Below are 119,406 nucleotides of genomic sequence, written 5' to 3'. Positions count from 1 at the left end.
GATTAATGGTCCGGGGGTCGTGAGTTCAAATCCCACCATGGCAGCTGGAATAAAAAGCTAGTATCAGCAATAGTGACCATGAAACTATCGAATTGTTGTAAAAACCCATCTGGTTCACTAATGCCCTTCGGGGAAGGAAATCTGCCGTCCTTACCTGGTCTGGCCTATATGTGACTCCAGACCCACAGCAATGTGGTTGACTCTTAACTGCTCTCTGAAATGGCCCAGCAAAGAACTCAGTTGTAACAAACTGCTACAAAGAAACAATAATAAGAAAACCAGATGGACCACCCAGCATCGGCCTCGCGCCAACGACACACCCAGCCCAGTCGACCCTGCAAAGTCCTCCTCATTAACATCTGGGGACTTGTGCCAAAATTGGGAGAGCTGTCCCACAGACTAGTCAAGCAACAGCCTGACATAGTCATACTCACAGAATCATACCTTTCTGCCAATGTCCCAGACGCCTCCATCACCATCTCTGGGCAGGACAGACCCACCAGAGGTGGTGGCACAGTGATATACAGTCGGGAGGGAGTGGCGCTGGGAGTCCTCAACATTGACTCTGGACCCCATGAAGTTTCATGGCATCAGGTTATGCATGAGCAAGGAAACCTGCTGATTACCACCTACCGCCCTCCCTCAGCTGATGAATCAGTACTTCTCCATGTTGAACACCTCTTGGAAGGAGTACTCTGGGTGGGGCACTGAATACAGCAAAGGCTATGGGCCCGACAATATCCTGGCTGTTGTGCTGAAGACTTGTGCTCCAGAACTAGCCGTGCCTCTAGCCAAGCTGTTCCAGTACAGCTATAACACTGGCATTTACCCAACAATGTGGAAAACTGCCCAGGTATGTCCTGTCCACAAAAAACAGGACAAATCCAATCCGGCCAATTACTGCCCCATCAGTCTACTCTCAATCATCAGCAAAGTGATGGAAGGTATCATCAATAGTGCTATCAAGCGGCACTTACTCACCAATAACCTGCTCACTGATGCTCAGTTTGGGTTCCACCAGGGCCACTCGGCTCCAGACCTCATTAAAGCCTTGGTCCAAACATGGACAAAAGAGCTGAACTCTTTCTGACCGAGTGTGGCATCATGGAGCACTAGTAAAACTCTCCACTGGCTGGAGTCATACCTAGCACAAAGGAAAATGGTTATGGTTGTTGGAGGCCAATCATCTCAGCCCCAGGACATTGCTGCAGCAGTTCCTCAGGGTAGTGTCCTAGGCCCAACCATCTTCAGCTGCTTCATCAATGACCTTCCCTCCATCATAAGGTCAGAAATGGGGAAGTTTGCTGATAATTGCACAATGTTCAGTGCCATTCGCAACTCCTCAGATAATGAAGCAGTCCATGCCCACATGCAGTAAGACCTGGACGACACGCAGGCTTGGGCTTATCAGTGGCAATTAACATTCACGCCACACAAGTGCCAGGCAATGACTATCTCCAACAAGAGCGACTAGCCACCTCCCCTTGACATTCAATGACATTTCCACTGCTGAATCCCCCAAAGTCAACACCCTGGGGGGGGTCACCATTGACGAGAAACTTAACTGAACCAACCACATAAATACTGTGGCTACAAGAGCAGGTCAGAGACTGGGTATTCTGCGGTGAGTGTCTCACCTCCTGACTCCCCAAAGCCTTTCCACCATCTATAAGGCAGAAGTCAGGCGTGTGATGGAATACTCTCCGCTTGCCTGGATGAGTGCAGCTCCAACAACACTCAAGATGCGCGACACCATCCAAGACAAAGCAGTCCGCTTGATTGGCACCCCATCCACCACCTTAAACATTCACTCCCTCCACCACCGGCGTACCGTGGCTGCAGTGTGTACCATCTACAAGATGCACTGCAGCAACTCGCCAAAGCTTCTTCGGCAGCACCTCTCAAACCCATGACCTCTTCCAGCTAGAAGGACAAGGGCAGCAGGTGCATGGGAGCACCACCACCTCCAAGTCACACACCATCCTGACTTAGAAATATATCGCCAATCCTTCATCGTCGCTGGGTCAAAATCCTGGAACTCCCTCCCGAGCAGCACTGTGGGAGTACCTTCACCACACGGACTGCAGCGGTTCAAAAAGGCGGCTCACCACCGCCTTCTCAAGGGCAATTAGTGATGGGCAATAAACGCTGGCCTTGCCAGCGCCGCCCACATCCCAGGAACTAATAAAGAAAGGAAGCCATAAAGCCCATCTTGCTTGTGCAGGCTCTTTGAAAGCTATCCAGTTAGACACTCCCCTGCCCTTTCCACATAACCCTGCAAATTTTTCCCCTTCAAGTATTTATCCAATTCCCTTTTGAAAGTTACTCCCCTGCTTTCTAAACATTTTAATTTTTAAATGTTGGGAATGGAGTAATGGCCCCTTCTGTGTCCAGGTATATATAGGCAGCTCTCTCCGCTGGAGAAGACTGATTTACTTCCTGCCAAGTAGGTATTGAGCAATGTTGTAACTGGTTGGCCGTGTCGGAGCTCTACTCGGAGCTGCGACACGGCAAGAGAGCTCCAGGTGGGCAGAGGAAACGCTTCAAGGACACCCTCAAAGCCTCCATGAAAAAGTGCAACATCCCCACCGACACCTGGGAATCCCTGGCCCAGGACCGCACAAAGTGAAGGAGAAGCATCCGGGAAGGCGCCGAACACCTCGAGTCTCTTCGCCGGGAGCAAGCAGAAGCCAAGCGCAGGCAGCACAAGGAGCGCACGTCAACCCAAGCACCCCACCCACCCGCCCCTTCAACCACCGTGTGCCCCACCTGTGACAGAGACTGTAGGTCCCGCATTGAACTCATCAGTCACCTGAGAACTCATTTTTAGTGTGGAAGCAAGTCATCCTCGGTTCCGAGGGACTGCCTAAGAAGAAGAAGAACTAGTCGGAACCCAGATTGTAGCTACCAGTCTGACTGGCAAATGCAATGCAAATGAACCGCCCTGCCATGTAGGAACCTAGGCCAAGAAATTCGATGGACTGTTATTCGGGTGCTCAATGCTCGCCTATGCCTCCAATATGGTGGGCAGGACGTGTGTGCTCTTTACGAGCCAGAGGTGCGCCACCCGGCATATTGTTGTAGGTAACAAAATAGGACCTGCGCCTGCACCACTCGATCCGTGGACCCAATTTGCGCCGTTTTTTAGGCACAAGTCTCCTGATCGATCACTGACACTCTGCAATTGCAAACCCTATTTACTGACATGCAAGCTTATCACCCAAGGTATCACAGAACCAGCGATAAAAGTGCAATATAATTGCAACATCGAAGGTATCAGAGAAGAAACTTTGGTCCCAGAACTGCCAAAATATAGTGGCATTGTAAAAGCCCAGTCCCCTTCCAAACACATTCAATTTCTCAACAATATCACCCCAAAGCTTTGTATATTTAATTTTAAACTTAGTGATTTAGTCTGTAAATACAGAGTTGTTATGACTAGTGAAAGTTAAGAATCATTGAAACTTACAGGAGGCCATTCGGCCCATCGTTCCTGTGCTGGCTCTTTGTAAGGGCAGTTGTGTTTAGTCCCACATCCCCGCTTTTTGTCCGTAACCCTGTAAGTTTCTCATCCCCAAGAACCTGTCCAACTCCCTGTTAAAATGATTTGTGGAATCAGCTTCTGCCACCTTCTCAGGTCGAGCGTTCCAGATCCCAACAACTCTGAGTGAAAACGTTTCTCCTCCTCTCCCCTCTAGATCTTTTGCCAATGATTTTAAATCTATGACCTCTGGTTATTGACCCACTCACCAGAGAAAGAAAAAGAAAGACTGGCATTTATGTAGCACCTTTCACGACCACCGGACGTCCCAAAGTGCTGTACAGCCAATGAAGTACTTTTTGGTGTGTAGCTACTGTTGTAATCTAAGAAACAATCGGAAACAACAAAGGGAACAATTTTTCTTTATTTACCCTATCAAAACATCTCATCGTCTTCAAAACCTCCATTAGGTCACCTCTTAAACTTCTTTTTTCCAAGGATAACAGTCCTAACTTTTCCAACCTTTCCTCAACTGAAGTCCCTCATCCCTGGTAACATCCTAGTAAACTTCCTCTGCACACTTTCTAAAGTCTTTACATCTTTCCTGAAGTATGGTGCCCAGAATTGTCTACAATGCTTCAGCTGAGGCCTAACTAGTGATTTATAAAATTTTAGCATGCTCTCTTTGCTTTTAAATGCTATTCCTCTATATATAAACCCAAATAATTGTTATGCTTTTTTAACCACCTTATCAACTTGCCCTGCCACCTTTAAGGATTTGTGTATATGGACACCAAGGTCTCTCTGCTCATCTACACGTTTCAGAATCGTGCCATTTATAGTGTACTGTCTTTCCATATTAGTCCTCCCAAAGTGCATCACTTCACACTTCTCCGCATTGAATTGGGGTGGAGAGCGTTGCACTGAGAGGTTCCGTCAAATAGATTTTTAAGTCACTTCACGGACTCCCAGGCCCGCCTGTAACTTCTGCGGCCTGGATGAATCCGTGTTTCACATTTTCACCGAGTGTGAAAGGTTGCAGCCTCTGTTTCATTATTTGAAGGGGCAGCTCCTCAACTTCTGGCTCCACTTCAGTCCCACGCTCCTGTTCCCGGGTCACCTGGGCCAGAGTTTAAATCAGAGGACCACCTCCTGGGTCTGCTCCTGGGCCTGGCCAAGGTGGCCATCCACAGGTCCAGGTTAGACTCGGCCCATGGGAGTGGTTGCTCTGGCTGCCTGTGCCCGGAAGGCCCTGGAAAAGGACCTGCCAGCACGCTTGAGGTTCCCCAACCGGTGGGCTCCGCAGTGATTGGTGGGCATAGTGGAAACTTATTATTTAATTTTTTATAAGTTTCCTTTGGTTTAGGTTTTTTTTTAAATTAGTTGTACCCCTCTAAAAAGGGGGCACTTTTATTAGGTTTTTAGTTTGATGACACTGGGATAACCCAATGTCTTCTTATTGTTTAGTTAAGAAAAGAGTTCATAATTTAAAAGGGAATGGGATAAGTATTTGAAAAAGGAGAATACAAAAGGATCCAGGGAGGAATAGGATTACAAGAGGCAGCTCCAGTCAAAGTACCAGTACAGGCACCTGGGCCAAATGGCATCCTCCTGCTGCAATTTCTATCAAGCTATGAAAACGCAAGTCTGAGCCCAGTGATTGTTTAAAAATGTTGGTGTTGAGCTGAGTTTAGGAGGCGGTTACCTCTATCTCTGGGATCACTCTTTTTTATTCGTTCCTGGGATGTGGGCCTCGCTGGCAAGGCCAGCATTTATTGCCCATCCCTAATTGCCCTTGAGAAGGTGGTGGTGTGCCACCTTCTTGAGCCACTGCAGTCCATGTGGTGAAGGTGCTCCCACAGTGCTGTTAGGGAGGGAGTTCCAGGATTTTGATCCAGCGACAATGCAGGAACGGCGATATATTTCCAAGTCAGGATTGTGTGTGACTTGGAGGTGAACTTGGAGGTGATGGTGTTCCCATGCGCCTGCTGCCCTTGTCCTTCTAAGTGGTAGAGGTCGCGGGTTTGGGAGGTGCTACCGAAGAAGCCTTGGCACTGCATCTTGTAGATAGTACGCACTGCAGCCACTGTGCGCTGGTGGCGGAGGGAGTGAATGTTTAAGATGGTGGATGGGGTGCCAATCAAGCAGGTAATGATCAGAAGCAGGAACCTTGGAAGATATTCCGTCTTGCTATCTTAGGGTCACTGAATATTGATCAGGAGCAGGAACCCTGGTTGATGTTCCCTCCCTCTATCCCAGGTCAGTGGACAGGAATTAGGGTTAGGGTTAGGTTGCCAACCCTCCCGGATTGCCTGGGAGTCTCCAGAAATGGAATATCAATCTCCAACAAACCTACTGCTGGTAACCCGGGAGAAAAGTCGAGTTCGCACTTCGGGTTTGCACCTGTGCTTTGCGCCAGCGCGCTTTCTTCACCTGCTTGCGTGCGACCTCCTGGTTCACCGAGCTTCTCGCACGACAGCTGCTGGTACCAAACCGCGAGCAAAGATATTCAACTACAGGGGACCCAACCTTTATAAGAGAAATGCAATAAAATTTGCAACGGTCACATAATCAGAAGTTTTGTGATCAATCCTCCAGGAATATCTGAAACCAGAGTTGGCAACCCGAGTTGAATAGATTGGCTAGGCTGGGGTTGTTTTCTTTGGGACAGAGGAGGCTGAGGGGAGACTTGATTGAGGTGTATAAAATTATAAGGGGCCTAGATGAGTGGATATGCAGGACCTATTTCCCTCAGAACAGAGGTCAATAGCCAGGGGGCATAGATTTAAAGTAATTGGTAGAAGGATTAGAGGGGAGTTGAGGAGAACTTTTTTCACCCAGAGGGTGATGGGGATCTGGAACTCACTGCCTGAAAGGGTGGTAGAGGCAGAAACCCTCATTGCATTTAAAAAGTACTTGGATATGCACTTGAAGTGCCTTCACCTACAGGGCTACGGACCAAGAGCTGGAAAGTGGGATTAGGCTGGATAACTCTTTTTCTTGGCTGGCTCGGAAACGGCGGGCCGAATGGCCTCCTTCTGTGCCATAAATTTCTATGGTTCTAGATTGGAAAAGAAAGACTTGCATTTATACAGCGCCCACCCGAAACAGCAACGTGACAATGACTAGATAATCTATTTTTAGGTGTTGAGGAAACCAGCCAATGCACTGGGAGGAGATTGTAAAACTGCCAATATCTCTATTTATTAAAAAAATAACTAGTAAATTAACTTGAAGAGGAATATAAAAATTTGCATTAGAAGTCACAAATTGCTGGGGGAAAGAGAGGAATATTAAATTTGCGATCAAAGTACCGTCTAACTGCAAACACACATCTGCTTTCCCCGTTACATTGGGACATTGCAGGGGAGGGGAGAGGGGGGGCGGTGCCTGGATGCGATAACAGCCGAGGAGGTGCAAAGTTTGCAAAAGAAAGGTCCCTTTTTTTGTGTGCAGCCGCCGTATGTGAGTGCGGTGGGAAGTGGCGAACGGGGCAGTCCAAGGCGCAGTGAGGGGCCGGCAGTGACTGGGGGTCGCCATGGGATTCCCGGGCTACGTTCCACTGGCCCTGGCGCTGAGCAGCTGCTGCTCGCTGGCGGCCGCCCAGCTGCCGCTGATCATCAACACCTGGCCCTACCATGACGCGGTGCAGCGCGGTAAGTGCAAAAAAAGCAGGCGTTGCAAAGTAGCCCCACTTGTGTACGTTCGCACATGGTGTGCATCGGCACAGTGATCGTTATTGCAAACTCCTGCACTAGTTTTATTTTAAAGCACATTTGTCTCTTTTATGTTCCCAAACACAGTATTATTTCCCAATAATGCAAACAGGAAGGATACAAAATCTGATCTGCACAGTTTGGGTCTCCCTTCCTCGGGAAGGACGTACTTGCTTTAGAGGGGGTGCAACAAAGGTTCACTAGATTAATCCCTGGGATGAAAGGGTGGTCCTATGAGGAGAGATTGAGAAGATTGGATCTATATTCTCTGGAGTTTAGAAGAATGAGAGGAGATCTCATTGAAACATATAAGATTCTGAGGGGGATTGACAGGGTAGATGCTGAGAGATTGTTTCCCCAGCTGGAGAATCTAGAACTAGGGGGGCATCGCCTCAGGATAAGGGGTCGGCCATTTAAGACTGAGATGAGGATAGATTTCTTCACTCTGAATTCTCTGCCCCAAAGTGCTGTGGATGCTGAATCGTTGAGTATATTCAAGGCTGAGATGGATACATTTTTGGACTCCAGATGAATTAAGGGATATGGGGATAGTGCAGGAAAGTGGAGTTGAGGTCGAAGCTCGGCCATGATCTTATTGAATGGCGGAGCAGGCTCGAGGGGCCGTATGGCCGACTCCTGCTCCTAATTCTTAGGTTCTTATGATCGCTAGTCCTTAATCTAGTTACTTTGGGCATTTAAATTCTGGGAATGGGTAGGATTGCTTCTAATGAGTAAGTGTGGCACTGTCAGTGCATTTAACCATGAGGTTGGAGTGATGATCCAGCAGTTAAGTATAAATGCTGCTATTCCCTCAAATCTGTGTCATTGCATATTGCTGGTGGTAACATTGGGGAAATATTATGGGAGTTTTCCTGGTCAGCCTCCCATCTTCCACCCTCTGTAAACTTGAGCTCATCCAACACGGTGGCATAGTGGTTAGCACTGTTGCCTCACAGCGCCAGGGACCCGGGTTCGAATCCGGCCCCGGGCAACTGTCTGTGTGGAGTTTGCACATTCTCCCCGTGTTTGTGTGGGTTTTCTCCGGGTGCTCCGGTTTCCTCCCACAGTCCAAAGATGTGCGGGTTAGGTTGATTGGCTATGATAAATTGACCCTTAGTGTTAGGGGGATTAAATACGTGGGGTTACGGGGATAGGGTGGGATATGTGTTGGTGTAGGGGTTACAGGGATTGGGTGGGATATGTGTCGGTGCAGGCTCGATGGGCCGAAATGGCCTCTATCTGCACTGTGGGGATTCTGTGTGTGAAAACTCTGCTGCCTGTATCCTGACTCACACCAAGTCCCGTTCATCCATCACTCCTGTGCTCGCTGAACTACATTTGCTCCTGGTCCGGCAGTGGCTTGATTTTAAAATTCTCATCCCTCCATGGCTTCACTCCTCCCTATTTCTGTAACCTCCTCCAGCCCGACAACCCTCTCTGCGCTCCTCCAATTCTGGCCTTTTGCGTATCCCTGATTTTAATCGCCCCACCACTGGCGGCCGTGCCTTCAGATGCCTAGGCCCTAAGCTCTGGAATTCCCTCCCTAAACTTCTCTACTCTCTCCTTTTTAAGACGCTCCTTAAAACCTACCTCTTTGACAAAGCTTTTGGTTACTTGCCCTAATATCTCCCTTGTGTGTAAGCTCTGGAATTCCCTGCCTAAACCTCTCTGCCTCGCTACCTCTCTTTCCTCCTTTAAGATGCTCCTTAAAACCTACCTCTTTGACCAGCTTTTGGTCACCTGCCCTAATTTCTCCATATGTGGATCGGTGTCAAATTTTTTGTCTTTTAATACTCCTGTGAGGTGCCTTGGCACATTTGACTATGCTAAAGGTGCTATATAAGTGCAGTTTTTCATTGTGAGATTGTCAGTGGCCAATGAGTGGCAAACACATCAACTAAACTGCATTTGCATTTAAATAGTGCCTTTCAGGACCTCAGCGTGTGCTTTATAGCCAATGAAATACTTTGAGCAGTCACAGTAATGTATGGAAATGCAGCAGCCAAATTACGCACAGCAAGGTCCCACAAAGCAACGGAATCATGACCTGATAATCTGTTTATAGCGATGTTGATTGAAGGCTAGGACACCGGGGAGAACTCCCCTGCTCTTCTTCGAAATAGTGTCATGGGATCTTTTATGTCCACCGGAGAGGGCAGAGGGGATCTCTGTTTAATGTCCCATCCAAAAGACAGCATCTCCGACAGTGCAGCACTCCCTCAGTGCTGCACTGAAATGTCGGCCTGTATTCTGTGCCTAAGTCTTGAGGGTACATTTATACTTGGTGTTGGTGTTAACTGTAAATCTGGAGTCAGAACCTGACTCAAGTCATTTTGGAAGGGTAGTTCCGGACAGCTTTGGATTCGCACTGCATGGAATGTGAATCCAGTTATTGGGTCCTCTTGACAATTTGTAATTCCACCTAACTTCAATTAAAATGCTTAGATAATGGGATTCACTTCTCTCTGCTTTCTACACATTTAAATATTTTAACAGTAGGGAGAGAGCAACGGTCCCTTCTGTGTCCAGGTATGTACACAGCTCTTGCCGGGACAAGACTGATTCAGTTTCCTGCCATGTAGGTGTTAGGTCAACCTGTAACTGGGTGGAGCCCAATTTGCAGCTGCCAGTCTGACTTGACCGGTGCAACGTAACTGCATCCTCCTGCCATGTAGGAAACTAGGCCAAGTAATTCAATGGTGTCACGTCTGTTTATCGGGCACATACACCACCGATATGGTAGGTAGGAAACGCATGCTGATTATGAGCCGGAAGTATGTCGCCCGCTGTATCGATGTGGGTAATAACCCAGAAATTCAGGGTGGGGGCTTCCCGCGGGTGCAAGCCCCCGACCTGCACTTACCTTGCGCGCCGGCCGTTGAGCTGTGGGCCCCCGTGGGATTCCGATCCTGTGCCTCCTCCAACTGCCGGCGCGCAGTGCTTGCGTATCCCAGGGGCGCAGTTAGTTCGATGCGTCCCCTGGGATCACGTGGGCCATGGAGAGCCAATGGTAGCAGGCAATGCTGCATTCATAAGTTTGACAGGAAGAGCTGTCAAACTTATAAATACTATAAGCCTCAAAATATCACTAAATCTTCAAATAAATTTTTTAAAAATCACATTTTTAAAATAAACTATAAGTTACATGAAATAACTATTTTAAACAACAATTAAAATTTTTGAAAAAAATAATTTTATTTTCTAACGGGGCTAAAAATAAACTTACCTTTCTTTAAAGTATTTAAAAATAATAAACCTGTGGAAAAAATGTTTTAATTTTAATTAATTCACCACTTACTGTACCTTGTAAAAAGCAGGCCTTGCGACTGCTTTTTACATGTCTAACTTCTGGAGACTTACCTTCCCGGGAAAACCTGCAAAAAAAACGTAAGTTCGATGCGCACGCGCAGCCTCTCCTGCACACGCGTTCCACCTCTTAACCCCTTCTTTCAGGGGAACGGAAGTGCCGGTTTCCCACGCATGCGCAGTGCATGCACAAAACCGGCACTTCCATTGGGCTTACAGTGAGTACCACATGCATACTCACCCGTGGAGACCCGAATTTCTGGGCCAATAAAATTGTTGACCAGGACCCGCTCCTGAAACTGGTATTTGGTCCTTTGCATATACAAATAAGGAACCTGACCCTCCCGTGAAAATTTGGGTTGCACTGAACGCAGATGGCACCAGGTTGACTGAGTTCAGAAAACCCAGATCTACATGCGACCTAACCGGTGGTCCTGAACAGGAACCGCTGAAGGTCATCAGCAAAAAAAGTTAATTAAAAAGTACCGGGAGCTGGGAGGCGCAGGAGTTTTCCTCCCAGCCCCACATCAAAACAAGCTGGCCGCTGCCAGTCACTGCGCACCCCTCTCAACCATTGCCTTGATGTTTTTTCTTCGTCCTGTCTGATACTCCGTTCCATTGACCTCACTGGAACCGACTATCGGGAGGGCGTATAACAGGCAGCAGATGCGATACCGCCCGGTTTTGCATCCCCTCCCAAGTCGAATTTTACCCCTGTGACGTGGGTGGTTTATTTTGGGAAAGATACTGAACATATCGGCCCGTATTTTCCGATCGCAGGCCTCCCGCGGGCGGAGGCCTGCGATTGGAAAAATCTACTCCCTTACCCGAGAGCTCCCGGGACACACACGCTTCTGCTCCTGGGCCTCACCAAACTCCAAATGCGCAGGGCCCAGGGGCGCAGGTAGTTCGCAGCGTCCCTGGGATCACGTGGGCCATGGGGAGCCAATCACAGAAGGGAATCTCCCTTCATACACTTGACAGGAAGACCTGCCAAATATATGAATGGAGATCACCCCAAAAACAGAGTAAAACTTTAAATAAATTTTTTAAAAATCACAGTTTTAAAATGACTTGAAATTACAATAAATTAAGTATTTTAAACAAAAATTTAATTTTTTGAAAAAAGCAAACTTACCTTTTTTTAAAGCATTTTTAAATGATAAATCAGTGAAAAATTTTTTTTTTTTTACTTTGTCTGTGTTGAGTTTGCACATTCTCCCCGTGTTTGCGTGGGTTTCCTCCGGGTGCTCCGGTTTCCTCCCACAGTCCAAAGATGTGCGGGTTAGGTTGATTGGCTATGATAAATTGACCCTTAGTGTTAGGGGGATTAAATACGTGGGGTTACGGGGATAGGGTGGGATATGTGTAGGGGTTACGGGGATCGGGTGGGATATGTGTCGGTGCAGGCTCGATGGGCCGAAATGGCCTCTATCTGCACTGTGGGGTTTCTGTGATTCTGGTTTTCAGCGCATGCGCTGTGCATGCCTGAAACCGGCATTTCCGATGTCCCTACGGGTGTGTACACAGCATGTACCCACCCGTAGGGGATCGGAATATCTGGGCCAATGTCAAAAAAAAACCTGTAGAAATTTGTCTGCTCTATTGAGACTGGTTCTAACTCTTTTTTCACACTTTTGCTGCCAGGATAAGATGTGATTTTTTTTTAATGTGCTTCATTCTCATCAACCAGTTCAAGCTTGTCTTCCTTGTGTAAACTGCTTTGTACAATTTTTTTTTGAGGGGGGGGGATTATGTGATCACTGCTTATTAGGGAGGCAAAAATAAATTGTCTGTGTGTTGCATTTAGCATGGAGCACTCTTCAGTCTGGAGGCTCAGCGTTGGATGCAGTGGAAAACGGTTGCAGCCAGTGTGAAATTGACCAGTGTCGTGGCACTGTGGGATACGGAGGAAGCCCAGATGAACATGGAGAGACAACACTGGATGCTATGATTATGAATGGGTGAGTAATGTACCCGACCACTGCTGCACACTGGGAAATTTAGCTATTTACAAATTGGCTTTTAGGACCAAATATGCAATGAATTACACTAGGTACACTACTGTCCTTTTGTAATAACACACCAACCTTCTATAAATACCTGTGAAAAGTAAAAACAGTTTTTAAAACCTTTGCTTCAGTCCACCACATTTTGTGTTGGTTTTCAATGTAGGTGCAATCACCGGAGGGTATGAAGAGGGTGTGTTCCCTCTTCTCCCCCACATCCTCCAATTGTTTTGGAATGGGTTATGTCCCCGCTCTCCAAATCCCAGAATTGCTTCTGATGTTCTCCATCTGCTTGTACGTGGTTGCACTCTAGTTTTGCGATGCATTTTAATTTAATTTCGAGCAGTTCAAAATGTTGAATGCAACATGAATGAATGTTACATGTGATTTGTACACTAGATTTCATGTTGTAATGTGATGTTTAATATTTTTAATGAGAACACAGCAGACATGAACATCAAAGCCAGACTGAAAATGTAGGGGGAATTAAAACTCTCAACATATCATCTGCTGATTTAAAAGATGGATATTGAGATTCCTCGCTATGATATAATTTTTTTAAACACTCTTCAGTAACACGATCGAGGTCGGAGGAGTTGGACAGCTTCGAAGAATTAAAAGCGCGATCAGTGTTGCTCGAGCAGTGATGGAACACAGCAGTCATTCACTGTTGGTGGGGGAATCAGGTAATCCCTAGTCCTCATTGTTCTTGTGAGAGAGAAGGAACTTGCATTATTATAGCGTCTTTTACGACCTCCAAACCTTCTGACTCGGAGGTGTGAGTGCTACTCACTGAGCCACAGGTAACACCGTGAAAATCTATTAAATAAAAGATGATTGTAAACAAATGGTAAATTCAAGACAAAAAAAAATGACACATTATAAATTTACTTATCGAATGGATGGATTGACTAGCCCAAAATAAAAAGACTAGCTGCAATTCACTTTATCTTTTTATTGGAGTGACTTTTATCTTTGAAGCGATGGGAACCGAACTGCTTCATTTTCAAGTGGTAAGGCAAATTGTTTGTTAAGTTCCCAGAGTCAGTCAGTTCCTGCGAGTACATTCTTAAAAGGAATACGTAGACATAGTAAGGATTCTGTTGGAAGGCAAAATGACCTTTGTATTGGGTATAATATCTTGGAAAGGAGTCTAATTATCATAAAATAGTGAACCATAAACAAATTATGGTCAATCATATTGGACCATAAACAAATTACAATCAATCATATTGTTATGCTGAAGTATAAATAACACATTATTTATTTATTAGGGAGAAGAGTAAACCAGGTTTTTCCAAAATGTTACCCAAGATCTTGATAATTAGGTTAGAAACAGATATTTAATAATTAACTGATCAAGTGAGATAATGGGTAGTTGACACAAGCTTAATGATTCTGTGGAAACTCTTGCCTGCTGTCCCCATTGATGCAAGAAAAATACTATATACAGCAGAGTGGGATGGACTTAAACCCTTTCTTTCACTTAAAATTTAGTTTTGAAGGCAAATTTATGTTGAATTTATTTTGGTCAGGTCTCCTTTCCTGATGGCCAACGCTCCCAACATCGGGAAATGGCTAATCTAGAACAGTCCAAACCCAGGAAACCCTGATGCAATCTAGGGAATTTGTATCCCTGGAATTTGAATCCCTAGGATTTGTAGTTTCCTGAGGTTGAGCAGGTCTGAATTGGCTCTTGTGGGCCCATGTGAATTCATGGCCCTAGCCGTATGCTATGTCAATGCTCAGGGATGTTCACTGGTAACATGACAGAAAGCCAAAGCTCTACCCCTGGGTTTCCACGTTGGTAATAAAGTTGGTATTTTTAAAAATGCTAAGTGAAAATTTTTGGACTAATACTGTCTTGTATAAAAGGGGTGGGGGAAGTACTTTCATACAATAAGTACTCTATCCAGAGTAACTTTCCCTTATGAAAAAGATTGTGCTCCAAATAATATTTAAAGCGGCTAAAAGGCAGTGAATTGGAAAGTTAATTACAACTGTAATGTGTGGTGTCCATTTAACAATATTAATGTTCATGTATCTAGATATCTTTAAACACTTCATATAAATACAATATTTTTCCAACAGCATCAATTTTTGCTCAGAATATGGGATTCCTAAGTGAAGATTTAACAACGAATACATCTCTGTCCATGTACTCGGAATGGCTGGGCAGAAAGTGCCAGCCCAATTTCTGGAAGGTGAGTCATTTCTATGAAGGACAAATCCTACTTAATATTTCAGATGTTTTTAAGATGGGATGTCAGGTCTGAAATGAAAATTTACATTACTGTCAACTATTGTGAAAAAACAATTGATCTTCACAGAATGTCTTACCAAATGCTGAAACTTCGTGCGGGCCATACAAGCGAATGAAGGGGCTATGGTCAAAAAAACATCGAATGCCAGCACAGCGGATCAATTTTCACAACCATGACACCATTGGTAAGTCCTTTTCTTATTTTGGTAGATATAGATGTGTCTTGTGCATTATGGAAAGTAAAAGGGATTTTTAGCATGAAGACATTTTGTGCAGTTTTACGGAGGAGTTGGGGGTTCGTGTGTGATTTCACTTAATTGCTGATTTTGAATTTAGGTATGATTGCGATTGATAAGATTGGAACTATAGCTGCCGGGACGTCTACTAATGGTCTAACGCATAAAATCCCCGGGTATGTATTCTTTTATTTTAAGCTTCTAGTGAATAACATTTCTCTCTCTCGCACGCGCATGCTCTCTCTCACCTTTACACGGTAGCATAAGGATTCTTGAGTAGGTATTCTTTGGGCTCGCAGCCCAATCTATTTTCAAAGTTCTTTATTCTCTCTAAGATAATATCCTCGTTTATCTTAATATTAACAATTTTGAGTAACCTCAGTCAATATTTCGAGTTGGACTATTGTTATAAGCAACATGCTAAATGTCATACAAAAAGAAAATACTGCAGATGCTGGCAATCTGAAATAAAAACAGAAAATGTTGGAGATACTCAGCAGGTCAGACAGCATCTGTGAAGAGAGAAACAGAGTTAACGTTTCAGGTCGATGACCTTTCGTCAGAACTGGAAAAAAGCAGGAAATGGAACAGATTTTTAAGCAAGTGTAGGGGCTGGGAAAGGGGGGAGGGGATGAAAGAACAAATGGGAAGGTCTGATAGGATTGAAGGCAGGAGAGATTAAGAGACATTCAAGGCAAAAGGAGTTGGTAATGGGACAGGTTAAGAAACAAAGGATGACTCTAGATGAAGTGTAAATTGCTCTGGCAGAATGAAAGACAGCTACCATGTGAGAGAGAAGAAAAGACACAAACAAAAGGTGTGGATAATAAAGAATATATATAGGATAGGGGCCGAGGTTATGATCTGAAATTGTTGAACTTATGTTGAGTCCAGAAGGCTGTAAAGTGCCTAATCGAAAGATGAGGTGCTGTTCCTTGAGCTTACGCTGAGCTTCAGTGGAACAATGCAAGAGGCCGAGTACAGTGAGGTCTGAGTGGGAGTGGAGTGGAGAATTAAAGCGACAGGCGACCGGAGATCCCCCTTACGGACTGATAAATGTAATTCTTGGTTGGATTATGGGTAACAGCAAGATGACATCTTAGCTTATCTTTAGTGTGTTACTTCTATAATATATTTTCTTTTACTTTGTACTTTTATCACAGCTACTAGTACCGGCATAATGCTGCAGCTAAGTAGAAATTTAAAACCAAATTGATAGGACAATTAAACTAGTGTCATTGCCTTGTATATTAATTGAAAAAATGTGTTTGTTAATATCCCCTGACAGCTTAGCTTGTTACAGTGTTGAGTAGCTAAGTCAGGAAAGTCCCAGGTTCAATACCTAGTTTATCTTTATTTATAAACTCTGCGTTCCTCTTGTGCATCCCCGATTTTCTTCGCTCCACCATTGGAAGCCATGTCTTCAGCTGCCTAGGTCCTCTGCTGTAAATGGACATTGGGTTGAAGAGGATGGTGAAATGGGTATGGTAGTATAGTGGTTATGGTACTGCACTGGCAACTCAGCACTTCCTTGCCTCCATGTGCTTGTATGTCACTACATCTGTAATATTATCATTTATCTCACAATATTAATTGAAGATTTGAGCTCAAATCCCATCATGGCAAGTTGCTGGACTGAAGAAATCTGTTAATTTCCGGGCTAGTAACAGAAAAAAAAATTACCATGAAAACTGTTGGGCCTAGAAATTCAGTTGCGTTCGCCAGCCGTTAGCGCCATAAGAGGGGTAGATTTCGAGCGCTAGGCACTTAGCGCCCGGGCGCAGGCCGATCTGCGCCTACGCCCAACTTCAGTTGACATTTAGCGCCGGCGCAAAGTGTTTGCGCCCGCTCAGCTGCGCGCGCAGCTTATGACGTCATTTCGTCGTGCAACGCTGTTTGTGCGCCCCAAACCGGAACTTCAGTGGCGCCCGCCCAATGTGGGCGTGGCGCTGTTAAGAACTGTGAAGTGGAACGCAGCAGAGGCCCTGCGGGCCTCGGGGAGCGCTAATTAAAGGGCACTCAGACTGGACTATAAAGGCCAGCCATTTTGCTGCAATGACTTTAGTGCTTTGGATTTCTGGACAGAGACCAAGGAACAGACCTTACTGATTTGGGACAACATAGGAGAGGTATTTTTGGCTTCTGGCCAGAGCTTGGAAATTTGACTCATTGTGATTTCACTGTTTGCAAGTATATTATGGGGGCTGCATGGGGTTCCAACCCTCAGTTCCAGCATTATGTGCGAAGGGCTCACAGACGCTGTGTGAGAGGGGCAGCCATGCCTAGACGCAGAGGGGCCATCAGGCGTCGGCAGCGTAGGCCTTACCCACTCAGGGAATACCGGCAGCAGGTGTCCTATCTCACCATGACTGCCGCGCATTGTGTTAAGAGGCTGCGCTTCAGAAGGGAGGTGGTTGCAGAGATCTGCCAGCTGCTTCACAGAGATCTGCGTCCACAGCTGATGTGCAGGACGTCTCTGTCGGTGGAAGTGAAGGTCACGGTGGCTCTGAACTTTTATGCAAGCGGCTCCTTCCAAGCCGCTGCTGGGGACATAGCGAACATCTCCCAGTTCGCCGTGCATCGCTGCATCCGGCAGGTCACCGATGCCCTTTTCGCAAGGAGACACCAATTCATCTCCTTCCCCATGACCCTAGAGAGGCAGGAGCAGCGTGCAGTCGGATTTGCCAGGATCACCGACTTCCCCATGGTGCAGGGCGCCATTGACTGCACGCATGTGGCTATGTGGGCACCTATTGACAATGCCGAGGATTACCGCAACCGGAAGGGCTACCATTCCCTCAATGTACAGCTGGTGTGTGACCACAGGCAGCGCATCCTATCTGTCAATGCCCGCTTTCCAGGAAGCAGCCACGATGCATTTATCCTGCGCCAGACTACTGTGGCTGACATGTTCCAGGCACAGCCTCCCCCAAGGGGATGGCTTATCGGGGACAAGGGCTACCCTTTGTGTACATGGCTCATGACCCCGCTCCGCGTGCCCAGGACCCCTGCTGAGGAGGCATACAACGAAAGCCATCAAGCCACAAGGAACATCCTGGAGCAAACGATTGGCGTCCTCAAGCAACGGTTCCGCTGCCTGGATCGTTCCGGCGGATCTCTACAGTATTCGCCGGATAGAGTCTCCCAGTTCGTCGTTGTTTGCTGCATGCTGCACAACCTGGCTATCCGCAGGACTCAGGCACTGCCACCTCACGTTGGACCACCACCTCAGGAGGACGAGCAGGAGGACCATGAGGAGGAGGAGGAGGAGGAGTACCAGCCCAGGAGGGAGCCACAAGGTCCAAGGGCCGTCCGCCGGCAGCTTATTGAACGACACTTCTAGGCCCCCTCTCAGGGAATGGCTTGTGGCAATGAACGCACCTGAATGCAGCCGCTCCGCAAGCCCTCAGCCGGTTAACGCAACAACCACTTGAAACATGACACATGGACAAGCTGAATAAATAAAAAGCTTTATTTAACAAACTCAGGGCCCTTCCCACATGAAACACAAAAACAGACAAGACCCCCAAAAAACAGTCAAAAACATATCTCACTCCCACAACCTGCGGAGGAATAACAAAACTTGTCCATCCAATTGGCCTTCATCCTCGGCCTTACCAAGACAAACCCCCCCATACAGAACACAAACACCCCCATCTAAAAAAACATTTGCCTTCATCTTCGGCCTTACCAAAATAAGCCCCCCCCCATACAGAACACAAACACCCCCATATAAAAAAACATCTGGCAACACACTCTACTTGGTGTGCCGAGAGGGCGAGTGCTTGTGCAGGCTTCTCCGGCCCCTGCCCGACCTGCTGCTCCGCCTCAACCTGGGCCCTGTGGGTGTTGCAAGGCTGGGGGAAGGCTCCTGAGGGGCACAATGCGTGACGGAAGATGCCCTTGGGGGTCGGCCTAGACGAGGTCCGGTCCTGGAGGGGCCGGCTGCTGACTGCTGCAGCTGTGGCTGGCCAGCATCAGTCTCTCCAGCAGCTCGTCGCAGCTTTGCTGGGGGAGTGGCAGTGGCGGCTGCAGCAATGGGGGCAAGCTGGCTGATGCCAGGCGCTCGCTGGTCGCCAGAGACACTGGCACTCGGCCGGGCTGGCACTGCAGCAAGCGCAGCAATCTGGTGAAGGCCAGACCGCTGTGCTGCTGCAGCGCGGCGGGTGCCCTGGCGATGCGTCCATGACACAGCGAGTGTGGCAGAAGTGAGTGCCCGTACTGCCCTGGTCTGTGCCCGCATCAGACCAGCCAGTGTCTGCACGGCACCACTCATGAACTCTCGACTCGCGTCCTGTGCTGCCGCGAGTTGTTCGACACCCCTGGCCTGTGAGTCCCCGAAATCGGCCACACTATGAGCCAGGGACTCAATGGCCTGAGGCAACTGTCCCACAACCCCCATGAACTCGGTGTGGCGCCGCTCCGAGTCCGCGGACATTTGATCAAGGAGGCGCACCTCCTGGGCGAGGACCGTCTCCGGACTGGAGGCCGGACTCTCCCTCTGGGGAGGAGGCCGCCGAGCTGGCCGACCCTTCCCGCGTGGCTGGACGCCACTGGGCCCAGCAACTGCCCTCCCCTGCAACACTTCCCCCCTCTGGGGAGAAGGCAGCCGTGCTGCCCGACCCTTCCCGCGTGGCTGGACGCCACTGGGCCCAGGAGCTACACCCCCCTGCAACACTTGCCCCCTCTGGGGAGAAGGCAGCCGTGCTGCCCGACCCCGCGTGGCTGGACGCCACTGGGCACAGGAGCTACACCCCCCTGCAACACTTCCCCCTGGCTCTCTTCCAGGCAAGACGTGTCCCCTCCATTGCCATCCCCTGGCGCGGATGAGGGTTCCCCCGATGTGCCGCCTTCCTCTTGGTCCTCGTCGTCCTCCTCTTCCGAGGGACTGACACTCGCAGCTTCAGGGACCTCCTCCTCACCAGCTGAAAGCAGGAAGGCACAAGAGTAGCTTTAGAGTGAGGACAGGGCATCAGCGAGGGAGGCATGAGTGGTGGCATTATGCGCATTGGTGGGACAGTGGCAAAGGATGTAGATCTGAAGCGCAAGGGGAACGAGAGAGGCCCAAACGGTCATGTCCTTACCATTGGGGCCCAGCACAGGGTCGGCATCTCCAATAGCAACGGGGCCAATCACCCGGGCACGCATGAGTCGAGCCACGCGCTCCTCCAGCTCACTGAGCTCCTGGAACTGGACACGGCCTCCCCCGGTGACAGTCCGGCTCTTCAGATTCTGCGCCAGCTTGGCCTGCAAGAGAAAGGACGGCCTCTAAGTACAGTGTGGTGCCCTGTTGTTGTGTGCACTGCCTCCCATGGTTGAATAGCTTGGCCAGTGTGGTGCCCTGTTGTTGTGTACACTGCCTCCCATGGTCGAATAGCTTGGCCAGTGTGTCAAGTGCAGAAAGTGCTATTGATGATCATGCCAGTGCCATAGCTGCTGGAGGAGGGCTGGCCATTAGGCCTTTGAGGTCCCTTTGCCCATAATGTGAGGTGCACATGCAAGGATGAGGAGGACACTGGAAAGGGTACTCACCCTGACCAACCGAGTGAGGTCGTTAAACTTCTTGCGGCATTGGTCACCAGTCCTGGGGACATCGCTGTTGGCTGTGACCCTCTGGGCGATTTCCCTCCAGGCTCTCCTGTACAGCCTCTTGGGAGCCTTCTTGCCACTGTCCGGGCACAAGATATCTCTGTTCTTCTCCAAACCCCTAAGCAGCACCCTCAAAGCATGGGCAGAGAAGCGCTGCGCTCGCTCACGGGCCCTCTGCATCGTTGCTGGCGCTATTTCTCTCCAGCAGCAGTGTTTAGGCCTAGCTGGAGGGCTGCAGTATCCAGGGCGTGGCAGCAGACCAAGTCGACCCTTCCCCCTTTAAGAGCTGGCCGGCGTCAGGGTGTCTGCTGTCAATCAAAACATGACCGCACCTGCGCTGTGCCCGGCCTCGGCGGTATGAGTCTGCACCGCTGGCTTAGCGCCTAAAGATAGGGGTGCAACGCCAGTTTTAGCGCTCGCCCAAACTCCTTGGCCAAAGCTACTGAATATCGGCGAAGTGGCCTCCACTTTCCGGCGGGCGCAAACTTTAGCGCCCGCCCGACTTTACCGCCCCAAACGTGGCTATACTGAATTTCTAGGCCTTGAATTGTTGTGAAAAGCTAACTGGTTCAATGCTCTTCAGGGAAGGGAATCTGCTGCTCCAGTCCTGACGGAAGGTCATTGACCTGAAACGTTAACTTTTTTTCTCTCTCCACAGATGCTGCCTGACCTGCTGAGTAGCTCCAGCATTTTCTGTTTTTATTTCAGATTTCTAGCATGTGCAGTATTTTCTTTTTGAATCTGCTACTCTTGCCTGGTCTGGCCTATATGTGACTCCAGTTAATGCCCTCTGATGTGGTTTAGCAAGCCACCCAAATCAATAAATATTCCTGGGGCAACTAGGGATGGACAATAATTGTGATCTCGTCATAGTTGTTCAACAAATAAAAACAGTGGGGAGATGCGATGATCTGCACTCAGTCCTCTGCATGCAAATCTTTGAACTGTTTGTGAAGTGGGACATGAGAGAAATTGCCCTGGTATATCATAAGAACATAAGAAATAGGAGCAGGAGTAGGCCATACGGCCCCTCGGGCCTGCTCCGCCATTCAATAGGATCATGGCTGATCTGAATCTAGACTCACGTCCACTTCCCTGCCCTCTCCCCGTAACCCCTAATTCCCTTATCTGCTAGGAAAATGTCTATCTCCATTTTTAATTTATTTAATGTTGCAACTTCCACAGCTCTCTGGGGTAGCAAATTCCATAGATTTACTACCCTCTGAGTGAAGAAGTTTCTCCTCATCTCAGTTTTGAAAGGGCAGCCCCTTATTCTAAGATTATGCCCCCTAGTTCTAATCTCACCCATCAGTGGAAACATCCTCACCGCATCCACCCGATCAAGCCCCCTCACAATCTTATATGTTTCGATAAGATCGCCTCTCATTCTTCTGAACTCCAATGAGTAGAGTCCCAACCTACTCAACCTTTCCTCATACGTCAACCCCCTCATCTCTGGAATCAACCAAGTGAACCTTCCCTGAACCGCCTCGAGAGCAAGTATATCTTTTCTTAAATATGGAAACCAAAACTGCACGCAGTATTCCAGGTGTGGCCTCACCAATACCCTGTATAACTGCAGCAAGACTTCCCTGTTTTTATACTCCATCCCCCTTGCAATAAAAGCCAAGATTCCATTGGCCTTCCTGATCACCTGCATACTAACTTTTTGTGTTTCATGCACCAGGACCCCCAGATTCCTTTGTACTGTAGCACTTTGCAGTTTCTCTCCATTTAGATAATAACTTGCTCTTTGATTTTTTCTGCCAAAGTGCATAACCTCACACTTTCCAACATTATATTGCATCTGCCAAATCTCTGCCCACTCACTTAGCCTGTCTATGTCCTTTTGCAGGTTTTTTATGTCCTCCTCACTCACTGCTTTCCCTCCCATCTTTGTATCGTCGGCAAACTTGGATATGTTGCACTCGGTCCCTTCCTCCAAATCGTTAATATAGATTGTAAAGAGTTGGGGTCCCAGCACTGACCCCTGCAGAACACCGCTAGTTACTGATTGCCAGCCCGAGAACGAACCATTTATCCCAACTCTTTGTTTTCTGTTAGATAGCCAATCTTCCACCCATGCCAGTATATTACCCCCAATCCCATGATTTTTTATCTTGATCAGTAATCTTTTGTGTGGAACCTTGTCAAATGCCTTTTGGAAGTCCAAATACACTACATCCACTGGTTCCCCTTTATCCACCCTGTATGTTACATCCTCAAAGAATTCGAGCAAATTTGTCAAACATGACTTCCCCTTCGTAAAACCATGCTGACTCTGTCCTATTAAATTATGTTTATCCAAATGCTCTGTTACTGTTTCCTTAATAATGGACTCCAACATTTTGCCAACCACAGATGTTAGGCTAACTGGTCTATAGTTTCCAGCTTTTTGTCTACTTCCCTTCTTAAATAAGGGTGTTACATTAGCAGTTTTCCAATCTGCCGGGACCTTTCCTGAGTCCAGGGAGTTCTAGAAAATGATCACCAATGCATCCACAATCCCTACCGCCACTTCTCTCAAGACCCTAGGATGTAGGCCATCAGGTCCGGGGGATTTATCCGCCTTAAGTCCCATTATTTTACTGAGTACCATCTCCTTAGTGATTTTAATCATGTTTAGCTCCCCCCCCCCCCATTGCCCCCTGTTTGTCCAGTGTTGGGATATTTTTAGTGCCCTCTACTGTAAAGACTGATACAAAATATTTGTTCAGCGTCTTTGCCATCTCCATGTTCCCCACCACTAGTTTCCCGGTCCCATCCTCTAAGGGACCAACGTTCACTTTAGCCACCCTTTTTCTTTTTATATAGCTGTAGAAACTCTTGCTCTCTGTTTTTATATTTTTTGCTAGTTTACTTTCATAATCTATCTTCCCTTTCTTAATTAATCTTTTAGTTATTGTTTGCTGGCTTTTAAATGCTTCCCAATCTTCTATCCTCCCACTAGATTTGGCTACTTTATATGCCCTTGTTTTCAGTCGAATACTATCCTTTATTACTTTACTAAGCCACGGATGGCTGTCTTTTCTTTTACTCCCCTTTTTCCTCAGTGGAATATATTTATCTTGAAAGATGTGAAATATCTCCTTGAGTGTAGACCACTGCTCTTGTACCGTCTTACACTTTAATCTGTTTTCCCAGTCCACTTTAGTCAATTCTACTCTCATACCTTCATAGTCTCCTTTATTTAAGCTTAGTACGCTGGTTTGAGATCCAACTCTCTCACCCTCAAACTGAATTTGGAATTCAACCATATTATGGTCACTCATTCCAAGGGGATCCTTTACTAGGACATTTTTTATTAATCCTGTCTCATTACACAGGACCAGATCTAAGATTGCCTGCCCCCTGGTTGGTTCAGTTACATACTGCTCAAGGAACCCGTCCCTAATACACTCTATGAACTCTTCCTCAATGCTGCCATGCCCAATTTGATTAGTCCAGCCAATATGAAAGTTAAAATCCCCCATGATTATAGCTGTTCCCTTATTACAAGCCCCAACTATTTCCTGATTTATACTCCGACCAACAGAGTTGCAGCTGTTAGGAGGCCTATAGACTACGGCCACTCGTGACTTTTTCCCCTTATTATTCCTTATCTCCACCCAAACTGTTTCACTATCCCGATCCTTTGACCCAATATCATTTCTGACTATTGCAGTGATTTCATCCTTGATTAACATAGCAACCCCACCTCCCTTTCCTTCATGTCTGTCCTTCCTAATTGTCAAATACCCTTGTATATTTAGTTCCCATTCATGATTATCTTGCAGCCATGTTTCCGTAATGGCCACCAGATCATACCCATGTGTAGTTATTTGCACCGTCAACTCGTCAATTTTGTTACGAATGCTGCGTGCATTCTGATAAAGAACTTTCAAATATGTTTTCTGACAATTTATTCCTGCTTTTATCCCTTTTACTACTTTACCCTTATCATTATACATTCTGTCCCTTCCTGACATGCTCTGGTTTTTAATTCCCCCACTGCTACCTTGCTCTATTGCCTTCTCCGCTGTCATTTTTATTTTTCGCTCTCTTAAAACCTCCCCCCCACTAATTAGTTTAAAGCCCTCTCTACAGCCCTAGTTATTCAAAATAATTCCAGCCCCTCCCTCGCTCTAACAGAATTTCTATTGAGCTAATGAAAGAGAACCCATTACAAAAGATTCAATAATAATAGTAGGACAATATATCGGAAGAGAACATGAAAATAAAATCTCTTTATATTAAAAAAAACCCATAGTGCCACAAAAGGTTAGATAGGAGCCCAAAATTGCCAATATCTGACTACCCATTTACAGTGCACCTCTGTCCCAGTTTCAACTAAACCCATTGACGTAAGAAAACTCACTAAGCACTTGGTTGAGTATAAAACAAGGCTTTAATCAACTGTTTCACAACCATGAGATTCTAGTTACATCATTAGTTCCTGGTTACAAAAACGTCCTGGACAATCTGGGCCCACGCCCGAGCATTTATACTCCTTGGACGGCGCCACCAGCTGGCCGCCCAGTGTTATTTCATGATCATTTCTTCATGAACGGTAAGATTCATGACACCCACCTCTGGAGTAAGTGTTTATAATATGCCCATTTGGGAACACTGTGGTCTGACTGCTTGGTGAATCCTTGCATCCATTTGGTGCTTCCCCACATAGTCCAGCTGAGGTCGGAGACATTTCCCTCTCTGTTTAGGGAATCACTGGGGGGGGGGGGGTGCAAAGCTGTTCACTGCTGCTTGCTTTAATTCACCAGGTTGATAATGCTATTGTACTTTCAACCATGAAATCTAATCTCTAGGGACAATCCAGACGAACATTTGTTCAAAATGTTAACGATCATTGGACGTTCTATTTGTGTTTCTTACAGCCGTGTAGGGGATTCGCCAATAGCTGGAGCAGGTGCTTATGCCGACAGCACAGCTGGAGCTGCAGCTGCTACTGGAATTGGAGACATTATGATGCGATTCCTTCCAAGGTACGTCTTTTATTACCAAATTTGCTTTTAGTGGATGAAGCTGCAGTATTTAAAAGAATGACGAGTAGTCAAGTGAAGCCAATGCTTATAAGCATGCCTTGTATTTACTATATACATTTTTCTTTCTTAATAGACTGATAGCAGCAATAGTCTTTTTTTAAGTATGTCACTTTTTTTTATTCGTTCATGGGATGTGGGCGTCGCTGGCAAAGCCAGCATTTATTGCCCATCTCTAATTGCCCTTGAGAAGGTGGTGGTGAGCCGCCTTCTTGAACCGCTGCAGTCCGTGTGGTGATGGCACTCCCACAGAGCTGTTAGGGAGGGAGTTCCAGGATTTTTACCCAGCGACGGTGAAGGAACGACAATATACTTCTAAGTCAGGATGGTGTGTGACTTGGAGGGGAACTTGGAGGTGGTGGTGTTCCCATGCACCTGCTGCCCTTGTCCTTCTAGGTGGAAGAGGTCGCAGGCTTGGGAGGTGCTGCCGAAGAAGCCTCGGCGAGTTGCTGCAGTGCATCTTGTAGATGGTACACACTGCAGCCACGGTACGCCAGTTGTGGAGGGAGTGAATGTTTAAGGTGGTGGATGGGGTGCCAATCAAGCGGGCTGCTTTGTCCTGGATGATGTCGAGCTTCTTGTGTGTTGTTGGAGCTGCACTCATCCAGGCAAGTGGAGAGTATTCCATCACACTCCTTACTTGTGCCTTGTAGATGGTGGAAAGGCTTTGTGGGATCAGGAGGTGAGACACTCGCCACAGAATACCTAGCCTCTGACCTGCTCTTGTTGCCACAGTATTTATGTGGCTGGTCCAGTTAAGTTTCTGGTCAATGGTGACCCCCAGGATGTTGATGGTGGGGGATTCGGCGATGGTAATGCTGTTGAATGTCTGCACTATGATCATCCTAGGAACAAAAGGTTGTTATTTAACCATATCACAGGTGAGTAACAAGGATTTTAGGAGGGTCGTAGGATACTGGTGTACTAATATGTTGCACTATGGAGGGCTAGGAAGTGGGTCTGCACCTGGGGCTGTCCACACAAGTTTCCAATTTCAATCACGCTCCCAGAGGAGGCAGGGAATATTGGACTCTGCATCACCCAGTCTGCCTTGATGCTAAAGAAGCAGTGATTGTGGCCTGGCATCAAGTCGAATGCCTGCCCTCATAATCATAATGGGCTTCACGTTACTGCTTTAACGGAAATTTGTCTTTTGTGCTTGAATGTAGACTATTGCAGCTATCCTACAATATTGATGCTGATATTTTCTTGTAACTAATTACTATATTTGATATAAGAACTCCTTGGGACAACAACACTCTAATGTACAGCTTCACTCTTGCATGTAATCAGCACACGTTTTGTGTTTAAAATATATATTAACTGCCCTGCACTGCAATTTTCTTTCCTGTGGTTCCCATATGCTGTAAATTGGACGCCAGCCAGGCACTTGTCATAGATACTGCAAAGCCTCACCATCATGGTATCCCTTCTGTCTTTTCCTGCAGTTGTCACTCTCTCTTTTTCCATATGGTTTAACCTTCCAAGAGATCTTTTCCCATTCCATCAGCAAGGGCACATGTCCTGTCTGTTACAATCTTGAAATTAGATATCACTGACTTTTTAAGATGAATTAAGCTGTTCCTTCTGTGGCTATATAACCACTTTATCTCTCCTAATGGCTTACTTTGTAAATGGTGATGTCCAACTGAGCTACACAGAATTAAAGGTCAGATGTTTGTTTTATTCCTGGTCTGTGCTGAGTTAGTTGATATTAGCTGAGGTGGGAATGGAGGTGACCAGAATTGGCTTCAGAGCCTCTGGATTAGAGGGGTGAAAACTAACTAGTACAATGACTGAATTACTACATCTTAATCTCCTCCATGTCCTTCGATAGGGTAATGAAGAATTGGGGGAGGGGGGGGGAGAACAATGAAAGAAATGTAATATTTCTTGTGAGTATAACGAATAATTATCATCTCTCACCTTTTTGAAAGTTCACCCATGGTCCTCCTTTATGCATCAATATTCTTGGCTTCACTGTTTGCTCTACGCTCAAGTGGAGCTCTCATCACCTGCATTTCTAAAGCTGACTCCAAGGAGCCCTGGTTCCTCTTTTGTATCCTGCTTATTTTCCCCCTTACCTGCTCTTGAGGGCTGATTCTGGATTTCGGCCTTGCATGTAGCACTAGCCGGGAAATGGTGGGCCGGCAGACCCTGATTTTTCTGTCTCATAATTTTTAAATGGATGGAAAGCTGGGCAGTGCAAACCCACAATTTCCTGACTGACACCCCCAGGAGGTGCCGCTCCTTGCCAGGAGTGCCCGACTGTGAAATCAGTATTGTTTCTACTGTGGCGGATCGCTACCTAAACGGGCGCAATCCACTTTTCCGTCCGTGGACAATAAATCGGGCACCTTGCCTTTAAGAAGCATGCTGCCTTTAAGGCATGACAAAGGAGCGGGCGTCGCCCTCAGTGTGTACTCAAAAGCGCAGGTGTCTCCCTCAGTCTGTTTTCGGGTTTAGCAGAGAGAGGAGCTGGGGCAGCCATCTCTCAAGAGAATGTAATAAAAGCCATGTGTTCCTCAGATCGGTTCGGCCTCCATTCGTGTTCCGCGGCAGCCGCAACATTGGTGACCCCGACGCTCAGAACGTATTCCGAGCACTGCAGTGGCGGACACGAACGCAGTTTCCGTGAAACTGCCGGAGTTTTGGGAAAACCAGCCTGAAGCCTGGTTCCTCCAAGCTGAGTCCCGATTCCGGCTGCGACACATCACCACAGATGGGACGAAGTATGACTACCTCGTCGCATCACTCGGTAGCTCCACAGTCACGAAGGTCTGGATAGCGCTGCAGAACTCACCAGAGGAGGGCAAGTATGCACATCTTAAGGCCGCGCTCCTTAAAAAATTTACGACCTCGACATACCAGCGAAACTGCCGCCTCCTCGACCTTCCAGGCCTCGGTGACGCCTCACCGTCAGACCGCCTCTCCCACATGCTCTCACTCACTGACGAGAGCCCACCCGGGTCCCTCTTCCGCACGCTGTTCATCCGCCAGCTACCTCCCAGCATCCGCCCAGCGATCGTGGCGTCCGGCCTCACGGACCTAGAAGCCCTGGCCGACGAGGCCGACAAGCTGCTGTCCGCTCACTCCAGCCGCGACGTCGCTCCAGACCTGGCAACCACAGCCTGGGCGCGCCCCTCACCGGCCACCACGCGGCCACAAGGCCCAGCCACGGGGCCCACGGGGCCTTCGCGCCCCACAAACCCGGGCTACTGTTACTACCACGAACGGTTCGGTGCCAGGGCACAACGGTGCACACCTCCCTGCTCCTTCAAGTCCGCCCCCGTACCAGCCCCCGCGATGGCCGTGGGCTCCCTGCTGTACGTCACGGATGACAAAACCGGCCGCCGGTTCCTGTGCGACACTGGAGCTCAGCACAGCATCATCCCGGCCTCCGCCCTCGACATCCAAAAGGGCGAACGAGGACAGGCGCTGGCTGCCGCTAACGGCTCAGACATCCGGACGTACGGCACCCGCACAGTCACCCTCAACCTCGCTGGTCGCCGCTACCGATGGGAGTTCATCACTGCCAAGGTACTCTCCCCTCTCATCGGCGCAGACTTCCTGTGCGCCCACGGCCTACTGGTAGACATCCCTCGACACCGCCTCGTGGACATGAACACCATGTCCCCCATCCTGGGCGTCATGGCCCCCCGTCAACATGGCGTCACAGTGCCACGCCCGGGCCACGGATGACTACTCGGCACTCCTGGCCGAATCCCTGGCCCTCACCAACCCGACCTTCTCCGCGGAGGTCGCCAATCACGGGGTGGAACACTTCATCCCCACCACAGGCCCCCCAGTGTACGCCCACGCCCGCAGGCTGGACCCGGCCAAACTGGAGATCGCGCGGACCGAGTTTGCCACTATGGAACAGCTCGGCATCATCCGCCGCTCCAACAGTCCCTGGGCCTCCCCACTCCACATCGCCCCCAAACCAGGCGGGGGTTGGCGCCCCTGCGGGGATTACCACCGCCTCAACGATGCCACCACCCCTGATCGGTACCCCGTGCCGCACATTCAGGACTTCTCGGCTAGACTGGCCGGCCGCTCAGTCTTTTCCAAAGTCGACCTGGTGCGCGGCTACCACCAAGTCCCCGTCCACCCCGCGGACGTCCCCAAGACGGCTGTAATCACCCCCTTCGGGCTTTTCGAGTTCCTGCGGATGCCCTTCGGCCTCAAAAATGCGGCCCAGGCATTCCAACGGCTCATGGACTCGGTCCTTCGGGACCTGAAGTTCCTGTTCGTCTACCTGGACGACATCCTGGTAGCCAGTTCCTCCAAGCAGGAACACCTCGAACACCTTCGCATCCTGTTCGGGCGCCTCAGCGACCACGGGCTCATCCTCAGCCCAGCCAAGTGCCAGTTCGGCCTGGACAAGATCGACTTCCTCGGCCACCACATCACCCATGCCGGGGCCATTCCCCTGCCCACCAAGGTGCAGGCCGTCCAGCAATATCCCCGCCCCACCACCATCAAAGGACTCCAGGAGTTCCTCGGGATGGTGAATTTCTACAACCGCTTCATCCCAAAAGCGGCGTCCCTCATGAGGCCCCTGTATGAAGCCCTCCGGGGCAGGAGCGGCAAGATGGCAGTCGAATGGACGGCAGACGTATCAGCCGCCTTCAACTCCACCAAGACCGCGCTCGCCGACGCCACCCTGCTCGCGCACCCACGGCCCAATGCCAGAGTAGCGCTCACCACGGACGCCTCCGACCACGCGGTCGGCGCCGTGTACGAGCAGTGGGTCGACGGCGCCTGGCAACCACTTGCCTTCTTCAGCCGCCAACTACGCCCCCCGGAGGTCAAGTACAGCACCTTCGACCGCGAGCTCCTCGCGCTGTACCTGGCGGTCCGCCATTTTCGGTTTTTGCTGGAGGGCCACCCCTTCACTGCGTTTGTCGACCACAAACCCCTGACATTCGCAATGGCAAAGACAACCGACACCTGGTCCGCCAGGCAGCAGCGCCAGCTCGCGGCAGTGTCCGAGTTCACCACGGACATCCAACACGTCTCCGGCCGAGACAACGTGGTAGCCGACTGCCTCTCCCGCCCCACCATCCACGCCGCACACCTGGCAGTCGACTGCGCTCAACTCGCAGCAGACCAGCTCACGGACCCTGATCTGCTCTCCGCACCTACCAACCTACCAGGGCTACGCCTGGCCGACGTCGCCTGCGGCCCGACCGCAGTCACGGTCAAGTGCGACATATCCCTATCTCAACCTCGGCCCGTCGTCCCAGCGTCCTGGCGCCGCCGGGTATTCGAGACTCTCCACAACCTCTCCCACCCCGGCGCCTGCGCATCCATCAAATTGGTAGCCAACCGCTTTGTCTGGCGCGGCCTTCGCAAGGATGTGCATACTTGGGCCAACTCCTGCCTAGCCTGCCAACGGGCCAAGGTGCAGCAACACACGAAAGCACCCCTCGAGGAGTTCACCGTCCCTTCACGTAGATTCGACCACATCCACGTGGACATCGTCAGGCCCCTGCCGCCGTTGCAAGGCCACACGCACTTGCTGACGATCGTCGACCGCACCACGTGCTGGCCCGAGGCAATTCCACTGACCTCTACCACCACCGCCGACATCGCCAGAGCCTTCGTCAGCACCTGGGTCGCACGGTTCGGCGTCCCCTCCGACATGACGTCGGACAGAGGTCCGCAATTTACCTCTGAACTCTGGACCGCCATCGCACGCAATCTCGGGGTGACCATTCACCGCACCACAGCGTACCACCCCCAAGCCAACGGACTGTGTGAGCGGTTCCACAGATCCTTGAAGGCATCTCTTTGAGCCAGCCTCCAGGACGGCGCCTGGACCGACCGACTCCCATGGGTCCTCCTCGGCCTGCGCTCCGCGGTTAAAGAAGACCTCCACGCATCGGCAGCAGAGCTGCGCGTACCCGGCGAGTTCCTGCCCACCGCCACGACACCCTGGTCAGCCGACCAGCAACGCCACGACTTCGCCTCACCGGCGCTACAGTTCGCCCCGGTGCCCATTGCCCGGCACGGCGAATCCACCTCACATGTCCCGCTAAGCCTGCACCAGGCACGGTTCGTTTTCGTCCGGCACGATGCTCACCGCGGACCCCTTCAACCCCCGTACGACGGGCCCTACAAAGTGCTACAGGCTGGGGACAAATTTTTCGACCTACAAGTGGGCGACAGGACTGAAAAAGTGTCGGTTGACCGACTCAAGCCAGCACACTCGGAGCCCGGTGAGCAGGTCCCAGTAGCTCGTCCACCGCCACGCGGCCGACTTGCCCTCAAGCCAGTACACCCAGCTGCTCCACGCCCGGCCGTTCCACGTCCACCGGCGTCCTACAAGAGCCGCTCCGGCCGGCCCATCAGACCGCCACACCGTCTCGTCCACACCTCCTAAGCGGATTCTGGGGGGAGCTGTGTGGCAGATCGCCACCTAAACGGGCGCAATCCACTTTTCCGTCCGTGGACAATAAATCGGGCACCTTGCCTTTAAGAAGCATGCTGCCTTTAAGGCATGACAAAGGAGCGGGCGTCGCCCTCAGTGTGTACTCAAAAGCGCGGGTGTCGCCCTCAGTCTGTTTTCGGGTTTAGCAGAGAGAGGAGCTGGGGCAGCCATCTCTCAAGAGAATGTAATAAAAGCCATGTGTTCCTCAGATCGGTTCGGCCTCCATTCATGTTCCGCGGCAGCCGCAACACTACAATGGATTATCCAAGACTGATGTAAGAAGTCACACAACACCAGGTTATAGTCCAACAGTTTTATTTGAAATCACAAGCTTTCGGAGCGCTGCTCCTTCGTCAGGTGAAGTGGAGAAATGCCTATAGACACAGATTATATAGTCAGAGAATAATGCCAGATGATTACAGGTAATCTTTACAGGCAGTTAGAAAGATTACCTGTAATCATCTGACATTATTCTCTGACTATATAATCTGTGTCTATATGCGTCTCTCCACTTCACCTGACGAAGGAGCAGCGCTCCGAAAGCTTGTGATTTCAAATAAAACTGTTGGACTATAACCTGGTGTTGTGTGACTTCTTACATTTGTCCAGCCCAGTCCAACACCAGCATCTCCACACCATATCCAAGACTGCACATAATAGTCGCGATTCTGCAATCTGGTCACTCCCAGTGGGGAGCAGCGCTGACCGGAAACACATCTCGGGAAATTGTGGGTGTACTGCTCATCATTTCCCAAGATCCACTCCCTGCTGGAAGCATGGAACCATGGAACCACCATGTAATATTCCAGCTATGACGTAATTCACTATAAAGCCAAAGTCTGTCCGAGATTCAAATACAATCCATTCTGGGAAAGCAGTTCAAGCTTCCGCTTTCTCGCTTTCTCTCTCTCTCGGAAACTACTACAGTCATCAGTGCTGCTTTGAACTTGCTTTTGTTTCTTCTAAGCCCCAGTTACTCTGTCCTTCAATCTCTTCCTTCTCTCTACATCCTCACTGTTGATATCATCACAGTCTCTTATTCGAACTCATTCTTTCATGGGACTTTAAAAATAAACTGCTTGTCTTCCCCTGGTAACCTACAGCCTTTTTTGTTCTCCAGAGCTGTTCGTGTTCTGTGCCATAGGCTTTAGCCATTTATTCTGGTTTACCTTTTAAGAGTTCCTGCTCCTTGGTCACTTGCTCACAGAAATTATTGGATGGCGAATATGGGTGGGTGTCAGACGAGAAGAGGTTTTGGTCCAGCCTATTAGATTTATTAGTGGCTATCTTATATTTATGGCCCCTAGTTCTGGTCTCGCACACAAGTGGGAACATCTTCTCTACGTCTACTCCATCAGGTCGTTTTATCTTAAAGACCTCTATCAAATCACCTCTCATTCTTCTCTTTTTTCTAGAGAAAAGAGCCCCAGCCTGTTCAATTTTTCCTGATTAAGTATAAGCTCTCAGTTCTGTATGCTGTACTTCTTGCAGTGATTCAGAAGTGAACTGTTTCTTTAAGTAGGTTTTTAATAGGTTAGCATTAAAAAATATCTTTAGTAGTACTGATAAATGGTGCTTATTCTGCAGAGAATATGCTTGGTAAGCTTGTTCTGCAAAATATGATTTTTTTTGCTGTTCAAGTGTGTTTTCAATGTGGCCATTATCTTACTTTGGTGTTTTTGCCTCTCCAATTAGCTACCAAGCTGTGGAATACATGAGATCGGGGATTGAGCCAGCCACGGCTTGCCAGAAGGCTATTGCGAGAATCCAAAAGTATCACCCAAAGTTTTTTGGTGCACTTGTCTGTGCCAACAGAACTGGGGGTTATGGTAAGTCTTTAAAGCAAAACCTGTTATTAGGGTAAGTGTGAAACTGATTTCTAGCGAGAAAAACTAAAGTCATACTAAAGAAATAAACGACCTTGAGTAAACTTGTCTTGCACTTAACTATAATCGAGCAGAATATCTACAAAATAAATTTATATGGTGAACGCCTGCATGGGTCTGAAATGCTAAATGTGCCATGTGGGTCCAAGTTTGTATTTCTTAGAGCAAAAGGGGGAAATATAGAAATACCTGTCCTGTTTATAGACCTCTTTTATATGATGTCCAGAGGAACACTTTGATTAACTGACTCTAGCTCTAGTTAAAACTTGCTGTTTGGTCTGTGTGCCCCAGTGAAACCATTGCGACACCTAGATATGATGTATTAATGCAAATTCATGATTTCTTAATGTTCCCAGGACTAATAAATGGTGGCCGACAAAACTTGAGGAGGGGTTGATCTTGATGACGAACATAAACTTTTTGAGGAGATGACATTGCTAGGGGAGTGGATGGGAGAGACCAGGTGGCATAATACCAAGACTTCCAAAAGGCCTTTGATGAAGTCCTGTGTGAAAGATTCCTTTTTATAAACTAAGAAGGTTAAGTTGTGGACTGATAACTGGCTAATAGAAAGGAAATGGGGGTAACCGTATGGCCGAAATAGGGAAACATAGAAACATAGAAGATAGGAGCAGGAGTAGGCCATTCGGCCCCTCGAGCCCGCTCCGCCATTTAATGAGATCATGGCTGATCATCCAAATTCAGTACCCTGTCCCTGCTTTCTTCCCATATCCCAAAGGGGTATGAAGTGGGTACCTACCGGTCTGGGATGGACTTGGAGGAGGCAGCCAGGATCTTCGAAAGAAGGCTCAATAGGGTTGAACAGTGGCCAATTAAATTCACTGTGGACAATGCAAGTTAGTAGATACTGGAAGTAAAAATAGGAGCTACGTGTACCAAAGGGGATATTGGGTGACCCGAGAATGCTAGTAGATCCCACAATCAACGGATCAGATCAAAGCTCTGCAGTCCTGCCACATCCAGTCGTGAAATTGGTGGACCATTAAACAACTAACGGGAGGGACAGACACCATAAATATCCCCATCCTCAATGATGGTGGAGCCCAGCACGTGAGTGCAAAAGACAAAGCTGAAGCGTTTACAACCATCTTCAGCCAGAAGTGCTGAGTGGATGATCCATCTCGGCCTCCTCCTGAGGTCCCCACCATCACAGAAACCAGTCTTCAGCCAATTCGATTCACTGGACGTGATATCAAGAAACGGCTGAGCGCACTGGATGCAGCAAAGGCTATGGGCCCCGACAACATCCTGGCTGTCGTGCTGAAGACTTGTGCTCCAGAACTAGCCACACCTCTAGCCAAGCTGTTCCAGTATAGCTGTAACACTGGCATCTATCCGACAATGTGGAAAACTGCCCAGATATGTCCCGTCCACAAAAAGCAGAACAAATCCAATCCGGTCAATTACTGCCCCATCCGTCTACTCTCAATCATCAGCAAAGTGATGGAAGGTGTCATCGACAGTGCTATCAAGCAGCACTTACTCACCAATAACCTGCTCACTGATGCCCAGTTTAGGTTCTGCCAGGACCACTTGGCTCCAGACCTCATTACAGCCTTGGTCCAAACATGGACGAAAGAGCTGAACTCAAGAGGTGAGGTGAGAGTGACTGCCCTTGACATCAAGGCAGCATTTGACCGAGTGTGGCATCAAAGAGCCCTAGCAAAACTGAAGTCAATGGGAATCGGGGGGGGAAAACTCTCCACTGGCTGGAGTCATACCTAGCACAAAGGAAGATGGTTGTGGTGGTTCGAGGTCAATCATCACAGCCCCTGGACATCGCTGCAGGAGTTCCTCAGGGCAGGGTCCTAGGCCCAACCATCTTCAGCTGCTTCATCAATGACCTTCCCTCCATCATAAGGTCAGAAGTGGGGATGTTTGCTGATGACTGCACAGTGTTCAGTGCCATTCGCAACTCCTCAGATAATGAAGTAGTCCATGCCCGCCTGCAACAAGACCTGGATGACGTTCAGGCTTGGGCTGATAAGTGGCAGGTAACATTTGCATCACACAAGTGCCAGGCAATGACTATCTCCAACAAACTAGCATCTAACCACCGCCCCTTAACATTCAATGGCATTACCATCGCCAAATCCCCCACTATCAACATCCTGGGGGTCACCATTGACCAGAATCATAACTGGACCAACCACATAAATACTGTGGCAACAAGAGCAGGTCAGAGGCTGGGTATTCTGCAGTGACTGCTTCACCTCCTGTCTGCCCAAAGCCTTTCCACTTCTGCAAGGCACAAGTCAGGAGTGTGATGGGATACTCTCCACTTGCCTGGATGAGTGCAGCTCCAACAACACACAAGAAACTTGACACCATCCAAGACAAAGTAGCCCGCTTGATTGGCACCCCATCCACCACCTTAAACATTCACTCCCTCCACCAGTGGCGTACCGTGGCTGCAGTGTGCACCATCTACAAGATGCACTGCAGCAACTCGCCCAGGCTCCTTCGGCAGCACCTCCCAAACCCGCGACCTCTATCTCCTAGAAGGACAAGGGCAGCAGACGCATGGGAACACCACCACCTCCAAGTTCCCCATCAAGTTACACACCATCCTGACTTGGAAGTATATCGCCGATCCTTCGTCGTTGCTGGGTCAAAATCCTGGAACTCCCTCCCTAACAGCACTGTGGGAGTACCTTAACCACACGGACTGCAGCGGTTCAAGAAGGCGGCTCACCACCACCTTCTCAAGGGCAACTAGTGTAGGGCAATAAATGCTGGTCTTGCTAGCGATGCCCACATCCCATGAATGAATTAAAAAAAACTTGATTGCTCACCACATCCAAATAATGTGAAGCTGGAAAACAAAATGAACAGGATGCTGGGATATATTGGCAAATCAGTTGAGTTCATATACCAGAAGTCATGCTGAAGCTGTACAGAGCTCTGTTCATTCCAGAAAGGGTGGCTAGCTCCAGGATGTTGGGCTCATAAGAACCAGTTAGTTGCTAGGGTGAGAAAATGGAAAGGTGGATATACCAGAAGGTGAAGGAGGGCCAATGACATTCTATATCCAGACCAATTGTGTATCATGTTGGTAGATGAGCATTTTGAAAGACGAGTCCAAAGAGAAAATAGAAGAACATCTCGAATCCAAAAATATGATAATGAATAGTCAGCATGGATTTCAAAAGGGAAAGTCTTCTTTGACCAACCTCATTGAATTTTTTGAAGCGGTAACAGAGAGAATAGACAAGGGTAATGTAGTAGATGTAATTTATCTAGATTTTCAAAAGGCATTCGATAAGATACCACACAATAGACTAATGCATAAAGTCAGGGAATGCGGAGTCAGGGGACAAGTAGTAGAATGGATAGCTAGCTGGCTTCAAGACAGAAAGCAGAGAGATGGGGTAAAGGGTAGCTATTCAGTGGCAGAAGGTGTTCCACAAGGATCAGTGCTGGGACTACTGCTGTTCACAATTTAAATTAACGATTTAGACTTCGGAATCAAAACACAATTTCTAAATTTGCGGATGACACCAAATTGGTGGGGGGGAGTTAATACTGAGGAGGAGTGCAACAAATTACAGGAAGATATTAATAAACTTGCAGAATGGGCATATAATTAGCAAATTAAATTCAACACAGATAAATGTGAAGTATTACATTTTGATAGGAAGAATAGGGAGGTCACTTATTACTTGGAGGGTACGAGTCGAGGTGGGTTAGTGGAACAAAGGGATCTCGGAGTACAAATGCACAAATCGCTAAAAGCAGCGACACAGGTTAACAAGCTCATAAAACAAGCAAACCAGGTACTAGTGTTTATTTTTAGAGGGATAGAATTGAAAAGTAGTGAAGTTATGCTAAACCTGTCTCTAACCTTGGTTAGACCGCACTTGGAGTACTGCGTACAATTCTGGTTGCCATATTATAAAAAGGATATAGAGGCACTGGAGAGGGTGCAGAGAAGATTTACAAGGATGATACCAGGAATGCGAGGGTATACCTATCAGGAAAGGATGAACAGGCTGGGTCTGTTTTCGCTTGAAAAAAGAAGGCTGAGGGGTGAGCTAATTGAGGTCTTTAAAATCATGAAAGGTTTTGATAGAGTGGATACAGAGAGACTGTTTCCACTTGTGGGGAAGGGCATAATTAGAGGCCATCAATATAAGATAGTCACCAAGAAATCTAATAGGGAATTCAGAAGAAACTTATTTACCCAAAGAGTGGTGAGAATGTGGAAGTCGCTACCACAGGGTGTGGTTGAGGCAAATAGTATAGATGTAATTAAAGGGAGGCTAGATAAGCATCTGAGGGAGAAGGGAATAGAGGGGTTAAGCTGACAGAATTAGATCAGGAAAGATGAGAGGAGGCTCGAGTGGAGCATAAACGTCGGCATGGACTGTTTGGGCCGAATGGCCTGTTTCTGTGCCTTATATCCTATGCACCTATGTATAAAGGTTAAAGCTAAAAGGGGACCGAATTTGGATGGTTTGAAAAAAGTGGTTACAAGATTTAAATGATGCATTTTAAAAACATTGGAGACAAGATGCAGAGAGCCATTAAATTAGATGACTATTCCAAAATATTTTAAAATCTAAATTATTTTGAAGCAATGTGACTTGTTTTTTGGTGGGTGTGGGGGGAGAAAGTTGTATAAATCTGGACTTTGAAACGCATTTAGCAACTTTGAAAGAATCCGCAAGGCAAGATTTGACCCTTGTTATCTGGGTCTTTATGGTGTTTGATTAATTAAATGGCTGCACTGCGGACCTATGGAGATCGTTATTTGTGAAAAGTAGCAGCAGCCTCTAGTGATTCACTGTTGGCAGTTGAGAATTGCGAAACCAGCCTGCTCTAACGAACTTTGGTGTGAATTGCATTGATCCTAGCTGATAAGGGAATTAGGGGTTACGGGGAGCGGGCAGGGAAGTGGACGTGAGTCTAGGTTCGGATCAGCCATGATCCTATTGAATGGCGGAGCAGGCCCGAGGGGCCGTATAGCCTACTCCTGCTCCTACTTCTTATGTTCTTATAGTTCACATTGGCTAAAGAAAGAGAACTTTCAATGATGTAGTGCCTTACACGACCTCTGGACATTCCAAAGTGCTTCGCTGCCAATGAAGTATTTGTTTATGTATAATCGCTATTGTGATGTAGGAAACATGGCAGCCAATTTGCAAACTGCAAGTTCTCTCAAACAACACTGAGATAAATGACCAGATTCCTTACAGGGCAGAAGTACTGACTGCACTTCATTGGCTGTGAAGTGCTTTAGGACATCATGAAAGGCACTATATAAATGCGTTTTCTTTTCCTCTAATCTGTTTCAGTGATGTTGGTTGAAGGATAAATATTAGCCTGGACACCAAGGGAACTCCTTGCTCTTTGAATAGTGCCTTGGGATCTTGCACGTTCTCCTGAGGGGGCAGATGGGGCCTAAGTTTTAACGTCTCATCTGAAAGAACACTTCCGACAGTGCAGCACTCCCTTTGTACTGCACCGAAGTGTCAGCCTAGTTTATGTGCTCTGGAGCTGGCCTTGAACCCATAACCTTATGAGTTGGAGGCGAGAGTGCTACCACTGAGCCAAGCCATGGATGGGCAAAGCAGGTGCTGCATTGAATTTAAAGAGCGGTACAGAACCTATAGCTACAAGGTTCAGTACTAATTCTTTGCAAGTAACAGCTTTGTTAGGATTTGCACTAAAACTTGCAAAGCTGTGTTTCATTTGGAACATCAAGGTTTCTATTTAAGATTGTTTGAACTACTTGGGTGTGTAGCCATTCCCCAGTTGGGGAATTGTTTCAGCTGACCAAAATACAGTGCACTCTACTATATTTCTATTTACTTCACTAAAGTGGATAATCCCACCGGTAATACATAGGATATGCGGCACAGAAACAGGCCATTCGGCCCAACCAGTCCATGCCGGTGTTTATGCTCCACTCGAGCCTCCTCCCGTCTTTCCTCATCTAAATCTATCAGCGTAACCCTCTATTCCCTTCTCCCTCATATGTTTGTCCAGCTTCCCCTTAAATACTATTCGCCTCAACCACTCCCTGTGGTAGGCGAGTTCCACATTCTCACCACTCTTTGGGTAGAGAAGTTTCTTCTGAATTCCCTATTTGATTTCTTGGTGACTATCTTATATTGATGGCCTCTAGCTATGCTCCTGCTCACAAGTGGAAACACTCTCTCTGTATTCACTCTGTCAAAACCTTTCATAATTTTATAGACCTCTATTAGGTCACCCTTCAGCCTTCTTTTTTCATTAGAAAATAGACCCAGCCTGTTCATCCTTTCCCAATATGTATACCCTCGCATTTCTGGTATCATCCTTGTAAATCTTCTCTTCACCCTCTCCAGTGCCTCTATATCCTTTTATAATATGGCGACCAGAACTGTACACAGTACTCCAAGTGTGATCTAACCAAGGTTCGATACAGGTTTAGCATAACTTCCCTACTTTTCAATTCTATCCCTCCAGAAATAAACCCTAGTGCTTGGTTTGCATTTTTATGGCCTTGCTAACCTGTGGCGCAACTTTTAGTGATTTGTGTATTTGTACTCCGAGATCCCTTTGTTCCTCTACCCCACCTAGACTCACACCCTCCAAGTGATAAGTGACCTCCCTATTCTTCCAACCGAAATGTAATACCTCACATTTGTCTGTGTTGAACTTAATTTGCCAATTATTTGCCCATTCTGCAAGTTTATTAATGTAATCTGAAATGTGATTCTGATCTGAGGACGGAAAAAGAAAGAAAGTCTTGCATTTATATAGCGCCTTTCACGACCACCGGCCATCTGAAAGCACTTTACAGCCAATGAAGTACTTTTGAAGTGGAGTCACTGTTGTAATGTGGGAAACGGGGCAGCCAATTTGCACAGCAAGCTCCCATGAACAGCAATGTGAATAATGGCCAGATAATCTGTTTTTGTTATGTTGGTTGAAAGATAAATATTGGCCAGGACACCGGGGATAACTCCCCTGCTCTTCTTCGAAATAGTGCCATGGGATCTTTTACGTCCACCTGAGAGAGCAGATGGGGCCTCGGTTTAACAACTCATCCGAAAGACGGCACCTCCAACAGTGCAGTACTCTGCATAATTCCGCACGTGTAGCTCTCCATAAAGGAATATTAAAGTTTCACCTCTGGAGAAGCGCAGTATTTTTTTCAACAAAGAACTGAAAACCTGCTGTAGTTCTTTTACAAAACACATTCATATAAGATTGAAACACAAGAGAGGAGGAGAGTGATAGACTTCAGGAAGACAGACAGGCTGATGAAATGGGCGGACACGTGGCTGATGAAATTTAACACAGAAAAGTGTGAAGTGATACATTTTGGTAGAAAGAACGAGGAGAGGAAATATAAACTAAATAGTACAATCCTGAAGTGGGTGCACAAAGAGAGACCTGGGGGTATGTGTGCACAAATTGTTGAAGGTGGCAGGGCAGGTTGAGAAAGCAGTTAAAAAGGCTTATGGGATCCTGGGCTTCATAAATAGAGGTATAGAGTACAAAAGTGTGGAAATTATGATGAACCTGTATAAAACACTGGTTCGGCCCCAACTGGAGTACTGTGTCCAATTCTGGGCACCACACTTCAGGAAGGATGTGAAGGCCTTAGAGAGGGTGCAGTAAAGATTTACGAGAATGATTCCAGGAATGAAGGACTTCAGTTACGTGGATAGACTGGAGAAGCTGGGGTTGTTCTCCTTGGAGCAGAGAAGATTGAGAGGAGAATTGATAGAGGTATTCAAAATCATGAGGGGTCTGGACAGAGTAGATAGAGAGAAACTGCTCCCATTAGCGAAAGGGTCGAGGACCAGAGGACACAGATTTAAGGTGATTGGCAGAAGAACCAAAGGCGACATGAGGAAAAGCTTTTTTACGCAGCGAGTGGTTAGGATCTGGAATGCACTGCCTGAAAGGGTGGTGGAGGCAGACTCAATCACAGCGTTCAAACGGGAGTTGGATAAGTATCTGAAGGAAAGAAATTTGTAGAGCTAAGGGGAAAGGTCGGGGGAGTGGGACTAGCTGAAGTGCTCTTGCAGAGAGCTGGCACGGGCTCGACGGGCCGAATGACCTTCTTCCGTGCTATGATTCTACCTGGTAAGAAAACCTGCTGGAAAAGAAACAGTTTGAATTTGTAATCAGATGGCTTGATGTGTTATGTCTCTCGCTATCCACTACCTGCTGGTAAATAGACGAGTCATAGAGTCATAGTCATAGAGTTTTACAGCACAGAAAGAGGCCCTTCGGCCCATCGTGTCTGCGCCGACCATCAATCCCTGTCCAGCCTAATCCCATTTTCCAGCATTTGGTCCATAGCCTTGTATGCAATGGCATTTCAAGTGCTCATCCAAATGCTTCTTGAATGTTGTGAGGGTTCCTGCCTCTACCACCCTTTTAGGCATTGAGTTCCACATTCCACCCACCCTCTGGGTGAAAAAGTTCCTCCTCAAATCCCCTCTAAATCTCCTGCCCCTTACCCTGAATCTATGCCCCCTTGTTATTGACCCCCCTACTAAGGGGAAAAGTTCCTCTTTGTCTACCCTATCTATGCCCCTCATCATTTTGTACACCTCAATCAGGTCCCCCCTCAGCCTTCTTTGCTCCAAGGAAAACAACCCCAGCCTGTTTAGTCTTTCTTCATAGCTGAGGCGCTCCATCCCAGGTAACATCCTGGTGAATCTTCTCTGCACCCTCTCCAAAGCAATCACATCCTTCCTATAGTGAGGCGACCAGAACTGCACACAGTACTCCAGCTGTGGCCTCACCAGCGTTTTGTACAGCTCCATCATAACCTCCCTGCTCTTATATTCTATGCCTCGGCTAATGAAGGCAAGTATCCCATATGCCTTTTTAACCACCTTATCTACTTGTTCCGCTGCCTTCAGAGATCTATGTACATGTACACCGAGGTCCCTCTGACCCTCTGTACTTCCTAGGGTCCTACCACTCATTGTGTATTCCCTTGCCTTATTTGTCCGTCCAAAATGCATCACCTCGCACTTTTCAGGGTTAAATTCCATTTGCCACTTTTCCGCCCATCTGACCAACCCGTCTATATCGTCCTGTAGCCTGAGGCTTTCCTCCTTGCAATTTACCACCCCACCAATTTTCGTGTCATCTGCAAACTTACTGATCATCCCTTTTACATTCTCATCCAAATCATTTATGTAGATCACAAACAACAAGGGACCCAGCACCGATCCCTGAGGTACCCCACTGGACACAGGCTTCCAGTCACAAAAGCAACCTTCGACCATCACCCTCTGCCTCCTGCCACTCAGCCAGTTTAGGATCCAACGCGCCAAGGCACCCTGGATCCCATGGGCTCTTACCTTCTTGACCAGTCTCCTATGCGGGACTTTGTCAAAAGCTTTACTGAAGTCCATGTAAACCACATCCACAGCATTTCCCTCATCCACCTCCCGAGTCACCCCCTCGAAAAATTCAATCAGATTTGTCAGACATGATTTACCCTTGACAAAGCCATGCTGACTATCCCCGATTAATCCTTGCCTCTCCAAGTGGAGACTAATTTTGTCCCTCAGAATTTTTTCCAATAATTTCCCTACCACAGATGTTAGGCTCACTGGCCTGTAATTCCCTGGTTTATCCCTGCTACCCTTCTTGTATAATGGTACTACGTTAGCTGTTCTCCAGTCCTCTGGTACATCCCCTGTGGCCAGAGAGGTTCTGAAAATTTGTGTCAGAGCCCCTGCAATCTCCTCCTTTGGAATCTGTTATAAACATACAGGTGTTGTTCATGAATGCCCTGCAGCACCACCGTAGGATAGAGTATTTGGGATCCGAATATCAAATCCAATATATTTTAGTATCTTTTTCTGTCAGCGTGACAGAATGAAGCAGATGCTGGAGTCAGGTTAATAGAGTTGTTGCCAGAGAATGGTACTTTTGGCTGCCTGATATTCAGCACTTGTTTTTTTTAAAAACAGAAACATTTTCTATCAAGTTGGATTAAATATCCTTCTGAGACATTTTTCCTACTGTTTTTATTAGCTAGCTTGTTTAATGGGTTAAGAGAAAAACACTCCATTTATCTGATTCTTTTAACATTGAGTTGTTTTAAAAAAGAAAGTAACTCCGTCGCAAAAGCAGCAATAATGTCACCTGACTATTCTATGGTGCTATAGAAGTTTTACTCGGTTCAGCCTTTCATTAGAATCATTTCTTTAAATTTATAGGGGCTGGGGAGAGCTTCCACCTTCTTCCAGCACTTAACTTTTAAGAACTGAAGAAAGTTGCAACTTCGAGGTTAAGTGTTTTTGTGTAGAGTGAACCTCGGCACGTCTTCCAGAACGTGCGTGCGTAGAAAGTTCGCCAGTACTTTGTCCAACGGAACCTAGTCATATTCTCACCCAATATTTGCACGTGCGCTGTTTCCAGCGGGCATTACGGGATCTCTTCTTCTTAGGCAGTCCCTCGGAACCGAGGATGACTTGCTTCCACACTAAAAATGAGTTCTCAGGTGACTGATGAGTCCAATGCGGGACCTACAGTCTCTGTCACAGGTGGGGCAGACGGTGGTTGAAGGGGCGGGTGGGTGGGGTGCTTGGGTTGACGTGCGCTCCTTGCGCTGCCTGCGCTTGGCTTCCGCTTGCTCCTGGCGAAGAGACTCGAGGTGTTCGGCGCCTTCCCGGATGCTTCTCCTCCACTTTGTACGGTCTTGGGCCAGGGATTCCCAGGTGTCGGTGGGGATGTTACACTTTTTTAAGGAGGCTTTGAGGGTGTCCTTGAAACGTTTCCTCTGCCCACCTGGGGCTCTCTTGCCGTGTCGGAGCTCCGAGTAGAGCGCTTGTTTTGGAAGTCTCGTATCGGGCATGCGGACCATGTGACCCATCCATTGGAGCTGATCGAGCGTGGTCAAAGCTTTGATGCTGGGGATGTTGGCCTGAGCGAGAACACACGTTGGTGCGCCTATCCTGCCAATGGCTTTGCAGGATCTTGCGGAGGCAGCGTTGGTGGTACCTCCAGATAGTGGCTGGAACAGGGGCCCTGTTTGAGGACAGGCAGCAACAGCCGGTCTAAGATCAGGTTATCGCTGTTGACCATACCACACTGTTTAATAGGCACTGCAGGGAAAAAAGAGGCCGCGACTGCTGCCAACAAAATGAATTGGTTGCGCACGTGTGGCTTCAGTGTATTTTTTCGGTTGTTTGCTAACTGAAAAGAAAATATTGTCACCATCACAAAGAAAACACTTCCAGAGAGAAAGGAGGGGAGGGGAGGGGGTGGGGAAAAGAGATCGCTGCTGCCGAACACGGCCGCATCGGGGAAAGGAAAATCTGCGCCAGCAAAACTCAGCAAACGTCCATGTTTATTGATTTTCCTCTCCCTTCCCTTGGCGCGCCAAACAAATAAATCTCCGCAACCCTCCCCCCACCCTGCAGGATGATTATACATTAATATTAAACCAACCCACGATATTGTTATACATTATTATGAAACTAACCCAGAGCTCCACAGATTTACGCGATATTATGATACATTAATACTTAAACCGCCACAGATTTATGCGTAGAACGGTTTTGCGCAGCTTCTGGTCATTGGCAGCGGTCGCTCTGGGGGGGGTGGGGGGGAACCATCTGAAGCAGCTGCTTTACGCAGTTCTTTATATCTTCTTAGCAATGAAGTTTCTTAATAAGTGATGATTGCCAAGGGTGGGGAGACAAAAGGGCTCTTCGGGAAAATTAAACTTGAACATTGAACAGTGATTATCTGGTACAAATAAAAGGTGAATTATGTAAAGGATGGAGGCTAAAACTTAGAAATTGTCAAAGCAGTTCAACAAAGTACACTGAACATATGTTTATGTTCTTATGTCAATAGGCATAAGAAATAGGAGCAGGAATAGGCCACTTGGCCCCTCGAACCTGATCCGCCATTCAATAAGATCATGGCTGATCTTGGGCTCAAAGCCACTTCTCTGCCCGCTCCCCATAACTCTTCACTCCCTTATCTTGCAAAAATCTGTCTATCTCCACCTTAAATGTATTTAATGACTCAGCCTCCACAGCAGAGAATTCCACAGATTTACGACCCTCCGAGAGAAGAAATTCCTCCTCATCTCAGTTCTAAAAGGACGACCCTTTATTCTGAGACTGTGCCCTCGAGTTCTAGATTTCCCCATGAGGGGAAACATCCTCTCTGCATCTACCTTGTCGAGCCTCTCATTCTTCTAAATTCCAATGAGTGTAGGCCCAACCTGCTCAGCCTTTCTTCATAGGACAACCTTCTCATCTCTGGAATTAACAGAGCAAATCGTCTCTGAACTGCCTCCAATGCAAGTATATCCTTTCTTAACTAAGGAGACCAAAACTGTACGCAGTACTCAAGGTGTGGTCTCACCAATTGTCGAAGTTTCGACTGTTCAATAAGACTCTGTGAAACAAAGTGATCGTCAAAGGCAGACTTTATTTAACTGCTTGCTAGCAAGGGGAGCTTCACGTAGGCAATGGCTATCGTGACTTCTCCGAATACATGGACAACAGCACCTCTTTTTATACACAAAGATCAAAACACTTTATCATATGACATGGTATTGAGACAATTAATAATAAAGTAAAACATTAAGAAAGGAATGAGTAAGGAATGCTTAAGGTCAACAAGAAGATGACTAAAGGGTCAGCGGAACCTCAGTGTCTTAAGATAAGGTTAGCCAACAGATAATCAATAGTCATGATGCAGGAATACCTTTAGATAAAGCTAACTAATCTTATACAATGGAGACAGTTTGTCTCTCATTTTGGTTCTGGACATTCATACAATGTTTACAGTAAATGTCCTTCAGTAATCATGCTTTTGTTCTACCATGCTTATCTTGTTTGTGGAACTGCCTAGCCTGCAAGCTGAAGACAGTCATATCATCTTCCTTCCACCGCTTCCTAATATGGACCTGCCTGTTTCCCTGTGTGAAGCCATTTTGACCTTCTGAAAGTTGCAGACTCCATTTTAATATAAGAGAGTATATGTGAATATATATTTTTACGCTAATGCACTTCTACACAATACCCTGTACAGTTGCAGCAGGACTTCCCTGCTTTTATACTCCAACCCCCTAACTGATCAGTAAGCTTTATAATGTTTTCACATTGTTAGTCATGTAAGTTGCATTATAATCAGTAATATCAGTATTATTGATTATTAAGGGACGGCAGCTTTTCATCTCGATACACATTCTGCTACTTTTGAATTTCAGGCAATGTTACTGTTGAAGCGAGTTTGTGAAAGCTCATTATTGCCTCGTGCACGTTAGAGTCGGAACTCAATAATATACAGTTACTCATCAAAAGGAAGACAAAAACACTCTTGAAAATGGTTCAAGGCGGGGGGGGGAGGTAAAACTCTCCAGCTGGTACATTCACTTGTACAAATACGTGGAAATTGACCGCTACCTTTTTAAAAAGAAGTATTATTCACTTTTAGCGTGGCATAAAGCTGAAAACCATTCAATCTATTTCACTTGGAAATATGTCGCACTCCAAACCATTAGAAATCTTTTAGAATAAGTACAAGCTGGTTCAAAATAACAGGCCTATTTCTGACGTGTTACATTAACCGCAAACTGGGTTCTCCTGAAAACTGTTGTCTTTTTCTTTCAGGTGCTGCATGCAGTAAATCTCCAGGACTCGATCAGTTTCATTTCATGGTTTACAATCCCTCAAAGGCCTCGGAACAGATAGTGGACTGCATTTAAAGCTACTGTGATGCATCATTTTCAAAGATTTTAAGGGCTTGGTGAAATTCAAACCATTTGCACTCAATTGTGAACCTAAATGCCAACTTTAACAAAAATTCAGCTGCAATCTGTTAAATTTAGTGCCGAACATTGTTGATAATGTGCTGTGGAAATTGAGCCCTATCTATTTGCCAATTAAGTACGTGTAGATTACGTTTTTAAGGTTTCAGAGGTGTGCTGTAAACATTTAGGGAGCTAATTGTCTGTGGAGCGGCCATTTTTTTTAGGCGCTTATGCGGCCAGGTAAGGATCGAAAATGGGGTCCAAGATGCTCGCACCCACTTCCGACGGAAAGTGCACAGGATGCCATCTTGGTAAAGGACAAACAAGAGGCGTCCATTACCCACGTCTGGAGCAGGTGTTATACCATTTGCATATGCAAATAAGGGGCCTAACACCTGCTTCTGGTCCCCGCTGAGTTTGCGCTGAGGCAGCCAACGCCAGTGCTGGTCGCCTCCGGGGAAAACCAACTCTAAACAGCACGTTTAAAAAAAAATAGGTACCACAATCACCGCTGCTCCCGGTCCTGAGATCTCAGACCTCCAGCCCACACCCCCACCCCTTGCCGATAGCACTCGCCAACCCCCCCCCCCCCACCAATAGTACTCACGCGCTTGCGATCTTCCTACTCGATCCCCGACAGCACTCCTGACCCCCCAAACAATACTCCCCAGGCCTGCGATCTTCCTACTTGATCCCCGACAGCACTCCTGACCCCCCAAACAATACTCCCCAGGCCTGCGATCTTCCTACGCGATCCGCCACCAATCACGGATTCCACGACCCAGCCATTCCTCCTCCAGACCCCTGCGGTCAACCCTATCATTAACTTGGAAATTGGAGCACTAACTGATGCGGGCTCCTACACCAGTGGCATCTACATTAGGAGGAATTCCGAGGCCCAAAATCCTGGACTCCTGGGACCTCACCATTTGAGCGTGGACTGTTGACACTGTGTAGGTGAGCCGCCCAAAAATGGGTGCTCCTGAATTTACTTTTGTGCATGTACGTAGGAACAGTAAGCCATTCAGATCCTCAAGCCTCTTCCATCATTCAAGTAGATCATGGTTTATCTGTACGTCAACTCCATTTATCCTCCTTTGATCTGTTGTAAGATGTTTTGAACCTTTACAAAAACCCGTAAGTAATTGGAGAACTCTAAAGTTGTACGAGTAGCAGCCACTCTTGGGTATGTTTCATATACATGAGATCTATAGCAACAGGAGTAGGCCATTCAGCCCCTCGGGCCTGTTGCAACATTCAGTCAGATAATGCCTGATCTGTACCACAACTCCATTTACTAACCCTCGATCCATAATCCCTTGATTCCCTGACCTAACAAAAATCTTATCAATCTCAAGCCTTGAAAATTTTAATTGACCCAGCATCCATGGCCTTTTGCGGGAGTCTGCAAAAACAAAATGTATTTTAAGTCTGAGAGCGGAAAAGCCACAGTTTCAGATCTGCATCAACGGGGTGGTGATAGAACTGAAGACTCAGGTCGGCCTTCTGATTCCTGAGTGCATTAAACTGCGAGATGCAAGACCGTCTCCTTGCGAAAGAATCTCTCGCTGCTTTGAGTTGCACTGGGTGCACGATCACTTCAGCCCAGTGCAAAGCTTCATTTCACACAAGGGTCTGGGAGTTCACTGAAGTATCTGTTTCAAAATTTTAATGTTTTAAAAAAAAAACGCACTCCATTACACTCACACTAACATTAAAAATTAGCTGCTTGACGAGCAGAGCTCTGGGTATATATACAAACCAGTGAAGAGAGAACTTATTGAGAGGTGCAATCAAAGTGTGATTTGCATATGCACGTTGCACTTTACAGATACGGGTTGGAGATGAATAGTTGCAATATAACAGCTTTTCTTGTGTTTTTATCACTTTGTTAAACAGTTTTATTTAAATAGCAAGCACTGGGACGGTTATACAGAGAATGTTGCTGAACTGGACACGAGGAGTGGAATTAACAGATGAAGTTGTAACGTTTAAGTGCAGTTGTACTGCAGCTGCGGCTCTTACACTGCACTTTTGGAACTGGTGCTATGCTAATTTTCCATTTAACTCCTGGCCTGTCAGCTGTTCGCAACTGTTAAGCTGCAGCTAAGCAGTTCTCCATTTACCACATCTGAATAAGCTCTGCCGTTTTCCCATGTCAGTGTAACCTCAGCCCTCATAACTGAAAACAAAATGGATTAAAAATCAGCAGAAAAAAGATGGAATAAAATGAGAATTAAAAAAAAATCAGAATTCTTTGTATATAAGTGATATTAAAGAGAGTTCAATTGGCGAGACTATTTGACGTTTTTGTGGAGACCAGTTTTGTTTTTGCAAACAAGTCCTGACAAGGCTAATCTCATTTTGCTCTCCTTCTGTGACTGCTCATTTTCACTGCTGTTTTTCCATTCTTTGAAGCTCCCCCCAGCCCACATATAATAGGTTCCTTTTCTTATTAATTCCTGGGATGTGGGCGTCGTGGGCAAGGCCAGCGTTTATTGCCCATCGCTAGTTGCCCTCGAGAAGGTGGTGGTGAGCTGCCTTCTTGAACCGCTGCAGTCCGTGTGGCGAAGGTGCTCCCACAGTGCTGTTAGGGAGGGAGTTCCAGGATTTTGACCCAGCGATGAAGGATCGGCGATATACTTCTAAGTCAGGATGGTGTGTGACTTGGAGGGGACTTCTATAAATGGGACAGGGACTGCAGCAGGGAAGGGAAGAGAAAACCACACCATTCACTGTTAACATTGTCTTCTTTTAGAAATCCACATGGTTCCCCTGCCCCACTATGCAAATGATCTCTCTGGTCTTCGAGCTTCAGTTCTTACAAGAGCAGAGATGCTGAATAAACTTCTTCACAAACAGCTTCAAGCACTCAGTCAGAGGAAACCCATTTGGGTCTTGATACTAAGGTAATAAGGTAAGTAATGAGGCTTTAAGGCCAGCGTGGCTTGGAAAATCAAGATGCCAAAATACATATCCTAATTAGCAGATGGATCCAAACAGTAACTATTGAAAAGGACATGGAAGCTGCTGCATATAGTTTTCATTCAAATTAAATTAGAGAAACCATTTTCACATTAGTCCGCTAATGCTCAATACAAGAGTTCTCCTCTTCATGGTTCACAAGACGCTAAACTCCAAAGAAATACACTCTACCCATTCTCCAGTAATGGGACTACCTAAAGTTCTATTTCTAAAAGGACTTGCATTTCTATAGCGCCATTAACAGGTAAACTTCCCAAGGCGTAGTCAGAGAAAAACTGGCGCATCAAAGCAGGCGATATTAGGATGAGTGACGAAAAGCTTGGTTAAAGGGGTAGGTTTTAAGGAGGGTCTTAAAGAAGGAGAGGCGGCGAGGTTTAGGAAGAGAATTCCTTAGCTTAAGGCCTATATAGCTGCCAACGTGGGATGCGCAAGAGGCCAGAGTTAGAGGAACGCAGAGTTCATGGAGGGTTGTAGGGCTGGAGATCAGAGATGGGGGTGGGGGGGGGAGGCCATGGAGATACTTTAACACAAGGATCAGAATTTTAAGATCAAGACGTTGGTGAACCAGGAGCCAACGTAGGTCAGTGAACACAGGTGTAATGGGTGAACGGGAATTGGTGCAGGTTTTGATATGGATGATCTCAAGTTCATGGAAGAGGTCTCGAGAGGCTGACCAGGAGAGCATTGGAATAGTCGAGTCTGGAGGGAGCAAATGCATGGATGAGGGTTTCAGCAGCGGATAAGCGGAGGCAGGGATAGAGACAGGCGACGTTACAGGGTGAAAGTAGGCGGTCTTTGCGATGGAGGATATGGGGTTGGAAGCTTTGCTTAGGGTCAAATAGGACACAGGTTGCGAACACTCTTAAATCAGCCTGAGACAATGGGCAGGGAGGGGGATGGAATCATTGGCTAGGGAATGGAGTTTGTGACGGCATCCAAAGACAATGATTTCAGTCTTCCCAATGTTTCATCTGGAGAAAATTGAAGCTCATCCAGGACTGAATAAAGGACAAGCAGTGTGACATCAGAGGCAGTGAGGAGTGGGGAGAGGCGGTGGTGTGGTAGAGCTGGGTGTCATCAGCGTACATGTGGAACCCAACATTGTTTCTTTAGATGATGTCACTGAGGAGCAGCATGTCATTGAGAAATAGGAGGGTGCCATGATCCTAGAGGGAAGCACACAATACATCAATAAATACCCAAATAGGTATATGAATGGGGTGTTGTGACTGGCTTAAGCAAGTACCAAAAGATAGATACTGTGCATCACATCTCAAGACGGTGATGCTCACTAATGCAATAAAGAAAGCCAAGAACATGAATAACTAATATTGAGAGAAATAAAAGGCCACAAAAATCTTTTAAAAATATCATTGGATTGAGTTTGCAGAGAACACATTAGGATGCCAAGATGGCATTGAGAGGTTGAATAAGTGTCTCAGCTCCTGACTCCCCAAAGCGTATCCATCATCTAAAAGGCACAAGTCAAGAGTGTGGTGGAATACTCTCCACTTGTCTGGATGAGTGCAGTTCCAACACTCAAGAAGCTCAACATCTTCCAGGACAAAAAAGCCCGCTTGATTGGCACCCCATCCACCACCTTAAACATTCACTCCCTCCACCACCGGCGCACCGTAGCTGCAGCGTGTACCATCTACAAGATGCACTGCAGCAACTCGCCAAGGCTTCTTCAACAGCACCTCCCAAACCCGCAACCTCTGCCACCTAGGACAAGGGCAGCACATGCATGGGGACACCATCTCCTCCAAAGTTGCCGAAATCACACACCATCCTGATTTGGAAATATATCGCCATTCCTTCATCGTAGCTGGGTCAAAATCCTGGAACTCCCTAACAGCACTGTGGGAGTACCTTCACCACATGGACAGCAGCGGTTCAAGGCGGCGGCTCACAACCACCTTCTCAAGGGCAATAAGTGATGGCCTTGCCAGCGATGCCCACATCTCATGAACAAATTAAAAAAAAAACAGTTTAAATTTCATATTCTTTTCTTGAACAGAGGTTCAATTGGAGAGGTTTGCTGTTGGATAGATTTTATTTGGAAGTACTGTATACCCTCCTATCCCAAGCTAGTTTTAGACTCCTTTCTCAGGACCATAGAATTCTTTTACGAACATAAGAAATAGGAGCAGGAATAAGCCACTTGGCCCCTCGAGCCTGTTCTGCCATTCAATAAGATCATGGCTGATCTAGGGCTCAAAGCCACTTCCCAGCCCGCTCCCCATAACCCTTCACTCCCTTATCTTGCAAAAATTTGTCTATCTCCACTTTAAATGTATTTAATGACCCAGCCTCCACAGCTCTCTGAGGCAGAGAATTCCACAGATTTACAACCCTCTGAGAGAAGAAATTCCTCATCTCAGTTCTAAAAGGGCGACCCTTTATTCTGAGACGGTGCCCCCAAGTTCTAGATTTCCCCATGAGGGGAAACATCCTCTCTGCATCTACCCTGTCGAGCCCCCTTAGTATCATATGTTTCGATAAGATCATCTCTCATTCTTCAAAATTCCAATGAGTGTAGGCCCAACCTGCTCAACCTTTCCTTATAAGTCAAACCCCTCATCTCTGGAATTAACCTAGTGAATCGTCTCTGAACTGCCTCCAATGCAAGTATATCCTTCCTTAAATAAGGAGACCAAAACTGTACGCAGTACTCAAGGTGTGGTCTCACCAATACCTTGTACAGTTGTAGCAGGACTTCCCTGCTTTTATACCCCAACCCCCTTGAAATAAAGGCCAGCATTCCATTTGCCTTTTTGATGAAGGGTCCCAGACCTGAAACGTTAACTCTGTTTCTCTCTCCACGGATGCTGCCTGGCCTGCTGAGTATTTCCAGCATTTTCTGTTGTTATTTCAGATTTCCAGCATCCGCAGTATTTTGCTATTGCCTTTTTGATTACTTGTTGTACCTGCATGCTAACTTTTTGTGTTTCACGCACAAGGACCCCCAGGTCCCTCTGAACTGTAGCATTTTGTAATCTCTTTCCATTAAATAATAATTTGCTTTTTTTTCCCCTGCCAAAGTGGATAACCTTGCACTTTCCCACATTATACTCCATCTGCCAAATGTTTGCCCACTCACCTAGCCTGTCTATATCCCTTTGCAGATTCTTTGAGTCCTCTGCACAACTTGCTATCCCACCCATCTTTGTATCATCTGCAAACTTGGCTACATTACACTCGATCCCTTCATCCAAGTCATTAATGTAGATTGTAAGTAGTTGGGGCCCCAGCACCGATCCTTGTGGCACCCCACTAGTTACCATTTGCCAACCAGAAAATGACCCATTTATCCCAACTCTCTGCTTTCTGTTAGTTAGCCAATTCTCTATCCATGCTAATATATTACCCCCAACTCCATGAGCTCTTATCTTATGCAGTAACCTTTTATGTGGCACATAGAAACATAGAAGATAGGAGCAGGAGTAGGCCATTCGGCCCCTCGAGCCCGATTCGCCATTTAATGAGATCATGGTTGATCATCCAAATTCAGTACCCTGTCCCTGCTTTCTCCACATATCTCTTGATCCCTTTAGCCTCAAGAAATATATCCAACTCCTTCTTGAATATATTTAATGAATTGGCCTCAACTGCCCTGTGTGGCAGAAAATTCTACAGGTTCACCACTCTCTGGGTTAAGAAATTCCTCCTCATCTCAGTCCTAAATGGCTTAGCCCTTATCCTTAGACCGTGACCCCTGGTTCTGGACTCCCCCACCATCGGGAACATTCTTCCTGCATCCAGTCTGTCTAGTCCTGTTAGAATTTTATAAGTTTCAATGAGATCCCCTCTCATTCTTCTAAACTCTAGCGAATATAAGCCTAATCGACCCAATCTCTCCTCATACGTCATTCCTGCCATCCCAGGTATCAGACTGGTGAATCTTCGCTGCACTCTCTCCATGGCAAGAACATCCTTCCTCAAATAAGGCGACCAAAACTGCACACAATACTCAAGGTGTGGTCTCACCAAGGCCCTGTACAACTGCAGCGACATCCTTGCTCCTGTACTCGAATCCTCTCGCTATGAAGGCCAACATACCATTTGCCTTCTTAACCGCCTGCTGCACCTGCATGCTTACCTTCAGCGACTGGTGCACAAAGACACCCAGGCCTCGTTGCACTTCCTTCTCCCAATCTATTGCTGTTCAGATAATAATGTCTTCCTGTTTTTGCCACCGAAGTGGATAACCTCACATTTATCCACATTATACTGCATTTGCCATGCATCTGCCCAATCACCCAACCTGTCCAAATCATACTGGAGTTTCTCTGCATCCTCCTCACAGCACACACGCCCACCCAGCTTTGTGTCGTCTGCAAACTTGGAGATATTACATCTAGTTCCCTTGTCTAGATCATTTATATATTTTGTGAATAGCTGGGGTCCTAGCACCGATTCCTGCGGTACCCCACGAGTCATTGCCTGCCACTCGGAAAAAGACCAGTTTATTCCAACTCTTTGCTTCCTGTCTGCCAACCAGTTCTCTGTCCAAGTCAGTACCTTACCCTCAATCCCATGTGCTTTAACTTTACGTGCTAATCTCTTTTGTGGGACCTTATCGAAAGCCTTCTGAAAGTCCAAATACACTACATCCACTGGTTCTCCCTTATCTATTCTACCAGTTACATCCTCAAAAAATTCCAGTAGATTAGTCAAGCATGATTTACCTTTTGCAAATCCATGTTGACTTTGTCCGATCCTGTCACTGTTTTCCAAGTGCTCTGCTATTACATCTTTTATAATGGACTCTAGCATTTTCCCCACTACCGATGTCAGGTTTACCAGTCTATAATTCCCCGTTTTTTCTCTACCACCCTTTTAAAATAGTGGGATTACATTAGCTATCCTCCAATCCATGGGAACAGTTCCAGAGTCCATAGAATTTTGGAAAATGACCAGCAATGCATCTACTATTTCGAGGGCCACTTCCTTAAGTACCCTAGGATGTAGATTATCAGGCCCTGGGGATTTATCGGCTTTTAATCCCGTCAATTTCCCTAACACCATTTCCCTACAAATACTGATTTCATTCAATTCCTCCCTCTCATTAGACCCTATGTTCCCCGACATCTCTGGGAGGTTATTTGTGTCCTCCTTTGTGAAGATAGAACCAAAGTATGTATTTAATTGGTCTGCCATTTCTTTGTTCCCCATTATAAATTCCCCTGATTCTGACTGCAAGGGACCTACGATTGACTTCACCAATCTTTTTCTCTTCACATATCTATAGAAGCTTTTACAGTCAGTTTTTATGTTCCCTGAAAGCTTACTCTCATAATCTATTTTCCCCCTCTTAATTAATCCCTTTGTCCTCCTTTGCTGAATCCTAAACTGCTCCCAATCCTCAGGTTTGCTGCTTTTTCTGGCCAAATTATATGTCCTCTCCTTGGATCTTATGCTATCCCTAATTTCCCTTGTTAGCCACGGTTGAGTCACCTTTTTTGTTTTTTTATGCCAAACAGGGATGAACATATTCTGTAGTTCAAAAGCACCTTATCGAATCCCTGCTGGAAATCCAAATACACCACATCCACTGGCTCACCCTTGTTCACCCTGCTTGTTACATCCTCAAAGATCTCCAGCAAATTTGTTAAACATGATTTCCCTTTCCTAAAACCATGCTGCCTCTGTTTGACTGTAGTATGTTTTTTTAAATGCCCTGCTACTGCTTCCTTAATGAAGGACTCCAGCATTTTCCCAACGACAGATGTTAGGCTAACTGGTCTAGTTTCCTGCTTTCTGTCTCCCTCTTTTCTTAAATAGGGGTGTTACATTAGCAGTTTTCCAATCTGCTGGGACCTCTCCATAGTCCATGGAATTTTGGTAGATTGCAACCAATGCACCCACTATCTCTGCAGCCACTTCTTTTAAGACCCTGGGATGCAGGCCATCTGGTCCAGGGGACTTGTTGTCTTTTTGCACTTGCTCTGTATTTGGAATATTATTATATAATCTGTCATGGGGAAATGAAAACAGGACTTTTATCTGACAAGGTGGAATGAAGTTCACGTGCCTTAGCTAAGGCTGAGGAAGACTGCACCAGACCCTTCCAAACTAAATCTGACAGATTATACAGGAGCTGTAGGGTGAAATCCAGAAAAACCAATAGAAATACAGAACTCCTGACTAACATGTCCGGAATTAAGACTTGATCTGAAGCTTCAGAGACAGGAGTTGAAAGAATTTTCAAATACTGCTGCTCATTAAACTTATTAATAACCAATATAATCATAGTGCATTAAAAACAGATTCTCCAATTTATTAATACTTAATTGCAACACAGATATATAGAAAAAGTCAGGTGACAAAGAGGATCACATCAGCTATTAAAATACATAATATTACAGCAGTGATAGAAAAATGGAAGAAGACAGACAAGACATTACTAGCTTTGAGGAATTCTCTCGAGATGTTGAATAAAGACTTTTGCAGTATCTGAGATGGGTTTTTACAAAACCACACAAGTGCTTTTTAAAAGAAACATTTGTACCAAATGGATAAATATCATCCAAGTGCTATCAAATCCTTTGAAGTCGGTAACAGAAAGCAGGGACTTATTAGCAATTAATAACTTAAGTTTACCATTTGAAAACTTGTCAAATCTTCCATACAAAATATACTTCTCTAAATTCAAATGATCTGATAATTCAAATGTTTAATTGCTAAATTGATGTTGCTGAATTCAAATGATTGGATTTTTTTTTAGCTGTTTTACAAAAATGACTTGATTAATAGGAGTAGACTATAGTTGTGTTAAAGCAGAACTGTATTTGTAATTCACTATGCTGTCCAGAAATGTGTTCCCATTTTAGTTATTAAATCTGCACATTAACAAATCTTGCTTAAGGCACACACTTTCTGTCCACAAACCCCATTCACTGTTGTCACTATTTTCGGTTCTGCTTTTCTGTCAGCATTGATAACAATCAATGTCAACAGTTCCCATCTAATGTTGCGGTCTGTGTATGCAGCTTTAGGCTTTGGCCACTTGGTGGTTCTGTGGAGCTAATTTCTGAAGTCTCCCAACAGTCACTACTGTATCTTGTAGGTTAAATCTTGCATTCATCAACTGAACGTGGGAAATTTACTCGTAAAAATAAATTTATTAAGCCTTTTCCCTATCTGGTATCTTTCCATTTTTACTATCTGCGTTCACTTCTTCCCCACTCTAAAGTTTCTTGCAGCCTGAAGGCTCCAGTAAGCTGATCGAAGTGTTTGATGACACGGTGGACAATGTATCAGTATCTGCTGCAGATTAATTGTGCAGTGGATCCTAGATCAATGCATAGCCAACCGAAATATAAATTCCAATGCTCTGGCTCCATTATGCAGGTCTGGTGGGGTGGGGTGTGTGTGTGCGCGGGAAATTATAATCTTGATTCAAGAGAAAGATTTCAGCAAAACAGTTATACATTTTTATAAGCACATCTAAAATTCTAATTCAAAGATTTACTCATTCTCCAGTGCTTGGATCAGTGAAACAATTCCTAAAATGCTTGCCTCAGCGGTACAGGGTGAGTTTCAGCAGGCTGGAATGAGCATGACACCTGGCCCATTCTCTGCCCATTGAAAGAAATTACACTGTTTGCCCATTCCTTGCGAGCACACATAAAAAGTGCGTCCATTATTAGGCCCAAGTTTCAGCACCGTCCTCATGATGCATCGCTTTCCATGACTGCAGAATGGAAAATGTAAATCAGCCCACTGTGAGAAACAAAACGGGGTTAATGCTCAACAGTTTGCAGACGATGGCTTCTTTTAAAGCCGGTTTACTTGAACTTTTCCCAACTACATTAGAGTTTACAAAATCAATTTGAAATAATTCAAGGTAGTTACTGCATACATATTGCTGTAGACTTTTGCATTTTTCTACAAAAAAAAACAAGTGGAGGCAGGGTGGCAAGAATGTTGAACCCATCTGTCGCAAACGCAAGCCATTCCATGTGAGTACCAGCAGCACTAAGGCATTTGCAATGCTTACAATTACTATCAACAATTAACAAATACGTTGACTCCTGGTAACCAGTGTGCTCGCTGACCTACATTGGCCCCTAGTCCAGCAACGCCTCGATTTTAAAATTCTCATTCTTCTTTTCAAATCCCTCCATGGCCTCGCCCCTCCCTATCTCTGTAACCACCTCCAGCCCTACAACCCTCCGAGATCCCTGCACTCCTCCAATTCTGGCCTCTTGCGCATCACTGATTTTAATTGCACCACCATTGTCAGTCGTGCCATCTGCTGTCTAGGCCCAAATTCCTGGAATTCCCTCCCTAAACCTCGCCGCCTCCCTCTCCTCTTAAGACGTTCCTTATAAAACTACCTCTTTGACCAAGTCTTCGGTCCTAATATCTCCTTTTGTGGCTTGGTGTTAAATTTTGATTACGTTCCAGTGAAGCGCCTTGGGACGTTTCACTATGTTAAAGGCACTATATAAATGCAAGTTGTTAATGTTGGCCCGTATGTTGTGGCCTTTATGGACGCATACACACCCGTAGGGGTCACAAAATCCAGGCCATGGCGAATTCCTTCAGAACTCACCCGTGGACCGGGATATTTTTTATTTGTTATCCCAATGTTCTTTTGCCTCTAATAAATTAACTTTCATGTTTTGCAGGGAAACTTTTCTTAATTGATCACTTTCTGTACGTTATTAATTAGTGGGTCTTTAAGATAAAAGTGATTATGAATTATGTGTAATGTGGCTGATGCAGGCAATTACTGCAGCACAATTCTAGATGCATGAAAATATGTTGCTAACTGCACACTTAAAATTATTAATGTCTTCAGCTTATTAGTAAAAAACCTTTTGATTTACAGACCTATTATATAAATCAATGTGTAACTGAGCTGAACAAATGCAATTAAATTCTAAATAGTCGAAACACTGCTCCGCACAATGTACCATAATCTATTACCCAACTACATTCATTACCTAGTGGAAAGATAGCAATTACTGTAATTTCAGTCATTTTGAATAGTTCAATTCAACAGTCAAACTACAGTGCAGCTGATGTTTAAAGCAAATTGTGTAGAAAATCTGAAGTGGGACACAAGCTGCTGTAAGCTCTGAATACTGCAGTTATTCACCTTCAGGTTTTTGGACAGTGTTGAAGTGCCCTCTTCAGGCTATTTAGCGTAATGGTACACAACCATCAAACATGAACCTGCATTAAATAACCTGGTAATGTTGAAATGGTTTTTGTTTTGCAGTTAAAATGTTATTTGTCTGATTGGATTTGCTTCAATTGATTACGAAACAGTGTAACCTCAAATTTTCGGCATTCTTGATTACCCGGTGAGAATTTTCACAGAAAATTGATGGCCAGCAGGTTTCAAAACCAGCAGCATTTTTCTCGTCACATCTCTTTCGCTCTCACCATTGAAAGTCCCCCATGCAATCGTCTGCAATTCCAGCTGCCAAATCTGCCACAAAACTGAGAAAGACAGCCGTAAAATGGTCCCCCAAAGCCAACGCAACTACAGAGGGGCGTGCTAAAGGTAGTATACGTTCAGCAATCTTGTTGGCAGCCTCTGCAGTGCTGATCTTAGGGGAGCTGTTGACATGAAAATCAATACAGAGCCCACTTGTTTCAATGAGGTCCTGTCCCGCTAAGCAGAGCGCAAGCTGAATGCAGCCCCAGCTCTGAAACAGGAGGGCCTGTGGTCGTCACTGTGGGGAGCATTTTGGCTGTCATTCTTCAATCAATGGCAGGTCCAGTGACTGGAATCACAAGCAGGTATGTGGGAGGAGCTTTGAGTCAGCGGGGAGGTGCAGAAGTGGGTAGTGGCAGCACACTTAATATTTACAGCAGCAATCAGCAGCATATTTGGGGGGAGTGTCAATCATCCAGTAGGAGTGACACTTCCATGATGTCAGGTAATTTAGACTCCACTAGCGTAGAGCAGCATACTCACTTGAAAGTAGTCACACTGGGGTCCTCGAGGTAGGGAGCACGCATAGAACTGCCTCCCCTTGTTGTCACCTTCTTTCTTGACCACTCTCAGTGTGCAGGGGCGACTGTGCTTTTTGCAACATGGGGTTTCAGGATTTACAGCAGCAGTACCATCAGTCATATTAACAGAGTCCCTGGGAACACAAGATATTAAAAAAATTAATTCTACCACATACTTTTATCAAAACAATGCAATAAAACTGCCTTTTTGTGCAATTTCAGGGCTCAATGCCTGCTGGACAACCCAGCCAGCAGGACTGAAGGGCGAGAAATATCACTATTTGGCAGCACGACATCTCCAGACTATGAATAATTCTAAAATGACATTTTAAAATGATTCACAGTCTAGGATGTTAGTTTGTCATTCGAACTTACTAAGGAGTGAAAGTAAAGAAAACAAATGCATCTTCTGGTTTACAAACCCTTGCTGTTAAAACTATTCCTATAGTCATTTCTCTCCCATCTGTTAAAACTCGTTCAATTTAAACAGCAGGAAAATAACGGCACTCTCAGCGACCTTCATATCTCTGCTGTTAGACATCATATTGCCTTTAGAGTGATGTAAAAGAATTCATTCTGAAATAACACAATTGCAGTGCCTATAGTGCCTTCAATATACCGAAGCAAAATCAGTTATGTCCACTCATGTCCTCAACCGATGTCCACGTACATTGAGACCAATAGGTAGCAATAAGAAGCTGGAGCCCAGTCAGACTTTTACATAGCAAAAGCTTCAGGCAGGAGAAGACCTTCGGCCCATCTAGCCCACCCATCAACAATACCCCCCTGGTGCCTTTCCAATAACCCTGAATTCCATTTATCGACCACAATCTGTCTGGATCCTTTTTGAAACCCATTAAGGTTTATGGTTCCATCACCCATGGTGTAATCTGTTCCACATATATACCACACTTATAGTAAAAAGGTACCTCCTATATCCTTTCATTGCCCTCACGGGAAATCAAGGGATATGGGGATCGGGCGGGAAAGTGGAGTTGAGGTTAAAGATCAGCCATGATCTTATTGAATGGCAGAGCAGGCTCGAGGGGCCGTATAGCCTACTTCTGCTCCTAATTCTTGCTATGTTAATTTGTAAATATGACCCATTGTACTTAAACTCTGTACATGCCAGAAACTTGCTAATTCGTCCAAACTTTTACATTTTTATCATATTCCCTTTCAGTCTTCTCTTTTCAAGAGAAAAAACCCAGGATCGGCAATCTTTCATTTTTTAATTCCCTTCAACTCTGGGACCAGCTGCGTAGCTCTTTTCTACGCCCCCTCCAATAAATTCATATCCTTTTTGAATTAGGGAGACCAATACTCTCCCAGTACTCCAGATGGGGTCTGGATGTTACACCCCTTGCTGTGCATCCCAACTTTCCGCTAGTTTAAAAAAAAAAAAAAAACAGCCTGGGAATATTGCAGATGGTTTTAATGACATTGTCCACTAAACCCCCACCTTCCCCCCGACCCCAGCTCCGATACCCGAAATACATTCACATTTAGCACATAATCCACATCAACCTTCCCTCTGTCAAACTTCCTAACCTTACATTTCGCCGTATTAAATTGTGTCTGCCATTTCTCCGGCCACTGATTAAGCTCGTCAAAATCCTTTTCGATTTGTGCACATTGATATCAGGCGCCACCCCAAGAGGCGATTATTTATGCTTATTTAGCTCATTTTCTGTTATGGGGCCGTGCTGTGCGCAAATCAGCTCCCACAGTTAGCTACACAACAGCTACTGAACTTTAAAAGTAATCCATTGCTTGTGAAGTGCTTTGGACACCCTAAGGTTGTGATATAAATTCTAGCTCTTTCATCATCTCCCATGTAGTCCATTTAATCCACTGAGCTAATCAAGGAAGCCCACTGGAACACTCACTTAATAGACATCTATCTTGAAAATGAACATTGTATGAGCCTTTCTGCTACGCCGATAGCACAATTGAAAATAACTGCTCTTAATGTGCTCTTAAGTTTATTTAAGGCATACAGCTGCCATGTTCTAAATGTACTTTAAAAGGAGTAATAATGTTTTAACATACAGCTGGTGGAATATTCAATACATCTACTAACATATGAAACAGTAAATCTGCAATTAAAAATTTCTATTCATAAAACACAAAACCCGCTAATATCTGGTGTGCAAATCACACCACCGTGCAGGTTTTATCTCCTGCATATATACGGGAGAAATAATGTCAGATTCTGTGCCACTTAACTTAAGAGCTGCCCAGATATCAATTAAACAGTTCACTAATTGAGGACACTATCCGGATTTATTTTCCACAAAAATCATGTTACAGAAGGATAGATGTAATAATGTATCCATCATAATATCTGATCAAAGGCAGCAATGGAGACTGGCAGGAGCAGCTGTGTTAAGATGGGCTGCTTTTTTTTTAAGAAAATGTAAAATAATGCCCAAGGTGTGAAAGGCCCAGAAGTGTGAAAGGCATGCCACTCAACAACAACAACTTGTATTTATATAGCCCCGTTAACGTAGTAAAACGTCCCAAGGTGCTTCACAGGAGTATTATAAGACAAAAAATTTGACACCAAACCACATAAGGAGAAATTAGAGCAGATGACCAAAAGCTTGATCAAAGAGGTAGGTTTTAAGGAGCGCCTTAAAGGAGGAAAGAGAGGTAGCGAAGCGGAGAGGTTTAGGCAGGGAATTCCAGAGCTTAGGGCCTAGGCAACAGAAGACACGGCCACCAGTGGTGGAGCGATTAAAATCAGGGATGCTCAAGAGGCCAGAATTAGAGGAGCGCAGATATCTCGGGGGATTGTGGGGCTGAAGGAGATTGCAGAGATGGGAAGGGGCGAGGCCATGGAGGGATTTAAAAACAAGGATGAGAATTTTGAAATCGAGGCGCTGCTTAACCGGAAGCCAATGTAGGTCAGCGAGCACAGGGGCGATGGGTGAACAAGACTTGGTGCGAGTTAGGACACGGGCAGCAGAGTTTTGGATGACCTATCAAGCAGTTAGCTTACTTTAAAGATGTCCAAAGATGTGCGGGTTAGGTTGATTGGCTATGATAAATTGACCCTTAGTGTTAGGGGGATTAAATACATGGGGTTACGGGGATAGGGTGGGATATGTGTTGGTGTAGGGGTTACGGGGCTCGGGTGGGATATGTGTCGGTGCAGGCTCGATAGGCCGAAATGGCCTCTATCTGCACTGTGGGGTTTCTGTGATTCTGTGAATACTGACATCCCACAGTAACTTTCAGCCAACTGAAATTTCATTTGAAATAGATAGGTCCAAGGGCACACCTGAAAACAGAAACTGCCGTACTCGTGTTGGAATGGAAAGACGACTGATGGTCCTTTTTCATTCTTTTGGCAGGCTGATGAAATGAACTTTGGTTGGTACAACTAAATGATGCTGAATCGCTGGCCGTTTGATTCGCATAATTATTAAAGGGACTATTCATCCAGAGGTTTGAGTTCATTCCATTTGCAGAACAATTCTTAACCAAAGGCAAAGCTTGGCGTGAAGGATTTCCATCAGATAAGGGAGTCTTCCTTTTCATTTCACTCTCTGCTGAGAAAGTGGGTCTGGGACTCTCTCGAGAGCTCCTTAGAGATGTGAGAACCAGCGTTGTCGTACCAAATGCTGCCTTCCGATTCAGCTTCCATTCCACTAGAGGCTTACCAAAATTATTGCATGGGTATTTTATGAGATCAGTATCAAAGCCAGGCGTCTGAAGAGAAGCTTCCTCTTTAAAAGATGCAGAACACACAATTAACATCACTGAACACGATTAATCTTCAATACCGCGATAGTGAGAATTTTTATGCACCCTTTTGCAAGTTAAATTTTTGAGGAGACGAAGGAGATTTCATAACTGCATTAATTTAGCTGTTGTAAGCAAGATGTTCACTACAGTGTTAAAACTCTCAGCTGCTCAACAAAATGCAAGAGGAGGACTCATTTGCACTTTTGACGATGTTTTTTCTGGAACGGTTTACAATGTTCATTTACATGCTTGCACCAAACACTTAAAACTGTCAACAGTATCTACAATACAACTATTTAGCTGGGGGGGGGGAAAGAGAGAGGCAGAATCTTGGTCCCACAGGTGGGGGGGAAATTGTCATTAATATGTAAACAGTCATTAATATATTGCTCATTGTGTAAATAGCACAGCATAAAATTCAACAACATGAAAACTATAATTAACATTGTGGCCAATTTCATGCGAAGTTTGACGTTACATTTCCAACAGTAATACATCTCTCTCTTGAAAGATGCTGACTATGCCGCAGGGAGTTAAGAAACTGGAGACATTAAATTGCAAATGTACGAACGTTAAGTGAACTTGATAATGATGACTAAAATTGTTTTGGTACTTACCGATGGGCCTCTGTGTCAAACAAGCATCACACGACTTGGCCGATGGCGCATTTATTAATGTGCAAAGTGAACATGTCCATTCTTCCTCCTCTTTTTTGGCAATGGTGTCAGTGGAATAATCTCCAGAGCCACGTGCCCAGCCTATCAGGCTGTTCCGTTTAGGCAAATTACTGTTAAAAACAGACATTTGAAAGCATTAGAAAAATAGTTTCAGTTGGCAAAATAGATCTTTGCAGAATTAAAATGTGGCATTCCACCTACGACGTCGAGAATTACTGGAATTGAGATTTTCTAGAATTACAATGCCCTAAATGTACGGTTAGTTTACAGGCAATGCATTTAAAGGGTATGTGGAGATATATGTAAACCTCGAATAAAGAAAATTAACCTTGTTATGTTAACCGTGGTAAACACCAGCAATGCAGTTTAAAATGGAACATCTATGCATGCACTCTTCAAAGCAGAATACATAGCTACCTTTAAATGTAGCATAGATTTCAGCAAGTTCTTCTTCACACAAAGAGTGATCGCCACATGGAATGCTCTTGCAGGTAAAGAAGTGGAGATGAAAACTCAAATTATTTAAGAAACAGATGCTGCAATGGAGGGGAAGAGGAGACTGTAGGGTCTTTCTGGATGGATTGTGGTAAACCACTGTTATCGTTCACAACCGTTCACTATTGTTACACTGTTGTTATCACTGTTTACACTGTTGTTATCACTACACAAGGTTACCTCTTGCCACGCACGCTGTTATACCTAGGCATACCTCAGCTGACTCCGCCCATGGCTCCGCCTGCTTGCCCAGGTATAAAGGTGACTGATTGGCTAGTATTCTTCCTTGTTGGAACCGATCACCCACGAGGGTGGGCTCTGTTATTTAGCCAATAAAAACCTATAGTTACTATCTTAACTCGTCGCTTTTCATGGAATGAATTGATAGGTATATCAATTTTATTGGCTAAATAACAGAGCCCACCCTCGTGGGTGATCAACCCGATTGCACAGTACCGGGTATTCTCCACCATCGATCTTAAGTCGGCCTATCACCAACTCCCTATCCGCCCTGAGGACCACCAGTATACCGCCTTCGAGGTGAATGGCCGCCTCTACCACTTCCTTAGGGTTCCCTTCGGCGTCACCAACGGGGTTTCGGTCTTCCAAAGGGAGATGGACCGGATGGTTGACCAGAACGCGCTGCAGGCCACGTTTTCTTATCTAGATAACGTCACCATCTGCGGCCATGACCAGCAGGACCATGATGTTAATCTGGAGAAATTCCTCCGTACGGCCCAACGGCTGAATCTCACTTACAATAAGGAGAAATGTATGTTTAACACCTCGCGCCTTGCCATCCTCGGCTGCGTAGTAGAGAACGGAGTCATCGGCCCCGACCCCGAAAGAATGCGCCCCCTCATGGAGCTTCCCCTTCCCCACTGTCAAAAGGCACTGAAGAGAACCCTGGGGCTCTTCGCTTACTATGCCCAATGGGTGCCCAATTATGCGGACAAAGCCAGACCCCTCATGAAGTCCACCTCCTTCCCCCTGACAGCAGAAGCATGCGCAGCCTTCTCCCTCATAAAAGGAGACATTGCGAAGGCCACAATGCACGCAGTGGATGAGTCCATCCCTTTCCAAGTGGAGAGCGATGCATCCGACTTCGCCCTAGCTGCAACCCTTAACCAGGCGGGGAGACCTGTGGCCTTCTTCTCAAGGACCCTCCAGGGCCCTGAGATCCGACACTCTTCTGTCGAGAAGGAGGCCCAGGCGATTGTGGAAGCGGTACGACGCTGGAGGCATTACCTGGCAGGCAAACGATTTACCCACCTCACCGACCAGCGTTCGGTTGCTTTTATGTTTAATAACAAGCTGAGGGGCAAAATCAAGAACGACAAGATCTTGAGGTGGAGAATTGAGCTCTCCACCTACGATTACGATATCTTGTACCGGCCTGGTAAACTCAACGAGCCCCCAGATGCTCTATCACGAGGTACATGCGCCAACGCGCAAGTTGATAGACTGCGGACCCTCCACAACGACCTCTGCCACCCCGGGGTCACTAGACTTTACCACTTCATTAAGGCCCGCAACCTGCCCTACTCCATCGAGGAGGTCAGGACCATGACCAGGAACTGCCAAGCCTGTGCCGAATGCAAACCGCATTTCTATAGGCCGGACAGAGCAAGCCTGATCAAGGCCACCCGCCCCTTCGAGCGCTTGAGCATCGATTTTAAGGGGCCCCTCCCGTCCTCTGACCGTAATGTGTACTTCCTCAACATTATTGACGAGTACTCCCGTTTCCCCTTTGCCATCCCCTGCCCAGACATGACCAGTACCACGGTCATCAAATGCCTGAACGATCTCTTCGCCTTGTTCGGGTTCCCGAACTATATACATAGCGACTGGGGCTCATCCTTCATGAGCGAGGAACTTCGCCAGTTCCTGCTCGCGAGAGGTATGGCTGCGAGCAGGACCACCAGCTACAACCCCCGGGGGAACGGCCAGGTGGAAAGAGAGAACGCGACAGTTTGGAAGGCCGTCCTCTTAGCCCTAAAGTCTAAGGGCCTCCCAACCTCTCGCTGGCAGGAAGTCCTCCCGGCAGCGCTCCATTCCATCCGGTCACTGCTTTGTACTGCCATTAACGCCACCCCTCATGAGCAAATGTTTGTTTTCCCCAGGAAGTCGACTACGGGAACCTCGCTACCAACGTGGCTGACTTCTCCGGGGCCCGTCCTGCTGCGGAAGCACGTGAGGACCCATAAAACGGACCCCCTGGTCGAGAGGGTGAACCTCCTGCACGCCAACCCCCAGTATGCCTATGTGGCATACCCAAATGGGCAGGAGGACACAGTCTCCTTGCGAGACCTCGCACCCTCGGGCACCCCTGAGATACCACCGTTATCCCCCACCACTCCCCCAAATCCAGCTCCTGTAGGCGGCATGCCGGAACCCCAGGAGCCTTCGTCGACCACGCAGACACCAGCACTAACATCGGATACTGCACCACCGCCGCCGCGCCGATCAGAAAGGTTTACGAGGCCTCCTGATAGACTGACATACACGAACTGGTAGTACACTTCACCCCGCCGGACTCAATTTTAAACAAGGGGTGAATGTGGTAAACCACTGTTATCGTTCACAACCGTTCACTATTGTTACACTGTTGTTATCACTGTTTACACTGTTGTTATCACTACACAAGGTTACCTCTTGCCACGCACGCTGTTATACCTAGGCATACCTCAGCTGACTCCGCCCATGGCTCCGCCTGCTTGCCCAGGTATAAAGGTGACTGATTGGCTAGTATTCTTCCTTGTTGGAACCGATCACCCACGAGGGTGGGCTCTGTTATTTAGCCAATAAAAACCTATAGTTACTATCTTAACTCGTCGCTTTTCATGGAATGAATTGATAGGTATATCATGGATGAGCTCAAATGGGACAATGGGAACTTCCTCATCTTGTATTTATCTTGTGATGTGAACTTGCATCTTACTGTGGGCAATTAAATAAAGAGATATGCACCAGCTATATAAATATCATGGCTACAGATCAGAAGCTGGGTATTTTAATGGTGAGTGGCTGACCTCTTGACCCCCCCAAAGCCTCTGCACAACTACAAGGTACAAATCAGGAGTGTGATATAACTCTTTCCACTTGCCTGGATGGCTACAGCTGTAACAACACTCAAGAAGCCTGATCCAGGACAAAGCTGTCTGCTTGATTGGCACCTTACCCACTAGCCTAAACACTCACCCCCTCCACCACTGGCATTCCTTAGATGCTATGTGTACAAACTACAAGACGCACTGCAGCAACACATCAAGGCTTCTTCGGCAACACCTCCCAAACCCATGGCCTCAAGGACAAAGATAGCAGGTGCATGGGGACACCATCATCTCCAAGTTCTCCTTCAAGTCACACACCAATCTGACTTAGACAAATATTGCCATGTCTTCATCGTCACTGGGTCAAAATATTGGAACTCCCTAGCCAACAGCACGGTGGGAACACCATCAACACGCGGACTGCAGCGATTCAAGATGGCTCACCACTACCTTCTCAAGTGCAACTAGGGATGGGTAGCAACTGCCAGTGACACAACATCTCGAGAATGAAAAAAAATTATAAGCAGTGGCTGGGGTAACCTGTTCACCCCATTGGCTCAGGGAATAGAGCTTAGCAATACCTGAATAGTAAGAAGAAAATAATTAAATTTGAGGAGGAGGGGGAGGGGGAAAGGGAAACAAAAGCAATTGATAAAGACCAGGAAAAACTGATCTGGTGAGATACTGAGGTAAGACAGGCAAGGGCTGACTAGAAGCAATTGAGTACAATACAGAAGGACTGGGGGGGGAATTTTCCCAGCCTTGAGCAGGCGGGACTGCCGGGAAAATGGCAGCGGTTACCGAACCCCAGCCCCCCCCCCCCCACAACATCTCCCCGGGTCATGCAGGGACCCGTCTCCTCGAGGCGGGAAGGGGATTAGAGCCAATTAACGGCCTGGCAACAGATAGCTAACAGGCAGTTTTGAGGCTTTTCCCCATTTTGAGCCTTCTGCTGCAGGCTTCCCGATGGCTGTGAACCTCGCCAGGGTCAGCGAGGCGAGCAGTGGGTCTGCGGGGGTGAAAGGGGTCGAAATGCAAGATGTAGAGGTAAGTGATGGGTGCAAGTGTGAACAGGTAAGTATGAGAGGTGAGTCTAAAGTGTTAGAAAAAGTTTCCTTACCTTTGCTTCTTCCTGCAGGCTTCAACCGTTGAGGATCCGGAGGTGCCTCATCTCAAAGGCAGAGATGACAGAATGGCTGCTGCATTCTCAGATGCTACAGCCATCTGCTTTCTGCTGAGGAGAGAAGTCTTGGTGAGCCTTCTGTGCAAGGGCTCACCTTAGAACAGAGATTGGCAGTGTTTGACAGCTTCTCAAAGCTGTCAAATGCTGACAATTCATTTGTCAAAAAATTTTCGGCAGTTGACGCCATCTGTCACCGGCTTTCCCTTAATTGGCCAGTAAGGCCAATCAAGGGAAAATAGCGTGCGTTCATCAGACGTCACTGGGGGAGGGACTAGAACCCGGAAGGCAGCAGTCCCACCCCCAACTCATCTCGGCTGGCAAAATCCAGCCCCAAGTGGCCAGAAATAACTAGAGGTAAAAACAAGTGGAGTCAAAGTGACAAAGTAGTAGGGAATGAGAAATATGGATGGAGACTACAAGATTTGGAAGCCGGCACAAAAATAAAAAAAGTTAATTGGAGATGGAAGGGTAGCTATAAATTGAAGGAATGCTCTATAGTTCTTAATTCAAAATCAAAAGTGAAAATAAATTTGTAATAAAATTCAAATCAGCCAGGTTCACAAAGTGTCATGTGGTTCTGATCTAAATGATGTATATGCCCACATTGCCTGGCCTCAGCTCAGCTTTCCAAAGGTAAACATTGTACTTTAACATATTCCATACATGTGCAGTACCTAATGTTAACCTGACAGGGATCTTCCTTCTGACAGCGTGAGCAGAAATACGTCATTCGGTTATTCTCACCAATGCGGCAGACAGTGATTTTACCATTGCACTGTCCACATGAGGAACGCTTGTATACTCTGTAATGCTTATACAAGGCTGACCCCATCTTATGACACTAAAAAGTAGAAAGAAAAAGAATTAAATCATAACAGAGTATAGGTTAGATTGATGGAGAGAGGCCAAATCTCCTTTCAATGTTTAACACAAATTGTGCCAATTACTCAGATCTCCTGTGGTGTTGCTCTGTGGTAGTCCTGGATCTGAAGTGAAGATTTTGACATTTACCATGTGTAAAAGTTTGCAGTTTTTTTCTCGTGTAAACAGCTTGAAGACAGGATTATTCAATTATAACTTACATTGATTAAGCACCTTTAACATATTTAAAAAAATCAATGTACTTCACCCAGAGATCGAGAAATGGGGTTACAAGAATTAGGAATGGTGACAAGAAGGAAGATGATGTAAAGAGGTAAGTTTTGAGCAGCCTGTTGCAGAAGGGAGAGGTAGTAAGACAGAGGGACTTAAGTAGAATGTTCCAGGCTTTGGCTCCGAGTCAGAAGGTTGGGGGTTCAAGCCCCACTCCAGTGACTTGAGTAAGTAATCTAGGCTGACACTCCAGTGCAGTCTGTTGGATTTCTACTTTTCTTTGCATTTGTGGAAGCCTTTTCTTTCAGCTTGATACTATCCCATACCTCATTTGTTGACCATCGTTGCTTAACTGCACAAGTGGAGCTTTTGCCTTTTAGGGGCATGTACGGATTTTTTATTGCACCAAATACCTCTCTGAATATTTCTCATTGTTTTTCTGTAGTTTTACCCATTAACAGTTTACTGTGATCAATTTATTTCCCATCCCTTCAAAGTTTACCTTACTTAAATTTAAAACCTTGGGTTTGTGACTCGACCTGCTCCCTCTCGAACCTAATGGCCCAGAAATTCGGGTCCCAACGCGTGAGTACGCACGGGGTACTGACGCGCAGGCCCAACCAAAGTGCCGGTTTCGTGCATGCACTGCGCATGTGTGGGAAACCGGCACTTCCGTTCCCCTGAAAGAAGGGGTTCAGAGTTCGAACGCGTGCGCGGGAGAGGCAGCGCCTGCGCATTGAATATACATTTTTTTCCCAGGTTTCTCCGGGAAGGTTAAGTCCCCAGAAGTTAGACATGTAAAAAGCAGGCGCAAGGCCTGCTTTTAACAAGGTAAGTGGTGAATTAATTAAAATTAAAACATTTTTTCCACAGGTTTATTTTTAAATACTTTAAAGAAAAGTAAGTTTATTTTTAGCCCCGTTAGAAAATGTAATTATTTTTTTCAAAAATTTAAATTATTGTTTAAAATAGTTATTTCATGTTCATGTTTATAGTTATAGTTTATTGTTTATGTGATTAAAAAAAAAATTATGAGGTTTTACTGATGTTTTGGGGCTTATAGTATTTATAGGTTTGACAGCTCTTCCTGTCAAACTTATGAATGAAGCATTCCCTGCTACCATTGGCTCTCCATGGCCCACGTGATCCCAGGGGACGCATCGAACTAACTGCGCCCCTGGGATACGCAAGCACTGCACGCCGGCAGTTGGAGGAGGTCCAGGATCGGAATTCCACGCGGGCCCACAGCTCAACGGCCGGCGCGCTAGGTAAGTGCAGGTCGGAGGCTTGCACCCGCGGGAAGCCCCTGACCCGAATTTCTGGGCCAATATTATCAAATTCAATCATATTATGGTTACTATTCGCAAGATGTTCCCTTACTGTCAGTTTGTTAACTAATTGTGATTAACTCATTACTAAATCTAGTATGACACGTTCCAGGGAAAATTCAGGCTTTCTAGCTGAAACAAGTCAGAAGAGAACCAGCTCTGGATTCACCAACCCCCAAAAAAATCCTGGAATCTATGGTGGAAAAATTGGTAAACAAAATGACTAATAATCCCTTTTTATATTTTATTTTGTTTGTTCAAACAGATTAATAGTTGTTTGACAAGATCTAAATCCCAAGCCTATTTTAAATTCACAACAACTTTTGATAAAATAACTCCTATATTGTGCAAGATTTAATAATGCGGAATTTTGACCCAAGCATTTGACAAAGAGGCCTGGAAAACTCTAGATGTGAACCATCACACTGTCACTGCTTCACGCATACCACCATACATGCCCAGGCTATCCGCTTGAATAGTATATTAAAAAAATATATACAATACATTGCTCAGTATAGAAGTAAAGTTTATGCCAACTTCGACTAGAGGGAGCTCCTGAGTTAGGCCATGTAACAATTTAGTTGATTTTTGCAAATAATAAAGATACAGATTCTTACCTTATAAAACAGAATTGTGAAGTCACGAGTCACTTTTACAAGGTGGTGTATTTGCTCAGCTGATAGCAGGCAAATCTACGAGAAAGGACATGTATCTGAGATAATGGTATATCGTAGAAATCATTAACGCTTGATGTTTGATGTTAAACTTACTGGAATCAACTAACTGGCTTCACATTAAAAGCGTTTTAGAACAATGAAAATCTGTCAATACACTGCACTGCACAGCTCAGCTCAACTTAAAGCATGACTGACCGTCATAGAAATCCTCTGTAAAAAGGCGATACCGAGGTCTGATACAAAAATGAATTATTCAACTGTCACCCCTTTGTACGTTTACATTATTTTGCATCTCAGCTTATGAAAAAGCAGTATTTAGTATGAACGCATTTTTAAACGAAGGTAATGAATATTTTGGTTTGTACAAAAATAGCTCAAATAAATTTACGCTATGTAACCCACAAGTCCATTATATCACTTGGTGGATAATTTTTGCATAAACTACATTTCGCCAAGCTTTCTCCATATTTCTAGTAAAATTCTTTTGAGGTTTGACCAGCGTGAGCCAAGATGTGAACGCATATTGTTTAGGCAGCATTTGATGTTTTTCGGTAATAATAGGAGCCCTTTGGAGAAAAGGATAACCTGGCAACAGTAAGCGACGGCCCCTACTCTTTCCCTGCCTCTCCTGAAGATACCAACTCGTGCTGTGTTCAGTTCCATGGATAAATGCCGCCCTCATACTTACCCAAGTGGCCATTACTCTTGGATAAGCTGGAGCAGTTAGAGCTGTCAGCTGACATAGAGCTCGTCACAGTTGAGCTCAACAGGAGACATAGAAATGTACAGGATCGGAAAGAATCATTTCCAGACCAGTGTTCAAGAACAATACACTTATCTAGCTGTATTCCTGAATTAATTTTCTCAAACGCCTGTCCAGCTCCCTCTTAAAATTACTGATGTTTTCAGATTGGATCGCAATCCTGGGCAGTCCTTCCCAAACACTCATCACTGCCTCTATGTGAAACAGTTATAGCGAATCTGTCCATTCACCTTCATCCAATGCCATCTTGCTGCTGTTCTCAAGCACATGATAAAACAGTTTTTCAAGGTTTAACTTGCTGATATCCTTAAGGATTTTGAGTATCTCAGTAAGATCCCCTCTCAGTCTTCTCTAGTGCAAACAAACTCAGCTTCTGTATTCTTTTCTTATAGCTCAGGTTCTGATGCTAAGCATCAGATGAGTAGCCTTTTGCAGCATCTCTTCCTGTGCCATGGATGTCCTTCCTGTAATATGGTGACCAGAACTACACACCGTGCTCCAGATGGGAACAAAATAACACCTGCGTAGGCTCAGTATCGCATCCTATGATTTACATTCTATTCCATGCACTACGCAACCCAAGATCCCATTGGCCTTTATTTACCACGGCCATACCTTGTGCAAATGGTTTCAACAATCTGTCCAATACCTCATAATCCTTCTCCTGCATTCTGTGGAGCAACATTTAGTTTATAGTTCCAATGTGTATTTTCCTTCATCACTTCACATTTGTCAATACAATCATTGGATGCAATCAGGACTGGGAATTCTGATGTCCACCCCCTCCACCGCATTGTGAAACCAATTGTACAAACCCACTGGGTGAGATCACCTAACTCAGGATAGAGCAGGTATCCTGTATGGGACCTTCTTAGGTTTATTAAAAGTAAACACAGCAATTTACACTGTTATGGAATTTTTAACTTGCACTCCCTCCTTCAACACAAAAATAATTTTAAAACACGCTACAGTAACTCTACTAATAATATTAAACCTGGATTAGCGTCTGTGTTGTACCCATTACATATGGGGATTCATAGTGGTCTCCAGGACTCCACACAAGCAGTAGTACAATCATAAGAGAAGAACTGGTGAGCAAGGACACCTTGTAGGAATACGGCCCTGCCTGCTCTCTTTGACCAGAAGGTGATTGACAGATGACTGCTGTACTTGAATACAGATATCTTGAGGGAAAGGTTTGCTGAAGTACTTATCCATAGACTGATAGCTAAACAGAAGGTTTTCAACACTGATGGCTTTGCAAATAAAATGCCACATATTAAGGCTGCCCAGGTTCCAACTCAATTGACCACAGAACAAAGCAAAGTAAACAAGGTTGCTATTAGCACATTACCATATTATGTTTTATTTGTTCCTGGGATGTGGGCATCGCTGGCAAGGCCAGCATTTATTGCCCATCCCTAATTGCCCTCGAGAAGGTGGTGGTGAGCCGCCGCCTTGAACCGCTGCAGTCCTTATGGTGAAGGTAACTCCCACAGTGATGTCGGGGAGGGAGTTCCAGGATTTCGACCCAGCAACGATGAAGGAACGGAGATATGTTTCCAAATCAGGATGATGTGTAACTTGGAGGGGACATTGCAGGTGGTGGTGCTCCCATGCGCCTGCTGCCCATGTCCTCCCGCGGGTTCGGAAGGTGCTGCTGAAGAAGCCTTGACGAATTGCTGCAGTGCATCGTGTAGATGGTACACACTGCAGCTACGGAGTGCCGGTGGTGCAGGGAGTAAATGTTTAAGGTGGTGGATGGGGTGCCAATCAAGCGGGCTGCTTTGTCCTGGATGGTGTCAAGCTTCTTGAGTGTTGTTGGAGCTGCACTCATCCAGGCAAGTGGAGAGTATTCCATCACACTCCTTACGTGTGCCTTGTAGATGGTGGAAAGGCTTTGGGGCAGTCAGGAGGTGAGACACTCACTGCAGAATACCCAGCCTCTGACCTGCTCTTGTAGCCACAGTATTTATGTGGCTGGTCCAGTTAAGTTTCTGGTCAATGGTGACCCCCAGCATGTTGATGGTGGGTGATTTGGCGATGGTAATGTCGTTGAATGTTAAGGGGCGGTGGTTAGACTCTCGCTTGTTGGAAATAGTCATTGCCTGGCACTTGTGTGGCGCGAATGTTACTTGTCACATATCAACCCAAGCCTGAATGTCATCCAAGTCTTGCTGCATTTGGGCATGGACTGCTTCATTATCTGAGGAGTTGCGAATGGAACTGAACACTGTGCAATCATCAGCGAACATCCCCACTTCTGACCTTATGATGGAGGAAAGGTCATTGATGAAGCAGCTGAAGATGGTTGGGCCTAGGACACTGCCCTGAGGAACTCCTGCAGCGATGTCCTGGGGCTGAGATGATTGACCTCCAACAACTACAATCATCTTCCTTTGTGCTAGGTATGACTCCAGCCAGTGGAGAGTTTTCCCCCTAATTCCCATTGACTTCAATTTTACTAGGGTTCCTTGATGCCACACTCGGTCAAATGCTGACTTGATGTCAAGGGCAGTCACTCGCACCTCACCTCTGGAATTCAGCTCTTTTGTCCATGTTTGGACCAAGGCTGTAATGAGGTCTGGAGCCAAGTGGTCCTGACGGAACCCAAACTGAGCATCGGTGAGCAGGTTATTGGTGAGTAAGTGCTGCTTGATAGCACTGTCGACAACACCTTCCATCATTTTGCTGATTGAGTGTAGACTGATGGGGCGGTAATTGGGCAGATTGGATTTGTCCTGCTTTTTGTGGACAGGACATACCTGGGCAGTTTTCCACATTGTCGGGTAGATGCCAGTGTCGTAGCTGTACTGGAACAGCTTGGCTAGAGGCGCGGCTAATTCTGGAGCACAAGTCTTCAGCATGACAGCCGAAATGTTGTCAGGGCCCTCAGCCTTTGCTGTATCCAGTGCGCTCAGCCGTTTCTTGATATCACGTGGAGTGAATCGAATTGGCTTCTGTGATGGTGGGGACCTCAGGAGGAGGCCGATATGGATCATCCACTCAGCACTTCTAGCTAAAGATGGTTGCAAACGCTTCAGCCTTGTCTTTTGTACTCGCGTGCTGGACTCCGCGATCATTTAGAATGGGGATGTTCGTTGAGCCTCCTCCTCCCGTTAGTTGTTTAATTGTCCACCACCATTCACGACTGGATGTGGCAGGACTGCAGAGCTTTGATCTGATCCATTGATTGTGGGATCGCTTAGCCCTGTCTATAGCATGCTGCTTCCACTCTTTAGCATGCATGTAGTCCTGTGTTGCAGCTTCCCCAGGTTGGCACCTCATTTTTAGGTACGCCTGGTGCTGCTCCTGGCATGCTCTTCTGCACTCCTCATTGAACCAGGGTTGGTCCCCTGGCTTGATGGTAATGGTAGAGTGAGGGATATGCCGGTCCATGAGTTTACAGATTGTGGTGGAATACAATTCTGCTGCTGCTGATGAACCACAGCGCCTCATGGATGCCCAGTTTTGAGCTGCTAGATCTGTTCTGAATCTATCCCATTCAGCACGGTGGTAGTGCCACACAACACGATGGAGGGTGTCCTCGGTGTGAAGACGGGACTTCGTCTCCACAAGGACTGGCGGTGGTCACTGCTACCAATGCTGTCATGGACAGATGCATCTGCGACAGGTAAATTGGTGAGGACGAGGTCAAGTAGGTTTTTCCCTCGTGTTGGTTCTCTCACCACCTGCCGCAGGCCCGGTCTGACAGCTATGTCCTTCAGGACTCGGCCAGCTCAGTCAGTAGTGGTGCTACCGAGCCACTCTTGATAGATTCAGGGGGGAAAAATATAGCAGCTATAAGTAGAACAATAAAAAAATTATTTCAGTGCCACAGTAACAGTTTCAGGCAGGTCCATTTAGCCCAACTATCCACGGTATTCCCTTGGTGAATTTCAAATAACCCTGAATCCTATTTGTTGACTGGAGCCTGTCTATTTCCTTCTTGGAACTAATTAAGATAGTAACAGCAATAGGGCAGCTGGAGAAGTGGAAACTAGGAATGACTACTTCCTCCAAGTGTTCACAAGTGAAGATACAAACAACTTGCCCTCTCCAAACAAGGATATTCCACGTAAAGCCAATGAATTTGTTACAAAAGATAGAAGCCCTCGACATGTTAAATTAGCTCAAAACATATAATTCTCCAGGGATAAATTAAATTTATCCCAGCGTGCTAACAAAGACTAGGGAGGAGATTTGTGAAGTACTGACAATCGGTATGATGGAGTCAATGGACAACGAGGAGGTACGAGTAATTTCAAAACAGGCTGAACGGAGAAAACAATGAGTACGCATTACAGGAGTTATGTTGGAGGAGATGGAGGATGGCGGTGTCTCAGCATTTGGTGCTGGGACCACTGTTGTTTCTAATTTAGATAAATGACCTGGATAGATAAATGACCTGGATTTAGAAACTCAATGCAAAGTGGCCAAATTTGTAATTGATATCAAACGAAGGAAGGACAGTGGATTCAGAAGAGGCAGTTTAGAAATATCAATGAGTTGGGCAAAATATGCAAGTGGATAGAATAGCAGAGGAAAATTAATGTACAGAAATGTAAAGGGCTAAACATAGGAAGAAAAAAAAATAAGACAGCATGCATACTTTATGACTGGTGCTGAAATGGCTAAGGATGAAGCTGAAAGAGACCTAGGAGTCTGAGTAAATACAATGCTAAATATGTCCAACCAGTGCAGAGCAGCAATCAACAAAGTCAACAGGATATTGAACTATAGCCAAAACAGTAGAATATAAATCAGAGAAGGTAATGATCAAACTTTATAGCACTTTTGGTAACTGAGTATCTTGAATACTGCATCCAGACCCAGTCGCCAAGAAACAAGAGATATTCAAGTGCAGAGAAGAGCTACGAGGTTAATAGCTGGTATCAAGGATACGAGTTATGAGGAAAGACTGGAGAAACCTGCACTTCTGAAGCAATCTTGGAGGTATACGAGATTGTTAAGCGTATACAAGAAGTTAACCTGGAATAACACAGCAAATAAAACTCTGGGAGTAGAAACAGGGGACACAGGTTAAAAGGTAATTTTAGCACTGGTATCAGGAAATCCTGGAATCATTTGAGACACAATTGGACGTTACAATAGGAGAACATTGGTAACTCAACGGATGAATTACGATGGGCTGAATACTTTTTCTTATCTTGTGAATATAGATATTAAACATATATAGACCTTGATTCATTCAAAATGTGATGATTCTCATTATGCATCACAATAGAGCACATACTAGCCATTTGTAAGCCTCTCTCTTCACTTCTTAAAGAAACCATTCCAAGAAAAAGAACTAGATATCCATCCAAATATAATCTCCTAATTAAAACAATTTTAACATGCAACAAGTGTTACTATCTCAATTTAACAGACCAGGTATTGCATAGGGAAAAGTGTGTTTGCATTGCCTATAGCTATACAATACAACAAGAATTATAACAAGCAAAAAAAAGTTCTCCTGTACTTAACAAAACCAGATTGGAACCTGATTTCAAGCCTGATATTTGGAGCCAGTAACCGTTATAAATACAGCATGCACAAAATATAGTACACATTTGTTTCACAACCTGAGTGTGTCAGCCATGGCTCAGTTGGTAGCACCCTCGCCTCTGAAGGTTGTGGGTTCAAGTCCCACTCCAGGGACTCGCAGTACAAAAAATCTAGGCCGACACTCCAGTGCAGTACTGAGGGAGTGCTGCACTGTCGAAGGTGCTGTCTTTCGGATGAGATGTTCAACCGAGGCCCTGTCCGCTCTCTCAGGTGGACATAAAAGATTCCATGGCACTATTTTGAAGAAGGGCAGGGCAGTTATCCCCGGTGCCCTGGCCAATATTTATCCCTCAATCAACATTACTAAAAAAACAGATTATCTGGTCATTATCACATTGCTGTTTGTGGGAGCTTGCTGTGCGCCAATTGGCTGCCGTGTTTCCTACATTACAACAGTGACTACACTTCAAAAGTACTTCATTGGCTGTAAAGCGCTTTGGGACGTCTGGTGGTCGTGAAATCTGCTATATAAATGCAAGTCTTTTTCTTATTTAACCTCTCTAGTCTGAAATTCTATGAGGGTCGCTTCGCAAAATTACCCAGAATTAAGTAAAGACTGACCAAAATAATTTATAAACTTCAAAACCAACTGATGCGGGTTATAAACTGGCCCACACAAGCCCTCAAGGCAAGAATGTTAGCTTGTATTTGAAAACAAACATGTTTGTGCATGGAGGACTTCACAAGTGGTTAACCAAATATTGAAAAGAATTTAACAAATGACGTGACTGTGACTGGCTGCACTTATTGAGACACTATTAAGAACAGAAAATGAATGGCCACAGAATTTTAAAAAACTGAAAGGAAAATGGGACTGGCTAGTCTTGTGCCGAAATGTATCATATACATAACTAGGGCCATAACAATCACCATCTGAAAGGATTTTGAAGCGTTGAATAATTCCTACACTGAAGCTTTGAAGCTCTTGAGGCTTGTGTAGTGAAGAACTGAGCTGGAAAATTAGGATCTGGGTCAATGGTTATGGAAATGGTGCCAATGTCATACGCATCAGAAGTAATGCTAAAATACCAATGTTTTTTTTTTACAGCTCTGAACAAGTTCTGCATTCTCCTTGCAGCTTGTTTTACAGCACAAGTATCCCGCAGGCTAACCATAAATTCAACCGCATCAGTTGTATGTCTTGAGCTTCCGCCTAACCTCAAATTGAGAGTCTCAGGGCTGTTGAGCATTGGCCTGATTCTGGATTTCTCACAGCAGATGGAAAACATTTCCTATGGCCTCTATCTGCACTGTGGGGTTTCTGTGATTCTGTGAACACTCCCCACATAGCTCAGTGGGCAAGTGCATTCTGCGGTGTGGGAATGAGCCATGGCAGTGGTGGAAGTGCAACAAATATGTTCAAAGATCCTAGACTAGGAAGTTGAGGTGGGGGGAGGGCAATAAAATTAACTAAGGATTCATTACAACAACTCGCATTCTATAGCACTATTAACGTAGTAAAACGTCCCAAGGTACTTCACAGGAGGGTTATCAAACAAAATTTGACACCGAGCCACATATAAGGAAATATTAGGACAGGTGAAGAAAAACTTACTTCTTTGACCAAGTTTTAAGAAGCGTCTTAAAGGAGGAGAGCTAGAGAGGCGGAGATGTTTAGGGAGCTAATTCCAAAGCTTAGGGCCTAGACAGCTGAAGGCACGGTCACCAATGGTGGAGCAATGAAAATCAGGGATGCACAAGGGGCCAGAATTGGAGGCGCGCAGAGATCTCGTAGGGCTGTGGGACTGGAGGAGGTGACAGAAATAGAGAGGGGCGAAGCCATGGAGGGATTTGAAAACAAGGATGAGAATTTTAAAATCGAGGCATTGTCAGACCAGGAGCCATCGTAGGTCAGCGAGCACAAGGGTGATGGATAAACGGAACTTGGTGCGAGTTAGGAGACGGGCAGCAGAGTTTTGGATGAACTCAAGTTTATGGAGTGTGGAAGATGGGATGCCGGCCAGGAGTGCGGTGGAATAGTCAAGTCTCGAGGTAACAAAGGCCTGGATGAGGGTTTCAGCAGCAGATGAGCTGAGGCAGGGTCGGAGACAGACAATGTTACGGATATGTGGTCAGAAGTTCATCTCAGGGTCAAATAGGATGGCAAAGTTGCAACAGTCTGGTTCAGCCCCATACAGTGGCCAGGCAGAGAGATGGAGTCGGTGGCTAGGGAGCGGACTTTGTAGCAGGGACCGAAGACAATGGTTTTGGTCTTCCCAATATTTAGTTGGAGGAAATTTCTGCTCATCCAGTACTGGATGTCAGACAAGCACAGAGTAAAACTCCCTCTACACTGTCCCATCAAACACTGCCAGGGCAGGTACAGCACAGGTTAGATACAGAGTAAAGCTCCCTCTACACTGTCCCATCAAACACTGCCAGGGCAGGTACAGCACGGGTTAGATACAGAGTAAAACTCCCTCTACACTGTCCCATCAAACACTGCCAGGGCAGGTACAGCACAGGTTAGATACAGAGTAAAGCTCCCTCTACACTGTCCCATCAAACACTGCCAGGGCAGGTACAGCACGGGTTAGATACAGAGTAAAGCTCCCTCTACACTGTCCCATCAAACACTGCCAGGGCAGGTACAGCACAGGTTAGATACAGAGTAAAGCTCCCTCTACACTGTCCCATCAAACACTGCCAGGGCAGGTACAGCACAGGTTAGATACAGAGTAAAGCTCCCTCTACACTGTCCCATCAAACACTGCCAGGGCAGGTACAGCACGGGTTAGATACAGAGTAAAGCTCCCTCTACACTGTCCCATCAAACACTGCCAGGGCAGGTACAGCACGGGTTAGATACAGAGTAAAGCTCCCTCTACACTGTCCCATCAAACACTGCCAGGGCAGGTACAGCACAGGTTAGATACAGAGTAAAGCTCCCTCTACACTGTCCCATCAAACACTGCCAGGGCAGGTACAGCACGGGTTAGATACAGAGTAAAGCTCCCTCTACACTGTCCCATCAAACACTGCCAGGGCAGGTACAGCACGGGTTAGATACAGAGTAAAACTCCCTCTACACTGTCCCCAAATCAGACAGTGGAGGGGTCAACAGAGTTGATGGCGAGGTAGAGCTGGGTGTAGTCAGCATACATGTGGAATCTGACATTGTGTTTTCAGATAATGTCGCCGAGGGGCAGCATGTAGATGAGAAATAGGAGGGGGCCAAGGATAGATCCAGAGGTACGATGCAGGAGTAGGAAGAGAGGACATTGTAGGTGATTCTCTGGCTACGACTGGACAGATATGAATGGAACCAGGCGAGAGTAGCCCCACTGCGAGAGTAGCCCCACTCAGCTGGACAACAGAGGAGAGGCATTGGAGGAGGATGGTGTGGTCAACCCTGTCAAAGGTTGCAGACAGGTTGAGAAGGACGAGTAGGGATAGTTTACCATGGTCACAATTACACGGGATCACTGTCCAGTAACCCTGGCTGAAAGGTGCGGTGCATGCATGGGGCTCTGCTGAAATGTAGTTTAAAGCTAGCCTACTTCAGCAAGCTACTGGAAGGTTGCCAGCACCCACTGAACAATACCCAAAAGGATTCAATGACCCCAATATTTACGGGGAGGCGGGAAGAGCGCAGGGTGCGTGTGTTTGCGGGGATGGGGAAAACCTGGAGGTCCTGGAATTTAACGACAGGATCTTATAATTTTTGTACTCGGTTTCCCGCCCGGCAGCCAGCCAGCTCAACAAGCTGGCCGGTGGGAAAGCCAGCGGTAGAAGGCCGCAGCCTGGGACCATTGAGGACGGTCCCCAACCACCAGGAAACATCGTGGGTTGGTGGGCAAAGAGAGCCTGACCAGGAAGGTTCAGACCGGCAATCAGGAGAGGACCGGGAGTTCAGACGATCGCGGCAGAAGATTTGCTCGAGCAGCCCCGGGGGGTGCGGGGTGAGCTCCTGCTCCTCCTGGCCCACAAGCAGCGCTGTAAAAAGCACGCACCTACTGGATCTGACTGCTCCTGCCTCCCTGTAGCTACTGGTTTTCCCCGAGCTCTGGGAAACCTGGCCAACCAGTGTTAAATTAAAATGGCTGCCAAAATCTGAGGAACAGAGCCTCGTTAACAAATTATAATCGCGGACCCGCCTCTCCAGAACAGGTTGCTTAGACGCTGCCGAACACACCGCAGTTACAACGGAAGCAGGCGCACTTTGCATATTTTCCAATTTATCTCCACCCCCGCCAGTCACGTCGAGAGGTAAAATTCCCCCCAATGTGTTTAGGAGAGAAAATAAAATAAAATGCAATATAAATAGATACAGGAAACTTTGAGCTATCCGGAAGTTGAATGTCCGGCAACTTTGATCTAACGGCAGAAATCAGCAGCCGTTTTGGTTAGGTTTTTTTTTCTCCTAGCATTCTTTTCACAGGCAGGCTCTTCCAGAGACGCTTCCAAGCTACTGGGCCGAGTGTTTACAAGCTGTTGCTGAGCAACAGTGTTTGTGGTCAGATACTGCGATGAAAAGCTCCTATCTGATAACATTGACGCTGGTCTATCCGGAGCTTTTTTTAAAACGGCAGTAGCTCGGTCCCATGGGTGCCGGATAGCACAAAGTTTCCTGTATATGAAAGGGGAAACTATTACTAGATTTTGCCTTTAAAGACTTTTTTTAAAAAGTCACCACTTTATTTAATTTTTCCTGGCCTAAAACATGCAGATTAGTTTCAAATAAAGGCCAAGTAAAAACAGACCCCGCTACCTAAGGATTTTTACCTTTACAGCAGGATGGAAGCTACTGTCAAACATTGATTCATTTTTGATGATATTTCCCACTCCAGGCAGCACCGTCTGGTCCAAGAGCACGTCACAGAGCATGCGAGCACCATGTCGCTTCAATTCATTCTCAGCTCGGGAGCAACTGAACTTGGCTGAACAAACATCCAGTTCTTCCATTAATGTTACTTTCTGCTCACACTCAGAAGTGTTCCTGACAGATCATAGAAAATATTACTGTTAAATTTAATTCAACATATAACTGGTTTATTGTACCATAGTTTCTATACAACAGTCTTGCAATCTCAACCAGTTCTCAATTCCTTTAATCCTAAAGTTTTTTTCCCCCTCCCAGTAGTCTAATTAGTGGATTTATTAGGGAAACTGGATGCCAGTGCAGCAAGAGGCACTCCCTTTAGCTACAACTGATGCTGCAATTTAAAATAAAGTCCCAACATGCATGTTGTGATGAAATATTCCATTCATCACTGCCTGTGACTGTGGTTGGTTTCAGTTTCACTTCCCTTACCTCTGTTCCGTTTCCTCACCATTGTATTGTACTATGTGTAGGGCTCCGCCCATACCTGGCCCATTGTATTGTACTATGTGTAGGGCTCCGCCCATACCTGGCCCCTATGTAAGCTGGCCCAGCCTGCAGCACATCCAGTACGGCAGAGCTCTGGATGGAAGATACCTTCTCCTCTGTGTGTTACCTTCTAAGTCAATAAAAGCCTTGTTTTGTTTCGCTAACATCGAGTCTCGGATTTATTGAGGCACATCAATTTTATTGACTTAATTTTCAACACAATGGATCAACTCTTGAAACCCGAACGTTTGGATTTGGACCAGCATGCTTCGGACACTGGTTTATGTGTATGGAATTCTTCCTGGACAATTCCGCAGCCGTCAAAGGCGCAACGGACGCTGCGAGTATGAAACTCGGAATTCTGCGGAATTGGGTAAGCCACCGGGTTTACCCCCTCATCCAAGACGCCGACACGTACCCGGCCGCCTGCGACATCTTAAAGGCGCATTACCAGCAGCCTACGAATGAGGTGTATGCTAGGCATCTGCTCGCTACTCGCGCACAGCGACCTAGGGAATCGGTGGAGGAGTTCCCAGGCACCCGGAAAACGCTTGGCAAAGACTGCAAGTGCCAAGATGTAAAAGCCGCAGTGTACACTGACGAGCTTGTTCGCGATGCCTTTATCACAGGCCTCAGCTCCACTTACATCCGGCAGAGACTGCTGGAAAAAACGGGATTGGACCTGAAACAGGCTGCGGACACAGCGCGATCCCTGGATGTGGCCCAGAGAAACTCGGACGCCTACTCTTCAGCCCGCGCAGTCCACGCCGCCACGTGCGCACCAAGGGCGCTGCCATCTTGGAAGGCATCTTCCCCGCCCGGCAGCCCGACACCGTCGGGGCCCCGCTCTCCCCCCAGAAGCCCTACGACAGCCGCGACGCGTCGGGGACCCAACTGCTACTTCTGCGGGCAGCCGAAGCATACCAGAAACCTGTGCCTGGCGAAAGGCACCACCTGCTTTAAGTGCGGTAAGAAGGGGCACTTCGGGAAGGTGTGCAGAGGGAACCCCGCCGGAAAACCCGCCACCGCCGCGTGTGCGCCGTGGGAGCGGCCATCTTGGACGCCATCTTGCCCGACCTCGTGGGGTCCGCCATCTTATGAGCAGACAGCGTGGACGCCATCTTGTCTCGATCAGGGCCCTACAGTGGCATCGGTCACAGTGGACCAGACCAGGCCGCACCCGCTATCCAAATCAATGGTGGACATCGAGGTAAACGGGTGCGGGGTTAAATGTTTAATTGACAGTGGAAGCACGGAGAGTTTTATCCACCCTGAACTGGCACAACAACTCTCCCTAAAGGTGGTCCCTACTCGGGGTACCATCTCTATGGCTGATAAAACCCAGACATCGACCATTCTGGGTTACTGCACGGTGCAATTGTCCGTTAATGGAACTGTATACGATAATTTTAAAGTATTAATCCTGAAGAATCTATGTGCGAGCGTGATCTTGGGCCTGGATTTCCAGTGCAACCACCAAAGCATCACGCTCAAGTACGGTGGGTCCCAGCCGCCCCTCACAGTGCGCGGTCTGGCTACCCTGAAGGTAAAGCCGCCTTCGCTATTCGCGAACCTTACCCCTAACTGCCGGCCAATAGCGACCAAAAGCAGGAGGTACAGCTGGGAGGACAGGCGGTTTATCGCGACCGAGGTAGACAGGCTCCTGAAAGAGCGCATTATTGAACGCAGCAACAGCCCGTGGCGCGCCCAAGTGGTAGTGGTAAGGGGTAGCGAGAAGAAACGGATGGTGATCGACTATAGCCAAACGATCAACAGGTACACCCAACTAGACGCCTACCCGCTACCCCGCATATCAGAAATGGTGAACCAAATCGCCCAATACCGGGTGTTCTCCACCATCGACCTCAAGTCAGCGTACCACCAGCTCCCTATCAGACCAGAGGACCGCCCGTACACCGCCTTCGAGGCGAACGGACGCCTCTACCAATTCCTCAGAGTCCCCTTTGGGGTGACGAATGGGGTCTCGGTCTTCCAGAGGGAGATGGACCGCATGGTCGATGACCACCACTTGCAGGCAACCTTCCCCTACCTCGACAACGTCACCATCTGCGGTCACAACCAGCAGGATCACGACTCAAACCTCGAGAGGTTCCTGAAAACCGCACAAAAACTCAACCTCACCTACAACGAGGACAAGTGCGTTTTCAACACCACGCGCCTCTGCATACTAGGCAGCGTGGTGGAGAATGGGGAAATCGGACCAGACCCCGACTGATTGCGCCCCCTACGGGAGCTGCCCCTGCCCAACACTCCCAAAGCCCTGAAAAGGTGCCTGGGGTTATTTTCTTATTATTCCCAATGGGTCCCCAACTACTCCGACAAAGCCCGCCCCCTCTTGAAAGCATCCTCTTTTCCGCTCTCTGCTGAGGCCCACGCCGCCTTCAAAAGCATTAAGCAGGATATTGAGCGGGCCACGCTACAGGCAGTGGACGAGAACACTCCATTTCAAGTGGAAAGTGATGCGTCTGACTTTGCCTTGGCGGCCACCCTCAACCAGGCGCGGCGGCCCGTAGCTTTCTTCTCGAGGACCCTCCAAGGGCCCGAGATCAGACACTCCTCCGTGGAAAAGGAGGCCCAAGCCATCGTGGAGGCAGTGCGCCACTGGCGCCACTACCTAGCCGGCAAACGCTTCACCCTACTTACCGACCAGCGGTCGGTAGCGTTTATGTTCAATAATAAACAGAGGGGGAAGATCAAAAATGATAAGATTCTTAGGTGGCGGATCGAGCTCTCCACCTTCGAGTATGACATCATTTACCGGCCAGGGGCCCTTAACAAATCCCCTGACGCCCTCTCACGAGGGATGTGTGCCAGCGCCACCGGGGATCGGCTACAGACCCTCCACAACGACCTCTGCCACCCAGGGGTCACGCGGCTGTTCCACTTCATAAAGTCCCGCAACTTACCCTACTCGATTGAGGAAGTTCGGTCTCTGACCAGGAACTGCCGCACTTGCGCTGAGTGCAAGCCTCGGTTCTACCGCCCAGATAGAGCCCACTTAATCAAAGCTACACGGCCCTTTGAACGGCTCAGCTTAGATTTCAAGGGCCCCCTCCCGTCCGTCGACCGCAATGTTTACTTCCTGAACATTGTGGACGAATACTCCCGGTTCCCATTCGCCTTCCCCTGCCCAGACATGACCAGCGCCACGGTCATTAAATGCCTCAACAGCCTGTTCTGCCTGTTCGGTATGCCGAGCTACATCCATACGGATAGGGGAGCGTCCTTCATGAGTGAAGAGCTACGCCAGTACATGCTGTCCAGGGGGATCGCCACGAGCCGTACCACCAGCTACAACCCCCGGGGTAACGGTCAAGTGGAGCGAGAGAACGGGACAGTATGGAAAGCAGTCACTCTAGCTCTAAGGACCAAGGGCCTCCCTATCTCCCGCTGGCAGGAAGTCCTCCCAGATGTGCTCCATTCGATACGGTCGCTATTGTGTACTGCCTCTAATGCCACGCCTCATGAACGAATGTTTGTCTTTCCCCGGAAATCCACCTCAGGCGTATCCATGCCGTCATGGCTCTCCACCCCAGGTCCGGTATTCGTGCGAAGGCATGTGAGGGGCCACAAGACGGACCCTCTCGTGGAGCCAGTGCACCTACTCCACGCCACCCCCCAATACGCGTATGTTCGGCACGCCGACGGAAGGGAGGACACCGTGTCCATAAAAGACGTCGCCCCAGCCGGTAACGACAACAACCACGACAATAGCAGCAACAACGATCACAGCAACTCTTACCCACCCACTACTCTTTCATCACCCCCGGAAGAACATCGACCAACGGCACCCCCACCAACTACCCCTTCAACAACCCCGGCGGCACCCCCGGCAGAGACCCAGGAGGCCACCGGGGACACCCAGCCGACACCCGCGGCACCACAACAGCCACGTCGGTCGCAGAGGACTATCAAACCCCCGAACAGACTAAATCTATAGAAGGGGTGAATGTGATGAAATATTCCATTCATCACTGCCTGTGACTGTGGTTGGTTTCAGTTTCACTTCCCTTACCTCTGTTCCGTTTCCTCACCATTGTATTGTACTATGTGTAGGGCTCCGCCCATACCTGGCCCATTGTATTGTACTATGTGTAGGGCTCCGCCCATACCTGGCCCATTGTATTGTACTATGTGTAGGGCTCCGCCCATACCTGGCCCCTATGTAAGCTGGCCCAGCCTGCAGCACATCCAGTACGGCAGAGCTCTGGATGGAAGATACCTCTCTCCTGTGTGTTACCTTCTAAGTCAATAAAAGCCTTGTTTTGTTTCGCTAACATCGAGTCTCGGATTTATTGAGGCACATCACATGTTAACTACAGAATGTGATGTTGATAGGAGTTTGAGCATCAATCTCTAATTTGATTTTTAAAAAAATTTTGGTGTCATGTTCATTGAAGCATTTCCTATTACAATATAACTTTTGTTTTCAAAACAGATGGTAGTTCTGAAGAACTTTATTTATCTAAAGAGCAAGGCACCAAAAAGAGGAACCAGCAACAGGTCACAACTTGTGAATCTTCTGGAATTCTTTGAGGTAACTAAATTAGTAAACAAGGACCGTAGAGCAATACATTTACCTCAAAAAAGGTATTTTATAAAATTCCACATTTGAACTTTTCAAGGACATTTAATCTTAAGGAATTAATAGATTAGACGGCTGGATTGAAGACTGGCTTGGCAAAAGAAAGTATGAGATAAGTGGGAATCGTGCCTATCAGATTCTGTAGGAGTCTTCTGGGACGGGTTAGATGAGCTGCAGTCTCTTCTAATCCTGTATCTTCTTATGTTCTACTTTGTGACTCCGATATCCACAATATTTATAAGTGGTATGGAGGATGGTACTTCCAGAATTCTAAAATTTGCTGACGACACTAAGCTTTGTAGCCAACTGATTAGTGTAAATGAAATAGATAGCATTCCAAAGGGATCTGGTCCAATTAAGGGAATGAGCTAAACAACAGCTGATTATTTTAAATGTGAATAAATGTACTATTTTAGTCAGATCCACATTTAGTGAAATGGGACAAAGCCTCATAAGGAGGATAGCACAAAAATCAAGAAATCGCAATGAGAGACAGTCATTTACCTGACATCAACTGCGGAGTCAAAGAAGCACATCAAATCACTGGTCAGCTGGATCTCCAAAACTGCTGGGGCTCCACCGTTGTGCCTTCTCTCAGATGAATTGATACGCATTGAACCATGCATACCAAAATGTACCCTGGAATGGTATATATATACACACACGAGATTCATACAGTTATATCAAACCAAGAGTGCATCAGACTTTCTCTTGAATGTGCCTGCAGAAGACCTCTAGAAAGTTAAAGACAAAGCCAAATCAAAAATCTTTGCTTATCCATAACCAGCATTCTTGGCAGCTGGTGCTCTCATCAATGCAAAATACTGGGGCAGCAAAAAGGAAAAATGTTTCTCTAACATTGAAATGAACAATAAATGGATTACGAATTTCAAGTCAGAGTTAGTTCTACAAGTCTCTTCCTATCTCCCCACGCCATTGAAAAACAGCCAACTAATATTATATAGCACTTCACATGTAAAAGATCATTTCAGCGTGCTTTAGATGGGGGAAATGTGGACACCAAGCAGGAACTAAAGGAAATGTATGTGCATGCACGTGACGAGCGAAGGCAGAGGATAGTTCATTTTTGCTTTCTAAAGGGGCGTTCATTTTAGTCATTTAATTCGTATTCCAGGTGCCCAGCATCAGTGAGCTGGCTCTCAGGCTGCAGACTACTGGAATCTGAATGAACAACCAATATAAAAAACAGCTCAGCTTAGAGCACTCTCTCAAAGCAGTATGCCAAGCGCTGCAACAAAAACAGAAAATGCTGGAAATAGTCAGGTCAGGCAGCATCTGTGGAGAGAGAAACAGAGTTAACGGGCTCGATTTTAATAGCCCTGAGGAGGCGGGTCTGTAGTGAAAATCGGAAAAAATGGCTTCAGGCACCTAACCCGCCCCTATGCGATTTTCGTATCGGGTCAGCCGCTCCCAAACTGACTCGACGGGAACCGGTGGGACAGGTAGTTAAGTGTCTGTTAATTGCCTTGCTAATCCTATTTTGATAGTGGTTTCGCATTTTCGTGCTTCTGACTCCCGTTTCCCGTCTTGTCAGAAACACGCCAGCTGCAAGGAGACGAGTTTCTCGAGGACATGAATTATAGTCATTGGTGCAGCTCTTTAAAATTGCTCCTGTAACATGGCTGACATTCAAATGCAACAACTTTGTTGTTGGAGGTTTGGGATAAGATTTTGCAAATCTACTGACCTTGTGACTGTTCAAGCTGACACCCATCTGCAGTGTTACCCGATTGGAATAATTTCAGGCCGCTTTGAGTGTGCGCTTGCAAGCTTCTTGCCTCAACTGAAATCTATAGCAACGGGATGGGAACCATTTACATCCTCTCATCCTGGTCATCAGATTCGGAGGAAGAGCAGCCGTGGCAGCACCACAACCAGCCATAACAGTAGCATCAGCACCAGGAGCGCCAACCTCCTCCTCACCCACCTGATGCTGCACTGGACACAGGGCATTAGCCCTGAACAAAATTGCTGCCCGGGAGGCCAGCGATGGCATCACCATGGCCAGATTTTCTTCACTTCATGCTGTAAACCCTGGCTGCCACATGATGTGCCAAGTTAACACCATCCCACACCAGCACCGTGAAGCATCCCTTTAATGTCCAAGTCGGTTTCCTTAAAGGGACCATGCACAATTTTATTTTGACAGTTGATCTGTCAGTGTTTGACAGCATTGAGGTGCTGCAAACACTGACAATCACTGCACAAAGGTGAACACTTGCACCCAGGCTCTCCAATGACTCCCTCCATATGCTTATGGAGGGAGTCACAGCACGCAGGGAGGTTCTCTTCCCTTCCACGGGCGGAAGAGACCTCCCCAGGACACCAACTTACCTTGAACCTCCACCTAACCCTCTCTAACTACTTGATCACTTCCCCATCTCACTAGCGACCCCTCACACTCACCCTCATCCTACTTCAAGCATACCAACTAACAACACAAAAGGGTAGGCATAGAAACATAGAAGATAAGAGCAGGAGTAGGCCATTCGGCCCCTCGAGCCTGCTCCGCCATACAATGAGATCATGGCTGATCATCCAAATGCAGTACCCTCTTCCTGCCTTCTCTCCATATCCCTTGATCCCTTTAGCCTTAAGAAATATATCCAACTCCTTCTTGAATATATTTAATGAATTGGCCCCTACTGCCTTCTTTGGTAGAGAATTCCACAGGTTCACCACTCTCTGGGTGAAGAAATTCCTCCTCATCTCTGTCCTAAATGGCTTACCCCTTATCCTTAGACTGTGACCCCTGGTTCTGGACTCCCCGACCATCGGGAACATCCTTCCAGCATCTAGTCTGTCTAGTCCTGTTAGAATTTTATAAGTTTCAATGAGATCCCCTCTCATTTTTCTAAACTCCAGCGACTACAAGCCCAATCGACCCAATCTCTCCTCATACGTCATTCCTGCCATCCCAGGTATCAGCCTGGTGAATCTCCGCTGCACTCCTTCCATGGCAAGGACATCCTTGCTCAGATAAGGCGACCAAAACTGCACACAATACTCAAGATGTGGTCTCACCAAGGCACTTGAGAGGTTTAGCCAATGTCCATGTGAAGTTTCTGGTAATGTGTTGTCATACAGTGAAATCCATATTTTCAACACTGCCCCTTATTGGACAGATCTGTGCGCACCTTGAGAAGTATCTTACTGAGTTCCACTGAATGTTGAGACATAACTTCCCCCCCCTCCCCACCACAAAAGTGATGTGTGCATGGAATGGCTTGGACATTAAAGGGATGCTTTACGGTGCTGGTGTGGGATGGTGCCAACCTGCCGCATCATGTGGCAGCCAGGGTTTACAGCATTAAGTGAAGTAAATGTAGCCATGGTGATGCCATCGCTGGCCTTCCGGGCATCAATGCTGTCAGGGGCTGATGCCCGGAGTCCTGTGCAGCATCAGGTGATGGCGGAGAAGGCTGGTGATGTTGGTGTGCCTGGTGATGTTGGTGTTGGGGCTGATCGTGGAAGGATTCAGAGGACCAAGGTCTGATTTTTTCAAGGGCACCGATGTTGCTGCAATAGATGGCAGCTGCAGATGAGATGACAGAAGCGATCTGTCAATGGTGAGAGAGGTTGTTCCAATGAGGTGGCACTGGACATACAGTTGTCTCTAAACACTTGCAAGCTAAAGAAATCTTTATATGTATTACAAATGCAGTAACCAACAGTTTCTGCGCTCTAAAACTGACCATCTGCAACATGGTATCCTTCACACCACTTCTTTGGAGTTCTCTACCCCAGAGGGCTGTGGAGGCTGTCGTTGAGTATATTCAAGATAGAGAACGAAAGATTTTGAATATTAAGTTAATCAAGGGATATGGGGATAGTGCAGGAAAGTGAAGATGAGGTAGAGGATCAGCCATGAATCTTATTGAGTGGCAGAGCAAACTCGAAGGGCCAGATGTCCTACTCCTGCTCCAATTTATTGTGTTCTTACTGTATCATTTTTGGAGTAGGCACTGAAGTTAAAGTATAACTTGAAAGAATGGCTTTATCAGTTTCTTTCAGTCTCACAAGGCAGATCCATACTAGCTCACTGCTTGATAAGGAAAACGCTGCAGCAAAATACTTTCATCACTTTGTCAGCTCCAGAGACCAATTAGAAATACGTTATACAAGCTATTTGATCCCCTGTGGCAATGTTAGAGGCCAAACAGCAATACTTTACGCATATAAATTTTCAGGAATTTAAGATCCCCAATGGCTTAGTAATTAAATGGACCAAGTCATGCTATTTTATATATCACAGCAACATTTGCATCAATTTTAATAGTTCCAGGCAAATGTGGTGCTCACTGGAAAACCCTGGACGCTTGTCATTTATTTTATGGGATCTGCAGGTAGGCAGTTGTATTTCTCATTTTGTAAATTTCTACCCGTGGCCCCTCCGAGTTAGGAGATGAAAGGGAGCAACACCTAGGGCACAGCCTTCAGAGAGTCAGAATGGCTCCATTCGGCCCATCAGTAAATTATGGTCCTTTTCAGGGGCCTCAATAGAGACTTTGGCCCAGATTTTGCAGTCAGCAGCGTAATTAAGGTTCAATTAAGGAACCGAATGCACACTTACCTGTTGTGAGGTCCCAAACGAAAAGTTACTGTCAGACGCTGCAGAGTTGAGTGCAGCGAGGTGGCCCACGGATCTCAGGGGCCCGTGTGCATAAACGTACCTGGGAGCAGGTAGTTGGCTGTTTTTTTTGGCTGTTTTTGAATGGTGGGCGGAGATAGGAAGAGACTTGTTGAACTAACTCCTACTTGAAATTCTCCAATCAGTAAACAGAAGGTCTAGCAGAACTTGCGTATTAAAATCTTTAGATCAATGCCTTCTGCTGCTTAAAATATTTGTTAAGAGCTGCAAGAATGACTGGCATGCCGACATCTAAGAGATACAAATGCAGAAACATGCAGAACTGCACAATATTTTGCTTGACATTTGTTGAGTTAATCCACAACTGAATTAACCTTTAAATCACAAGTAGCGGACACCATGGGCAACATCCTGTCGGTCATATGTAAATGCTTCCACGTCCTTTTATTTTTTATTCGTTTATGGGATCTGGGCATCGCTGGCAAGGCCAGCATTTATTGCCCATCCCTAATTGCCCTTGAGAAGGTGGTGGTGAGCCGCCTTCTTGAATCGCTGCAGTCCGTGTGGTGATAGTACTCTCACAGAGCTGTTAGGTAGGGAGTTCCAGGATTTTGACCCAGCAACATAGAAGTATATTGTCGATCCTTCAATGTCAGGATGGTGTGTGACTTGGAGGTGGTGGTGTTCCCATGCGCCTGCTGCCCTTGTCCTTCTAGGTGGAAGAGGTCGCGGGTTTGGGAGGTGCTGCCGAAGAAGCCTTGGCGAGTTGCTGCAGTGCATCTTGTAGATGGTACACACTGTAGCCACGGTACGCCGGTGGTGGAGGGAGTGAATGATTAGGGTGCCAATCAAGTGGGCTGCTTTGTCCTGGATGGTGTCGAGCTTCTTGAGTGTTGTTGGAGCTGCACTCATCCAGGCAAGTGGAGAGTATTCCATCACACGCCTTACTTGTGCCTTGTAGATGGTGGAAAAGCTTTGGGGAGTCAGGAAGGTGAGACGCTCGCCGCAGAATACCTAGCCTCTGAGCTGCTCTTGTTGCCACAGTATTTATGTGGCTGGTCCAGTTAGGTTTCTGGTTAATGGTGACCCCCCAGGATGTTGATAGTGGGGGATTCGGCGATGGTAATGCCATTGAATGTCATGGGGAGGTGGTTAGACTCTCGCTTGTTGGATAGTCATTGCCTGGCACTTCTGTGGTGCAAATGTTACCTGCTACTTATCAGCCCAAGCCTGAACGTTGTCCAGGTCTTGTTGCATGTGGGCATGGACTGCTTCATTTTCTGTGGAGTTGTGAATGGCGCTGAACACTGTGCAGTCATCAGCGAACATCCCCATTTCTGACCTTACGTTGGAGGGAAGGTCATTGATGAAGCAGCTGAAGATGGTTGGGCCTAGGGCACTGCCCTGAGGAACTCCTGCAGCGATGTTCCGGCCTCATATAGCTTTTAAAATTGCTTGGGTTTGTCAGGAGCTATCCCCTTACGCTGTGCAAACAGGCCCTGCGCCTGTTTGTACCAAACATAAAATTGTCATATGCAATTGCTGGCAGTTGGTGGGCAATTAGCCCAACTCTGCGCCAGCAATTAGGATTTCTATGTTGGTGCGGATCATCTGTCAAGTTGGAATTTGACAGCTCGCAAGTTTGGGAATTAGCGTATGCGGAAATCCTGAACTTGCTGTCCGTTTCAAAGGCAGCATGACGGTGTATTCTGAGTACGTCATCATACTGACCGCAAAATCCGGGCCATTATCAATGATGTCAGCCAAGACAAAGGTGAACCTGAATTTCCTACTTAGGTGTCCAATGTTGTTGTTACAGGATTGCCACAATAAATGTAGTCTTTGAACAAGAGCCCAGTATTTTCCATTCAGTAGAACAAACAACAAGATACACTACCGTAATGTGGTTAGGCCAAAATATATGAAAAGTTCTTTGCCCAATGTCTTCACACCAGTGTAAACCTTTCCTTTGAGCAGTCGGATTGCATCTTGACAGGAAACCTTCTGTCCGTTTACTGGACTAATCTGAAGGAAAGCATAAAAGCAAAACACACCTCTAAATGTTTCCAGTTCTGAAGAAAGGTCAGTGACCTGAAACGTTAACTCTGTTTCTCTCTCCACAGATGCTGCCTGACCTGCTGAGTATTTCCAGCCATTTGCTGGTTTTAAAGTAAAACATATATTGGTCTTTCAAAATTCTAAATTCATTTTTGTGCTTAAAAGAGTTTGAATGATCCATTAAATTGAATTGAGCAACTTAACTCAATCCCCATTTTAAAGTCCTTATTTTTATGATATTTTAACTACCTGTACTGTATAAATAATTTAAAGTCAAATAGCAAAAGTTAGGAACATAGGAACAGGAGTAGGCCATTCAGCCCCGTGAGCCGGAATGTTGATCATGGCTAATCTGTATCTTAACTCCATTTGCCCACCTTGGTTCCCTGTCCCTTAATACCCTTACCTAACAAAAATCTATCAATCTCAGTTTTGACATTTTCAATTGACTTAACCTCAACAGCTTTTTTTGGGAGGGACGGGGGTTCCAGATTTCCACTAATCTTTGTGTGAGGAAGTACTTCCTGACATCACTCCTGAACAACCTAGCTCTAATTTTAAGGTTCTTGACTTCCCCACCAGATGAAATTATTTCTCTCTATCCACCCCATCAAATCCTTCAATCTTCGAGATCACCCCAGAACTAAATGCAGTACTCCAGATGGGGTCTAACCAGAGCTTTATACAGCTGTTGTATAACTTCCACCCCTTTGTACTCCAGCCTGTTTGGAATGAAGGCTAACATTCCATTAGCCTTTTTTAATTCTGTTAAGTGGACCATAAAAATCTCTGCTCCTCCACAGTCCCTAGCATCTCACCATTTAGAAAATACTCTGATCTATCTTGCTTAGGTCCAAAGTGGATGACCTCACACTTCCCCACATTAAACTCCATCTGCCACAGTTTTGCCCACTCACTTAATCTATCAACTATTTGCTCCCAACTTGGTGTCATCAGCAAACTTGGATATACGGCTCTCTATTCTTTCGTCTAAGTCATTTATAAATATATAGTGACAAGATGAGGCTCCAGTACAGATCCCTGGGGTGGGTGGGGGCGGGACACCACTCGTCACATCCCGTCAATTTGAGTACATCCCGACCGGCCTCCTCCTGTGCGGTACCATTCTATGATTCTATACAAGCAACTTTCTGCCTGTATATTTAGTGTCCATTTATATAACGTTGGTATATTTAGATGCTGTATATTGAGGTGTATAACATTATAAGGGACCTAGATAGAATGGATAGGAAGGCCCTCCTTCCCTTAGCAGAGAGGTCAATCACCAGGGGGCATGGATTTAAAGTAATTGTTAGAAAGATTAGAGGGGAGTTGTGGAGAACTCTTTTCACCCAGAGGGTGGTGGGGGGTCTGGAACTCATTACCTGAAAGGGTGGTAGAGGCAGAAACCCTCATCACATTTAAAGAGTACTTGGATATGCACTTGGAGTGCTGTAACCTACAGGGCTACGGACCAAGAGCTGGGAAGTGGGGTTAGGCTGGACAGCACCTTTTCGGCAGGCTCGGACACGATGGGCCAAATGGCCTCCTTCTGTGTCGTAAATTTCTATAATTCTAAGTCATTTATATATAGAGAGTGACAAGTTGAGGCTCCGGTACTGATCCCTGGGACAGGGACACCACTCGTCACATCCCGTCAATTTGAGTACATCCCAACACAGGCACAATGGGTCGAATGGCCTCCTCCTGTGTTGTACCGTTCTATGATTCTATACATGGAACTTTCTGCCTGTATATTTAGGGGGGGAAATTCAGTGACACCCCACCTTGGGGCGCTAACGTCGCCGGGGCACTAATTTTAGTGCCCTGAAAATGTAAATTCAGTACAGGTTGAGCGTCTCAAATCCGGAGTTTGGAATCCGGACTGATTGGTGGCAGGGGTCCGGAATCCGTAAAATGTTCCGGAATCCGGACACCCTGAGGGAGGCTTACCAAAAGCACAACCTGGGCCCAGGCATTTCCGGACTCGGCAGTGTTTCTGATGTCCGAAGTCTAGAAATATCACAACCTGGGCTCGGGCGTTTCCGGACTTCAGACATCAGAAACACGTTCCGAAGTCCGGGAAAACCCGAAAACCGGCTCGGCCTCGGTCCCGAGGTTGCCGGATTCGGGACGTTCTACTTGTAATAGCGCCCCAAGCAGGAGACGGGGTGCTACTGGAAGCGCTCCCCCTCCTTCTTGGTGCACTACCAGTAAATTTCGCGCCGCTACACGCAACAGCGTCATGCACGGCACGTAGCGCTGCATCGTTGCAGGCCTCCCGCCCCTGATTAAAGGGGGGGGGGCCTAGCGCTGCACGCACCTGTGCCCTGCTGGACCACCGGGGAGCAGGGTGCTGGGAAAACAGCCTGGCACTCAAGAGGAGTACCGGGCTGAGTGGTCGCAGCCAGCACCCTGCTTATAGAGGTAAGAAGGTGCAGGTGCTGGCAGTCGGCCAAAAGAAAAATCGCCTGCCCTTTCATTTGCGCCGCTGCTGCTGCCAAAACGCCCCCTGAACCGGTCGGACATATCGCGCCCCCATAGCTATTGGTGGACAAGAGAAGTTTGCGGCCAGGGCACTGCGCACGGCAACAATGTCATCGCCGGTGGCGCAGCGCTGCGGTGCGCTACCACCGCCGCTAATCAGAAACACGTTCCGAGTCCGGAAATGCCTGGGCCCAGGCCCGGTTTGACAGGGTGTCTGGATTCCAGAACATTTTACGGATTCCGGACAACCCTGCCACCAATCGTCCCGGAGTCCGGATTCTGGAACGCTCCGGAACTCCGGATTTTGGACACTCAACCTGTACTTCTAAGTCAGGATGATGTGTGACTTGGAGGGGAACTTGGAGATGGTGATGTTCCCATGCGCCTGCTGCCCTCGTCCTTCTAGGTGGAAGAGGTCGTGGGTTTGGGAGGTGCTGCCGAAGAAGCCTTGGCGAGTTGCTGCAGTGCATCTTGTAGATGGTACACGCTGCAGCCACAGTGCGCCGGTGGTGGAGGGAGTGAATGTTTAAGGTGGTGGATGGGGTGCCAATCAAGCGGGCTTTAGAGTCAGAGTCATAACGGCACAAAAGGAGGCCATTCAGCCCATCGAGTCTGTACCGGCTCTCTGCAGAGCAATTAAGTCAGTCCCATTCCCCCACTCTATCCCCGTAGTTCAGCAAGTTTATTTCCCTCAAGTGCCTATCCCGTCTCCCCTTGAAAATATTGAGTGTCTCCATTTCCACCGCTTCCGTCGGCAGCGAATTCCAGGTCATCACCACCCTGTAAAAAAGTTTTTCCTCACATCCCCCCTGTATCTCTTGCCCATCAACTACGGCTGCTTTGTCCTGGATGGTGTCGAGCTTCTTGAGTGTTGTTGGAGCTGCACTCATCCAGGCAAATGGAGAGTATTCCATCACACTCTTTACTTGTGCCTTGTGGCTAGTGAAAGACTTTGGGGAGTCAAGAGGTGAGACACTCGCTGTATAATACCCAGCCTCTGACCTGCTCTTGTTGCCACAGTATTTATGTTGCTGGTCCAGTTAAGTTTCTGATCAATGGTGACCCCCAGGATGTTGATGGTGGGGGATTCGGCGATGGTAATAGTTATATAATGCCTGTATATATTTATATAATGCCTGTATATGTATTTACTGCCGGCAGTGCCGGTACAGCGAGCTCCAGTCTCTGTAGATTTACACTCTGTCGATCTTCACTCACCAAACTGCCCCTCAGCTCCACAACCCGCTGTCCTTCTCTGACTCGGGTCTTTATCTTCTCCCCGTTCAACGCGCACCCGGGCCCTTCCACCATGGCGAGCCGGCAGGCGACGGCCAAACAACAGAAAGAGAGAGAGAGGGAGGAAGGAAGGAAGGAAGAGCGGCCGGACGACCCAGAGAGTACCGAGGAGATCCCGCCACAACACAGATTCAAAGAGCGGCGCGCATGCGCGGTGGGGTACCCGCCAAAACACACTCAAGCAGGGGCGCGCATGCGCGTCTCCGGCTCCGAACGCCCGCCAGGCTCAAAGTAACGGACTCCCGGCACCTCGCGCGTGGGGCGGAGACTGTGCGAGGTATCGCGAGAAGGTCCTCCGGGGAAGGGAGGGGACGGGGAGGTCAGGTCAGGTCAGTAGTGGGGTGGGTGTCAGCAGTGGGGGAGGAGGAGTCAGTAGTGGGGGGGAGTACTGGGGGGAGGGGTCAGTAGTGGCAGCAGCAGCAGCTGGAAGGTTGGAGCCAGACTCTGCAAAACCCAATGGAGGGATGTTGCTCAAGAAAGGCCACACACTCTTAGATTCCCCCTGATACAAAAGCAAAAAACACAGCAGAGGCTGGAAATGGGAAATAAAAATCTGAGGAAAGGTCATTGACTTGAAACGATGGCCTGGGAATTGCAGTCGGAGGCTCGCCGCCCTCGTACGCCTCCCAACCGCAAGAAATTTCTGCACTTACCTTGTGTCTCCGGAGCTTCGGGCTCATAAACGCAGCAACGACAGGCCAGTCAGTTTAACCTTGGTAGTAGGGAAGCTTTTAGAAACGATAATCAGGGACAAAGTTAACAGTCACTTGGACAAGTGAGGATTCATTAAGGGAAGCCAGCACGGATTTGTTAAAGGCAAATCGTGTTTAACTACCTTGATCGAGTTTTTTGATGAGGTAACAGAGAGGGTCGATGAGGGCAATGCGGTTGACGTCATGCACATGGACTTCCAAAAGGCGTTTGACAAAGTGCCACATAATAGGCTTGCCAGCAAAGCTGAAGCCCATGGAATAAAGGACAGTGGCAGCATGGATATGAAATTGGCTAATTGACAGGAAACAGAGAGTAGTGGTGAATGGTTGTTTTTCAGACTGGAGGTATACAGTGGTGTTCTCTAGGGGTCAGTTCTAGGACCACTGCTTTTCTTGATATATATTAATGACTTGGACTTTGGTGTACAGGGCACAACTTCAAAATTTGCAGATAACGCAAAACTTGGAAGTATAGTGAGCAGTGAGGAGGATAGTGATAGACTTCAAGAGGACATAGACACGTGGCAGATGAAATTTAATGCAGAAAAGTGCGAAGTGATACATTTTGGTAGGAAGAACGAGGTGAGGCAATATAAACTAAAGGGTACAATCCTAAAGGGGGTGCATCAACAGAGAGACCTGGGGGCATATGTGTACAAATCGTTGAAGGTGGCAGGGCAGGTTGAGAAAGCAGCTAAAAAATGTACGGGATCTTGGGCTTCATAAATAGAGCCAGAGAGTACAAAAGCAAGGTTGTTATAACCTTTATAAAACACTGGTTCAGCCTCAACTGGAGTATTGTGTCCAATTCTGGGCACCGCACTTTAGGAAGGATGTGAAGGCCTTAGAGAGGGTGCAGAAAAGATTCACGAGAATGGTTCCAGGGATGAGGAACTTCAGTTACGTGGATAGACTAGAGAAGCTGGGGTTGTTCTCCTTATAGCAGAGAAGATTGAGAGGAGTATTGATAGAGGTGTTCAAAATCATGAGGGGTCTAGACAGGGTTGCTAGAGATAAACTGTTCCCATTGGCGGAAGGATCGAAAACCAGAGGACGCAGATTTAAGGTGATTGGCAAAAGAACCAAAGGCGACATGAGGAAAAACTTTTTTACGCAGCGAGTGGTTAGGATCTGGAATGAACTGCCTGAAAGGGTGGTGGAGGCAGGCTCAATCGTGGCTTTCAAAAGGGAATTGGATCAGTACCTGAAGGAAAAATTTTACAGGGCTACGGGGCAAGGGCGGGGGAGTGGGACTGGCTGAAGTGCTCTTGCAGAGAGCTGGCACGGGCTCGACAGGCCGAATGGCCTCCTTCTGTGCTGTAACCACTCTATGATTCTAGCAATGCTGGGCCTGCAGTCGTACGCCTGCGTAAAGGCCCACGTATGCCAGGGGCACATGCAGTTCGCAAGCTTCCCTGGGATCTTGAGGGCCAGGCCAAGCAGTAGGAAAAAAGAAAGACTTGCATTTATCTAGCGCCTTTCACGACCACTGGACGTCCTAAAGCGCTTTACAGCCAATGAAGTACTTTTGAAGTCACTGTTGTAATGGAAAAGCGGCAACCAATTTGCGCACAGCAAGCTCCCACAAACAGCAAAATGATAATGATCAGGTAATCTGTTTATTTTTCAATGGGACAAAATTTACCTAAACTAATTTTTTAAATCATTTAAAAAAAATTATTTTAACATTTATTTTAACCCTTACTCTGGTAAAAGAAGGCCTTATGCCTGCTTTTACCAGGCGTAAGGGTTTTGTGGGTATTCACTGGGCAGTACTCTGCGCCAGCTAAAGTGAATTTTCAGTGGCTGTCGAGAAACTTGACAGATCGCAAGTTTCGCGTTTTCAAGCATGCACATCGCATACGGAAACCCGAAACTTGTGGGGACATTCTCAGCACTGACGACGGTGTATACTGTGCGTACGCCGTCATAGGCGCAATAAATTTCGGGCCATTAACTCTCTCTCTCCACAGATGCTGCCGGACCTCCCTTAGATCGCCAGTCAGACTGCCCTCAATTTTTAATACACTTGCATGCTGTGCCTTCAGGTTCCCCCACTGCTCTTTACCAGCCCTATATTGCTGCAGTCTACTTCTTATCCCCACACACAACTTGCATTTCTAGAGCGCCTTTAACGTAGTAAAGCCAAATTAGTAACAATACTGTGGAGGAGGAATTCCTGGAGTGTTTAAGGGATGGTTTCCTGGACCAATATGTCGAGGAACCAACCAGAGATCAGGCCATCTTAGACTGGGTATTATGTAACGAGAAAGGATTAATTCGCAATCTTGTTGTACGAGGCCCCTTGGGTCGAAGCGATCATAATAGGATCAAATTCTTCATTAAGATGGAGAATGAAGTAGTTGACTCAGAGACTAGGGTCCTCAATTTAAATAAAGGAAACTACGATGGTCTGAGGAGCGAGTTGGGTAGGATTGATTGGGGAATGTCACGCAAAGGGTTGACAGTGGATAGGCAATGGCAAACATTCAAAGACCGCATGGATGAACTACAGAATTTGTTCATCCCAGTTTGGCATAAAAATAAAACAATAAAGGTGACTCAACCGTGGCTGACAAGGGAAATTAGGGATAGCATAAGATCCAAGGAGAGGACATATAAATTGGCCAGAAAAAGCAGTAAACCTGAGGATTGGGAGCAGTTTAGGATTCAACAAAGGAGGACAAAGGGATTAATTAAGAGGGGGGAAATAGAATATGAGAGTAAGCTTGCAGGGAACATAAAAACTGACTGTAAAAGCTTTTATAGATATGTGAAGAGAAAAAGATTGGTGAAGTCAAGCATAGGTCCCTTGCAGTCAGAATCAGGGGAATTTATAATGGGGAACAAAGAAATGGCAGACCAATTAAATACATATTTTGGTTCTGTCTTCACAAAGGAGGACACAAATAACCTCCCAGAGATGTCGGGGAACATAGGGTCTGATGAAAGGGAGGAACTGAAAGAAATCAGTATTTGTAGGGAAATGGTGTTAAGGAAATTGAGGGGATTGAAGGCCGATAAATCCCCAGGGCCTGATAATCTACATCCTAGGATACTTAAGGAAGTGGCCCTAGAAATAGTTGATGCTTTGCTGATCATCTTCCAGCATTCGATGGAATCTGGAACAGTACCCATGGATTGAAGGGTAGCTAATGTTACCCCACTATTCAAAAAAGGTGGTAGAGAGAAAACGGGGAATTACAGACCGGTAAGCCTGACATCGGTAGTGGGGAAAATGCTAGAGTCCATTAAAAAAGATGTAATAGCAGAGCACTTGGAAAACAGTGACAGGATCGGACAAAGTCAACATGGATTTACAAAAGGTAAATCGTGCTAGACTAATCTACTGGAATTTTTTGAGAATGTAACTGGTAAAATAGATAAGGGAGAGCCAGTGGATGTGGTGTATTTGGACTTTCAGAAGGCTTTTGATAAGGTCCAGCATAAGAGATTAGTGTGTAAAGTTAAGGCACATGGGATTGGGGGCAAGGTATTGACTTGGATAGAGAACTGGTTGGCAGACAGAAAGCAAAGGGTTGGAATAAACGGGTCTTTTTCCGAGTGGCAAGCAGTGACTAGTGGGGTACCGCAGGGATCGGTCCTTGGGCCCCAGCTATTCACAATATATATTAATGATCTAGACAAGGGAACTAGATGTAATATCTCCAAATTTGCAGACGACACAAAGCTGGGTGGGCGTGTGTGCTGTGAGGAGGATGCCGAGAAACTCCAGGATGATTTGGACAGGTTGGGTGATTGGGCAAAAGCATGGCAGGTGCAATATAACGTGGATAAATGTGAGGTTATCCACTTTGGTGGCAAAAACAGAAAGGCAGATTATTATCTGAATGGCAAAAGATTGGGAGAAGGGGAAGTGCAACGAGACCTGGGTGTCCTTGTGCACCAGTCGCTGAAGGTAAGCATGCAGGTGCAGCAGGCGGTTAAGAAGGCAAATGGCATGTTGGCCTTCGTAGCGAGAGGGTTCGAGTACAGGAACAAGGATGTCTTGCTGCAGTTGTACAGGGCCTTGGTAAGACCACATCTTGAGTATTGTGTGCAGTTTTGGTCACCTTATCTGAGGAAGGATGTTCTTGACATGGAAGGAGTGCAGCGAAGATTCACCAGGCTGATACCTGGGATGGCAGGAATGATGTATGAGGAGAGATTGGGTCGATTGGGCTTGTACTCGCTGGAGTTTAGAAGAATGAGAGGGGTCTCATTGAAACCTATAAAATTCTGACAGGACTGGACAGACTAGATGCAGGAAGGATGTTCCCGATGGTCGGGGAGTCCAGAACCAGGGGTCACAGTCTAAGGATAAGGGGTAGGCCATTTAGGACAGAAATGAGGAGGAATTTCTTCACCCAAGAGTGGTGAACCTGTGGAATTCTCTACCACAGAAGGCAGTAGAGGCCAATACATTAAATATATTCAAGACGGAGTTGGATATATTTCTTGAGGCTAAAGGGATCAAGGGGTATGGGGAGAAAGCAGGGACAGGGTACTGAATTTGGATGATCAGCCATGATCGCATTGAATGGCGGAGCAGGCTCGAGGGGCCGAATGGCCTACTCCTGCTATCTTCTATGTTTCTAACTTCCCAAGCCGCTTCACAGGAGCGATTATCAAACAAAATTTGACAATGAACACATACGGAAATATTAGGGCAAGTGCATGGTCAAAGAGGTAGGTTTTAAGGAGCGCATTAAAGGAGAGTGAGGCAGAGAGGTTTCAGGAGGGAATTCCAGAGCTTAGGGCCTTGGCAACTGAAGGCACGGCCACCAATGGTGGGGGGTTTAAAATTGGGAATGCTCAAGATACCAGAATTGGAGGAGCGCTGAGATCTCGGAGGGTTGTAGGGCTGGAGGGGGATACAGAGATATGGAGGGGCGAGACCATGGAGGGATTTAATCACAAGGATGAGAATTTTGAATTTGAGGTGTTACCGGACCGGGAGCCAATGTAGGTCAGCGAGCACAGCGGTGATGGGTGAACGGGACTTGGTGCGAGTTAAGATACAGACAGCAAAGTTTTGGATGAGCTCAGGTTTACGGAGGATGCAAGGTGGGAGACCTGCCAGGAGAACATTGAATAATTGGGTGTATAGGTAACAAAGGCATGGGTGAGGGTTTCAGCAGCAGGTGAGCTAAGGCAGGGAGGGAGATGGGCGATGTTACAGAGGTGGAAGCAGGCGGTCTTTGTGATGTATGTGATACGGGATTGGAAGCTCATCATGGAATCAAATATGACGGCAAGATTGTGAAAAGTCTGGTTCAGCCTCAGACAGTGTGCATTAAGATACAGGCAGCAAAATGAGTGAGTCTTAGTAAGTCTATAATAAGCTTTTATACATTTGAGTATTTATCTAGTTTATAATATTGCCACCTTTTGCCAAATTCATAATCAAAGGGGGTGGGATCATGGTCCAAATTGTCAATTTTTCTCTGATGAAAATTAATTGAAAATCTTAATACATCCACATATTAAAATTCTGAATTATGAGGAGGAAGACTTCTCTTAAAAAGTAAAACCTTTGATGTCTAGTTTATATATTTTAGAAATGATAGAGCATTCAGAGACTTCTTTTTGTGCTGAATAGCAACAGCGCACTATGGGACTGATTTTCTCATGATCTCTGTGCCCAGGCACTGGTCAGGCATGGCACTCCTTTTGGTAGGAAGAATAGAAAAACAGAATATTTTTTAAATGGTGAGAAACTATTAAATGTTGGCGTTCAGAGAGATTTAGGTGTCCTCGTACAGGAAACACAGAGAGCATGCAGGTACATCAAGCAATTAGGAAGGCAGATGGCATGTTGGCCTTTATTGCAAGGGGGTTGGTGTATAAGAGTAAGGAAGTCTTGCTACAATTGTACAGGGCTTTGGTGAGACTGCACCTGGAGTACTGTACACAATTTTGGTCTCCTTATCTGCGGAAGGACATACTTGCCTTACAGGTAGTGCAACGAAGGTACACTAGATTGATCCCAGGGATGAGAGGGTTGTCCTATGAGGGGAGATTGAGTAGGTTGGGCCTATACTCTCTGGAGTTTAGAAGAAACATATAAGAATCTGAGGGGGATTGACAGGGTAGATGCTGAGAGGTTGTTTCCCCTGGCAGGAGAGCCTAGAACTATGGGGCATAGTCTCAGGATAAGGGGTCAGCCATTTAAGACTGAGATGAGGTGAAACTTCTTCACTCAGAGGGTTGAGAATCAATGGAATTCTCTACCCCAAAGGGTTGTGGATGCTGACTCATTGAGTATATTCAAGGCTGAGATAGATAGATTTTGGACTATGGGGATTGGGCGGGAAAGTGGAGTTGAGGTCGAAGATCAGCCATGATCTTATTGAATGGCGGAGCAGGCTCGAGGGGTCGTATGGCCGACTCCTCCTAATCTTATGTTCTTAACAGTTCTGACGTCCATATTATTATAAAATGTATATAGAGGCACTGGAGAAGTTGCAAAAAAGATTTACTAGAATGATACCAGAACTCAGGAATAGCTGAACAGACTGGGGCTCCTTTGTCTAGAAAAGAGAAGACTAAGGGGTGACCTGATGGACGTCTTTAAGATTATGAAAGGGTTTGATAGGGTAGACGTAGAGAAGATGTTTCCACTTACGGGGAGACCAGATTAGGGGTCATAAATATAAGATCACCCCTAATAAATCCAATAAGGAATTTAGGAGCAACTTCTTTACCCAGAGAGTGGTTGGAATGTGGAACTCGCTACCACAGGGAGTAGTTGAGGTGACGAGTATCGATGCAGTCAAGGGGAAGCTAGATAAACACGAGGGAGGAAGCAATAGAAGGATGTGTTGATGGGGATAGATGGAGAGGGGTGAGAGGAGGCTGGTGTGGAGCATAAATCCCGGCATGGACCTGTTGGGCCGAATGGCATGTTTCTGTGCTGTAAATACTGTATAATGCTATGTAGCTGTATGGCTTTGAATTGGACAGTCCATTTTTGACTGGGCTGTCCAGAAATTTCTAAAATTTAATTTTTTTTTAATGTGGTAGACATTTCCCCATGTAGTCCTGAATTTTAATATTTGGAGACATTGGAGTAAATTTTTTACTTTCTGACCGAGCATAAATCTGGCGTTATGGGTCAGTTGCCGGTTAGGGAAACCATGCAATTTTCATTTTATAGATGCATTTAAGGGGAAGCTAGATAAACACATAAGGCAGAAAGGAATAGAAGGTTATGCCGATAGCGTTTGTTGGAGGTAATTTTAAAATGGCACCGTAGTGCCTGCTGAAATACTTGACATTCATTGACATTTTGCAGACACTGGCATAACAGACAGCTGACTTGATCTGCTTACACCAAACGTGTGATGTCACTTGTACAGAACAGTAATATAATTAAGTTATTTGCTAACGGTATAATAATATAATCAACTTGTTTTTGACAGAATGTGATTAAGGGTTGCTAAGGTATCGGATTGGCCAAAGTTAAAGGATGCAAAAGTACCAGATTGGCCAAGGAATTAATGTAATATGGTATCTTTCCTGTTTTTAAATTGTATAAAAGGAGCGCGGCTGCTATTGTAAAGCTGAGAAGCTGGCGATTGCACCAAGGGGGTGTATAGCACTTCTCCCAGAGTGCTCTGTAAATAAAAGTGTACTCGCACATTCCAGCAAAGTCCGCAGTAGTCTGAGTTTATTGCTCTATAAGTCGAAGTTGGGTAAACGTCGACCCTGTATATCACTGGGTCCGTTCAGGCTCCAATTCGGCGGTAACAGCGTTGTATGAATTAGACTGGAAGGTGGTTTATGTGGAGCATAAACACCACCATGGACCAGTTGGGCCGAATGGCCTGTTGGTGTGCTGTAAATTCTATGTAATTAATTTCCATGAACTTCAGTGAGAATGAAAGTCGGGCAGTTTCTACAACGGACGCCGGATTTGCAATGGCGATCCACTCTCAGGAGGCAGGTCGGTCAGTAAAAGCTATTAAGGTGGCTGCGTGCCTCCATTTTTACAGGTTTTTATTTTTAACCCATTTTGGCAGATATAAGGAGGCGAAAAGGGCCAGATCCATAAGGTAAATGCAGTTACAGCACTCCTTGTAGGCCAAGAGGAGTAGGAGTGTTTCCTCCCAGCCCAACAAGCTGATCTACATCCAGCTCCACGATCACCGACTCCCTCCGATCTCCCCTCTGCGATCTCCCCCCACCTCCACACGTTCCCCCCTCCCCACACTCTGCCACCCACCCCAATCACGATCTTTGCCCCCCCGACCACGATCTCTCACTCCCACGATCTCTCCCCGCCCTGACTACAATGTGCATCCCCCATCCCCCACCCCCCACCACCATCTCTTCCCCGCCCCCCACCCCCCCCACCACGAGAACCCTCCCCCAGCACGATCTCTCCCTACCTGCTCTCTGCTCCTCGGCTGCGGCCTTGTCAGTCAGGCTGGCTGTCGGGCGGGGAAAATGCAGAAAAAATTTAAAAGATGTCCTGTAGTTAATATCTGCAGGACGTCCGGGAAACCCATACTTCCGAGTTTCCTGTCCAGAGTTCTACCCCCCGCTCCCTCCTCACCTCCCCGTAAATATCGGGGCTAAAGTCTCTGCAATCTTACATCATAGCTCAGACCCCTGACGCTGGGGATTACCCTTCTGGCACTTTGCCGCACTGTTTCCAGCACTTGAATGTCTCTCATGTTTCTTGGCGACCAGACTGGGTGCAGCATTCAAGTTCCATAAAATACCGCATGATGTCCTGGGCCTCAGGATGTATATATGTGCCTTAAATGAATGTTTTCAAATGTTTGACTTAATTTTTAAAATACAGTGTGAAGCTTACAGATTCTTGACCCTAAAGGACATAGGTACTGAATGGAATTTGAAACTATTTGAATGAGTGAAAGACAAAAATAGGTGAATCTCACTCCAAATGTTTCTGAGGACCCTCATTGGATTGGTGAATGCCCATGTTAATTGTTGTAAATGTTTAGAACAGACAAGTTATGGTGCCACTAGGGTTAGCGGGTTAGAAATACTTGCATTTAAATAAGTTGCTTTCACATCTTCAGGAGTTCACCACCAATGAATTATTTTTGAAGTGTAGTCACTGTAGTTAAGAAACAAAATGCAGCAGCCAATTTGCACATAATAAAGTCCCGCAAACAGTAATAAGATGAATGACTAACTTATCTTTTTTGGTGATGTTGGCTGGCAGATGATTGTTGGCCAGGGAGAATTCCATGCTCTTCAAAGTAGTGCCATGGCATCTCTTACATCAACCTGTACAGGCAGTAGTCGCTGTTGTAACATAGGAAACGTGGCAATCAATTTGTGCACCGCAAGCTCCTACAAACAGCAGTGTGATAATGACCAGGTCATCTGGGTTTTTTATTGGTGATGTTGGTTGAGGAATAAATATTGTCCGGGACACTGGGGAGAACTCCCCTGCTCTTCCTTGAAATAGTGCCTTGGGATCTTTTACGTCCACATGAGAGGGCAGACTGCACCTCATTTTAACATCTTACCCAAAAGACGGCACCTCCAACAGTGCAGCACTCCCTCAGTACTGCACTGGAGTGTCAGCCTAGATTATGTGCTCAAGTCTCTGGAGTGGGACTTCAACTCACAACCTTCTGATTCAGTGCTACCACTGAGCCATTGCTGACACCATAAAATGAACACCTGAATATAAACTACTAATAAGTTTATAATGATATAAATGGAACTACTGACATCAGTAGTAGGGAAAATACTAGAATCTATTATTAAGCATGTGGTAACAGGGCACTTAGAAATTAATAAGAGGATTGGGCAGAGTCAACACGGATTTATGAAAGGGAAATTGTGTTTGACAAATCTGTTAGAGTTTTGTGAGGTTGTAACTAGCAGAATAGATAAGGGGGAACCAGTGGATGTGGTGTATTTGGATTTTCAGAAGGCATTCGATAAGGTGCCACACAAGAGACTATTGAACAAAATTAGGGCTCATGAGATCGGGGGTAATCTACTACCATGGATTGAGGATTGGTTAACGGACAGAAAACAGAGAGCAGGAATAAATGGCTCATTTTCAGGTTGGCAGGCTGTAACTAGTGGGGTACCGCAAGGATCAGTGCTTGGGCCTCAGCTATTCACAATCTATATCAATGATTTGGATGAGGGGACCAAATGTAATATATCCAAGTTTGCTGATGATACAAAGCTGGGTGGGAATGTAAGTTGTGAGGAGGATGCAAAGAGGCTTCAAGGGGATATAGACAGGCTAAGTGAGTGGACAAGGACATGGCAAATGGAATATAATGTGGAGAGATGTGAAGTTATCCACTTTGGTAGGGAAGATAGAAAAGCAGAGTATTTTTTAAATGGTGAGAGATTGGGAAATGTTGGTGTTCAGAGGGACCTGGGTGTCCTTGTACACAAATCACTGAAAGTTAACATACAGGTGCAGCAAGCAATTAGGAAAGCAAATGGTACGTTGGCCTTTATTACAAGTGGATTTGAGTATAAGAGTAAAGACGTGTTACTGCAATTATATAGGGCCCTGGTAAGGCCACACCTGGAGTATTGTGTACAGTTTTGGTCTCCTTACCTAAGGAAGGATATACTTGCCATAGAGGGAGTGCAACAAAGGTTCACCAGACTGGTTCCTGGGATGGGGGGATTGTCCTATGAGGAGAGATTGAGTAGACTAGGCCTATATTCTCTAGAGTTTAGAAGAATGAGAGGCGATCTCATTGAAACATACAAAATTCTTACAGGGCTTGACAGGGTAGATGCAGGGAGGATGTTTTCCCCTGGCTGGGGAGTCTAGAACCGGGGTCACAGTCTCAGAATAAGGGGTCGGCCATTTAGGACTGAGATGAGGAGAAATGTCTTCACTCAGAGGGTGGTGAATCTTTGGAATTCTCTACCCCAGAGGGCTGTGGAGGCTCAGTCGTTGAGTATATTCAAAACAGAGATCGATAGATTTTTGGATATTAAGGGAATCAAGGGATATGGGGATAGTGCGGGAAAGTGGAGTTGAGTTAGAAGATCAGCCATGATCTTATTGAATGGCGGAGCAGGCTCGAGGGGCCAAATGGCCTCCTCCTGCTCCGATTTCTTATGTTCTTATAAGGTCTGACTGTCCCATAAACAGCTACTTTACTGATATAATTTCCAACAACCCAATATTATTACTGATGGGGACTAAAGGAGACCAGACATTTTAAAAGTTAAAAAATGTTCCTACAAAACACTCAGGAACTGATGTTAAGAAATTGAGCTGACATTTGGCAACAATAATTTTATGGGAAATGAGTCTGACTTTTGACATAAATCAATTTAGCTAAAGTTAGCTGGCAGCAGACAAAATAAATTATTATTTGTACTTCAGTATGGTGTATGTCAAATAAGTATAATTGACCATTTAAGGTTAATGAAATACATGGGCCAGGTCTGATATGTGGGTATGTGTCCTTCAACTGATGATGAACCGATTTGCTTTGGCATCTGTGCTTGCATAGCTATTTCACAAATCCAGATTATATTTTAATGTTTAAGTATCCCTTTTCCAGTAATATATTTCTCATTCGTGTTGTTTATTTCATTGTTTAATTCATTTCACATGTTGCTTAATGTCAATTTGGTTTCTGTCCATTCCATTCTGTTTTGCATCATACTGTTTTTTGTTAGTTCTGGACAAGTGCTTTGGATGAATAGGTTTTATTTATTTTTCATTATAACTTTTTAACTTGTTTCTGTGACGTTTGTGCTTTACAAAGGAGAGGACATCGGTGCTAGAGAATGGGAAACTTTTGGATCCCAGTGTGGGCACCAAGCTGGACCAGATCCAGGGCGAAGTTCTCAACAGTTTAACTTCACTCGATTTGATGAAGAGCTTCAGCGATGTGAATTTTTCCAGGCTAGCCAATCTTATGGTGTCTTTGAATAATTGCCAATTTTTGGACAAATTACAGGCAGTTTAATGGTTTAATTAAATTGTGTCAGCTGTGGCTCAGTTGATAGCCTCTGAGTCAGAAGGTTGTTGGTTCAAATCCCACCCCAGAGACTTGAACACAAAGATCTAGGCTGACACTCCAGTGCAGTACTGAGGGACGTGCTGCACTGTCGGAGGTGCAGTTGTTCGGAGGAGAAGTTAAACCGAGGCCCTGTCTGCCCTCTCAGGTGAACGTAAAAGATCCTGTGGCACTGTTTCGAAGAAGAGCAGGGGCGTTATCGCCGTGTCCTGGCCAATATTTGTCCCTCAATCAACATCACTAAAACAGATTATCTGGTCATTATCACATTGCTGTTTGTGGGAGCTTGCTGTGCGCAAATTGGCTGCTGTGTTCCTTCATTACAACAGTGACTACACTTCAAAAAGTACTTCATTGGCTGTAAAGCACTTTGGGACGTCCGGTGGTCGTGAAAGGCGCTATATAAATGCAAGCCTTTTTTAATCTCAGACTCTTAAAGCCAGCAGATAAGAAACTTTCAGTTTATCAATTGGATTATACACTCACTGTATTTGAATCAGGGTACTTTCCGCCTTTCTTTTTGGAGTATTTTAAGCACTGGAAAAATGCATACTTATGTGTCACATTAAACCCCCCCCCCAACATCCTTTCGGTTATTCTCTTGGCAGTCCAGTGGTTACAACAAACTCTGTTGGGGAGAAATTAATTTTAGCCAGCAAAGTTGCTGGTGACACCGGCAACTGGAGTTAACGGCCACTGATAATGGTTGCAACGCTTACAGGGCAAAATTGGTATGGGGGGATGGAGTTTGTTAGCGCAGTGCTTACCTACCGTGTGGTGCCGTTCTGGTGGCATTGCAGGAGGCATCCGAGATGCAGTTCCTATGCTAGAGCGGTGTTGCAGTTTCCCACAGCCTGTGGAATCGCTGCTGTGGAGCTCGCAAGGAATTGAGGGTAACAAGGAGGTCTGAGAATTAAAGGGGCCATGCACACTGAAGCAATACAAAATAAAATGAAGTGAAACATTGCAGTTTTCATCCCCTACTGCCTTTTAAAAAATATTTATCATTAAAAAGAGGTCCCAAATGTGAATATTCAGTTCTTAAAGCTGAATTACCTACCTAACCTCAAAAAATGGGAAAACTGCCTCAGCACTAACACAAATGGTTCAGCAAGCCAGGGAATGGGCACCCAGTGTCTTACATAAGAACATAAGAAATAGGAGCAGGAGTAGGCCAATCGGCCCCTCGAGCCTGCTCCGCCATTCAATAAGATCATGGCTGATCTGATCCTAACCGCCAATCCACTATCACAGAACCATCTCCTGAATCTAACAGAATTAGACACACGAAATAGGAGCAGGATCAGGCTACACGGCCCCTGGGCCCGCTCTGCTACCCACAGGGCCATGACCGATCCGAACCTAGACTCATGTCCAAATTCCTGCCGCTCCCCATAACCCTTAATTCCCTTTACTTCTAGGAAACTGTCTGTAATGAAATCTGTTTGTCTTGCCTGTATTCGTTTTGCACTCATGTATATTACCCTCCCCCACACGGTGTATAGTTTCACTTCCTCTTTCCTGACTAACCTGGAATGTTCCAGGTCTTGGCTCTTGGCTCCGCCCCTGACTTCTCTTACATAAAGATCCCAGGATCTGTATGACTCATTCCTGCGAGCCAGTCAGTGTGTTGAGATGTTAGCTCTGATCTTAGTGATTAAAAGCCAATTTGTTAAAGTCTATAACTTCTAGTTTTGTGGTTATTGAAGGCACATCACTGTCTATTTCTTTTTTAAATTTATGTAATGATGTAGCTTCTACAGCTTTTTGGGGCAGCATATTCCATGGACCTACCACCCTCTGAGTGAAGTAGTTCCTCCTCATCTCAGTTTTGAAAGAGCAGCCCCTTATTCTAAGACTATGCCCCCTAGTTCTAGTTTCACCCATCATCGGGAACATCTTCCCTGCATCCACCCGATCCAACCCCTTCACAATCTTATATGCTTCAATAAGATCGCCTCTCATTCTTCTGAACTCCAATGAGCAGAGTCCCAATCTACTCAACCTCTCCTCATAGGTCCATCCCCTCATCCCCGGGATTAACCGAGTGAACCTTCTTTGTACTGACTCGAGAGCAAGTATGTCCTTTCTTAAGTATGGACACCAAAACTGTACGCAGTATTCCAGGTGCGGTCTCACCAATACCTTGTACAACTGAAGCAATACCTCCCTATTTTTATATTCTATCCCCCTAGCAATGAAAGCCAACATTCCATTGGCATTCTTAATCACTTGCTGCACCTGCATACTAACCTTTTGAGTTTCGTGCACCAGGACCCCCAGATCCCTTTGTATTTCAGTACTTTCCAGTTTCTTGCCATTAAGATAATAACTTGCTCTACGATTTTTCCTGCCAAAGTGCATAACCTCACACTTTCCAGTATTGTATTCCATCTGCCAAATCTCTGCCCACTTACTTAGCCTGTCTATGTCCCCTTGAAGGTTTTTTATGTCCTCCTCACTCACTACTTTCCCCCCCATCTTAGTATCATCTGCAAACTTTGATATGTTACACTCGGCCCCCTCCTCCAAATCGTTAATATAGATTGTAAAGAGTTGGGGACCCAGCACTGACCCCTGCGGAACACCACTAGTTACTGATTGCCAGTCTGAGAATGAACCATTTATCCCAACTCTCTGCCTTCTGTTAGATAGCCAATCCTCTATCCCTGCCAGAATATTACCCCCAATCCCGTGATTTTTTATCTTAAGCAATAATCTTTTGTGTGGCACCTTGTCAAATGCCTTTTGGAAGTCTAAATACACTACGTCCACTGGTTCCCCTTTATCCACCCTATACGTTACTTCCTCAAAGAACTCCAGCAAATTTGTCAAACATGACTTCCCCTTCATAAAACCACGCTGACTTTGTCCTATTAAATTATGATTATCCAAATGTCCTGTTACTGTCTCCTTAATAATGGACTCCAAAATTTTACCTACCACAGATGTTAGGCTAACCGGCCTATAGTTTCCAGCCTTCTGTCTACTGCCCTTTTTAAATAAGGGTGTTACATTAGCTTTGAATTTCCATTGACTTCTACGGAAAGGAAAAGGGTGTATAACGGGCGGCCAATCCTTAACCGCCAGTTTTCCATCCGTGCCGAAAATGAAAATAGGCTCCAGTGTTGCAGTTTGGGCTGTTGCTCAACCCCTGTGTCTTGTGTTGTGGCAAAAAAGGCAATTTGCATAAGCAGACTGAGTCTCCTATGAACTGAACCCTGCACCTTTATATGAGTCAGGATGAGATAGTGGGATTAGGTTTAATAATTAAATGTGGAATATTGTCAGTGGAGATCGCACGGGATGCCTACCACATTCTCCTGTCTCTTCTGAAATGCAAAATGTAGCACACTGCCAGGCCAATGCATAGAGGCTAGAACAATTTACTCATATTTATTTACAGGTTAAATAATTAACAGAAGTACAATGATACAGCAAGATAGTGAATCAGCATAAAACAAAAATAAAATTAGAATCAGTACACCCATTTTAAAACATACTTCTTATAGAGTCCAATAAAAAATGGGGCTAATTTTGACTTTGGTCAATAGTATAAAACGGGCAATATCTGATCAGCTGTCGGTTTTACATTTCCATTGAAGTCAATCGGGAGAGATGTATAACGGGTGGCTGATCCTTTATCGCCTGTTTTACACTATTGCTCAAAATTATGCCCAGCGTGTCTATTAAATGAAACAGTCTTTCGTAGACTTCATAATGCAATGTTGTACATGGCAGATGCAACTTTCCAGTTAACGCAATGAGTTTGGCTCCTTAGGCAGAACTAGAGCTAAACAATCACAGAGGTGAATTTGGCCGTAGGATATCTTTAATGTTAAATTTATTTGGAATCTTGGTTAGACTACACTTGGAGTACTGTGCGCAGTTCTAGTCCCCACCCTACAAAAAGGATATTGAAGAACTGGAGAAAGTGCAGAAAAGATTTACAAGGGTGTTACCAGAATTGAAAGGATGCAACTATTAGGAAAGATTGAGCAGGATGGGCTCTTTACTATGAAACAAAAACGAAGGAGAGACCTGATGGAGCTCTTTAAAATTATGAAAGGGTTCAATAGGGTAGATGTGGATAAACCATTTCCAGCTGTGGGTGAGTCAAAAATGTGAGAATATGGAACTCACTGCCACATGGAGTGGTTGAAACAGATAGCATTGATGCATTTAAGGGGATGCTTGATGGGAGAAGGGAATGGGAGGTTATAGGGGCAGTGTGGAAAGAGGTAATTAGAGAGGGAGAAGGCTTGTTTAGTGTATAAACACTGACATAGACCAATTCAGCAAACTGACCTGTTTCTGTGCTGTAGATTCTATGTAATCTTTCATATTAACGCCATTTTTTGATATAAACAAATAGACTGAGGACTCTTTCACCCTGTGAGGTGAGGGGATAATGTCTGGAACCTTGATATTTCCTTTATATACTTCCCATCATGGTTCAGCAATCGGAAAAATTAGAATTGTCCATTCCACTGTCTATCAATTGCAGATCTTAAATTATTTCTAAACAAAAGCTTTAAAATAATGCAAATTCATTTTGGACAGATATTCCCTATCAAGTACCCTGTCAAGGACTGATTGTACAGCCAGTTGCAGGCATTAGTCACCACTGACACAGAATAATAAGCATGACACCCTAATCGGGGACTCCTGGCAAGGAGCCACACTCGTAGGGAGGCTAGCTGGAAAATGGTAGCTTGTAGTTCCTGATTTTCCATCCATTTAAATGAAGTTTGTGGGTTGATGTGGCTTTAATAATAAATATATCTCAAAGGTGGCTAGTTCAATCTCCAGAAAGTCTCTTTCTGTAAAGAAAGGAAAGTTTTGAAATCTGGATTTCTCTCCCCGCATCTGGAATTCACTCCCTGAATGGGTGGTGGAAGCAGATTCTACAGTGTCTTTCATAAGAACATAAGAGAGCATAAGAATTAGGAGCAGGAGTCGGCCATTTGGCCCCTCGAGGCTGCTCCACCGTTCAATAAGATCATGGCTGACCTTCGACCTCAACTCCACTTGCCTGCCCGATCCCCATATCCCTTGATTCTCTTAGAGTCCAAAAATCTATCCATCTCAGTCTTGAATATACTCAACTATTCAGAATCCACAGCCCTTTGGGTAGAAAATTCCATAGATTCACAACCCTCTGAGTGAAGAAATTCCTCCTCATCTCAGTCTTAAAAGGCCGACTCCTTATCCTGTGACTATGCCCCTAGTTCGAGACTCTCCAGCCAGGGGAAACAACCTCTCAGCGTCTACCCTGTCACTCCCCCTCAGAAACTTCTATGTTTCATTGAGATCACCTCTCATTCTTCTAAATCCCAGAGAGTATAGGCCCAATCTACTCAATCCCTCATAGGGCCACCCTCTCATTCCAGGAAGCAATCTCTTTCAAAAGGGTCTTGGATATAGACTTGAAAAGGAAAAATTTGCAGGGCTAAGTGGACAGAGCAGGGGAGTGGGACAAGTTGGATAGCTCTTTCAAAGAGCCGGCACAGGCACAATGGGAGGAATGGCCTCCTTCCAGGCTGTATGATTCTACAAAAAGGCTGAGGATGCTGGGACAATTGGAGCTTTCAAGACTGAGATCGATAGATTTTGTTAGGTTAGGGGATCAAGGGATGGAATCATAGAATGGTTACAGCATGGAAGAAGGCCATTCGACCCTTTGAGCCCATGCCGACTCTCAGCTAGTCCCACTCCCCCGCCCTTTCCCGTAGCCCTGCAATTTTTTTTCCTTCAGATACTTATGCAACTCCCTTTTGAAAGATAAGATTGAGTCTGCCTCCACCACCCTTTCAGGAAGTGCATTCCAGATCTTAACCACTCGCTGCGTTAAAATGTTTTTTCTTATGTCGCCTTTGGTTCTTTTGCCAAACAGCTTAAATCTGTGTCCTCTGGTTCTCAACCCTTCTGCCGATGGGAGCAGTTTCTCTCTATGTACTCTGTCTAGACCCCTCATGATTTTGAACACCTCTATCAAATCTCCTCTCAATCTTCTCTGCTCTAAGGAAAACAACCCCAAGATTCTCCAGTCTATCAATGTAACTGAAGTCCCTCATTTCTGGAATCATTCTTGTAAATCATTTCTGCACCTTCTCTAAGGCCTTCACATCCTTCCTAAAGTGTGGTGCCCAGAATTGGACACATTACTCCAGTTGGGGCCGAACCAGTAATTTATACAGCTTCATCATAATTTCCACACTTCTATACTCTATACCTCTATTTATGAAGCCCATAAATAAGCCTTTTTAACTTTCTCAACCTGCCCTGTTACCTTCAACGATTTGTGCACACATACCCCCAGGTCTCTCTGTTCATGCACCCCCTTTAGGATTGTAACCTTTAGTTTATATTTCCTCTCCTCATTCGTTCAACCAAAATGTCTCACTTTGCACTTTTCGGCATTAAATTTCATCTGCCACGTGTCCGCCCATTCCACCAGCCTGACTATGTCCTCTTGAAGTCTGTCACTCTCCTCCTCACTGTTCACTATACTTCCAAGTTTTGTGTCATCTGCAAATTTTGAAATTGTGCCCTGTACACCCACATCCAAGCCATTAATATATATCAAGAAAAGCAGTGGTCCTAGAACCGATCCCTGGGGAACACCACTGTATACCTTCCTCCAGTCTGACAAACAGCCGTCACTTAGCCAATTTCGTATCCATGCTGCCACTGTCCCTTTTATTCCATGGGCTTCAAATTTGCTGCCAAACCTATTACGTGGCACTTTGTCGAACACCCTTTTGGAAGTCCATGTCCACCACGGTCAACCGCATTACCCTCATCAACCCTCTCTGTTACCTCATCAAAAAACTCGATCAAGTTGGTTAAGCACAATTTGCCTTCAACAAATCCGTGCTGGCTTTCCTTAATTAATCCACATCTATCAAAGCTTCCCCACTACCAAGGTTAAACTGACTGGCTGTAGTTGCTGGGTTTATCTTTACACCCTTTTTTCAATAATGGATTTGGAGCAATGGTGGGAAAAGGGAGTTGAGGTGCAAATCAACCATGGTCTA

The 119,406-nt window shown here is 46.2% G+C and overlaps 2 protein-coding genes across 4 annotated transcripts; one reads left to right on the top strand and one right to left on the bottom strand.

The window, feature by feature from the left end:
• The first annotated feature begins 6,890 nt into the window (after positions 1–6,890).
• LOC147124041 (N(4)-(Beta-N-acetylglucosaminyl)-L-asparaginase-like) lies at positions 6,891–50,194 on the top strand. The gene is made up of 9 exons (XM_085978461.1): positions 6,891–7,137; positions 12,314–12,467; positions 13,086–13,198; positions 14,604–14,716; positions 14,843–14,960; positions 15,112–15,187; positions 25,475–25,582; positions 33,771–33,904; positions 47,587–50,194. The coding sequence occupies exons 1-9, from the start codon at positions 7,020–7,022 to the stop codon at positions 47,679–47,681; spliced, it is 1,029 nt and encodes a 342-aa protein (XP_085834587.1). The 5' UTR covers positions 6,891–7,019; the 3' UTR covers positions 47,682–50,194.
• A 6,775-nt stretch (positions 50,195–56,969) lies between these two features.
• On the bottom strand, positions 56,970–100,504 carry neil3 (nei-like DNA glycosylase 3). Of its 3 annotated transcripts, none has more exons than XM_085978294.1 (10): positions 100,305–100,504; positions 95,708–95,835; positions 89,703–89,837; positions 84,007–84,220; positions 72,888–72,962; positions 70,525–70,691; positions 65,060–65,229; positions 63,976–64,423; positions 60,652–60,823; positions 56,970–58,439 (listed from the first exon to the last, which is right to left on the bottom strand). In XM_085978294.1, the coding sequence occupies exons 1-10, from the start codon at positions 100,329–100,331 to the stop codon at positions 58,257–58,259; spliced, it is 1,719 nt and encodes a 572-aa protein (XP_085834420.1). In that variant the 5' UTR covers positions 100,332–100,504; the 3' UTR covers positions 56,970–58,256. The 3 variants fall into 3 exon arrangements, with proteins under 3 accessions (XP_085834420.1, XP_085834484.1, XP_085834357.1); XM_085978358.1 differs by lacking the exon at positions 100,305–100,504 and adding an exon at positions 99,574–99,965 and having other exon boundaries at positions 56,970–58,410; XM_085978231.1 differs by lacking the exon at positions 100,305–100,504 and adding an exon at positions 99,574–99,960.
• Between the last annotated feature and the right edge of the window lie 18,902 nt (positions 100,505–119,406).

This window comes from Somniosus microcephalus, chromosome 1 (genome assembly GCF_052327205.1).
Source record: "Somniosus microcephalus isolate GS21.2 chromosome 1, FLI_Smic_1.0, whole genome shotgun sequence".
Lineage (NCBI taxonomy): Eukaryota > Metazoa > Chordata > Chondrichthyes > Squaliformes > Somniosidae > Somniosus > Somniosus microcephalus.
Note: the sequence above shows the minus strand (reverse complement) of the source record. Positions and strands in the feature narration are given on the sequence as shown.

Coding starts and splice junctions, on each gene's coding strand:
- LOC147124041 (XM_085978461.1), top strand. CDS start 7,020: ATGGGATTCCCGGGCTACGTTCCACTGGCCCTGGCGCTGAGCAGCTGC. Junction 14,717..14,842: donor GCCAGCCCAATTTCTGGAAG/GTGAGTCATTTC, acceptor TGATCTTCACAG/AATGTCTTACCAAATGCTGA. Junction 33,905..47,586: donor CAACAGAACTGGGGGTTATG/GTAAGTCTTTAA, acceptor TTTTTCTTTCAG/GTGCTGCATGCAGTAAATCT.
- neil3 (XM_085978231.1), bottom strand. CDS start 99,666: ATGGTGGAAGGGCCCGGGTGCGCGTTGAACGGGGAGAAGATAAAGACC. Junction 95,836..99,573: donor TGGAGCTGAGGGGCAGTTTG/GTGAGTGAAGAT, acceptor GCTTTCCTTCAG/ATTAGTCCAGTAAACGGACA. Junction 70,692..72,887: donor TCACAATTCTGTTTTATAAG/GTAAGAATCTGT, acceptor TCTACTTTTTAG/TGTCATAAGATGGGGTCAGC.